The sequence below is a fragment of the Oncorhynchus masou genome, chromosome 14, assembly GCF_036934945.1.
Source record: "Oncorhynchus masou masou isolate Uvic2021 chromosome 14, UVic_Omas_1.1, whole genome shotgun sequence".
In the NCBI taxonomy this organism is placed as follows: Eukaryota; Metazoa; Chordata; class Actinopteri; order Salmoniformes; family Salmonidae; genus Oncorhynchus; species Oncorhynchus masou.
In genome coordinates this window covers 20,909,856-21,024,705 of record NC_088225.1, presented here as the reverse complement: position 1 = coordinate 21,024,705, position 114,850 = coordinate 20,909,856, and the positions used below count along the sequence as shown (strand labels likewise).

Here is a 114,850-nt window from a genome sequence, read left to right as displayed (position 1 = left end):
TCTCTCACGTCACCCCGCTCCTCCGCTCTCTCCACTGGCTTCCAGTTGAAGCTCGCATCCGCTACAAGACCATGGTGCTTGCCTACGGAGCTGTGAGGGGAACGGCACCGCAGTACCTCCAGGCTCTGATCAGGCCCTACACCCAAACAAGGGCACTGCGTTCATCCACCTCTGGCCTGCTCGCCTCCCTACCACTGAGGAAGTACAGTTCCCGCTCAGCCCAGTCAAAACTGTTTGCTGCTCTGGCCCCCCAATGGTGGAACAAACTCCCTCACGACGCCAGGACAGCGGAGTCAATCACCACCTTCCGGAGACACCTGAAACCCCACCTCTTCAAGGAATACCTAGGATAGGATAAAGCAATCCTTCTCACCCCCCCCCTTAAATGATTTAGATGCACTATTGTAAAGTGGCTGTTCCACTGATGTCAGAAGGTGAATTCACCAATTTGTAAGTCGCTCTGGATAAGAGCGTCTGCTAAATGACTTAAATGTAAATGTAAATGTAACTTGGTTAAAACCCTGGATGGGAGATCAAATTGATAGCTGTAGATAGACCAACTCTCCAGTAGGAGGTTGTGCATATAACATAGAAGATCTGACATGTTTCAAAGGTACAAATCCAACATACAGTATATTAAACAAGGTTTGTCTATGTTTAACATTTGTTACTATGAGGACAATTCTGTGGTTGAAATGTTATCCTCAAAACAACAGTTTACGTTGATGACTTTTTGTAAAAAATATTTAAAAAATCCACATAGATTCCACATCACAATATGTTGATAAATTATGTTGAAACAATGTTGATTCAACCAGTTTGTGTCCAGTGGGCAGAATCAATACCTGATACATGTGAGGTTGAGAAAATGTTATACAATACAGCTTTATTGCCTATATGTTACAGCAAACAACAAAAATGTGTCTCCTGCTCTGTACAAGTATGTGTACATCACCACATACAATTGAGGTGAGCACAGGGTCAAGCTGCAGTGCATCCATCCCTGGGTGGAGAGTGAGGTTAAGGACCTTGCTCAAGGGCTCAACAGTAGGGGAAACCTTGAGGATGTGAACCCAGCAACCCTCCAGTTGCCGGATCAATTCTTCCCTTCTTCCAGCACCCGGCCCGGGATACCAACTGAACACTTTTCGGCTACAGGTCCAACTCCTGCTGGGCTACCTATAACAGTTGAATGAACTTTGGTTCATCTGCATTTGCATGTTTTAACGTTGCAGCTATATACACTCCCCTACATATTTATTTGGACATATTTATATAGTTTGTTTTGGTTGTGTTTCAGATTATGTTGTGCCCAATAGAAATGAATGGTGTCATATTGGAGTCACTTTTATTGTAAATAAGAATTTTATATGTTTCTGAACACTTCTACTTTAACGTGGATGCTGCCATGATTACAGATAATCGTGAACATTGCACACTCACTGGACACTACCCACACACTCACTGGACACTACCCACACACTCTTCCACTGACACTCCAACACACACACATACATACACTAAAGACACTCAAAGACACAAACCCACACACACATGCATGTTGACGTCCCAAATACACACACTCACTGGACACTACCCACACACTCACACATACTTCCACTGACACTCCAACACACATACATACACTAAAGACACTCAAAGACACAAACCCCACACACACATGCATATTGAGGTCCCACATACACACACTGCACATACACTGCTTCTACTCTGTTATTATCTATCTTGATTGCCTGGTCACTTTTACCCCAACCTAAATGTACGTACACTATACAGTGCATTCAGAAAGTATTCAGACCCCTTGACTTTTTCCACATTTTGCTACGTTACAGCCTTATTCTAAAATAGACGTCTAAAACATGTTTACCTCCTCAATCTACACACAATACACCATAATGACAAAGCAAAAACAGTTTACAATTTTTTGCAAATGTATTACAAATAAAAAACTGAAATATCCTATTTACATAAGTATTCAGACCCTTTACTCAGTACATTGTTGAAGCACTTTTGGCAGCGATTTCAGCCTTAGAGATGGTTGTCCTTCTGGAAGGTTCTCCCATCTCCACAGAGGAACTCTAGAGTTCTGTCAGAGGGACCATCAGGTTCTTGTTCACCTCCCTGACCAAGGCCCTTTTCCCCTGATTGCTCAGTTTGGCCGGGTGGCCAGCTCTAGGAACAGTCTTGGTGGTTCCAAACTTCTTCCATTTAAGAATGATGGAGGCCACTGTGTTCTTTGGGACCTTCACTTCAATGCTTCATACATTCTCTGGTACCCTTCACCAGATCTGTGCCTCAACACAATCCTGTCTCGGAGCTCTACGGACGATTCCTTCAACCTCATGGCTTGGTTTTTGCTCTGACATGCACTGTCAACTGTGGGGTCTTATATAAATAGGTGTGTGCCTTTCCAAATCAAGTCCAATCAATTAAACTTACCACAGGTGGACTCCAATCAGGTTGTAGAAACATCTCAAGGATGATTAATGGAAACGCACCTGAGCTCAATTTCGAGTCTCATAGCAAAAGTTCTGAATACTTCTGTAAATAAGGTATCTGTTTTTTTATATGTAATACATTTTCTAATATTTCATTATGAGGTATTGTGTGTAGATTCATGAAGACAAAATATATTTGATCCATTTTAGAATAAGGCTGTAACGTATCAAAATGTGGAAAAAGGGAAGGGGAAGGGGTCTGAATACTTTCCGAATGCACTGTATATACAAATGTACGTGGACTCTCCATCAAATTAGTGGATTTGGCTTTTTCAGCCACACAGGCACGCAATCTCCATAGACAATCATTGGCAGTAGAATGGCCTCACTGGTCAGTGACTTTCAACATGGCACAGTCATAAGATGCCACCTTTCCAACAAGTAAGTTTGCCAAATTTATTCCCTGCTAGAGCTGCTAAGGTCAACTATAAGTGCTGTTATTGTGAAGTGGAAACGTTTAGGAGCAACAACTGGTCAGCCGTAAAGTGGTAGGCCACACACGCTCACAGAACGGGACCGCCGAGTGTTGAAGCGCGTAGTGCATAAAAATCATCTGTCCTAAGTTGCAATTTCCATGGCTGAGCAGCCGCACACAAGCCTAAGATCACCATGTGCAATGCCAAGCGTTGGCTGGAACGGTGTAAAGCTCGCCGCCATTGTACACTTGAGCAGTGGAGACGCGTTCTCTGGTGTGATGAATCACACTCCACCATCTGGCAGTCCAACAGAAGAATCTGGGTTTGGCGGATGCCAGGAGAATGCTACCTGCCCGAATGCATAGTGCCAACTGTAAAGTTTGTTGGAGGAGGAATAATGGTCAGGGGCTATTTTTCATGGTTCGGGCTATGCCCCTTAGTTCCAGTGAAGGGAAATCTTACCGCTACAGCATACAATGACATGCTAGACGATTCTGTGCTTCCAACTTTGTGACAATAGTTTGGGGAAGGCCCTTTCCTGTTTCTGCATGACAATGCCCCATGCACAAAGCGAGGTCCATACAGAAATGGTTTGTCGAGATCGGTGTAGAAGAACTTGACTGGCCTGCACAGAGCCCTGACCTCAACCCCATTGAACATCTTTGGGATGAATTGGAACGCCAACTGCGAGCCAGGCCTAATCACCCAACATCAGTGCCCAACCTCACTAATGCTCTTGTGGCTGAATGGAAGCAAGTCCCCGCAGCAATGTCCCAACATCTAGTGGAAAGCCTTCCCAGAAGAACGGAGGCTGTTCTTCTGGGAAGCAGCAAAGGGGGGACCAACTCCATATTAATGCACATGATTTTGGAATGAAATGTTCGACGAGCAGGTGTCCACATACTGTTGGTCATGTAGTGTACTTCTGGCACCTTCAAAATGGGGGGACTTGATTCACAGTGCTTTACTTTCTAAACGGTAAAACAGATATTTATGAAAAAAACAAATAAATGATGACAGTCTGTACTGTTGCCTCATGTTAATTTTTTAAAATCTCAAATTCACAATGCTGCAGTATAGAGCCAAATTAAAAGTTCCAGCATTACTGTCCAAATAATTACATAGTAATATAATTACATCCATATTCATTATTAGTCATCGTCATCTATTCTAGGGTACTACCACTGAGATATAATAATAAGAACGTGTACTGCACTCTGGGAGAATCTCAATTGCATTTCTTTGATTCTTAACTTCTCCTCCCCTTTGACCTCATCCAATTGGGAGTGGTTTCCACGAGATAACACACATCTGCTTTTTGGTCTTAATATAAGGTTAGGCATAAGGTTTTCTGTGTGGTTTTTAAAATTATTTTAAAATTTAACTAGGCAAGTCAGTTAAAAACAAGTTATTACTAACAATGACGGCCTACCAGGGAACAGTGGGTTAACCGGCTTGTTCAGGGCAGAACGACATATTTTTGCCTTGTATCGAATCCCTGAGCTGACAACAATTTTTCAGTTATGGCCCAACACTCTAACCACTACCTGTTAAGGTTAGGTTTAAAATCAGATTTCAAGAAGATAAATTGTAAAATATATCAAATTTTGACTTTTTGGCTGTTTAATTCTCCTTCTGTTTGAATACATCCTACCTTCACTGAAATAATCACTTATGTCTATGATGGACTGGTGCATTATACACTAGATGCCCTGCTTTCATACAAATAGATCATTACTTCAATGAATGGAGGAATTAATTACTATGCTATTTCAAAGTATTACAGGAGCCCAATTTAAAAATCCTGCACTCCACTGCCTGCTAATTAGCTAAGCACCTATCAGCCAATCAAGATACACACAGCACCACATTGGTGGTGAAGCAAGCGTAGCGATACGTCAGCTCTGCCAGCGTGGAATACGGAGCGCCAGTCCAGGAAGTTAAAATTTACGGGAGTTATCGGGATAACGAAGCTGTTCAGCCGTCAATATTATACTATTCCCCACGTCCAAATAGAGTGGATACGCGGCGTATCATTTTCTCAAGCTTTCCAACTGTCTGAAGCCACCGCGTCACAAGGTAAGCACAAACGAGCTGTCAATCTTGGTGTGGTCCAAGTGGTAACGCTAGGCAAACTATGGCTAGCAACGCTAGTTAGGCTAGCAGCACCAACAGCGGTAAGCCCACTGTCATTGCGAAGAATTACGCGGAACTAGATTTATTTCCTTTATTCACTGTGGCATTTAACCCTTGCATGTCCTTGTTTTTTCATGACTTATGTCGTCAATTAAGAAGCTGCCACTTTCCAATCATAAAAGAGCTCATCGTGATGACGATGCTGCTAAATTTATTATGGATGGTCACGGATAACTGACTCACTTGCGCAGTTGCCGCGTTCATAACATCTGTGAACTCTGAAATCTCCGACTTAAGCACCCCCAAGACAACTGAGAACGCGGGGGGGAACGATCTCCGACTGGGAAAATCGTTTTAAACTACAATTCCGATGCTGGTGTTTTAACATGTAGAAAGGTCAATCACCGCTTTCAAGCCGGTTTTCGAAACATGCTGTAATGTCCCTTTTCATATCAGCAATAAATAAAAAATATACACTTACTTTAGCAGTTTTGCACATACCCACAAGATGTGTGCTTCCAGTCGACGAACTACACTTTCCACAGTTACGATTACACACAGATATTTGGAGCATGCCAGATGGCTATTTAGCATATTTCTTCCGTAAACAAGTAATGCAACTTGGAGATATGACTGTGTAGTATTTTCATTTGGTATGGAAAATACGTTCCTTATGTTTCCAAAACCGTACGGCAAGCGATGCGTGTTATAGAGCAAGCGTAAACTCCCCTGGTCAGAACATACATCAGTAGGCAGCCAGATTCATCATGATCAAGGATGTTATTTGTTGCTTAACAGACATTTTACTGAAAGACAAATATTTAGGCAGATCATAAATATATTGAGTGGCACGTTGTAGAAGCAGAAAATCAGGTTTGGTGAAATCAGCCAGGTAATCCAACTCTATTACATAACAGGTGTATCCATAACCACACCCATTATCATTTCAGACAAATTAGGGCCTTGAGGCACCACTGGTAATTAATAGAAGTTATAGTCAGACTGTATTTACTTTCAACGGCTTCTTCAGTCACCTGGAATTGGCAATAACATGAGCTAGACTATGGTAGAGTCTGTTACATCATGCCAATGTCAATATTTGACTAATGTTAACAATTAGATTGTCCTCTGTCTACTATACCTCTGATCCACCTCAATGTGCAGTCCAATAGGTGACAGAGGAGGGTAGAGGGAGGATCAGTGTTAAATATAAGGCTTTAGGGGGAGAGAGAGAACTGAAACATGTGTTTTTAGCTAGCCTCTGGCAATGGCTCTGTCTAACCCTGAGATGGAATGAGGTATCCATCTGCTTTAGTGTCTTTTTGCTCAGTCTCTGACTTCTGACCATAGATGATGGTCGACCCCACACTCGCTGAAATGGGCAAGAACCTCAACGAGGCCATGAAGATCTTGGAGGATGGCCGAAAGTGAGCTTTTATGAATTGGTGTTTGTTCATAAAGATGTATTGACGAGTATTACACTGGCTGTTAATGACACACATCTCTTCGCACATACTGTATGTTAACACAAGTCAGATGCACACACCTGAAGGACTATCTGACTTGTTGGTTTTGTTGTTTGTTTCTCTCCAGGGCATCAGATCCGGATGCAGATAGACGACAGTTCAGCAGGAGTAGTATCCCTGGACCCCTACAGGGGGAGTGAGTACAGTATACCTCTGTTTCTCACTTTCAATCTAGTATCTTTCTGTCTCTCTCTCACACATACACATGTGGATGGTATTTCACAGAAGCAATGAGTTCCCTCAAGCAACGCGTTGTGTGTTTTGTTCCAAACTTCCAGTGGGCAGGATGTGGCCAGTATACTCCAGCTGGTCCAGAATCTCATGCATGAAGATGAGGAGGAAGACAAGCCAAGCCATCGGTAGGTCTGACATTAAAACACCACTACTGAGAGCATATGTCAGTTGGAAGGCCATCTTAGAATTTCATTATCAGTATAATAAGAATTTCCAAGTGAACAAAAATAAGTTGTTGATAATATCAATAAAAAATCTATCCGGTTTATTAAAGTTGCAACAGGGAGACCCCTCCAGAACAGAGGCAGAGAAAAGGTCTATCTGGCCTCTTGGAGACAAGCCCTTTATATTCTAATATGACAGTACCAAGTGTTCTGTAAAAAACAGCCCAAGAGGCTTGTAGGAAGTCAAAATTTGATTTGAAATAAATTGCAGTGACATTGTCAGCTGCTACAGAATCAGACCGTGTTTCACAGAATACAGTAATAATCAGTGTCCTTGTACCTCCAGTCTGGCGTCAATCACTATCAACAGAACCTTGCACAAACAGAACGTGAAAACATATAAATATGCTAAGCATTGTGTTAATCATTTCACTGTATATGAACATTATTATTCTTAAATATTCCCAATACAATCAGTATAATACAGTTTATCAACATCACGTCTTTGTGACCTCACTTGTGCGTGCCGTGTCCCCCCCAGCAGGATGCAGAATGTCGGAGAGCAGGGTCACATGGCGTTGCTAGGACACAGCCTAGCAGCCTACATCTCAGTGCTGGACAGGGAGAGACTCAGGAAGCTGATCACACGCATCGCATCTGACACAACACTCTGGCTCTGCAGACTCTTCAGGTGTGTGGGTCTGTCTGTCGAGTGCATGTGTGTGCTTGTTCCTGGTGCATTGCTAATTGGATTTTGATGTCCTGCCAGGTATGAGAGTGGCTCAGCATACTACCATGAAGATGACAGAGAGGGCCTGCTGAAGGTGTGTCGCCTGGTCATCAACACCCGTTATGAGGACTACTCCACAGAGGGCTACAACGTGCTCAACTCCAGACAGCCTGTCATTTACCAGAGCGCCACCTGCAGGCCTGGCCTGGGACAGCACCTCTGCAGCCAAGTAGGTGTAGAAGCAGGCATAGAAACGCATTGCGTATTCTTACATGAAGACACACAGACAGACCTTTTTGATGTTACTTTAGTGTTATAAGAGCAGATATTTCAGAAGTTATTCAATGTAGATTGACTTTAACAGAAATCCTCTCTTCCTCAGCTGGGTCTGCCTCTGTCCAGCCTGTGCACCGTCCCCTGTAACACCATGTTTGGATCCCAGCACCAAATGGTACATCAGCCTCATTTAGATAGGGCTCATACTTTTGGTAGTGTACATTGTATGTTGACACCTCATACCAAACTGATGGGCATTAATATTGAGTTGGTTCCCCCACTTTGCTACTAAAACAGCCTCTACTCTTCTGGGAAGGCTTTCCATTAGATATTGGAACTTTGCTCTGGGGACTTGCTTCCATTCAGCCACAAGCGCATTAGTGAGGTTGGACTCTGATATTGGGCCTGGCTCGCAGTTGGTGTTCGATGGAGTTGAGGTCAGGGCTCTGTGCAGGCCAGTCAAGTTCTTCCACACCGATCTCGACAAACCATTTCTGTATGGACCTCGCTTTCTGCATGGGGGCATTGTCATGCTGAAACAGGAAAAGGCATTACCCAAACTGTTGGAAGCACAGAATCGTCTAGAATGTCATTGTATAATGTTGCGGTAAGATTTCCCTTCACTGGAACTAAATAGCCCCTGACCAATGTTCCTCCTCCACCAAACTTTACAGTTGGCACTATGCATTGGGGCAGGTAGTGTTCTCCTGGCATCCTCCAACCCCAGATTCGTCCGTCGGGCTTCCAGATGGTGAAGCGTGACTCATCACTCCAGAGAAGGCGGCGAGCTTTACACCACTCCAGTCGACGCTTGGCATTGCGCATGGTGATCTTAGGCTTGTGTGCGGCTGCTCAGCTATGGAAACCCATTTCATGAAGTTCCTGACAAACAGTTATTGTGCTGACATTCCATCCAGAGGCAGTTTGTAACTTGGTCTTGTGTGTTGCAACCGAGGACAGATCATTTTTACGCACTTCAACACTGGTAGTCCCGTTCTGTGAGCTTGTGGGGCCTACCACTCCCCGGCTGAGCTGTTGTTGCTTCTAGACATTTCTACTTCACAATAACAGCACTTACAATTGACTGGGGTAGCTCTAGCAGGGCAGAAATTTGACAAACTGACTTGTTGGAAAGGTGGCATCCCATGACGGTGCCACGTTGAGTCACTGAGCTTGATTTTATACACCTGCCAGCAAAAATGGCCTAATCCACTAGTTTGAAGGGGTGTCCACATTCTTTGTGTGTGTGTGTATGTATATATACATGCGTGTGTGTGTGTGTGTATTTATATCTACTCAGCAAAAAAAGAAACGTCCTCTCACTGTCAACTGTTTATTTTCAGCAAACTTAATGTGTAAGTATTTGTATGAACATAACAAGATTCAACAACTGAGACATAAACTGAACAAGTTCACAGACGTGACTAACAGAAATGCAATAATGTGTCCCTGAACAACGGGGGGGTCAAAATCAGTATATGGTGTTGCCACCAGCACCGCAGTACTTAATGCAGCATCTCTTCCTCATGGACGACACCTGATTTTCCAGTTTTTGCTGTGGGATGTTACCCCACTCTTCCACCAAGGCACCTGCAAGTTCCCGGACATTCCTGGGGGGAATGGCCCCAGCCCTCACCCTCCGATCCAACAGGTCCCAGACGTGTTCAATGGGATTGAGATCCGGGCTCTTTGCTGGCCATGGCAGAACACTGACATTCCTGTCTTGCAGGAAATCACACACAGAACGAGCAATATGGCTGGTGGCATTGTCATGCTGGAGGGTCATGTCAGGATGAGCCTGCAGGAAAGGTAAAACATGAAGGAGGAGGATGTCTTCCCTGTAACGTACAGCGTTGAGTTTGCCTGCAATAACAACAAGCTCAGTCCAATGATAATGTGACACACCTCCCCAAACCATGAGGGACCCTCCACCTCCAAATCGGTCCCGCTCCAGAGTACAGGCCTCGGAGTAACACTCATTCCTTCGACGATAAATACAAATCCGACCATCACCTCTGCTGAGACAAAACCGCGACTCGTCAGGGAAGAGCACTTTTTTTCCAGTCCTGTCTGGTCCAGTGACAGTGGGTTTGTGACCATCGGTGACGGTGATGTCTGGTGAGGACTTGCATTACAACAGGCCTACAAGCCCTCAGTCCAGCCTCTCTCACCCTATTGGGAACAGTCTGAGTACTGATGGAGGTGTTGTGTGTTCCTGGTGTAACCAGGGCAGTTGTTGTTGCCGTCCTGTACCTGTCCCGCAGGTGTGATGTTCGGATGTAGCGATTATGTGCAGGTGTTGTTACATGTGGTATGCCACTGTGAGAACGATCAGCTGTCCGTCCTGTAGCGCTGTCTTAGGCGTCTCACAGTACGGACATTGCAATTTATTTTTCTGGCCACATCTGCAGTCCTCATGCCTCCTTGCAGCATGCCTAAGGCACATTGACGCAGATGAGCAGGGACCCTGGGCATCTTTTTTTGTGTTTTTCAAAGTCAGCAGAAAGGCCTCTTTAGTGTCCTGGGTTTTCATAACTGTGACCTTAATTGCCTACCGTCTGTAAGCTGTTAGTGTCTTAACGACTGTTCCACAGGTGCATGTTCATTCATTGTTTATGGTTCATTGAACCAACATGGGAAACGGTATTTAAACAATGAAGATCTGTGAAGTTATTTTGAATTTTACTTTGAAAGACAGGGTCCTGAAAAAGGGACGTTTCTTTTTTTTGTTGCGTTTATGCATTTAGGACACTGGGGTGCCTGTATGTGTACTACCTACCATACTACCCTGATATTTAAATGGAAAACAATATGTCTCCCTGGGTGTTTTGCTGTTTGTAGGACATTGCGTTGCTGGACAAGCTGATTAGAGAGGATGTGGAGACTGGGAAGCTTCCATTGCTGTTGATTGCCAATGCTGGTCAGTGGGGAATTTTATCACCTTTTTAATACAAGAAATGGCTAAGAACACGCATCTACTCTTTAAGTGTTTTATTTTCTCCAAGGTAGTGTACTTATTGAAAAACCTAGCATGGTGACAGTTTTTAAAAATGTCATTTAACCTTTATTTAACTAGTCAAGGCAGTTAAGAACAAATGTATTCTCTACAATGACGGCCTACCAGCTGGGACACAAAGTATGTACAGTGGGGCAAAAAAGTATTGTCAGCCACCAATTGTGCAAGTTCTCCCACTTAAAAAGATGAGAGGCCTGTCATTTTCATCATAGGTACACTTCAACTATGACAGACAAAATGAGAAAAATAAATCAAAAAAATCACATTGTAGGATTTTTTTAATTTATTTGCAAATTATGGTGGAAAATAAGTATTTGGTCAATAAAACGTTTATCTCAATACTTTGTTATATACCCTTTGTTGGCAATGACATAGCTCAAATGTTTTCTGTAAGTCTTCACAAGGTTTTCACACACTGTTGCTGGTATTTTGGCCCATTCCTCCATGCAGATCTCCTCTAGAGCAGTGATGTTTTGGGGCTGTTGCTGGGCAACACAGACTTTCAACTCCCTCCAAATATTTTCTATGGGGTTGAGATCTGGAGACTGGGTAGGCCACTCCAGGACCTTGAAATGCTTCTTGCGAAGCCACTCCTTCATTGCCCGGGCGGTGTGTTTGGGGTCATTGTCATGCTGAAAGACCCAGCCACGTTTCATCTTCAATGCCCTTGCTGATGGAAGGAGGTTTTCACTCAATCTCACGATACATGGCCCCATTTATTCTTTCCTTTACACGGATCAGTCGTCCTGGTCCCTTTGCAGAAAAACAGCCCCAAAGCATGACGTTTCCACCCCCATGCTTCACAGTAGGTACAGTGCCTTGCGAAAGTATTCGGCCCCCTTGAACTTTGCGACCTTTTGCCACATTTCAGGCTTCAAACATAAAGATATAAAACTGTATTTTTTTTGTGAATAATCAACAACAAGTGAGACACAATCATGAAGTGGAACAACATTTGATATTTCAAACTTTTTTAACAAATCAAAAACTGAAAAATTGTCCGTGCAAAATTATTCAGCCCCTTTACTTTCAGTGCAGCAAACTCTCTCCAGAAGTTCAGTGAGGATCTCTGAATGATCCAATGTTGACCTAAATGACTAAATACAATCCACCTGTGTGTAATCAAGTCTCCGTATAAATGCACCTGCACTGTGATAGTCTCAGAGGTCCATTTAAAAGCGCAGAGAGCATCATGAAGAACAAGGAACACACCAGGCAGGTCCGAGATACTGTTGTGAAGAAGCTTAAAGCCGGATTTGGATACAAAAAGATTTCCCAAGCTTTAAACATCCCAAGGAGCACTGCGCAAGCGATAATATTGAAATGGAAGGAGTATCAGACCACTGCAAATCTACCAAGACCTGACCGTCCCTCTAAACTTTCAGCTCATACAAGGAGAAGACTGATCAGAGATGCAGCCAAGAGGCCCATGATCACACTGGATGAACTGCAGAGATCTACAGCTGAGGTGGGAGACTCTGTCCATAGGACAACAATCAGTCGTATATTGCACAAATCTGGCCTTTATGGAAGAGTGGCAAGAAAGCCATTTCTTAAAGATATCCATAAAAAGTGTTGTTTAAAGTTTGCCACAAGCCACCTGGGAGACACATGTGGAAGAAGGTGCTCTGGTCAGATGAAACCAAAATTGAACTTTTTGGCAACAATGCAAAATGTTATGTTTGGCGTAAAAGCAACACAGCTCATCACCCTGAACACACCATACCCACTGTCAAACATGGTGGTGACAGCATCATGGTTTGGGCCTGCTTTTCTTCAGCAGGGACAGGGAAGATGGTTAAAATTGATGGGAAGATGGATGGAGCCAAATACAGGACCATTCTGGAAGAACCTGATGGAGTCTGCAAAAGACCTGAGACTGGGACGGAGATTTGTCTTCCAACAAGACAATGATCCAAAACATAAAGCAAAATATACAATGGAATGGTTCAAAAATAAACATATCCAGGTGTTAGAATGGCCAAGTCAAAGTCCAGACCTGAATCCAATCGAGAATATGTGGAAAGAACTGAAAACTGCTGTTCACAAATGCTCTCCATCCAACCTCACTGAGCTCGAGCTGTTTTGCAAGGAGGAATGGGAAAAGAATTCAGTCTCTCGATGTGCAAAACTGATAGACACATACCCCAAGCGACTTACAGCTGTAATCGCAGCAAAAGGTGGCGCTACAAAGTATTAACTTCAGGGGGCTGAATAATTTTGCACGCCCAATTTTTCAGTTTTTGATTTGTTAAAAAAGTTTGAAATATCAAATGTTGTTCCACATCATGATTGTGTCCCACTTGTTGTTGATTCTTCACAAACAAATACAGTTTTATATCTTTGTTTGAAGCCTGAAATGTGGCAAAAGGTCGCAAAGTTCAAGGGGGCCGAATATTTTCGCAAGGCACTGTATGGTGTTCTTTGCATGCAACTCAGCATTCTTTGTCCTCCAAACACAACGAGTTATAAAGTTATATTTTGGTTTCATCTGACCATATGACACTCCCAATCTTCTTCTGGATCATCCAAATGCTCTCTAGCAAACTTCAGACGGGCCTGGCCATGTACTGGCTTAAGCAGGGGGACACGTCTGGCACTGCAAGATTTGAATCTCTGGTGGCGTAGTGTGTTACTGATGGTAGGCTTTGTTACTTTGGTCCCAGCTCTCTGCAGGTCATTTGCTAGGTCCCCCCGTGTGGTTCTGGGATTTCTGCTCACCGTTCTTGTGATCATTTTGACCCCACGGGGTGAGATCTTGCGTGGAGCCCCAGATCGAGGGAGATTATCAGTGGTCTTGTATGTCTTCCATTTCCTAATAATTGCTCCCACAGTTGATTTCTTCAAACCAAGCTGCTTACCTATTGCAGATTCAGTCTTCCCAGCCTGGTGCAGGTCTACAATTTTGTTTCTGGAGTCCTTTGACAGCTCTTTGGTCTTGGCCATAGTGGAGTTTGCAGTGTGACTGTTTGAGGTTGTGGACAGGTGCCTTTTATACTGATAACAAGTTCAAACAGGTGCCATTAATACAGGTAACAGGTGGAGGACAGGGGAGCCTCTTAAAGAAGTTACAGGTCTGTGAGAGCCAGATATCTTGCTTGTTTGTAGGTGACCAAATACTTATTTTCCACCATAATTTGCACACAAATTCCTACAATGTGATTTTTCTGGATTTTTTTCTTATTTTGTCTGTCATTGTTGAAGTGTACCTATGATGAAAATGACAGGCCTCATCTTTTTAAGTGGGAGATCTTGCACAATTGGTGGCTGACTAAATACTTTTTTGCCCCACTATGTATGTGTTCACACATCACAACAACGACAATGCAACATGGTAGCAACACACATAGTATTACACTCTAAAGTGAAACAATGTTTACCCCGTGACCAACCAGGATGTTATTGTATGACTTACCTGGTCAAATAAAGGTTAAGTCAACATGTCTATCACTGACATATTGACCAAGACGTACAGCAGAGTGACTCAGAGCGTACTCGCTGCCTGTCTTCCCAGGCACCCCTGGGGCGGGACACACAGACAAGCTGGGCCGTCTAAAGGAGCTGTGTGAACAGTATGGCATGTGGCTCCACATAGAAGGGTGGGTAGCAACATTAAACATACTTGTAATATGTGTTTAATAACCAACCATATTGGAGAGGTTTGTAAATGCTTTATAACTGCTTGGTCTTTTCTGTCTCTCAGGGTCAACTTGGCCACCCTGGCTCTGTGGGAGGTCTCATCCCCCGTTATGGTACGTATAGGATATGCTCTCCCATTCTGTGACCCTCAGAACTCTAAATGAATACACTGTAAGATGCCTGTATAGTACGGTAATGTAATATGTCTACTATGTGTCTTTGCCCCCTCCCGTGTCCCCAGGCAGCCACCAGGAGTGACAGTATGACCCTGACCCTGGGTCCGTGGCTGGGCCTGCCTGCTGTCCCAGCTGTCACCCTCTACAGACACGAGGACCCAGCCCTGGTATGCTTTCTCCTTCCTGTTCTCTTCTTTGGTATCCCCTCTTAACTCTCTCCCTGTCTGTAGCTGTAGGGCCTTTAAACTTGCATCCTTCCTTCCTGCCTCCATGGAAGTTACTAGAGATCTGATATAACTGGATTGGTGAAAGCTATGTGGTGGAATCTTTGGTTTCATCTATCCATTTGAGTTCTCTCTCTCTCTCTCGTCTTAGTCTCTGGCAGCTGGTTTGACCTCCAGTCAGCCAGTAGAGAAGCTGCGTGCCCTGCCTCTCTGGCTCTCCCTGCAGTACCTGGGCCATGATGGGATAGTGGAGAAGATTAGACACGCTGTAGAGCTCGTAAGTACCTTGGGTTAGTAATTACCATGTAGGTTAGCGATCTGTATTAATTTCTATCACCTTAATACTAACAAACTGACCTGTGTTGTATCTCTTTTTGTCTGTAGAGCCAACAGCTTCTGGAGAAACTGAAGACTCTGGCTTCCATAAAGACTTCAGTAGGTCCACAACTTGCTGTTTAACTATCTACTACTATTAATGTGTGTGGAAAGCATTTATGCATTGAGGCTGTTCTAAGCTTTTTATTGTATTTAATAACGCACTATGGGTGTTAACGAAGGCACTATAAAGCCATTACACATAGGTGAGTCATATGATGAAGGCCCTTAACTTAAGTAAAAGCTCATATATTTTAAGATACGATAACTTAAGAAAACAATCATAAGATCACACTCAACTCGAACACACATTTATAAAGATGCGGGCGTCTGACGTCTGTTTTGTCATCAGGATGAGCTTGACTCTGAGATCTCTTTCGTCGATGCTTTGACTATGGTAAAGAAACAGCACTGAGCCTCGCTAACAGAGACCTCTGTCATACTGTCGCTAAACAAAGACCTTGTTCACAGGCATCAGCTCTGAGCAGATGGTGACCTTTATATAATGTGAAACAGAGTGTGAATATGATTGGCACATGTAGACGATATAGAGATCCTTGGAACAGTGCAGTAACTGCTGAAGCTGATCTGGTGAACAAGCAGTGTGTGTGGGTCTGGTTACTGTGTTGATGGTGGCTTTGAGTACCGTTTGTTGTAGTGAAGTGTGTGTACTGTAGATAGTGAGCTGTTGGGTTGCCTTGGTTACAGGGTGTGGTGTCTCTCTCTCGGATCCCGCCGATCTCAGGGGGCTCTCTACGGGACTTGCTGGGCTCTCTCATTCTGTCTATTGTAGGTGGGACCAACCCTCTTTTCCCTGCCTGCTGCCCCCTTTCTTTCTCTGTTTCACTCCATACCTGACCATGTTTGTCCACCTGAATGTCCTGAAAGGCATTGTTTGAGACACCTCACAAATCGAGTGCACTCATTTGCTAAAACTGCAATCAGTCCACTCTTGGTTCCTGTCCAATCATCACTACAGGCATGTTTTAGGCACAGCAGAGAATGTCCTGTCCCCCCCCACCACCACGTCTTCACAGAATCCTGATGACTCTAAAGTTTAACTTTGGCCCAGGCGTCATCAGATGGACCTCACTGTGTTTACATAACTTCCCTGTTAGGGTACAACAGTAACAATCCAACATGTCACTTCAACCGGGGTGGCAGGGTAGCCTAGTGGTTAGAGCGTTGGACTAGTAACCGGAAGGTTGCAAGTTCAAATCCCCAAGCTGACAAGGTACACTGTTCCTAGGCCGTCATTGAAAATAAGAATTTGTTCTTAACTGACTTGCCTAGTTAAATAAAGGTTTTTAAAAAAGTCAATCCTGCTATGGGTACTGGGTAGGCACACACTCACCTGTAAAATAAACATTCACATGTAAGACACACACTCACCAGTACATACATACCTTACTGTGAATTGTTAGAGGTGGGGAGAAATTACCAGGAGGAAAGAGTAGTGTCTTTTCTGTGCTGGGATTTTATCCAAAACTAACATTTACCCGACTCAATGATTTATGTACAAAGTATACACAGTACATACAATATAATGGTCAGTTGTGGATTTGTCATATGTTGTAAGAGTTAGTCATGTATATAAAGTCCATGGAAAACACAGACATGTCCATTGTGAATGTAAGTCATAGGCATTGACATTTATGCCCAAACATTTTACTTTTTTTAAAGCTGCATGATTTAACAATCTCCGTGACTGCTCAAGCAGAGGATGTGTGTCACAAACCCAGGCATCTCCATAGCATCACATCACACAGCTTCTCCAGCCCATTCTCACACAGTACACCTGTTTGCATGTTAATGACGACAGTTTTTTTAAAGATCAAAGGTTATGATCCTGGATGTGTGGAACCTCACCTGTGTGTCTCTTACCTTTCCTGTGCTGCAGGTGGAGGATGAGCTCAACTCTCCAGTAGTAGTGTTCAGGTTCTCCCAGGAGACCAGTGCAGGTGAGTGGTTAACATTACTCTTCCTGTTCCAACACATTTTCCTTAACTAACCAGGAACTCTTATTCAGCTGCATCCAACTTACTTTAGATGCAATGTGTGCATTCAAATGATGTAATAATGCATTCAAATGAGTATCATGTAAATGTACTATGGGTTTGAATTTGGCATGTTATATGTAATAGGTCATAATGCTATGCCCTCTTCCCTCTACTCAGAATCCAGTGGTGGTTCTATGGAGGGCTACTTTGCTGGAGAGAGAGAAGTGCTAGATTCCCTCAACAGATGGGTGAGCATTTGTATACATGTGTAATGGGTGAGACCATGTTGGTTGGTTGGTTGATTGATTGTGTCTGCCTGTAGCTGTGTGAGCGGTTGGCACAGCTGGTGCCCGCCAGCGGGGTAGACATAGTGGAGTTGGAGGACGAGGGCACCTGTGTCCGCTTCACCCCTCTTATGACCGCCGCAGGTAACACACACACACACACACGGACACACACACATCATAAAGGCACACACTCACCTGTAAAATAAACATTCACATGTAAGACACACACTCACCTGTTAGACATACCATAATTTGTATTACACACACTCACCTGTACAGTTATTGAAGAACACCTGATCATCATCAGTCAGGCACAACTCTCCTTTTGTTGACCCTTTAGCTGTTGACCTCTGAACTCTGCCCTCTGACCTGTTCCCTCCAAGCCCTGGGGACCCAGAGGTGTGACGTGGATCTGCTGGTGGAGCGGTTGACTGAGCTGGTTCCTGTGCTGAACTGTACGCTGCGTCTCAGACTGGACTTCAGAGAGGAGGTGTACCGCCACTCTGCCCTCAGTTACATAGAGGACCTCAACTGGCCTGGCCTGGGAGCCGTCAGGTAGGAATATACTGTTATTCATTCAGTATTATCATTAGTAGCTTTGTAATTACCATTTTACCATGCCATTTCATAGTAAATACCTGGTCATTTCTGTACAGTAAAATGATGTACAACTTGTCCACAAAATGATTGTGTGTATCCACTCAGGTATGAGCCGAGGATTGAGGAGCTGAACGACAGTAAGAGACAGCTGGAGGTGGAGAAGATCAACAGTGAGCTGCTGGTGAAACTAGGGGAACTGGATGCAGACATCATCTTCTCCACCGGTCAGTACTGTGCCTGTCCACAGCACAGAGCTCCTTTTATCACATCTGACACTCAAGGTTTCATTCTTTCCCTCAATTCAAGGAATGATTCAGACCTGGTTCTGATTCTGCCTGCTTTACCTCCTAACTTCTTTCCCTCCATCCTCAGGCCTGGAGTTCGGACCCGAGAAGGACTGCATATTTATTGGCATGGCAACAGAGGACCTAGACGTGGCAGAGCTAGTGGATACGATAGCCGCCCTGGGGAGGGACATAGAGGAGAACGGCAGGGTAACGCTATCTCCTTCTACTCTGTTTACCTACAGTCTGTCACTTCCTCCAACATGGCTGGTACTTCCAGATTATATAGATTTTTGATGATAAAATGTAATAATCTATGCAATACTACAATTGCATTGATTGAGTTGTAAATGACTTTTCTTCTGTCCCATCTTGTCACTAGCTATTAGAGAACATGACAGAGGTGGTGAGGAAAGGCATCCAGGAGGCAGAGCTCCAGCTCCAAAAAGACAATCAGGACAAACTCATGGAGGAGGTGTGTGTGTGACATTAATCAATGCTCTGTATACATGCACATTTTATGGACTGATTTGTATTTTAAAAAATGCATCATCTCCCTCTCAGGGTTTGTTGAGACAGATTCCTCTGGTCGGCTCCGTGTTGAACTGGTTCTCTCCGTTCCAGAGCACTGTGAAGGGCAGAACCTTTAACCTGGCTGCAGGTACATAACTGTGTGTGTGTGTGTGTGGTTGCTCCTGTACATCTGCATTCCGATGGTATATTAAGTGACTGTTTCCCATAGGTTCCCTGGACTCCACAGAGCCCACCTACTCCATGAAAGCCCAGACAGGTGGGCTGGCGTCGCCAGAAACCCCTACCTCCTCTGCCAAGAGACTGCTAGGTATGGTCTCACAGAATCTATAGATGGGATATTCTTGTTCTTTCGCAGTCATTCTCTTTTAAAATCAAGGGACATATTTTATTTATAAAAAATACTGGAAATCTTAGACTACTGTTCTCTTTTTCCTCCACTTGCAGGACAGAGGCTGTTCCGGCGCGAGGGTGCAGGTGGTTCTGACTCCCACAGTGAGACCAGCTCCGTGGGCCAGGGTGAGGATCTCTCCAGGGAGAGGTTCCCACAACCCACCATACCCACCCCACCTTCCCCTGTCCCAGACGAGGCGGTTTCCGTGGTCCCTGAGAGCCCAGAGACCCCCCAGAGACCCCCCACGCAGGAGAACGGTGAGGTGGGTACACAGGAAGGGGAAGAGGAGGAGAGAGCGCCTGAGGGCCAGGAGGCACCAGTAGAGGAGGCACCAGTGGAGGAGACAGGCAGATAGGACAGCCCCCAGAGCAGGGTTATTTGAAACCAGCTCTGAAAGGTTCCAGGCCAGTCCAGCAGGTGTTGCAGAGCAGGGATTCATTCCATTCTCAAATAATTCTCCCTTGCATCTTTTCTTGACAACTGTTATACATCTAAAGGGACTGGAAACTGTGGTGAGAGATAATTAGACAGCGATGGCTTCACTTAGCCTACCAGAAGGGTAGGGAGTGCTTTTGTCATTTTATCTCTATTCTTTCTTTCCAGTCCCTTGATGACTGGGAGAGGTCAAGGACAAAGGGAAGGAACCAGGATTTCAGAATGGAATCCAGCCTTAGTCTCTAGGGTTGTGTCTGAGGACTCAATCATTGTGGGTTAATAAATAACTATGTAGGAGTAGGACCTAAGAACTCCAGTCAAGCAGGAACTACACCTGAGGCAGGGAGTCAAAGGTGAAGGGTCGTCTGAGGACTTCCTGGTTCATGGCCTCCACTACTTCAGTCGGTCTCGTCATGGCCCGGAGGTATAACAGCTTATATGCAAGCCAAGTAACGTGACTAACACTGGAAATAAAACCATTTTATTTTGTATGTAATGTATGCACACCTATTTCTATCCACTCAATCACCATCATGATCAGTAAAACCAGATCTATATAGAGGGAAATGTAGTAGAAAAATGAAAGCATACTGTGATATGAATTGAACGAGAGAATACACACACCCACCTGCTTCTGTGCACTACCCCAATAGACCCTCCACGGTTTGTCAAACACCCTCCTATTAATTTTTGCACATACTTCAGTCTGATTGGTGGATGGTTTTTTTACAATATAAATGTATGTTTTTAATAATATGACCAATGGGCCTAACATTTCCTTACGTTCACAAGCAAAGTCTTGCTTTACATGCATTCTGAGGATTTCTTTTATTTTTTGCCAAAAAATATAGTGGCTGTAAGTTATGTTGACGTTTCCTGTGAGAAAGACATACTGTAGCTATTATAATGCCTAGACTGATGATAGCATATCTGCAGGTTAAAGTATTTGGTTTTGATGCAGGGTTTAAAAATATATATTCCATTTGTTCTGTCCATTATTGTTACTGCACTACCTTATGTAATGTTGCACATAGTATGTGTTAATCAACCTTTTTCAATGCATTTTTTAATTCTCAAAATAAGTCTAATTTGTTGCAATAACTAGTTTGATGAATTTATGATTCCTAACTTGAAATGATACAACTATTTCTGTCCTGCTTCCATTACAATCTCTTTGATTTCGCATACCTTTTCTCTAAGCCCTTTGTCAAGGATCCAGTTTTATGTTCCTTCCATACAATTAGCTTCTCTCTTTTGAAGACATCTAGAGAATTGAACTATTCCTGACCTACAGCTCTAAGGGGGTTTACGACATGTTTTGTACACAGTTGTAATTATTGAAATGATAGGTGTTACATTCTCGTTGTCCAATCATATTTCTGCTATGTAGTCATACAAATTGTGAGAACTTTAATGACCTAGGGTGTCAGTAGACTATTGACATTACAATGACTTTCAAATGTGATTAATCATTTGCTTATAAAACTGCTTTTGTATCCACTGTACAACACTGTCCCGTTAGACATTTTTATATCCAAAGCAAACAGAATGGAATGAGCTTATACTTAAGAAAAACTTAATTACGGATGTGCACTTAACTTGAAAATACAACTGTAATTGTTGTCTTCTGAATTGATACTATAAAGATGATCTTGGTTCACTGTACGTACTCTGATATACAACAAATGGAAATTATATCTGTTTAATGTCGTAAGGCTTTGTTATTATGTCTTTATCACCTTACTTTATTGAGGACATTGTTTTCATGTTCATTAAACATGTCTGTACATGTTACTTTTTATTCTGCTCCTAATCATCAATTCTGGTGCAATAATCTGCTCATAGCGAAGAGAAAAATAACTGATATTTAATGTTGAACTGGGAGTGTTATTTTTGATACACCATTAATTTAGTTTTCTGAAGTGAAAATATTTAATAGATTAATGTTTTAAGGACATAGGTGGTTGAAGTACTTACTGCACTAATCTCATTGAAGTTCAATGCCTGTTTCTCAAAGATGTCTGAAAAAAACACTGGTCAAATGTAATTTCATGGGATGGAAAGAGGGATGTATTGAGGAATCCAATCACCTTTATTAAAACATGATATAAAACAGTTTTGTGTCATCAATCATTTGCAGGGACTCTTGAATTTTACAAGTCAAAGGTGTTAATCAAATTGTTAGTTACCAGTAATTCCACAGTCATTGAAATCCTGATTTAGTACCAATGTCAGGTTGATGTGTTTATCCCTGTCAGAAATAACCAATAGAATCAGTATGGGGAATTTAAGAACCCAAATACACACTGCAATGCTCACACTTTTTCCTGAATTTTATTTCGCCCTGCTTTCGTTGATGCGCCGTTTTGTGCTGCTGGACATTGTCTTCCCCTAGTGGCAAAATTAGTACTTTGCACCAAGGCCTCAACTGAACCTCAGCAGTGTCCATACAGAACCAAATTATAAACGCAACATGCCGTGTTGGTCCCATGTTTCATGAGCTGAAATAAAAGATCCCACAAATGATCCATACGCATAAAAAGCTTAACTCTCAAGTTGTGTACACAACATTTATTTACATCCGTTAGTGGGTATTTCTCATTTGCCAAGCTAATCCAGCCACTTGACATATCAAGATGTATGAGTATTTCTGTCTGTATTAAAGCCCTTTTGTTGGGAAAAACTCATTCTGGTTGGCTTGGCCTGGCTCCCCAGTCACGTTAAATCCATAGATTAGGGCCTAACGAATGTATTTCAATTGACTGATTTCCTTCTATGAACAGTAACTCAGTAAACACGTTGAATTTGTTGCATGTTGAGTTTATTTTTTTCAGTATGGTTAACGTTTATTTCAATGGGAATGAAAATGAACTAAACTTGCATATGTTTACTTATGTGAAAAGGACTGCAATGCCGTTAGCTACCCACTGTCTGTCAATAGAGAAGGCCTACACTGTGGAAATAACTCAAACTCAGACAGGCCTATACAAAAATATCAAATGATAGTTTGTTGCAGATGCACTTCCTAGATTTTTGCGCGATATGTTAATTTGAGGTAATTCAATTTAAATTTAAACAGGATACGTGTGTTCTGTAAATAATTATTTTCAGTGTTCAGACTGGCCTTTGAGCGTCTCGTGCAACGTTTGCCGAATCGGAACTAAAAAATGTTGAACCTGCAAGATGGGTCAGCAACGTTGACGTAAAAAGTGTGCTTTCCGTGTGTATGGAAATGTAGTTCTCTCGCTTCCTCCATTGCGTTCTACTGGATAACGGCGACACATGCAAAGCACAGCATCTCCCAGTAAGCAACTGGTTGTCGCTCTCATCGGTTGGGGAGAGTCAGCAGCACACGAGGACTTGCTGGGAGTGCTGAGTCGAATCTTGCTTTTGCGTATCCCTTTACCGAGAGAAACCGGCTATTTTATTGCAAGTAAATCGAACACATATTAGTCATTAGAGAGGGGAAGTTTGATCAATTTTATCGGGTGACCTCAACAACGGGTTAATAATAGGGGCGGACACTAAGCCAGTTCAGCAACTGCGTAACGCAATAATTTATCCACAGTAGTGAACATCTAGCAAAGACCCACGATGGACCCGAGAGACGCTGCCCCTGATTCCTGGGAACAAGAGGATGATGTTGAGGCCCCGGTCGACGGGAAACTCGATTCCGAATTCGCAGCCCTCAACGTGAATGCCAAACCGTTTGTCCCCAACATAAATGCCGTCGAATTTGTCCCGTCCTTCTTTCAGAAAGGCCCCTCGGAAGATCCTGATTCCGGTGGTAAGTTCGCGGTCACTCACGTTTGCGTTTGGCTAGATGGTTAGCTAGCTTGTTAGCAAGTTAACTTAGTTAGCTAGCTAACAAGCTCCACAACACACATGCGTCAACACTTTAGAGACCGCGTAAAGTAGCTAGTTAACGTTTAGGGCAAGCATTAGTTACCAAATTAACGGTATTTAGCTAGTTAGTTAGCTAAGTTACTTTAACGTTAGCTGTATTCGGTAGTTGATGGATTGTTAATGGCTTGTTTGTAGCTAATATTTTCGGTAGGTTTCAGCTAACTATAGTAACGCTATGTTTCTATCCACTACTTACTAGTTAGTTGCCGGTTAGTGTGCTTTTAGCCAACTGCCGCCGACCGTGTCTATAGTTGCATACGTTAACTAATTGTAAACATATGTGAGGTTTTGGACATTCGATGTTGTAGTTAACTAGGTAAAGTAGAAAACGTTATAATTTTACCAAATGTTACTGGCATAATTTAGCCTATGTCAGTCGTGTGACAATTGTGTATGTAACGTTGGTAAGGCAAACGGTCCCACTTTTTTACTGTCTACGTGGGCTATGTAACGTTAGTCAGAAATGGCTAGCTTAGACATTCTTGGCCAATTGTGCTTTTTGGGGGGCTATACCCTTCCCACAATGGAAGTTGGGATTTCAAGATATGTACCCAACTAGCTACTGTAGACAGATAACTAGTAATATTTGAACGGGTACAACCTTGCCCCTTTATAAATTGCAAGACATGACAACTTTAGGAACTGGTAACTAGTGTTGACATTATTGGTGTGACGTGGACGATCTTACTTTACATAGTGGAAGACAAACTTATGAACAAAGTGTCCCATTTGAGCAGACCAATAAAGCAGAAATAACTAGTCAGAGCCATTAATTGATGTTACTCTTTTACGTTTTGGTGTAATGAAAATGAGCTGTGGCATGTTTTGGTCAGTTCTGTCTTCTGCCAAATCCAATATGGAGGGGAATATGTAAGATGCTTCATCTTAACATAAATTACCGTCCTTTCTATAAAAGCTCTTAGGTTGTGGTGGTTATGCATGATCTATTAGGCAATATTAACGTGTAAGTCATGAGGGGATTCAAATCTAGCTATTTTCCCAGTCTGATATTTTTTGACGTATGTCCGTTTTCTTATCCTTTAACCTCAACTTACCTGTTAACCTGCCGAACACGCCTTACAAGCTTTTTGCTGTTGATCGACATCACCAATGTGTGTTTATACTAAAGATATTCAACCGCTCTTGAGGAAAATGGCAGCCCAGTAAAAGTATAGTAAACATCAAGCTGTTGGTGGGTTAATCTCTTCTGGTGGAGTGTTGTTGCGTATAGATGGGTTAGCTGACAATGTCACGAGTGGTTGACACTTCAATGGGGCAGAAGTCGGATGTGATTCTGGATGGCCAGGTGGCTACCAACAATGACAAGAAACTGCCATGTGGGGAATCGTGACTACTGTCAGCCAGTTTGATCTTGTTCTTGAGACCATGTCTTGTGTTAAGGTGTTAACTGATTCCATGTTAATTGAAATTTGCTACATAACCAAGAACTGTAAAAATGTATTTGAGATCACAAGTGCTGATTTTGCACAAAAAAAAGTCAATGTACATTGAAGAAATATAGTTTCCATGTTGTCAACAATCTAAGCCAACCTGTATGTTTTACCCCATAGTTGCGCAGGCTTTGGTTGTTGCAAAACAACCAACCTGTCTATAGTACATATTGCAAACCAGTTAACTGGGGTAACTGGTGTTGCAGTTTGTTGGCCTCATAAGAACTGTAGCAGTTGTGACTATTGTGGTAGGCTGGAACAGCGCTGGTTGGTAGATTTCCCACCAATCCCACCTTACATTGTATTTGATGAAAACGTCTGATGAAAGAAGCGTTAATGTGAATACGCTCTACCTCTTTTTTATAGCGGACGTTGAACCAGTTGTTGCCACCATGGGGGTCGCAGAAACTGCAGGTATGTATACGTGTGTGTTTTACATCTGTGGTCATTTTGCTCTGTTCAGCATTATCCATAAATAGCTTAGCTAGCCTCACTATCTATGGGCCCAGCCTCTGGCCTCTAACACAGACCTCCGTAAAGCCCGTCAACCCACTGTTCAACGTCCACCAAAGCAACTGTCACTGGTATGAATCACTAATTGATGCTTGTGGGCCTCAGTCTTCTCAATTAGTAGTCACAAAGTTCTGACATGTATCTAGTACAGCTTCTAGAATACATTTTTTTGTGCACATTCATTGTTGCCGTGGTAGTGTTCTGTCAGCTATTTTTGACCGCTGGCTGTCCTTTCTAGTCTCATTATGTGTAGATGACTGCCTTGTTACATTATATTTAGAAGAACCCACCCCCTCTATTATAAGTACAATTAAGGTGTGCTGTAGTGCCAGTGAACTCTGTGAGGGTGCTGTACTGTGTCATAATAAACAGATTGATGCTGGCTAGCTTTGTCTGCGCACATAGCTTTGGTTTAGACAAAGACCAAACTTCATGTCTGGTGTTGCAACTTGGTGCCATATTCCATTTAGAGTGGCTGTAGTTCCTAATTTTCTGCGAAACTGAAGTTTTAGACTAAAGAGAGATTTTTGTGCAGGATCCGCTGCGTGCTTTCCCCTCCGAGTTCTTTGAGCTACTGCTCAGTGCTTGCTCACTCCGTGACTCCATTGCCACTTGTTCGAAGAAGCGTTGTTCTTTGTCTGTTGTAACAGTAATCAAAGCAAACATAAGCACGACTCAACAGTCAATTTCTTTTTCATGGGGGGAGTTGTTATTTAGGCAAGTTGTATGTACACAGCCTATCAACAAAGCAAGACTCACAGGCAGTCAATAGTACGGGTTTAATGGTACAAACATTCGTACTGAGCTGTTTGGTACAGGGACCTTGGTTCATTCCGCACTGTGAACCTGAATGTATACATGAATACTCAAATAAAAATGCTCGGCCTGCGCGGCGTTGTATGCCTCATGAAAGTCAAAGTGGACTTGGGGGGGGGGGGGGGGCTATTCCGTTAACAACAAGAGCTTAATCAAAACTCAAATCTAATTTGGCGCATTTAAATCTTTTCTTTTGTGAGGCGCAGCCAGGAACTAGTTCTGTACAAGTAGTGTGTTCAAAAACCAGGACGATTCTCCGTTGTTTGGAAACCTTTTTGCTTCCCAGAAGATTACAGCGGAAATTAAGAGTATGTTGCCACTGATCGACAAAAATGCCTATACACCTGCCAACGCCTTAAACATGACACATTTAAGCAGTCTTCACCCCATTATTCCTAACACTGGAGCAAGATGGAAATGCAAAACAATAACGGTCTCCCATCTGCATTAAAGCAACCCTTTGCAGTTGACTCTGCCACGGAAATTACAAGAGCGATGGCTATGTTTTATAGCTGCAGATATTTGCGCCCATTCTCGGTTGTTGAGAAGAAAAGGGGGTTTCATCACCTCGTGAAAGTGCTCAAGCCACGTTATAAACTTTGCCCTCTCGCACCTGTTTCAGCAAACAGGTGTTAGTCCCCGCTCTATGTAAGCAAGCCAAAGAGGAAATTGTCAATTCATTGACCAATGCACCTTGTGTTGCACTTACTACAGATGGATGGACCACCAGGGCTACAGAGCTACTTCACTGTGATAGCCCATCACTTTACCCCGGAGTGGGAAATGAGAACTACTGTGCTACAGACACGCTTCACTCGAGTCACACGTGCACATATTTTTCTTTGTAAGAAAACATTATAGCATAGGCCTACACAATGTCTGGGTCATGTTTACATATTGATTTTACACACACGTTGCACTTTTATTTTAGTGTTGTTGATGGGTAGTCGTGTGTTTTAATTTAAGAAAATACGTGTTGGTATTCCTGATTGTTCTCTCATCAGGTATTATGACTCATGATCATATATGGAATTGGTAACTGTTGGCATTTCATTTTCCGCTTTACCGAACCGTGACCCCAAAACTGCAATACCCACCTAACTGGGTTTGGTGAACCGTTACAACCCTTGTCAACAGCGATTTTTAATTTGCAAACGTTGGCTATTGGGAGGCAGAGTTCTTTATCAGTAAATATGTCCGCATATATCGAAAGATTTCATCACAAAACTCTGATCTTTTTGCGCCAATGCAAAGTGCAGACTCCGTCTTGCTTGTGCTACAGCAATATGTTACAACACAGAGCCTTCATATATATTTTAGGGATGTTTGTTTCAATCAGCTTTCCAGAACTAAGGCGCAGAGACGAGCTACATGTCAATCAAATTGGTTGAGGGTTCAGTGAAGCATAGTTTATTTCACTTTTGTATATTATCTACTTCACTTCCTTTGGCAATGTTAACATATGTTTCCCATGCCAATAAAGCCCCTTGAATTGAGTAAAGAGAGACTTGAACGTGTGTGTGAAATAACATGCGCAGAACATGATTCGGCTCATTCGTTTTGAGAAGTTAGGGGCGGGGGTGGAAACTGTATTTGTAGCCTCTGCCTATTCCATTTTCCACTTTACCCCAAAGTGTGCACTCAACCTCATAGTGAGGTATAATTAAAGTTTTACCGATGAAACGTCTACATACCAACCATTTGATCTCAATCAGTCTCATGGAGATTTTCATTTAGATCTTGAGTTATACAGTTTGTAAGTAGCCTACAGTTGTCTAAAATGATGAACAGTAACCAGGTTTCCATCCATTTTATTATGCGAGTAAAGTACGTTGGTTAAATGTGCCTAATGGGAGTAACAAATGTGGGGAACCTTCAAAATATCGACAAAATAACTACGCTAGACAATGTGGGATCTTTTGTTGGTTTAACTGAATTCTATGAAATGTCTGTGGAAACACTTGTGCACAAATATTGATATAATAACCATCATAAAGTTGGGGTCAGTTGATGCCATGTTTGGTCCTCCCACTACGACTCGTTGGGAAAGCATGCGGTTTAGGCCTATTAGACTACAGATGAAATACGTTCTGAACTTCACAGGGTGGTGAAAGTGCAAGGTGATGAGCTTGATGCTCCTTTCCTATAAATATTGAGGGTCTTATTCTGGTGACATGATGATCGATGCTTGGATGCCGTTTTGACTCATTTAAAATTATCTCGCTTTTTTGTCTAAATAATAATCCAGAATGATCCCCAGCCACTCCATTCAATTAGTCTGACTTTTCCTGTGACTGGCAAAATTACTTCAGCATTCCTTACTGTTGAGGTCTTACATCATTTACATTAGGCTAAAAGTTGTGAATGTGCAGGATGGAAGAAAGGCTTGAAGTCCAGCCAAACATGTCCAGGCCCAGGCTGCCATGGCACACTCACTGACCTCTAACCCATATTCTACTGCAAGTGTTTCCTGGTCCTGGGGACCCAAAGGGGTAGACATTTTAGTTTTTCCCCTAGCATTACACACCCGATTCCACTAATCAACTAATGTAACATTTGATTAAGTGGAATCAGGTGTGTTAGTACCAAGTTAACTAAATGTGCAACCCTTTGGGTCCTCAGGACCAGGATTAAACACTACGGATTTCACTGTCTCATAGTTGGAATGATGAGCCATGCTCTAAGTGTCAGCATGGTCTGTCATCACTACTACGGTCTTTAAAGCCTGTAGGGTGCTGAATGGTTACACTATTTCAGATGTTAAACGGCTTTTTCTAGAAAACAAATAAGGAAAATTTTATCAATGTTATTGGAATGAACTCTGACCTTAAGCTCTAATGTTCTGTAGATTTGGCATTCTGTAGTTTTAGCTGTAAAATCTTGTCAAAACTGATGCCAGAAGTTTAGCTGTAGTAACCATTAACAAGCTTCGTAGAACAATACCCTCATGGCTAATTAATATGCTCTAACTGTACTGTATGAGTACTCTACATCATTGCCAGCCTGTAGTGTAGTCCTAGTTAGGTTTTCCCCTTTGAATATGAAATGTTATGGCAAACTAATTACATGTATTTTATCTATCTAAACTTAAACATTTATAGAGAAACTTAATTTACCAAATTCTTAGCTACAGTGGTAGGATTTTTCACATCAGACCTGAAACCAGAGGAATCTATTTTCAAACTCATATTATTATTGTTTATTCCACACCACTAATGCTCTGTTCGGTTTGTCCCTGGGCAGCCCCGGTGGAGAACGGCGACTCTGAAATGACCACAGAGGAGACATGGGACCTGAAAGGGGTGGAGCCCAATGAGGAAGAACCAGGAGGAGGGCCTGGTGGTGACGGGGGACCAATAGTTGTTGAGGAGATTCTGGAGGAGGAAGTCCTAGAGGAGGAGGAAGATGTGCCAATCATACCTAAGGTGGTCGCCCTGCCACCAGACGCGCCCAAGAAGGAACATGTGAACGTGGTGTTCATCGGTCATGTTGGTGAGTGGGGGCACATCTGCTTCTTTCTTCCTCTTTTTCATGGCTATTGCAGTGGTTTCACATACTATCACTTAGGTGTGTGGGTCATCTCGGTGTTGCTCTGTTATTTCTTGGGGTTTCATTTGATCCAATAAAACATGTTTATTGGCAGCCCTATATAACAATCATGGTGTATAGTTGTCACTGTCACACCTGGATTGCTGATTGGGGGGTCTGTCAAAGAAACAAATCTAGGGGAAACGATGCTATTGCCTTAATAGGAAACAGTGGGAAACCAGGCAATGTTTTGTGTTTATTTTTCATTTAATCAGCCCTGTTACAAGGCTAGACAGCACAGGCCATTTTTATCTTCTCTCACAACTCCCTGTTGTCCCTCATCTCTCCCTAGATGCTGGCAAGTCTACCATCGGAGGACAAATCATGTGAGTATCTCCTTCTGTTGTGGTTATGATTCATTCAGTCCAATGGGGCTTTTAACCCCTCCACTCTTTGCTCCTTCCCCCTCTCTCTTCATCACTCTGTCTGGTTATCCCCTTTCTCACTGGTAGGTATTTAACAGGCATGGTAGAGAAGAGAACTCTGGAGAAGTATGAAAGAGAAGCCAAGGAGAAGAACAGGGAAACCTGGTGAGTTACACTCTGCTTTTTACCAGGGTCTACTGCAAAAAGTATATGAAATGGCATGCCTAAAGCCTGTCAGTATAACAAGGGTTTAACCCCCTCCCTTCCTTTGTCTGCCAGGTACCTCTCCTGGGCTCTGGACACTAACCAGGAGGAGCGAGACAAGGGGAAGACTGTGGAGGTGGGCAGAGCGTACTTTGAAACTGAGAAAAAGCACTTTACCATCCTGGACGCTCCAGGCCACAAAAGCTTTGTGCCTAATATGATCGGAGGAGCGTCGCAGGCTGACCTGGCTGTGCTGGTGAGTCCATAGTGTCATGCTGATGTTTTTCAAGGTGTGTGTGTGGGGGGGGGTGAAAACTTGTGGCTGCAAATACCAAAATATCCAGTTGAGAGAGAGATCTCTTGAAATGGTAAATATAAAGATTATAAAAAATAACGATTTGAAATTAAGAAGGAACAATGATAAATATTTGTTTACTTGATTGTAAAATACATTGTTTTGAAATCTACACAGCAATGTCAGGGTTCCTTTTAATTAATTAATTAATTTATTTTACCTTTATTTAACTAAGCAAGTCAGTTAACAACAATTTCTTATTTTCAATGACGGCCTAGGAACAGTGGGTTACCTGCCTGTTCAGGGGCAGAACGACAGTTTTGTACCTTGTCAGCTTGGGGATTTGAACTTGCAACCTTCCGGTTACTAGTCCAACTCTCTAACCACTAGGCTACCCTACCGCCCCAATGAATGATTTTCAATGTGTATTTCTCCTGCCTAGGTGATCTCAGCCAGGAAGGGAGAGTTTGAGACAGGCTTTGAGAAGGGTGGACAGACACGGGAGCACGCCATGTTGGCCAAAACGGCGGGGGTGAAGCATCTGATCATCCTTGTCAACAAAATGGACGACCCCACAGTGAACTGGAGCCTAGAGAGGTGCGCAGTTACCACTTAGAGCACAGAAATCACATCAGGTTACAGGAAACTGGTAGTCACGGGTGCTTGCTCCAGTTTACATCAACAAGAAAACACCCATTACAGAGAAGATGATGTGGTTATGGTCAAAGCCGAGGGTGGAATCCTTTGTTGATGTAGGGTCTTTGTAGAACCTTAACGGAAATCATGCATACATTGACATCATTACAATATTTGCTCGAGAGTTTAACATTTATTCTCATGTATCTGAAATCCAGCTCAACCCACTATTTTTTGTTTAACCTGAAAACTCAGGTACGAAGAATGCAAGGAAAAACTAGTGCCATTTTTGAAGAAGGTTGGCTTCAACCCCAAGAAAGACATTCACTTCATGCCCTGCTCTGGCCTCACAGGAGCCAACCTCAAAGAGCCTGTTGAGTCGTGCACTTGGTATACGTGAGTATCACCAGCTTTTACACTGCTGTCCATGGACTGTGTTCACTAGGTACGAAACGGAAGAAAACAGTCAAATGGAGAGGTACTATCTCTACTTGTCCAGTAAGAAACGCTCCTTCCTTCTCTGTTAACAAAGCCACACAAAAGGTACTATAACATTTCAGTGTGAATGGATTGAATAGTCGTCTGACGCTACTGTCCTGACCTGTTCATCTCCTCTCTCTCTGTCTTCCAGGGGGTTACCATTCATTCCACATCTGGACAGTTTGCCAAACTTAAACAGAGCGAGCGACGGACCAGTCAGATTACCCATCGTAGACAAATACAAGGTGAAGACGACCACATTATGAAACCTTAATATTTTATTCTATTGCCATTAATATGGCAACCAACCCATTATATTTAAGTGTTTATTTAGATACGGTTGTCCTTTACATGACAGTATTTTGATGGTCAACAACTGTAGTGAGCCTTGTCATTCGTACTGCCCACATCAGCAGCTACACTGTACATCCTGTACATCCTATTTCCTGGTAATAAAAAGCCTATTTAAACACACTTGTTTTTAACCCGCTCACACAACTGTAGAAGACCTTTTTCTGACTTTGGTTACTTAATCTGGCCTCTTTCTACTGTTGTTCCCGACCCTATAGGACATGGGTACTGTCATCCTGGGGAAACTGGAGTCGGGGTCCATCAGTAAAGCACAGCAGCTTGTCATGATGCCAAACAGGGTAAGACAGTCTCCAGCAGTCTGCCATGGAACATCCAACGCCCATCAGAGCATTAGAGCTATAGCTAATCCTAGCTAATGGGGTGGCAAGTATCTTAAGCCGGAGTTGTTTAGTCATAGGTATTTTTTTCTTGTATTTACCATTTGTCTGTGCCACACGGTATCTCCCTCTGTTGTTTTTTTTACCATAAAGGTGTTTGCTCCATCTCTTATTATGAACTTGTGTTAATGGCTGGGTATCTCTTCCATCCTTCCTCCCTGTAGCACACTGTGGAGGTGTTGAGCCTGCTGAGTGATGATGTGGAGACAGACGATGCTTCTCCTGGAGAGAACCTGAAGCTGAGACTGAAGGGCATCGAGGAGGAGGAGATCCTGCCAGGCTTCATCCTCTGTAACGCTGAGAACCTCTGCCACTCTGGACGCACCTTTGACGCCCAGGTACGCCAGTCACCACGCCACCACAGATACTAAGGCGGTTGGAGTTGGACCGTAGTCCTGTCTGAATGTCGCCCTAATGGCAAACATATTGGATTTATTGGTGTTTGTTTTTACTCAGTATTGTGTTGTGTGTTCTCACAGATTGTCATCATTGAACACAAGTCCATTATCTGCCCTGGTTACAATGCTGTCCTCCACATCCACACCTGCATCGAAGAAGTGCAAATTACGGTAATTATACTGTCATAATGTCATAACCTTCAAAAGGAACCATCTTAATTTTGAATCTGCAATGTATTCCCTTTTAACTGCACCTGACAAATAGTGTTTTAAAGACCTGCCAGTAGTTATTGTGATGGTTCTGCTCCACATCTAGGCCTTAATTTGTCTGGTAGACAAGAAGTCAGGAGAGAAAAGTAAGACGCGACCGCGCTTTGTGAAACAGGACCAGGTGTGCATTGCCCGTCTGCGCACAGCTGGAACCATCTGCCTTGAAACCTTCAAAGACTTCCCCCAGATGGGACGGTTCACCCTACGGGATGAAGGTACGGGCCTCTGCCATCACTGGGGCTGTTAGTCGGCGGCAGGTAGCCTAGCGTTGAGCCCGTAAAGGGAAGGTGTCTCGGTCGAATCCCCAAGTTGACTACTTGAAAAATGACGATTTGCCCTTGAGCAAGGCACTTAACCCTGATTACTTATGTAATTCGCTCTGGATAAGAGCGTCTGTTGAATGATGAAAGTATATATGTAAAATGTTAGTAGTCCCTAAATGGCCATGCTGGAAGGAACAATGGTTTAAATGTAGTCCAAACTGAAACCAAGGTTAAAGTAGGGCTGGGTGATATACCGTATTTATGATATACCGGTATTGATGCAGGGACCGACCGGTTTGGGTTTTTCTTTACCTTCTATATCGGTGTTTGGTTTGTTAAATGTGATACGCCATGTGTAATGTCCATTTTTATAGGTTACTTCGCTACTTGAGTCATCTCTCTGTGCCACTTTCCACGCAGACCTAGCCACGCTCCCTGTCACTCAAGGAGCGTATTTGATGTTCCTCAACCACTAGACACTTGCGTTGAGTCTGCATGGTCAATGTAGCACATGCAACAATGTTGACGACAACGATGCTGTTTTCACTTTGCTTCTTAGTATAGATCCACTAGTGTTGTATAGTTACACTATTAGTTTGTTTCTTACATCAGCAAACAGCTAGTTTGTCTTTTCTTAGCAAGTTGCCCTAAATCTTGTGAGATGCAAATTGTTAGCCATTAATGCTGATAGCTAGCTAATAAATGTACTGAGTAAGAGCAAACGTAGCTAGCTATACAGCCTGATAATACCAGCGATGGTGTAGACCTAAATCAGCATGTTTGTGCAACAGTATCTTCTAAAACAAAGAGGAATATGCAAAGCAAGAATATGTTAGCTACATGGAGTAGTTAAGAGAGAACATGCTATGTAGCCAAAGCTTATAGGGTTCCCTAGGAAACACTTATCAACACTTTAGTTCCTTCCCTGTCACAATAACTCCTCCCTGGCATTTTAATTTGTTGTCGTCTCAAACACTATTCAAAGTGCCCACTTATATTCGAACTATAGAATTAGAATAGTCATTATATTTCCATGATTCAAACAGTTTTACTCTCATTCGCAGGTCAAGCTGCAATTGCAACATTTGGTTAAAAATAAGTCCTTGATTATTTTCCCATATCGTGCAGCCCTACATGGCAGCATGGAAATTCTCCATTGAGCAGTGGTGTAAAAATACTTTCAAGTACTGAAGTTTTTTTTTTTTGTATCTACTTTTTTTATTTGACAACTTTTACTTCACAACATTCCTAAAGAAAATAATATACTTCTTACTCCATACATTTTCCCTGACACCTAAAAGTACTTGTCCTGTCCTGCTCAGCATTCAAAATGTAACAATGGTCCAATTCACACACTTGTCAAGAGAACATCCCTGGTCATGTACTGCCTCTGATCTGGATGACTCACTAAACACAAATGCTTTGTTTGTAAATTATTGTTGAGTGTTGGCGTGTGCCCCTGGCTATTCGTAAGCAAGAAAATAGTGCCGTCTGGTTTGCTTAAAATAGGGATTTTGAAATTATTTTTTACTTTTGATACTTAAGTACATTTTATCAATTACATTTACTTTTTATACTTAAGTATATTTAAAACCAAATACTTTTACTGAAGTATTATTTTACTGGGTAATTTTCTATTAACGTATCTTTTACTCAAGTATGACAATTCGGTCATTTTTCCCACCATTGCATTTGAGTGCAGGAGATGCAGAAATGATAAGTGCTGACATTTGTTTTGGTTTTATACTGTACAATCAGAATGGGGAAAGACTCATTGAAATCACTTAGAATGTATGTGTTGCGCCACTAGGATCACTCACTACTCAAAAAGCAAATGTACAACTTCACTATTCAAAAACTTAAATTGGTCATACTGTAAAAATAAAAAAAATCAATACATTGATAGATTATTTTGGTCATATTGCCCAGCTCTAGATTAAAGTCTCTGTTAGTGGTTGAGTCGCATTTGTGGTGAAAAGTACTGTTGGTTCGGGAGTGTGGTAGAGGGGATGGGTCATTCATTGGGACCCTAAAGAGGGAGAAAGTCTGTAGGAGTGGGTCGGAGAGTGGAGGGTCTCCACTTATGAAGATTTAATTTAAAACTAGCCCATTTGGACTTGAGTAGACAGGCTTTGCTGTTAACCTACATCTGTGTCCTCTCCCCAGGTAAGACCATTGCCATTGGTAAGGTGTTGAAGCTCGTTGCTGAGAGGGACTGAAGCGTTTGTATGGGAGTCCCCGGTCACAGTCTGGCACCATGGTGGGGTGGGGGTGAAGAGTGGGGTCAGGGGTCATTGATGGGAACTCTGCTCGCGGCCCTCTCTTCTCTCCCCCTTTGACCTGTCGATGATCAGCTTAAAAAACTTATCTGAAAAAGAAACCTGTTTTTAAGCAAATGAAAAACGAGATCAAGTACACACGAGTCAGCTTTCTCATATTGAGAGCTCAGCTATGCCATTTTTGGGTTAGGCCCTGCCACCAAACCCATTCCCTCACACCCCTACTCTGGTCTACTCATGACCATAAAACACAATTGTCTTCTCTTACAGTTTTTTATTTTTTCCATCATTGAACATTTTAAAATGGCAGCAGTTATATCTGTAACCAGACAAGGACCAGGATTTGCTTGTAATACAGAAAAATATATTATTTACAAAAAGATGTTTGAGAATTTAACAAGTTGAAACCAAAATGTTATTATCTTGGTTGTACAAAGGGTTGAAAATATCCACTAACTTCCCAAAATTCAGAATCGGGGGTGGGGGGGGGGGGGGAGATAGGCAGGAAAACTGTAATCCTCCAGCCAGGATTTCTGGAAAACCTGGGAATTTTGTGAAAATTAATGAATTTTTGCAACCCTTGTTGTACATGTCTCCCATTGCTTTTACCCACTTTTGGTTTCTCTTATATGGCGTTCTGGCAGTGTGCTTGAGCGCCTTCACATGTTATTAAAGCAAACTACTATGACAATAAAATATAAAAATTGGAGTGCTAGTTCTTTATTTGTGCTGTTTAACATTAAGAGAAAAAAATATAATTAAGTTGACATTTAATCTTTATCATGCGTACCAAAAAAATACATCTTTACCCTGTGAGAAAGATGGAATTTAGTAGAGCTGTTTCATGGCACAAGTGTGTTCAGGCAATCCTTTTCAAAGCCTAAAATCCTTTATTTCAACTCATACAGAATGTGCCCTACAGCTGGATATTTGCCTGTGTGTAATGATGACCACTTGTACCTTTTGTACTCTACTAAATTACATGACAAGCAGGTGGCACCTCTTCTCTCTCTCAAGTTTTACTCTAATGGATATTGTTGTAATCACAGATCAATTTAATAAATCAAACATGACTTGTATTTACGCTAACCTAACTATCCATACACAACTGACATCTGGACCCAATTAGAATGTCTATAATACTCTCCCATGCCATAAATTACCCATTGTCCATAAGCATCAGGCCCCTTTTCAAACTTAAATTCTATCAATTTGTAGCATTCAAATGTACAATATTCAATTGATTTTATTTGTCGAATTTGGCCATCGGGCCCCATCCGAAACAGTCATGATGGCATGCCCCTGCCATAGCCCTTCCAAAATAATAATGTACTGTTCCATTTTCCAATAATACATAGTCTAAAATGCTATGTGGGGAGAATATACTGTATGTAAACAGGGCAAAAACTGGAGCAAAGCAGAGATCGCCATGACATGGTGGAGGGACACAGAGCGGGATAGGGAACGACAGGGTGGGGTTGCTCTTCTGTGGGTGTGGCTTTGGCCATAGTAGTGGTTTTGACAGTAGTTGTCAGAGGAGCAGCCAGCCAGCCTCTGACCAACACTGGGCAAAGAGTGAGAGAACACAGGCGAAACGCCTAATGGTAAGTGAGGACATCGTTTTTTTTAAATGATTTTGAATTAATTTGGAGACTCCAGGATTTGATTAAATGTAAAAATGGGTTGGAATTAATTTTTTCATGTTTTATTGCAATTTTAACAAGTCAAATAAGATCTGAAATGGTGAGTTCTGCACTGACAGATTGGTTGATTTAAAATAGTAAACCGTACATCTCTGAATGTATGTCTGTGAAGTATCAGTAGTTGATAAAGTCCTATACTTTTAAGTGGTGTCTGTTCTGATTTGTTATCCCTTCAGCACAACCCAAGGATGCAATCCACAGTGTTCACGGTGTCAGACATGGATCGTAAAACCAGCCGCACCAGCACCAGCCATGAGACCCAGGACACTGAAGCAACGACCCCACTGAACCATGTCCCTGACGGGGTCGTCCTGGGCACTAACATCCCCTGCTGGTACTACTTCACCAGGCCCATCCTGGCCATCCTTATCGGCGGAGTGCTGTTCGGCTTGGGCACGGCCCTCTCCCTGCTTTACTTCACCCAGGTGGGGAACGTGCCCTACCTGCTGGGTCCTGTGTTCCTTTCTGCGGGGCTCATGTTCCTGGTCACGGGGCTGGTGTGGGTGCCTGTGGTGAAACAGAGACTAGAGCACAAGGCTCCGACCAAGGTCAATGGCAAGGCGCTTCAGGTGGACGAACAGCACCGAAGAGCCATGGACTCTTCAAGCTAAAACTGTTGTTTTGTAGAGTAGGTCAACCATGTTCGTGGGGTTTTCTCCCAACATAATTCTGAAAAGCACACTTCCTAAAAGATGTCTAAATGTTTTTCGGGGGCAGGTGTAACATAACATAGATGGATTTGTATTTATTAAACATTTATTTATGCAGGTTAGTCTTATTCATATAGATTCCATTTTGCGAGAGAGACCTTTGAAATGCACTGTTTATCTTCTGTATGTAGCTGTCCTCGATCTAGGCCCTAATACAAATATGGGATTGAATGACCTCGTCCTGTAAAAGGGAACATCATGTGATTGCTCTGTTGGGGGGGTTTTAACATGATCCGAACATGTCCATGCTGCTGCGGCCCAGGCTATCCCATCTGTCTGTCTGATTGTGATCTGTAATAGTTGTTGTTTTTCCACCATAAACTGCTGTTTTCCTTGTAGCTGCTGTTGTAGTGGATTGCTAAATCCTTTAGAAACAGGATTACAGAGTCAGAAAATTCTACCGGACATTATTATAGCTGATTGTTGAAATCATGATGGACAGTTGGACACTGAGTGGTAGTGGGTGCACCCTCGCTCTGTCCCTTAATGCTGCTGCTGGATTAAATTATCTAACCTTTTATGTTTCTGGGTCAAAAGGGCTGTGTCAATCTGGTCAAAAGCAACAAAAAAAATGTTTAAGGGAGGTGGGGTCAGTGGGATTTGAATTCGGTCTAAGTTAGCCAAAATGTTAACATTTTTACCTGAACTTGAGATGTTAGGTTTCCATTGCATTGTGCATTTGATCATTCAATCATTCATGTAGTCTACTCTGATTCCATGTGATCTCCAACCTTGTGAGAGCAGCCAGTCTTCAGGTACCCTTTATCTTCTTTCTAAATGTGCCATTTATTTATCAACATAATGCAGAAATTGTGTAATAAGTTAGATTTGATATACTAGTCTTTCATTTTCAATGTACAGTAATAAATTGTATGGGGGCACATGTTTTTCTGTACAAAAGACCACAAGGTGGCAATAGGCCTACATGCCATTACTTAGCAGTCAGGTGAGAGGTTGGGTGTAATCACATTAAACTAAGGCTGCAGACAGACAGTCTAAATCAGATATTTTTTCCCACTAATTGGCCAATCAGATCAGCTCTGATAAGGATCTGTGAAAAGATCTTGGTCAAACGAGTAATAGTGGAAAAAAGATGAGAATATGGCTGCCTGTGTAAACACGGCCTTAGAGGCTTTTGTGTCTGTCATTACTGTTTTAGTTTATAGAAACAGTGGATGTGAATAGATTTCTGCCATTATGTTCTTTAGAAATGAGGGAGAGAAACACGTAATGAGTCAAATGTTGTCCAGAATGTCATTCCACAGGTGAACAGACATTCTCCGCTGTGCAATCTGGTTTCCGAGCCGGTCACGGGTGCACCTCAGCCACACTCAAGGTACTAAACGATATCATAACCGCCATTGATAAAAGACAGTACTGTGCAGCCGTCTTCATCGACCTTGCCAAGGCTTTCAACTCTGTCAATCACCATATTCTTATCGGCAGACTCAGTAGCCTCAGTTTTTCGGATGACTGCCTTGCCTGGTTCACCAATTACTTTGCAGACAGAGTTCAGTGTGTCAAATCGGAGGGCATGCTGTCCGGTCCTCTGGCTGTCTATGGGGGTGCCACAGGGTTCAATTCTCGGGCCGACTCTTTTCTCTGTATATATCAATGATGTTGCTCTTGCTGCGGGCGATTCCCTGATCCACCTCTACGCAGATGACACCATTCTATATACTTCCTGCCCGTCCTTGGACACTGCTATCTAACCTCCAATTGAGATTCAATGCCATACAACACTCCTTCCGTGGCCTCCAACTGCTCTTAAACGCTAGTAAAACCAAATGCATGCTTTTAAACCGATCGCTGCCTGCACCCGCATGCCCGACTAGCATCACCACCCTGGATGGTTCCGACTTTGAATATGTGGACATCTATAAGTACCTAGGTGTCTGGCGAGACTGTAAACTCTCCTTCCAGACTCATATCAAACATCTCCAATCGAAAATCAAATCTAGAGTCGGCTTTCTATTCCGCAACAAAGCCTCCTTCACTCACGCCGCCAAACTTACCCTAGTACAACTGACTATCCTACCGATCCTCGACTTCGATGTCATCTACAAAATTGCTTCCAACACTCTACTCAGCAAACTGGGTGCAGTTTTCACAGTGCCATCCGTTTTGTCACTAAAGCACCTTATACCACCCACCACTGCGACTTGTATGCTCTAGTCGGCTGGCCCTCGCTACATATTCGTCGCCAGACCCACTGGCTCCAGGTCATCTACAAGTCCATGCTAGGTAAAGCTCCGCCTCATTTGGCCGCCTTTCGTTCCAATACTCTGCTGCCTGTGACTGGAACGAATTGCAAAAATCCCTGAAGTTGGAGACTTTTATATCCCTCACCAACTTCAAACATCTGATATCTGAGCAGCTAACCGATCGCTGCAGCTGTACATAGTCTATTGGTAAATAGCCCACCCATTTTCACCTACCTCATCCCCATACTGTTTCTATTTATTTACTTTTCTGCTCTTTTGCACACCAATATCTCTACCTGTACATGACCATCTGATCATTTATCACCCCAGTGTTAATCTGCAAAATTGTAATTATTCGCCTACCTCCTCATGCCCTTTGCACACAATGTATATAGACTCCCCTTTTTTTCTACTGTGTTATTGACTTGTTTATTGTTTACTCCATGTGTAACTGTGTTGTCTGTTCACACTGCTATACTTTATCTTGGCCAGGTCGCAGTTGCAAATGAGAACTTGTTCTCAACTAGCCTACCTGGTTAAATAAAGGTGAAATAAAAAATGAGTGTGCCATGTTTGGCGTCTCTGCATATTGGACTGATGACCGATATCTAGAAAGAAAATCAGAACCATCATGGCTCCTTTCTACAATGTATGTCACACATGTTCTACCTTCTTTACAGTATTAATATGGCTGGTGTCATGCCAGTATCCCGTCTACCCAGCCCTCCCTCACCTGTCTACGGCTACCACGCCCCACCTCTCTGTGCTGTGCCCTGTGCTGTGACACAGGACAATTTGAATAGGGGCGAGCTTCCTCACCTGTCTCACCTTACCTCTTCAAACAAACGGCTCCGTTTGAAACTCTACCCCAACCGAATTCACCGAATTCCACCAGGAAACCAACCGCAAATGATAGAAAAGAAAAGGTGGTCTAAACAAAGTATTTGTTAGGCCTATCTCCAAGCCAATTTAGAGACATGGAGCCGACGTACCGCGGTCTAGGGCGCTGTTCCTGCGCCTTTTGGTTGGCAGTGTCCTTCGACATATTCGGGCTGCTTGTTCTTTTGATCGGTGTTTTTGCGGACATATTCTTCTATGACTTTTTAATCTACGCCGGGGCCATCATCATCTTCCTCAGCCTCGTCTGGTGGGTGTTCTGGTACACGGGCAACATCGAGGTCCCCCCGGAGGAGCTGGAGGATGACGTAGGGCTCTTGAAGAAGGAGCGGGGCATCGCAGGTGCGGTGAGGCGGTTATCCAGCCGTCTCTCCAACAGTGTCAGGAACTCTCTGCGGCGGAATGGAGGCCCCCCCCGCGGGGTCGCGAGAAGGGCAGGGACCGGGCTGTCTACGACTCACATGAGGGATGCCCAACAGCAACCGAAGCCCCCGCCTGTCGTATTGACGATGGTGCCGCTTGATGAGGACATGCACACGGTGTCTGCATCCGTGGACACAGGCATACCTGTCCCGAACACAGCTACAGAGACCTCGGCCATATGATGCGCAATGCGCACAAGGTTAGCCTATTATTTCCAATCGGTCATTAAGCCATTTAGGCTATAGCCTAGGGATACATTTTGTTATTGGATAGGCGTAATTTTCTTTAAACATGTGCATAGATTATAGGTTTTATAGGCCAACTTCATTCTAGGCTATTGTTTTTGCTTGATAATAGCCCACAACTTTGATCCACAATTCAGCAGGCTATAATGTTCCTTATAATAAAATTAATGACAATGTGTTTCAGTGAATGCGGAAAGAAACTGTGATCTAATGGAAACAGACTTCCTTTGTCTTTCTGTTAACCATTAACGTCATTGAATGGCAGTGCACGCCTAAAGAGAAGCCCTGTTCAAACAATAAAACCGTTTCTGAGAGGGCTAAGTAGAACTTCTGCTACATGAAACAAAGAAACCTAGGCTGACCAGGAATTGTCTATCTTAGGAGTTAGGACACATTTTTGACATCGATCTAAACTGATGTAAGCTACAGTATGACTGAATGTTGCAACCATGACATCATGAGGTAACCATATATTTTGTCCACCAGAAGTTAGAGGCTTGGCAGCACTGAACCCCAGAAGGACAATTCACTTGTACTTCTCACAAATGTTTACAAGCACATTTCGTTTCTAATATTGTCCTATGGGCTTTTTTCTTTGAAACATTTCGTTTTTAAAATCAAATTATGCTCCTCAGTGAGGACTTTTTGTTTGTTTTATGTTAATTTTGTGAATCCTTTGTGGATAATTGATGCAATACTTTGATAATAGAGTTTTTTTTTCTAGCAAATATGTCAGACTTTTTAGGGCGAAGTGCTACTGAGAAGGTGAATACTTGACCTTGTTGTGAACTTGACCTGGCACCTGTATTCTACATCCCCGTCCACAGTGGTGATAAGCAATATGGCACATTAACGACCTTTGTACCCTATGGATTTCCCTACCTTTATACAGACATTACTTTTGTATGTCCATATGGCTGCCTCATGCTTTATGAACCTTTTACCTGTTTGTATTTCCAACTGACAATTCTCAGATTTTTGCCAAACAGTACCTACCCATGGACTAGAATAACATATTACTCTGTGGAATGACAACACTTTGATTATCTACAGTAGGCTAGCTTTGACCTTGACACCTTGTTACTCCACACAAAGTATGGGAGTGGTGTACTGTACTATGTTTTTGAGCTTCAGTCAGGGTCCTTTTATCACATTGACAGTGATTATATGAGGAACTGCAAAGTTTTTTTAAATGGCTGAGAGGTACTACAGCTGCAGGGTCTTAATTTGATCACCTGGTTGCAGGAGAATTTTCCTTGTTTAAGAAGGCTTCTTAAGTTTGTAATTTCCACTTTGAAATGTTAAACTTGTCCGTTAATTATAATCCGCATAACATTTCACATTTCTGGTTGCTGCAGGATTATTTTCCTGCTGTAGCAAACTGGCTCAAATTTAAGATCCTACATATGTAGGCTACCCTGACAAATTTCAGGTGGATGAAATTTTGGACATTTTACGTATACTACATGATAGACTTTTCTAGGAAGAAATAATCACACAGATCTCAAATCATTAGTCACCAAACAAATTATCAATCACAAACAAACGCTTTGTCAGTCAGGAACAGTGACAACCTGTCGTTCAGGTCAGGTGGTGCTTTTGAGCCCCACATTTTTAGCAAAAAAAAAAAAAATGTTTTTTTGGGGGGGGTTTGCCTATTTTGGTTTTAATACGTGTCACATATCAGTTTGCAAACAATGTAAAAAATAAAAAACAATTATAATAATCATTGAGTTAATAAAGCAGCATACAAACATACTCTATTTTTTGCTTTCTTGAGACAGGCAGCTCCAAAATGCAGGTGTTTCAGCCTATCTCAGTGCTTTCTGTGGTGGTGGGGCAGTGTTCTCTAGTTGCGCCTTAATTTGCTCCGTTTTCTGTCACTCATGGGGACACTACGTCACCGCCAACTCTAAGTCCCTTGGGTGCTGCAATAGAGTTACATTAGAAGTTCCCATCCAAGAAGGCTCATGGTCATTGACCGCAGATAAAATGTCAAATCATGTTATATCTACATTAGCTTCGATTGGACTGATCATGTCACCATCATACTTTCAAAATCTTAGCTAGCAGTCATCATCATTAATCAAGTCAACAATCTACCGGGAAATCCTTTTTAATCCTTGTCATATGAAGATAAATAATAGATAAAAACGCATCAGTACTCATCAGCCATTGGAACACTACACATCAAGTTGGAAATCGCAAATTCAGCAATGGTTTGGAAGGAATCAGTGGCTAACTGCAAGCATTACAAAGCAATTACTAGCCTGCTATTCAGTGGCTGTGTGGTCCCAAGTCTGGGTTTAAAGTTCTATTTTCCAAGCTTAACATGATAAACATTCAACATTGGCCATGCTGTCAATCCAGCATGATTTCTGCCGCGCTCAAAACAACTGTTAACTCGGAACTGAAAAATCTGACTTCAGTGAGGTCAAGACAACTGGAAACTCGGGGAAAAAACAAGCTCCGACTAGGAAAATACGTTTTGAACGGTCATCCAACTCAGAATTGTTAGTCGGGAACTCGGGCATCTTTCTAGAGCTACGACCTGAAGATCCCTGATGTTCATGATTCAACCTTGTTTTTTTCTGAGTTCCCAGTTGTCTTGAGAGCACCATAAATCCAGAGAATGCCAGATTTTGACAACAAAATTTGCCCACAAATAACCACTGCGCCACCTTCCTGTTCAAGTGAGCACAGCACAACAATGTGAGTCCAAAAATGTCTTGTATGCTGCTGCATAAATTATGTAATATGACAGGGAGTGTATACTCCCTATATGTATACTGTTGCTAAGAAAGTAATACTAAGTGTATGTTGTGTAGTAAGCTGTTAGTAACCCATGTGCCTCACCCTAATAATTTGGTCCATTTTCCCCTCTTAATTTCACCTACTGTTCTGACTTGGTGGTACACATGTCGCCCATAACCTGTTTTAGAGAAATGTAATCATCGAGTATTGGAAGAGCTTACATTGTCTGCTTATATTCCCCCTATATTTATCCTATGATTCTGACTTGTTGTACAGGGAGAACACTGTAAGAACAGCCCATGTTCTGAATTCTGTCACTGTACATTTCAAATGTGCTCAACAAATAGTTATATTGACTATGTCCGTCCTAGCTCGCTCATTAATGTCTTAATTGAAATTACGGATTGCCTCTTATCCTCTTGTCGTCCCCTTATGCCATAGTTTGTACATCTCAATTGTCAGGTAGAAACTACATTTGTTTAAGCAAGTTAGCCATATCAGCTATGTTTTTTTAAAGGCAGAAAATGAGGCTGAATGAAATGTTTAGCTGCCAGACAAGGCTCTGCTCATAGCCAGGTGTAGCAGTGGTAAGGTGTTGGGACTGCTGTTGTGACTCTGCTGTTGGGACAGATTTATGTAGGTCCTAACAGTTTATGGGCTCAAGAATGGGCAATTGTGCTATGTTTTGGTATGTAATTCCCCTTCCTGTAATTATATCTGGCCTGCCAGCCATGTACATACCGTACATACAGTGCCTTTGGGAAGTATTCAGACCCCTTTTTCCCCATTTTGTTACGTTATAGCCTTATTCTAAAACTGATTAAATAGTTTTAGAATATTGTCAGGCGTGTGGTACTTGTGCTGAAGTCAGGTGCAGGAGAGCAGAGAATTGTGAACAGGCGCACACTTTATTACGACAGGAGAGATATACAGACGGACGCAACTGTGTCCAAAAAAACTCCAGTCAACAAGGCAAAGTGTATAATGCGCAAAACAGTCACAACACATCAAATGTATACAAAACAGGCTTCGTGAAAATAACATGGGAAAAACGCACACAACCCTAGTGCGTTTAAAAACACGTAACACACAAACAATCTTCCACAAAGACATGAGGGGGAACAGAGGAATAAATACATGTAGCGTAACTGGGGAATGAAAACCAGGTGTGCAGGGAACAAGACAAAACAAATAGATACATGAAAAATGGAGCGGCGATGGCAAGAACGCCGCCCGAACAAGGAGAGGAGCCGAATTCGGCGGAAGTCGTGACATACAGTATGTCACGACACTGTATATATTGTGGAAGGACCACTTGAGGGCAGGCTGGACTCACGGATAGCAGCCCAACTAGGCATGTGAGTCAAGGGGACCTGAGGCAATTTAGCACAGCTGATGCTACTAATGACCTATTATCTTTTCCCTACAAGAGAGAGGAGGGAACCAGCAAGAAGGAGGGAAAAAACTATCTCTGGAAGATGGCTACCAAGAGAGAGAAGCTAATCACGAAGAACCATTAAGATGGTGACAAAACCGTGACTTTTGTTGTAGTTTAAAGATAATCGTATTGTGTTCCTGTTCCATCTGGAGAAGAAGATGTATGGTTTTCCTTGGGAGATTTTCATTGATTATGTTGAAGTGTTTGTATTGACCATAATCCCTCAATAGAGAACTGTGTTCCATCAAGAAACCAACTCCTGACTCGTTTATTCCACCTTTCCGCTTTAGTGACACCAAATTACTTGGTCCGCTCACGATATATATATATATCGTGAGCGGACCAAGTAATTACATTCACAATCAATTGAATTTACCACAGGTGGACTCCAATCAAGTTGCAAAAACATCTCAATGATGATCAATGGAAACAGGATGCACCTGAGCTCAATTTCAAGTCTCATAGCAAAGGGTCTGAATATTTATGTAAATATGGTATTTCAGTTTTTTATTTGTAATACATTTGCAAACATTTCTGAAAACTATTTAATCCATTTTAGAATAAGGCTGTAATGTAACAAAAAGTTAAGGGTTTTGAATACTTTCCGAATGTACTGCACAGCTGCAATATCAGTGGCTGTAGTTTCTGCAAACCCTGTCTGGAGTAGTTCTGGGAGCAGCATGGCTCTGAAAAAGGTCCTTCCCACTTTAAAAAAATACTATACTACACACTGTAGTATCTATCCCTTGATCATGTGTAGGACTTAGTATATCATTTTGTAGTATACTGTCGTAAATACTACAGAAATGTCAGCTAAAACACTACAGTCCACAAACTATAGTAAATACTACAGTATTCCATTTGTATAGACCCTGCACATTCTCCTCACCCATATCCCAATATGTGGAACCTGTAAGTGAAAAGCCTAGATGTTTAGTATAGACTTTCAATATCTCCTTTTGTTATGGAAAATTAGCTATTTTAGTGTTCCTCAAGAAGAAGCCTCCACTTCTGTGTCAAAGATAATAAAACAAACACTATATCACTACTATCACACCCTGATCTGTTTCACCGGTCCTTGTGCTTGTCTCCACCCCCCTCCAGGGGTCACCCATCTTCCCCATTATCCCCTGGTATTTATACCTTTGTTTTTTGTCTGTCTGTGCCAGTTCGTCTTGTTTGCCAAGTCAACCAGCGGTTTTCTCCTAGCGCCTGTTTATTCCCAGTCTCTGTTTTTCCTCATCCTCCTGGTTCTGACCCTTGTCTGTCCTGACTCTGAGCCTGCCTGCCTGACAATTCTGCCTGCCCCTGACCTCGAGCCTGCCTGCCTGACCATTCTGCCTGCCCCTGACCTTGAGCCTGCCTGCCTGACAATTCTGCCTGCCCCTGACCTCGAGCCTGCCTGCCTGACCATTCTGCCTGCCCCTGACCTCGAGCCTGCCTGCCTGCCTGACCATTCTGCCTGCCCCTGACCTCGAGCCTGCCTGCCTGACCATTCTGCCTGCCCCTGACCTCGAGCCTGCCTGCCTGACCATTCTGCCTGCCCCTGACCTCGAGCCTGCCTGCCTGACCATTCTGCCTGCCCCTGACCTCGAGCCTGCCTGCCTGCCTGACCATTCTGCCTGACCCTGACCTCGAGCCTGCCAGCCTCCCTGTACCGTTTTGGACTCTTGACCTGGTTATGAACTCTTGCCTGTCCCCGACCTGCCTTTTGCCTACCCCTTGGACTATAAAAGATATCAGAGCTCAAACCATCTGCCTCCTGTGCCTGCATCTGTGTCTCGCCTTGTGTCATTATAACTACATTGAATAATATAGTATATACTCTTTTTTTACTACAGTATTTATACTATAATAAACTGTAAATACTACATTAAAGTCTGCAAAAACACTACAGTGAATACTATAGTATTCCTACCATAGTATACACTGTCATATTTTTTTCAGGGAAAGTGTGACGTATTTTACTACTTAATGTAGATGTCTGAAAGAATTCTATGGGCCAGGAGAAAGTGTAATCTATGGTTTGGTTTTCTTTAAATGGACACTACAGACAAGCCTCTGATAGCTTAAAGTCAATGGGATTGATACGGGCAACCATGCAATTTTCTAAAATGTATGGCTTAATCAAGTGAAATCAACTCAGTTATTTAGTTTGACATTAGTTAGGGGATTTGTCAATAATACAAAAATAATGTTGCATGGTTGCCCCTATCACTTCCATTGATTTTTAGCTAGCTGTGGTGGATAATGTTAGCTAAAGTTTGTAGTGGCTGTTTAAAGAAAACCTAATCATGAATTGCCGTTTATTCTGGCCCATAGACTACTTTAACAATACATATTTTTTTGGCAAGTATCATACCAAAACAAGCAACCTACTGTACAACGGTCTCTTTTTTTGTTGGTGGCCCACTCTTTGATGGTATGCACGTCTTACAGAGCGTGACTTTAGAGTTGGTCTCTTCAGTCAGCTATATTGTAGTTTGGGCGAACAGCCATAAATTGGGTCAGTTGAATGTTTGTTATTGGATGGCTGTGTGTGTGTGTGGGGGGGGGGGGGTCTGTGTGTAGGTCTGTCTGTGTGTGTGAGAGAGAGAGAGAGATATGGAGAGAGAATCAGTATCTGGGAATCAGTACCCGGGAATCAGAAGGGACGTGCATGCTACCCTTCAGAGGGGTCATCCTATGTAAAATTGTTCTCAGTTGATTTGTACTTTTTCTGTGAAGTGATAATGTTCTGTTCATGTGTAGATAAAAAAATAGTTGCGCAAATGAACTGTTCACTTGTGGATTCCCCCTTCTCCCATTCAATGTCAAACCTTACAGGTCATAGGTTCAGGTCACTGTAACCATGTCTGAGACAACTGCAGCCTGTTATAGACACATGCATGCAGTAAAGAGCCGTACATTCAACTCCAGCTCTGAGGAACACGTGTTCTCCTGCTGTGCTGTATGTAGTGAGGTCTTCACTGTCCCATTGGACCTCAGCTGCCCGACCTGTGGCTGTAGCTTCTGCATACCCTGTCAGGATGAGTTCTGGGAGCAGCAGGGCTTTGAAGTATGTCCTATGTGCATCATCAAAAGACCTCAGAAACCTCCACAGAATTAGTGTGAGGAACATTGGATCAAACTGTCACTCTTCTGTGTCACTGACTTGCAGCCTATATTTTTTGAGTGTCCTCTAACAGGGACCTATGTGGACCACAGGGTGTATCCCATTAAAGAGGCACTGGAGCACTACAAGGTATGCTTAAAGTTTGTTATGGTCTCTTTCACAGACATCTGCATAACCTTAAAGGATAAGTTCAGTGTTTTACAACTTCATTTTACAACTTAATGTTAGATGGTTCCTTCACCTTAATTTGATGTTACCTTAAGGTGATTTGGTAAAACAAAAAAAACAAAAATATGCTGTTGCCTCAATCATTCTATTGAATTTTAGCTAGCGGTAGATAATCTTGGCTGAAGTTTGTAGTGACTGTTTAATGAAATCCGAACCATGGACTATAGTTTCTCTTGGCTCATAGATTACTTTCAGGGTTAGGAACCATCTAACATTAAGTTGTAAAATAGCCTAAAGATAAGGCTACTTATGTCTCATGCATGATTTATCCAACATTTTGAATACCTTAAAAATGTGGGCAGTAACACCCAGTTTTTAGCTTCAGCCCCCATTTCTCCTTGGGTCAGTGTGAAGTCGGCCACTCATGTCAGTCAGCTATATTGTAGGGTGGGATGAACCACTGTATGTGGGCTCGGTTGATTGTCTGTCATTGGATGTGTGTGTGTGTGTGTGTGTGTGTGTGTGTGTGTGTCAGTAGTACCTGGGAATCAGAAGCTTCCCGCTGGTGTACATTTGCATAGTAGCTGGAGTCCTTCATTGAAGAGTCTCTGTACTTACTTCTTGCTGGTCTTCAGAGGGGTCATTCTGTCAGGGAAATTGATCTCAGTTTATTTTTTGTTGTACTTTTCACCCCTTTTTCTCCCCAATTTTCGTGATATACAATTGGTAGTTAAGAGTCTTGTCCCATCGCTGGAACTCTCGTACAGACGGGAGAGGCGAAGGTCGAGAGCCATGCGTCGTCTGAAACACAACCCTGCCAAGCCGCACTGCTTCTTGACACACTGCTTGCTTAACCTGGACGCCAGCCGCACCAATGTGTCAGAGGAAACACCGTACAGCTGGCGACAAGGAGTCACTAGAGCATGATGGGACAAGGACATCCCGGCCGGCCAAACCCTTCCCTAACCCGGACGATGCTGGGTCAATTGTGCACCCCCTCATGGGTCTCCCGGTCGCGGCAGGCTACGACACAGCCTGGGATCAAACCCGGGTCTGTAGTGATGCCTCTAACACCGCGATGCAGTGCCTTAGACCGCTGCGCCACTCTGGAGGCCCTCAGTTGATTTCGAAATTTTGTCTGAGGTGATGATATTCTTCTCAAAAGGTAGTTAATTATAATCATAAATTATAATAATTTTCCAGTTCAGGTTCTCTTTTGGCACAAATTACTGTCAAATCAACTGAAATTAACCCCATGACTTAATTTGATGTTACTTTATTAAGGTAACACCAAGTCAATACTTTGTATAGCTGTCTTTTGCAGCAATTACAGCTGCAAGTCTCTTGGGGTATGTCTCTATAATTGTTGCCAATTCTTCAAGGCAAAACTGTTCCGGCTCCTTCAAGTTGGATGGGTTCTGCTGGTCTACAGCAATCTTTAAGTCATACCACAGGTTCTCAATTGGATTGAGGTCTGGGCTTTGACTAGGCCATTCCAAGACATTTAAATGTTTCCCCATATACCACTTGAGTGTTGCTTTAGCAGTATGTTTAGGGTCCTTGTCCTGCTGGAAGGTGAACCTCCTTCCCAGTCTCAAATCTCTGGAAGACAAACAGGTTTCCCTCAAAAATGTCCCTGTATTTAGTGCCATCCATCATTCCTTTAATTCTGACCAGTTTCCCAGTCCCTGCCGATGTAAAACATCCCCACAGCATGATGCTGCCACCACCAAACTTAAATAACACCCATCCCAAAACCCCAACAAGGAACAGGTGAAAACAATTAGATAAAAACAAACGAAAAAGAAAAATGGATCTGTGGCAGCTAATAGACCGGCGATGACACTCGCCGAGCGCCACCCGAGCCGGAAGGGGAGCCACCTTAGGTGGTATTCGTGAAACTGTGGAGCTTTGTAGCTCTTTCAGGGTTATCTTTGGTCTCTTTGTTGCCTCTCTGATTATTGCCTCCTTGCCTGATCCGTGAATTTTGGTGGGTGGCCCTCTCTTGGCAGGTTTGTTGTGGTGCCATATTCATTCCATAAAAAAAAAAATATTTAGTGGTGCTCAATGGGATCAAAGTTTCGGATATTTTTGTTATAACCCAACCCTGATCTGTACTTCTTCACAACTTTGTCCCTGACCTGTTTGGAGAGCTCCTTGGTCTTCATGGTGCCGCTTGCTTGGTGGTGCCCCTTGCTTACTGGAGTTGCAGACACTGGGGCCTTTCAGAACAGGTGTATATATACAAAGATCATGTGACACTTAGATTGCGCACAGGTGGACTTATTTAACTAATTATGTACTTCTGAAGATTTTTTTTGCTTCCAGATCTTATTTAGGGGCTTCATAACAAAGGGGGTGAATACATATGCACTCACCACTTTTCAGTTTTTAAATTTTTTAAAACTAGTACTTTTTTTTCATTTCTCTTCACCAATTTGGACTATTTTGTGTATGTCCATTACATGAAATCCAAATAATATCAATTTAAATGACAGTTTGTAATGCAACAATATAGGAAAAACGCCAAGGGGGATGAATACTTTTGCAAGGCACTGTAGATATTCATTGGGCTGCTATTCAATGTCACTATAAAGTTCACACTTGATTTACAAAGCTTGGAGTTAAATACATGTCAGAGGGGCGAAGGCTCACAGGCCAGAGTAACCATATCTGAGCCACTGCGGCCTATTATAGATGCATACCGGAGTCCAGCTCTAGCTCTGTGGGAGAATGGAGGCCAAAGCTTCCACTCTCCTGGAGGATGATGATCTCTCCTGTGCTGTATGTAGAAAGGTCTTCTCTGTTCCCGTGGTTCTCAGCTGTCATACCTGTGGCTGTAGCTTCTGCAATCTCTGTCTGGATGAGTTCTGGGAGCAGCAGGGTTCTGAAATATGTCCTCTGTGTATTATCGACTACCCTGGAGGTCCTCAGAGAACGTGTGAGGAACACAGGGACAAACTGAAGATCTTCTGTGTCACAGACCTGCAGCCTATCTGTGATTATCATTGGTCAGTTGACCATAAAGATCACAAAGTGTACCCAATAGCTGAGGCAGTGGTGTACTGTAAGGTAAGCCGCGACAGCAAATCTATTTAGTGTTTAAATCTATTCCCAGTGCAGGTGTTGATCCTTCTGGGCTAACTCCCACTACCCAAACTATTAGGTTACTATAATAATAGTTTCGGCAACCAGAATGCACATTCAGCTAAAAGCCACTAAACTTTGATAAATAGTACCTAAGTGTGCCCACAAGTGTTGCTGTTCTGATGTTCCTCTTGTAAAACCCATGATTCTGATTTGAATGAGAGCATCAGGCACCAGAAAGCTGGACAGAACAACAAAATGAATACATTAAAGGGATAGTTAGCTTTTTTTTAAAGTTGGGCTTATTTTCAACTTCCCTAGGGTGTTGTTGTTTCCACCAAACCGTTTTTAAATGAGCTTGCTGGTTATTTAGTAACATCCAGAAACAACAACACCCGAGGTTGAAAATGAGCTAAACTTTTTTTTAACAAACCATCCTTTTAAGACATTACAGGTCTTACAACCACATCATAGTGCATTATACCTGTCGGCTTTGGGTAAAGTGTTACCAACAAATGTAGGTTAGAAATTTACAGTGACTTAAATGGACTTATTTAGGACAGCATTTAAAAAAATAGTAAATTATGGCCCGTTTGTACAACAATTTAGTATTTTAAGACATCTTGGACCCTGGGCTGTTTTTAGGACAGGAATTTGTCAAATGTTGGACCCAGCACACACCCAGTCAAGGCTAAGTTGGACTGTGGAAAACTTTGTAGGGGTCATTGGAGGGGTATTTTCTTACCCTCCTCCCTCCCACCTAATACATTCTCTCCTTCTATTAATACTCACCGTCTTCCCATCTTTTCTTGGTTATTGTGTTTGTTCCCAGACATCCCAGATGGAGCGTATCATTCTTCTGGAATATGCTGGCCCCACCAGTCTTGTGACTTATTAAATGATTATTGCATCACCCTCATCAAAATGTTATTGGCTGTATAAGGCAGACCCCCTTGCATCATCACTCTGACATGCCAATCTCCACCTTTCCAACAACACTGATCTCAGAACACTGCATCAATGAAATGGGACTATCACTCACTCTCTGGTCTTCCTTAAAATATATCAGGTGGATAGCTGTGATTTATCATGAAGTGGGAGGTGTTTATTTGCATATCCACTACTCAAGCAGATGGAAGCCCTATGGACATATTCATTTCCTTTAAGCATTAAAGTTTAACTGAGGTAGACCCCAGAGAACCCTGGCAACAGCGGTGGGAGGAGCATAGTAACCTTATCTGATCCTGCTGCTGCTCCAGCCCTGTTTTAAAAAACCTGACAGGCAGAATGACGTCCAGGCACCAGGAAGACAATCTCTCCTGCCCCCTCTGTGGAATTATCTTCAACCAGCCCGTTGTGCTCTCCTGCAGACACAGGTTCTGTAAAACATGCCTTCAAGACAGCTGGAGTACCCAGGACAGTGAGGACGACTGCCACTTCTGCCCTCTATGCTGCAGACGTTCCTCCATGAATGAGATTGTGGTAAACACCATTCTGGAGAAGACCTGTGAGTCCTTCAGGAAGGAGATGAGCAGCAGGAAAAACCCTATGGGGTGTAAGGAACACGGAGAGACGCTCTCACTCTTCTGTCTGGACGATCTGCAGCCCATCTGTGTTGCATGCCAGACGGTACACAAGGGGCACAGGCTCTACCCCATTGGGGAAGGTGCACACGACTGTAAGGTAGGCGAACAGAACCTTGGTTGTCTTCACTGTGCCGTCAGTGTCACTGTCACTGAATGTGTCACTCATCATCCATACCCTCGCTCTTAACTTTGCTTGTCAGAGGGAAACTAACTTTCATCTGTACGTTCAGTCTCATCTAACCTCCGGCTGCCATCCTTTACCGCCCGCATTGTCAAATATCGCCCAAAACCTTCACAAGTTGTTAAACCAGCAGCACTTCTTTCATCATGAAAAGGAATATATTACTTTTTTGTTTGACAGTTTTGTTTTGTAAAACTGTGTGTGTTATAGAAACCATCTTTGACACAGTGGGATGGTTAACAGGGGGGTTTGGAAAGTTGATCATTCTATTAATACATTCATATGTTGGGTTGGTCGATGCTTGGGCCCCTGGGAGGAATGAAACCAGATCCCAGGTCTCTCAAGTGTACACCCTTACGTTCCCCTCCTCCCCTAGCCCACCAGCTGTCCTTGACCCTGTTCTAGGAACAAGAAACATTTTGTTAGAATTTAATACTCAAAGACAACATCAACAGAGCATGGATCATGAGCTTCGGTGTACCTCAATGCAGAAAACTCAATGTCCAAACGTTCTACATTGCTTTGGCACGTTGACTTTCTGAATCTGTGTGTAGTCTTTTGTTTCATCATCGTCTCCACCCTCGCTGTCACTTAGTCACATGATCCAGACTCTGTTAATGTTGCCGTTGCATTAGCGAGGTCCAGCTATCAATTGATCTGGATCTTCCAGTCAAGGAGGTACTGAGAACCTTTACACATGCAGCTGAATGCTGTGATGGGGCTGCGATGCAGCAGTACCTGACAGATGAATCCAACACATTGTGCTGTTGACAGCCTGGCTTATGGCCAGCCTGATCCTGTAGTATGTGTTAAAGTGTAAATATCTTGCCATTACACTCCAGGAGGAACTCAAGACCGCATTGACCCCATTGAAGGAGAAGCTGCAGCTGTTCAAGAAGGCTATGGTCGTCTGTGATCAAACGGCAGAGCACATCAAGGTGGGGTATTGTATTTCGTTGGTGTCCTTTCTGGATCAATACATCTTCTAATGCTCATGGAACCCATCATCAGTAATGTAACCGGGGTTCATTGAGAGTTTCAGGTGTTTCATGTCTAAACATGTGTAATTCCAGAACCAGGTTGAGCATACTGAAAGGCAGATAAAGGACGAGTTTGAAACCCTTCGCCAATTCCTGAGAGATGAGGAGGCAGCCAGATTGAATGCTCTGAAGGCAGAGGAGGATCAGAAGAGTCTGCTTCTAAAGGAGAAGATTGAGGAGATGTCCAACGAACTGACGTCCCTCTCAAACACCATCAGAACCGTAGAGCAAGAGATGAGGTCTCAGGACATCCCATTCTTACAGGTATACACAGTATGAAGTTAAACCCTACTTACAGTACAAAGGGAATTCCCAAAGCAAAATAAAGACTAAAATATAGAAACATAACATGCATGTGGAATATTGTAGCTGTCCATCTAAAAGTGATACATTTACTTGCTTTTCAGAACTACAAGGATATCATCAAGAGGTAAGTGGAGTCAGGAATAGCCATTCGTTTGACCCACGGGTTGATGTCATGAGTTAACAGAAGCAAAATACAAAAAATAGATAGAGACCCATACTGCCTCACTATCATGTGCCCATAATATACTAATGAAAACAGTCATCTAGCTACTGAATGTGGCAGACACATCTAAGGCTAATGTGTGTTTCCAGATTCAATTATTATCTTAACTTATGCCTAGAATCCATCAGATCAATCTTTAACCAGCAGTGTCGAAAGTGTAACTGTGTTGGAGCTGTCAAAATGGTGAGCAGATGCTCTTGCTCATAGTCACAAAGCCACACCCCTCCCACTCACGTTGAAAGTTTAAAATTAGAAAGTTTAGGCAATATAGAAATAATGACACTCAAATAGAAAATCATAAAACTAAATAATGAGGATTTGTATCAGCCTAATTCAGGTGTAGATTACATCTCAAACTCCAGTATTTGAAATTGTAAACAATGCGACTCCGTGCAGCCAACAGCAATGTCCACTTTAGGTGTAATGCCAGGAGCCGCTTGTGTATTTGACAGCTCCTACATAGTTCCACCTCAGACACCACCAAAACAACCGCTATGCGGATTTCGGCTGAAGCGTAACTGATTGAATAGAGCCTTTAAAGGTAGACTCAGTGATATGACGCAGGTGCACAAAGTAAACAAAGTAAAAGGCTATACTTCTTAGCTGTTTTGGTACATACCACGCTCTAACAGCATGAAGCGAACCCATGCACACATTGATACTGTGTATGACTGTGTGAAAGTCTTGCATCTCGTTCATCGCAATATCTGCGGTGCTGCTCGTGGCAATGTCATTTCACTGAGTCTACCTTTAATAAAAACAGATCATCATGTTAAAATGAACTTTACTTTGACACAAAATAGCAATAAATATGATACAATCCATCATACATCAATTTCATGGTAAAAAAAGATATATTTTCGCTGGTATAATAGACAGGATATGACTCATCACTGAATGTCGTCATTCCAGAACCTGGCATATGCCGCTGGATCCAAAGATGATTCCTGGAACTCTGATTGATGTGGCAAAGCACCTGGGTTCTGTAAAGTTCAACATCTGGGACAAGATGAAGAGCATCATTCAATATAGTGAGTATTAATCAAATATGAGTCGGTAGAAGTGACTGTACTGTTTCCTCACAGGAAATAAAGATATTCTATATATTTAATTTAATCTCAGTTCTGCTCTTTCTATCATCTCTGTCTTCCATTTGAGGCTCATATATTCCCCTCTCTCCCCAGCTCCTGTGACTCTGGACCCCAACACAGCCGCTAGCTGCTTCATCCTGTCTGAGGATCTGACTGTGGTCCAGTGCTGCTCCCAGGTCTTCAAGCTCCCAAACAACCCCGAGAGGTTTGACATCAGTGCTGAGTTACTGGGCTCCGAGGGGTTCTGCTCTGGCCGTCACAGCTGGGAGGTAGAGGTAAAGGCTAACACATACTGGGTGGTAGGCGTGGCCAGCGAGTCCATCAACAGGAAGGGCAAGCACGTGCTGACGCCAGCCGAGGGCTTCTGGACTATACGCTTCCGCAACGGCGAGCACAAGGCGTGCACGGCACCGTGGGCGCCCTTGACCATGATGAGGAAGGAGCCGCAGGTCATCAGGGTGGTGTTGGACATGGACAGGGGCAAGGTGACCTTCTTTGACCCTCGGGAGAGGACGCCCCTCTATACATTTACAGACCTCATCTCACCCCGGGTGTTTCCGTACTTCTGCACTGCCTGTAAGGAACACCCACTGAGACTGCTGCCCGTCAGGCTGTCTGCTGCTGTGGTGCTCTAGAGGGCTCATTACTAACAAGCAGTGGAGGCTCCATTACTTACAGACAGATCCAGTTGAGTTTACTACCTAGTCCAAGATGATGAAGGCTGATCACTTGGGACAGTCTGGAATAAAGCATGTAATGGTCTTATGTTTGTGAGTATTATGTGTCTACAGATGATATACACTGAGTATACCAAACATTAGGAACAACTTCCTAATATTGAGTTGCACCCCTTTTGTCCTCAGAACTGCCTCAATTCGTCAGGGCATGGACTCTACAGGGTGTCGAACGCATTCCACAGGGATGCTGGTCCATGTTGACTCCAATGCTTCCCACAGCTCTGTCAGGTTGGCTGGATGTCCTTTGGGTGATGGATCATTCTTGATACACACAGGAAACTGTTGAGCGTGAAAAACACAGCAGCGTTGCAGCTCTAAACACACTCAAACCGGTGCCACTGGCACCTAAAACCATACCCCATTTATATTGCCCATTCACTCTCTGAATAGCACATACACATTTGTCTCAAGGCATAAAAGTGATAGAAATAAGGCATCATAGACTGACCAGGTGAAAACTATGTCATGGAAAGATTAGGTGTGTTCCTATTGTTTTGGACAGTCAGTGTACATGTTGACTTGAAAAGTAGCAAGTCTTAAAATAGGTAGACCTGAAACTAGTTAGCAGCACTAAAACGGTACAAGTTTGTCCTAGAATGTCAGACCCCTTATAACTCTGTTCTGAATCACAAAATAACACTGGTGTCTTTTACAAACCTTTATTTTGAGTTACACCTAAACAAATGTATGAAAATGGAGAGCTAGAATAATGTTCCCAATCAATTCTATCTACAATATTACTCTGAGAAATTGCTTTATTACATAATAATAGGGCAACCATGATTGCTGACTAATTGACAGATTGTGAAGATATTGTTTAAATAATGTTCTTTCTTATGTATTGGAGTTCCTTAGTCAGGTTAAGCATAAAACCCCAATAGTTCCAGGACACACAGGGGTTCCCACAAGGCACATAATATCAATGTGTGTGAACCTGAGTGGTCAGTCAGTGCATATCATCCATTACTTCAAACATGTTATGTAATCAGGTCTAGTTTTACATTAAAAAAAAAATGTAATCTCGCAATCGAAACTCCTACAGTTAGTGTTCGGAATAAGAGGTATGTTCTATCATACTACTAACACACAGGTAGCAACACCTCATCCAACATGGACACTCAAGTACTGTTCAGTTCAGCATTTTGTTCATTACATGGTGGCACACTACTATTACAAGGTTGGGAGCAAATAGCCTGGAACACAATCTTCAAGAGACTGGTATCTCAACAACTGTGGTATATTCAGTCCCAGCTCTCATTTCCTTTACACTCTCATTGTAACAAACAGACAAATGCTGTCATTGTAACAGACATCCTGGTTTCATGTGAAAACGTGCTCTGCTCTATGTGCATTGTAATGTTGAAGGCTTGAATGTTTTCATTTGGCTAAACTAAGAAACACAAATGAAGAAATACAAACGGGGGAAAAAGCCCTCATCCAACCTTGTCCTTGGACGTTATTGATACAGTGTTAAAACATGGTTTTGTAACAGTACTAAGGTTTCCCTATTGATTGATCAGTAGCCCTTCAGTCCCCTGATCTAGACTAGATCCAGGGAGCAACACTAATACATGTTGACTTCAGCAATAACACTACTTAAAGCCTGCAGGTGTAATGCTTCATAACGTGTTCTAAGCACAGATGAGCCTTTATAATACTATGTTATTTTTCACAATGTATGAACATATCAAGTTGAGACAGGATCATTATGAGTTGATAAGACATATGGGGTCATGCATGCTTATGACAAGTCTTACAATGCATTATAAAGGCATGATAAGACTTTCCACTCCAGCATATCACAGTCTCCAGTATCTGACACCTTGACAGTCACTTTCCTAAAGCCGGTGTGCACTACATGACTTTCATGATCCTAACATGGCTGAGCCTCTCGGCACTAAACGACCATCTTTCCTGTCGTATTTTGTTGTCTTGCCAACTTAGTGGTGCCATACTCAACAATGTGGCACAGACAGGGGTCACACACTACAAGATTCTTCACTTGGTCGTAAGGATTGTCCATACCACCGTGTCTCGCGAAAACAGTTATGTGATTAGATTTAACGTAGCTACAACAAGCTGTGGCTCAAAGCAGCCTCATAAACATGTGTAAACCCAGCTTAAAATAGTCCATCTCATAGAGCCATTCTACCCTCCACTATAGCACTGTGTAGCTCCTCATTCACAGCCTCATAACGCCCTGCTCTGGAGTTCAAAAAGTAAATCTGGTCGGTTGATAAGCGCGGATCGTATCCCTCCCTCTGCAACCGGGTCTTCTGGATTTTAAAGGTACCTAGGAGGAGGGAAACAAAGACAATTGGTCATTAATATATTTGATTATTTCTTGGAATGAGCATTAGACGCTTTATGCAAGGCCTTATAAAAATACAATTGATGGATATTTCACATTAGAATTAGCCTTGTGTCCAGTCCACTCACCTGTGGTGTCTACTTGTGGGGAGATGCGTAGGAACACGGGACGGGCGTAAGGGGGCAGGGCCTGTTGGACCTCTCGCAGGAACACATCACAGTCAAATGTCCCTGTTGGGTCTGCGATGGCAGCCATCCCTGCCTTCCCTTCCACATCTTACGGGGAGACAAACATACACACCAGGCTTTTCACAACACCATGCTGCAAAGTCTTCCTAATCACTCAACCTCCCTGTAGACTGGTCGATTTTAACATTTATTTAACAGGAACAATGCTGTCAAATCAACATTTAAATGGCCCAATTCAGCTGTTTTTACATCAATATCAAATCATTTCTGGGTAACAATTAAGTACAATAGTGATTTTTTTACATTAAAATGTAAAAATAAATAAACAAATAGCTTTTTTTTTTAGCAAAAAAACTTTCTCAAGCAAGAATTTGGCCTGGGAATGGTTTGAGAGTAGAGGAGACAACTGAAAACTAGCTGTTACTGGCAGAGAGGTTTGGAACTCTTATTAGTCGATGAACTAGAATGACCACCTGGTGATGTCACCAGGCAAGCCGAAATTCCACCCATGCAAAACCAGCCGATTAGAAGTTCCTGTGTAGATTATATTTTCAACCAGCAACTATCAGGAAATAGCACTGGTTTCATCAGCTGTACAATGATACAAAACACAGGCAAAACAGAATTTTGACTGCACTGGGCCTTTAAGTGGAGATTAACTCCTGGTTTCACCTCGTCACTATCATACATGTAACATGGTGCACATAATGTGAACTTCATCTCACCTGGTACAGATACCCCATACACAGCCACATCGGCCTGGCCCAGCAGACCACTCAGTGTTCCCTCCACCTCGGTGGTGGAGACGTTCTCTCCTCTCCAGCGGAACGTGTCTCCACTGCGGTCCCGGAAGTACATGTAGCCCAGCTCATCCATCACCAACACATCCCCTGGGAGGAGGCAGAGAGGTAAGTTGATGACACATTACAATGTGGTAAAGATAATGAAAAGATAAGGACTGATATAATAGCACTAATTCCAAGTATGATAATCGAAGTAAACATTAAATCCAGAATTATTGTTAAATCACACTAAGAGCCTGTGGGTTTACCTGACAGATATGCCGAGTCATTTTTCTTGAAGACATTGTTGGCGATCTTCTTCCTGGTGGCATCCTGGTTGGCGTAGCCATCAAACCTCCGTAGCGGATCCTGTTGGTTGATCCTTCCCACCAGCAGCCCTGGCTCCCCTGAAGAGAGGAGTCATACATGGAGAGGTCAATCTATCCAAGTCTAGTTATGAATCCCTTTTTACATACATTTTTCACAACATGCTTTACAGTTACCCAGGTTAACATTTGTAAAAGTCCTATATTTATCAATATTGGTGCCCATTTACTTACCAGGAAGGCAGGGCACACACAGGCCATGCCTGTCCCTCACCAGCGCCGTGGTCTCCTCATCCACTTTCATGAGGCGGATTGGGTACACATTGGGCAGGATGCGGCTGTTGAACCCACAAGCTCCCACCTTGTCAGTGGAGAAGACATAAAAAAGTATTTGATACCACAGGAAGATCCTTATGTAAATAAGTAATATTAATGGCCCAAGAATAGATCCTTGAGGTACACCACATTGTGGCTCTATAAAAGTTGCATACTTGAGCAAAAAAATATATTGCTCTCTATTATTTACATACTTTTTGAGCCAGTTGACAACATTACCCATGACCCCTACCTTGCCGTCCATGTTGGCGATGCTACAGTTGCATTCGGTGGCTCCGTAGAACTCCCCTACCTGGGCCACACCAAAGCGTTCGGTGAAGGCCTCCCAGACACTAGGACGCAGCCCATTCCCCACCGCCAGGCGAACCCGGTGACCCTTTTCAGAAGGCCGCACCGGCTGGGACAGCAGGTAGCGACAGATCTCCCCTATGTACTGCACCACCTAGTGGACGAGTGGGGAACAGCATAGACATCAGATTTAAATTCAATGCGGGTTTCAATCAAAAATCTTGTAGCTGCACATCGACCACTCAAGAGTCAGATGTTCTTCCTATGCTCATAGAAAAGGATACATAAGCTTTTTTCTACTTACAGTGCAGTTGTGCTTGATGCAATCTTCCCAGAAGCGACTGGCTGAGAATTTCTTCTTCACCACCACAGTGAGTCCATTGATGAGACACTGGCCCACACCCATGATATTACCTGTAAAGGAGAGGAACATTGGACAGCCAGTGAGGGTGACAGGTTGAGGAGGAGAATCAGGACCACACTGTCAGACCAAACCAAATGACTCCTGAAAGACAGTGGAAGGTGATGGGACAGAAGCAAAAGATGGAGAGATGGATGAAGAGAAGACACACACACCTGCAGAGTGGTAGAGGGGAAGGCAGTCGTAGATGATGTCATCCTGGCGCATGCGGAAAGCATGGTAGCCAAAAGCAGCGATACGGTAATACCTGAAGATAGAACAACACAAAAAGGATTCAATAATCAAATACATGAATGCAGTGGGTGCTAAGCTATGCTATAGCATTGGGAATTACCATACACAGAAATACACCAGACAAGTGTCTCGCTGCTGGATATTAGGATGCTGAGACTGAGAGACTCACCGACTGTGCACCACTATAGCAGCTTTCGGGAGTCCTGTGGTGCCTGAGGTGTATATATAGAACAGACGATCTGTTGGGGTTGGTGGTTGTGGGGGAGGATGGAGAGAGGAGAGGGAGAAGAGAAGGACAGTGTGGGGGGGGGGGGATGGGAGGGTGGAGGAAGGATAAAAGGGAGGGAAGAGTGAAGCAGGGGAGGATGGAGAGAGGAAGGGAAGGTTAAATAACATGACATTCTATTTACAACAGTGGGACTGACACTCACAACCACAGAGAGACAAGTGGTGACTGGTACCCACACAAACCAAGATGCAGACACCCACTCACACTGTCCTAAATGAGAACACAGAGACCCCATTTAGCAAAACCCCGGCATCTCCATAATACTCTCCGGGAAGGCCAGTTGACTGACTGGGCTGCCCACTGATACGCCTGAGACTGACTAAACAATACCCTAGAGAAAGTTTCCCAAACCTCTCCTCGAGTACTCCCAGCCTGTTCCACTTAATCTATTCCCATTCTAGTACACCTGATAAAAATACATAAATACATACATACAGTTGAAGTCGGAAGTTTACATCTTTAAAACATCTTTAAAACTCATTTTTCAACCACTCCACAAATTTCTTGTTAACAAACTATAGTTTTGGCGAGTCGGATAGGACATCTACGTTGTGCATGACAAGTAATTTTTCCAACAATTGTTTACAGAGATTATTTCACTATATCACAATTTCAGTGGGTCAGAAGTTTACATACACTAAAGTTGACTGTCCTTAAACAGCTTGGAAAATCCCAGGACATTATGTCATGGCTTTAGAAGCTTCTGATGGGCTAATTGACATCACTTGAGTCAATTGGAGGTGTACCTGTGGATGTATTTCAAGGCCTACCTTCAAACTCAGTGCCTCTTTACTTGACATCATGGGAAAATCAAAATAAATCAGCCAAGATCTCAGATTTTTTTAGACCTCCACAAGTCTGGTTCATCCTTGGGAGCAATTTACACACACCTGAAGGTGACACGTTCATCTGTACAAACAATAGTACACAAGTACAAACACCATGGGACCACACAGCCGTCATACCGCTCAGGAAAAAGATGCGTTCTGTCTCCTAATGATGAACGTAATTTGGTGAGAAAAGTGCAAATCAACCCCAGAACAACAGCAAAGGACCTTGTGAAGATGCTGGAGTAAACAGGAACAAAAGTATCTATATCCACAGTAAAACTAGTCCTATATCAACATAACCTGAAAGGCTGCTCAGCAAGTAAGAAGCCACTGCTCAAAAACCGCCATAAAAAAAGCCTCTGGTCTGATGAAACAAAAATATATATTTTTTGGCCATAATGACCATCGTTATGTTTGGAAGAAAAAGGGGGAGGCTTGTAAGCCAAAGAACACCATCCCAACCGTGAAGCACGGCGGTGGCAGCATCATGTTGTGGGGATGCTTTGCTGCAGGAGGGACTGGTGCACTTCACAAAATAGATGGCATCATGCGGTAGGAAAATTATATGGATATATTGCAGCAACATCTCAAGACACCAGCCAGGAAATTATAGCTTGGTTGCAAATGGGTCTTCCAAATTACAATGACCCCAAGCATACTTCCAAAGTTGTGGCAAAATGGCTTCAGGACAACAAAGTCAAGGTATTGGAGTGGCCATCACAAAGCCCTGACCCCAATCCCATAGAAAAATTGTGGGCAGAACTGAAAAAGCCTGTGCGAGCAAGGAGGCCTACAAAACCTGACCCAGTTACACCAGCTCTGTCAGGAGGAATGGGACAAAATTCACCCAACTTAATGTGGGAAGCTTGTGGAATGCTACCCGGAACGAACCAGGGTCTGCAGTAACTGCTGTGCCTTAGACCGCTGAGCCACTCAGGAGGCCTGATATATCTAATCGAGGGCTTGATGATTAGTTGACAGGTTAAATCAGGTACGCTAGTACTGGAATAAATCAAATACATGGAATTGGCTGAGGGTATGTGAGGAGAAGTTAATTTGCCCTGGAGATAAGTTCATACTAACAACACATTATTTACTTAAAGCTCAGCTGACACCTGGAGCTGTCAATCAAAGCCACATCTGCCCTAGATTGAATCTGTGACACGCATACCAAAAACTAACCAGGACTGAGTAGAATACAAAATCACCAGGAAATTGGGATGGATCAATCATTTTAGGGAAAGAGTTTTGAATTTAGTCTTGGTAATTACAGCTCTTTGTCTGAGCGAGACAGTGAGTGACAAGGAAAAGTGACTGAACTGTTTTATTTCACTTGAAAAAGTGAGGATGATAGTGGAATATTCATGTGGAAAACACTCCATGCATACAAATCCATTTTTTTTCTTGTGGGCTCATTTTACCCATCAGCTCTGACCTACTAAGCTGTCAATGTGAGATGGGTATTAGCAGATAGTTGTGGACTCTAGCTAAACTGTTTTACATATTGCGAGATACATTTTATCTTGTTGGAGACTGGCCAGAGATTGTGAGGTATATGTTACCTTGGCAGCAAGAGCATTATAGTGTGTATTATTATGGTGTTATACACAATATTGCTTTCTGAAATGCTTCAAAATAAGTGTCCAGCCACAGGTGAGTTATAGGAGACTGTAATAGAAGACTGGATGAAGAATAAGATGTGAGGCGAAGGAGGACACTCACCATTGAAGCTCTTGGGTGGGATGCAGGGAGGAGGGGGCAGTGTAGGGGCCGAGGCCAGGATATAGTCCAGATTCTGGGCAGACAGGGAGGCCAGACAGTCTACACTGAGCTCTCCTGTACAAAACCGCACCATCGACGGGCTCAGGGATGAGCTCACCTCCAACATGGCTGAGGAGACAAAGAAAGAGAGGAGGGAGAGAGATAGAGTGCAAGAAATAGAGGAAAGAGAGGCAGAGAGAAAGGGAGAGAGATAGAATAGTAACAGAAGAGGGATGGGGAGAGTAGAGGGATAGAAGAGGGAGAGAGATAGAAGAGTTGAGGGATAGAAGACGGATTGAAGACGGAGAGAAGAGTGAGCCACAGGATATTTCAGAAGGGGACTTTAACTGGGAGAGTGAATACAGAATTGAAAGGTAGTTATCGATTACAAGAATGATAGTGTACTGATGCATTATGCATAGAATGTGAACAATAAAAGTGCAACAAAACAAATGAGCAGACAGAACATCACTGTTGACCCAGACAAACAGAAAGCCAGACAGAATACTGACATAAGCAGACGGAACACTGCTGCCAGAAAGAATGTCGACCCAACCAGACAGAATCAACAGATGGAATATTGCAACAGACCATCAGAAAAAAATTGTTGGAACGCTTTATAATGACAGATGTCTGAAATAAACAGACGTAAGACTGTTGCCAGACAGCTGACCCACCCAGATGTACACAGACAGAATTCTGAGATGGAATATTGGCCAACAGGCCATCAGAACATTGGAAATTATCTTTGGAATGCTTGCAAGAAACCTGCATTGATGGACTTAGGACCAGTTTTGCCTTTTAAATCATAATGAATAAGAGGAGTGACCCGATCCTTGATCAGCACTCGTACTCTGAGACGCTTTGTGAATACAGACCCCAAACCCCACATTTCCCCATCTCTGAATCCCACCTACCACCAGCCAGCTCGGCTCCGAACACGATCCCTCTGGACACAGACACTCCAACACAGTGCAGGAGAGCGTCCCTCCGCAGGTTGAAGTTGATGAGTGCTGCCTCCACCCCCACCTTGGCCAGGCCCAGCCAGAGGGCCACCTGCAAGGGCCGGCTCTCCATGAAGAGGGCTACCACATCCCCCGGGGCCCAGCCCTGGGCCAGAGCCCATTGGGCCACAGCGTTAGACAGCAGGTCCAGCTGGGTGAAGGTCCACGTCTCTCCTGTGGCATCATAGATGAGGGCGGGTTTATTTGGGTGCTGCTTCACCGTCTGGGCAAAGATGGAGGGGATATTGCTGTTGCGCCGTAGGTGGTGCCACAAGGCTATCTTGACTCGTAACAACACGTAAAGGCCACTGGAAGAAGTACAGAGAGGGAGATTAGGGAGAGAATGTCACTATTTTACCTATAGTGATGATGACTAACTAGTAAAAGGTACATTTCCTGAAGAAAATGTGTGTGCCTGCTTCAGCAGTCTAAATGTGTTTTTTTAATGGTAGTAGAATTTGATGTAAGCACACCTCATATTCTTAACAAATTAAAGGCACCCACTTTAGGTCTCTTTTGGCAGTACGGACTACGATGTAGAGGTACTTCCAACCACCTGTGCCCAGAAAGACCCCGAAGCCTGCTGCTAAGCTCCAGGACCAGGGGACCCCGAAGAGACGCAGCAGACCCAGCGATCCCAGAGACAAAGAGGCACTCGCTGCATTGCGCATCCTAGCAGTGGAGGAGAGGAGTTTCAAAGGGTTATAAGGGTGGGATAAGTGAGCGAGACAGGCCTACAGCATGGTGTTAAAATGTAATGGCAGAGGGGTAAGGATAAGAGGGTGTACTACACGTGGCAGTGGAGGACAGAGAGGTAAGAGTGCTTTTGGACCAGTCTCTCATAAAAATGACTAACTTGACTAATTTCAACAGTGAAAATGTAAATATGTGTAATGAATTAAAATTAAATGCGAGGTAGTCACGACCTTATAGCATGATTTATTGGATTACATACTGTATAGTTGGTGTTTGAACCGTGATTTATTTGTTGTTTTAGGCTGGCTAGTTAAAGTGCACTGTGCAAAAATGTTATCATATAATGCAGCGTTGCCTACAGAACGTAGGCCGAGTCTCTTACCTATGATCATACACGACCCGACGACGAACAATTTGAGAGCAATGTCCCTAACCTTTCACCTAGTAACCGAGTATTCTACAAAACGTTCAATAGCGCTTTAACCACTACCAGGCTTGTATACAAATTAGAATCGCCACCACACGCTGTTGCGAGGATAACATTCATCATTTGAAATATTGCTACATTAATACGTATCTAAATGTTACAACAGTTTAACTGTCACCGCACCAAATTGTTATCAGATCAACGTCTCTCCTGTAACAATGCATCAATTTATGAACATCAAAAACATAGCCTACGCGCTCTAAAGAATTCCGAAATAGCAGATTCACTAAATGATGGAATGACTAGACAGTTATTGGATACTTATCTATTTGTAGTAGCCGAAATATAAGAACCACAGTACTATGTACTCCATATTGAATGTTATTGCATTGCGACGACCACCAACCGCACCGCCCAAATAGTATCGTCCTTCCTCTGTGAACTCAGCCATTAGCTCCTCATCGAATTACCGACTCAATCCCATTGGCCGATGTTATGATGACGAAGGAGAATCTGCCTTTTGACCCGCCTGTTTCCGGTTCACTTCATCCAGTTGACCAATGATTGCACGTGTTGCTACATATTGAGAATATAAAATCACATTCAACAAATACTGTGTACTGTATACAGATATCCTACTGATACGATATATATGTGTGTGATGCAAAAAGCCCTGATCTATTCTCTACTTTTGTCATACAGAGGCTCTCGGGTAGGCTATACTTTCCTTATGAGTCAAATAGCGTTGACCTCTACAGTAGCCTAATTCGTTCTACAAATGTTGAAATGAAAATTTGAAGGAGCAGCTGTTTATTTTGAATCACAAATAAGCAATTCAATGCGGCCATTTAAAGTAAATATAAACATTACAGTATTGTGGGTTACAACAAAGATTATCTATTATATTGACAAGATAGTCAAGTGGCCGCTCTAACAATGGAAATACATATCCTCAAAGATGTAAAGCAGGTGCGGGAGGCGAGATCAGGAGGGACCATTCTAGCCAATGAGAGTGCAGAAAAAGCGTGTGAACAACAGGCACAACTCTGATATAAATAACTTTTTTTCAAAGTTGCCGAAATACCACGTGTAACAACCTAACCATTACAAAACGTATATTCGATCAAATAAGCCTCACGTAGCAAATTAGCAATATTTTGACACTCATTGAGCATTCAAAAATTCCTCACTTCGTGGTCATATTTTCAATGAAAGATTTTGGGCGGAGTAAACCCTGTCGCTTCGCCTCTTCTTCACTATTTAGAAGCATTTCAACACAAATACAGTAATACAAATTAGAGACTGATACGCTTGTAGGTGTTTACAGGTCACCAAACTAAGTGAAACATCTAATGTGTTTATGAATTGACTATCCCATGACTGCCAACTGCTCTTCTGCTATGAGTACATGTCCACATTCTTGTACTGTAGGCCTATGCATCGATGTGAAGTATCTCAAACCTGTTTCACTTTGTGTTTTTGAGTTCTCTCTCAGTTCATCACAGAGAGTGTATCCACAAATGGGAATATCTTTACACACATCCATGGGTCAGTGTAGTCCAATCCCCTGTCTGCGTGAGGCTGTAGTGCAGGAGCTGCTCTGTGTCAGGGTGGACCTGGAGTCTGGCTGGAGGACATGGAAGACCCTGCGCAGCACAGCCCGTCTGAGCAGGATGTAGACCCAGGGGTCCAGGATCTGGTTCCAGGTGGCCATGCGGAGGCCCAACAGAACCAGCTTCTCTGACTGACGTACTGTGTGGCTGGAGCCTCGCCCGCCGCGGCAGAACTGACCCACCAGCAGAGAGATGGAGATCTGGTGATGGTGGACAGAAAAGCCATTATGTTAGGGACATAAAAGCCATTGTGGGTCATTGAAAGGCACACTGTATGTATGAGACAGGCCTGAATAAATTAGGTGAATATGTTGTATCCTACTATTAATTTTAGAAACACTTATGTGTCTGTTTTTAAACAAGCAAATGCCTTGTCTACAATAAGCAGGCAACCAATGTTAAACCATCTACAGTATAAACAAGGTCAAATGTCAGTGGAGGCTCTAGCTACTCACTAGAAAGGGGCTCCAGCACACACAGGACACCATCGTGATCACTGTCAACTGGGCCATCATCTCTACATCCAGCGAGCGTAGCGGAGAGGAGGAGGTTCTTCCATATCGTCCTGGTGCTGCTGTAGTGTTTGTCCTGATACCCTGGGAGCTGAGCCTGGCCTGCAGCAGAGCCAGCCCGCTCAGGGTGTTACAAATCAGGGAGAGGCTGAGCGCCGTGAGCCCCAGGCCGGAGAAGGTGAGGGCCAGGGTGGCGTCAGCCGTGGAGAGCGGCCCGTGGACTGTCAGAAAGCACCAGGTACCAGGGAATTGGGTTGTGTAACTACCCACGTCCACCAGGGGGAGCCCGGCCAGCAGCAGGGCTAGGGAGGACAGCAGGAGGACAGCCAGACGCATGTGGGCCACCGTGATCAGGGCAGAGTGGAGGAGGGGCTGGGTAATGCCCATACACCGCTCCACGGCCATGGCGCTGCCCAGTAATAGAGGGCACAGGCCGAAGAACACCAAGCTGGCACCGAACAGTTGGCAGAACATCCCGGCAGGCTCGGTGGTGTCACACATTCCTGCAGCCATCCTGTGCCTCCGACTCTGACCCAGGTGCAGATGGAGGGCAAAGGCACCAGGGATCAAATTACCAGCCAGGTCGGTTAGCAGTAGAGCCCCCACTAACAACAGGAACGGCGCTTTGGCCCGATGTCTGAAGCGTACATAGGACTTGGCCAGGATGCCCAGGGCGCATAGGTTAGAGAGGCCACCCAGTGTCATGGTGAAACAGGACAATCCAAAGGAGGGAGGGTTGATGAGGGGTGGCAGTGTGGTGGCATTCAGGGTCTGGATGGATGGACAGGGGCAGGAGGAGTAGTTGAGCTCTGGGAGGTGATGGAGGACAGAGGGAGAGGAGGGGGCAGAGACGGTAGCCATGATGTCATAGAGGAGCAAGGAGTATTCAGCTTCAATGCCATCTGCAAAGAATGAGAGATATTAAGTTGAAGACTGGTTCAAACGTTTGTAAGCAAACAGCACTTGCGTATTAGATCTATGTAATCCAGCCTGGTCTCATAGACTAGATGTAACATAGTACATGTAAATTCAGGGCACACAAATTTCTATCATATGTTACATTTGGTATGGGTACATAAAACAGATGATTGCTTAAGTTGGGATGGATGGGTGTGTGTATAACGCAAATGTCTAGCAACCCAAAGGTTGCGAGTTTGAATCTCATCACGGACAACTTGAGCATTTTAGCTGATTAGTAACTTTTCAACTACTACTTTTTTAGCTACTTTGCAACTACTTAGCATGTTAGCTAACCATGCCCCTAACCATAGCCCTTTTAGCTAACCCTAACCCTTTAACCTAACTCCTAAACTTAACCCTACCCCTAACTTAGCTAACGTTAGCCACCTCGTTAGAATTCATAACATATCATACTTTTAGCAAATTCATGACATGTTGTATGTTTTGCACATTTGTAACATAATAAGAATTGTAATCCGTAACATATCATACGAAATGGGTGATGGACATCAACAAATTAATGCATACCATACGAAACAAACATACTAAATGGAGTGTCATGGATTTACGTGCAGAATTATACTAAATGCGCTGAGACCAGATTGTGTAATCAGTTGTAATAGGACAGGGATGAGTACTGGCGTGACTTGAGACAATTTGAGAATCCTAGAGTCATACTGACATAAGGCCATTGACCAGTTAAAAATAAATTGTTGAATTGTCAAAATTAAATGTAGTCATGCAGAAAATGAATTTCCCTTTGGAGAGACAACTTAGTACTAATTTAATTTAACCAAACTCCTAGAAATCTCAAGTGCACCTGTGTGATTACGAGCATTCCCTTTGAGGAGGCACATTGAGTGATTATGTGTGACAGGTGGTCTGTGTAGGACTCTTGAGGATTTTAACTTTGCATTAGAACAGACCCTGATTGCACTGAAAAGTCTAATGAGACACTAATGGGAACATGCCTGGTGCTTCTTTGCCTCTGTGCCCTTTCAGGAACCATATCCAAACACTTACAGTTCCTTCTGAGAGTACTCAGACCCCTTGACTTTTTCCACAATTTGTTATGTTACAGCCTTATTCTAAAATTGATTACATTCCCCCCCTCAATCTACACACAATACCCCAAAAGCAAGAACAGGTTTAGATTTTTTTGCTAATTTATTATAAATAAAAAACTGAAATATCATATTTATATAAGAATGCAGACACTTTACTCAGTACTTTGTTGAAGCACCTTTGGCAGCGATTACAGCCTCAAGTCTTTTTGGGTATGACGCTACAAGCTTGGCACACCTGTATTTGGGGAGTTTCTCTCATTATTTTCTGCAGATGCTCTCAAGCTCTGTCAGGTTGGATGGGGAACATCTCTACACAGTTATTTTCAGGTCTCTCCAGAGATGTCTGATCAGGTTCAAGTCCGGTCTCTGGCTAGAGACTTGTCCGTAAGCCCTTCTCTCCCGATTGCTCAGTTAGTCTGTCTAGATGGCCAGCTCTAGGAAGAGTCTTGCTGGTTCCAAACTTTTTCCATTTAAGAATGATGGAGGCCACTGTCTTCTTGGGGACCTTCAATGCTGCAGGTGTTTTTTGGTACGCTTTCCCAGATCTGTGCCTCGACACAATCCTGTCTCGGCGCTCTACGGACAATTCCTTCAACCTAGTGGCTTGGTTTTTGCTCTGACATGCACTGTCAACTGTGGGACCTTATATAGACAGGTCTGTGCCTTTCCAAATAATGTCAAATCAATTGAATTTACCACAGGTGGACTTCAATCAAGTTGTAGAAACGTCTCATAGATGATCAATGGAAACAGGATGCAACTTGTTTTTTTTGTTTTTTGCCCCAAAAAAATCTAAAAACCTGTTTTCACTATGTCATTATGGGGTATTGTGTGTAGATTGATGAAAAAATATAATTTTAGGATAAGGCTGTAACTTAACAAAATGTGGGAAAGTTGAGGGGTCTGAATACACCTCTCTGGGAAGAGGAAAGGCGGGGGTGTATGCTTCATGATTAATGACTCATGGTGTATTCATAACATACAGGAACTCAAGTCCTTCTGCTCACCCGACCTATAATTCCTTACAATCAAATGCCTGCCATTTTACCTACCAAAAGAATTTGTCAGTTATAGTCAGACACCAAGACGGCCATCAAGGAACTCCACTGGACTGCAAACTGGAAACCATATATCCTGAGGCTGCATTTATTGTAGTTGGGGATTGTAACAAAGCAAATTTGAGAACAAGTTGTTACGCACGCCTCTATGAAGAGGGAACGCAACACCCTGTTACAACTAAACTCTCCGTGAAGTGAAAGAGGTATGGACTGTAGGCGTGAGTAAGGATGACAACAGACAGAATGTGGTACCGTTTACAAGGACTTTATTCTTTTACACGGTAATATGGGGAAAAGGGGCTGGACGGAACCAAAGCCAAAAAAGTAAATATCAAAGCCCCCCCTCCTATCTTACCTGCCTAACCAATACTTACCTAACCTACCCTCTCCTATCTTACCTGCCTAACCAATACTTACCTAACCTACCCTCCCCTATCTTACCTACCTAACCAATACTTACCCTATCTTACCTGCCTAACCAATACTTACCTAACCTACCCTCTCCTATCTTACCTGCCTAACCAATACTTACTTAATTTAGCACCACATGGTGCCCTAACCAAAATACAGGGGGTGGTCCGCCCAGGTCTTATCTATTGTGCCTAGACAATGAATATACTACGGGTATATGTGTGCCCGCGGGCCTCTTGCCTAAGCACTCCCTAGGTGCCTTCCCCTTCCCCCTGGGAACAAATGAAACAGGAAAACAAATAATTTCTCAAACAAACTAAGAAACAAAGGACATAAAATAAGCTCTATCTGAGCAACAAACTCACAGAACATACCAACTGCTACCAACAACTAACATAGTAAATTATCCACAGCCATCAGCCTCCTCTCTCAGCAATGACCTCCCTCACGTTCTATCTCTCTGCAATGACCTCCCAGTAATGACTCTCTGCAAATCTCTCTCCTGAACAGAACACTGGCTTTATACAGGCTTTATACATAGCTTCAGAAGGAATAGGTAATTGGAGACAGCTGCGTCTTGATGAGGGGGCGTGGTCAGCTCTCCAATTAGCCATGGAGTCGACCAATCAGCTGCTTGAGGGATTTCAGGAAGCCATTTCCTGAAATAAACACATGCAAATACACAAACTTCAACACATAAACTGGGGAACGTGACACAAGTCTACCTAAATTCTACCAGCATATTGATTGCGCTATGCGCATGGGCAAAATCCTTGATCACTGTTACTCTAACTTCCGCGATGCATTCAAAGCCCTCCCCCGCCCTCCCTTCGGCAAATCTGACCACGATGCCATGTTGCTCCTACCGTCTTATAGGCAGAAACTCAAACAGGATGAACCAGTGACGAGAACCATTCAACGCTGGTCCGACCAATCGGTAGCCACGCTTCAAGATTATTTTGATCACGCGGACTGGAAAACGTTCCGGTCAGCCTCAGAGAACAACATCGACCTATACGCTGACTCGGTGAGTGCATTTATAAAGAAGTGCATTGGAGATGTTGTACCCACAGTGACTATTAAAACCTACCCTAACCAGAAACTGTGGATGGATGGCGGCATTGGCGCAAAACTGAACCATGGAAAGAGGTCTGGGACTATGACTGAATATAAACAGTGTAGTTATTCCTTCCGCAACGCGATCAAACAAGTGAAATGCCAGTACAGGGACAGCAATTCATCGGCTCAGACACGAGACGTTTGTGGCAGGGTCTACAGGAAATCACGGACTACAAAAAGAAAGCCAGCCGGACACCGACGTCACGCTTCCAGACAAACTAAACACCTTCTTTGCCTGCTTTTAGGATAATACAGTGCCACCGTCGTGGCCCGCTAACAAGGACTGCCCCCCCATCCTTCTCCGTGGTTGATGTGAGTAAAACATTTAAACGTGTTAACCCTTGCAAGGCTGTCTCTTATTCATCCATTTACATTTGTGTGTATAAGGTAGTCATTGTGAATTTGTTAGACTACTTGTTAGATATTACTGCACTGTCAGAACTGGAAGCACAAGCATTTCGCTATACTCACATTAACATCTGCAAACCATGTGCGTGTGACGGCATCCCTAGCCTCGTCCTCAGAGCACGCACATACCAGCTGGCTGGTGTGTTTACTGACATATTCAATCGCTCCCTATCCTAGTCTGTTGTCCCGACATGCTTCAAGATGGCTACCATTGTTCCTGTACCCAAGAAGGCAAAGATAACTGAACTAAATGACTACCACCTCATATCGCTCACTTCTGTCATCATGAAGTGCTTTGAGAGACTGGTCAAGGATCATATAACCTCCACCTTACCGGCCACTCTAGACCCACTTCAGTATGCATACCACCCCAACAGGTGCAATGAAGGACACAATCGTCATCACACTGCACACTGCCCTATCCCATCTGGACAAAATAAATGCCTATGTAAGTATGCTGTTCATTGACTATAGCTCAGTATTCAACACCGTAGTACCCTCCAAGCTCATCATCAAGCTGGAGGCCCTGGGTCTCAACCCCACCCAGTGCAATTGGGTCCTGGTCTTTCTGATGGGCCGCCCCCAGGTGGTGAAGGTAGGAAATAACATCTCAGCATTCTCAGCCCCCTCCTGTACTCCATGTTCACCCACAACTGCATTGCCATGCCTACCTCCAAGTCAAGTTTGCAGATGACACAACAGTAGTGGGCTTGATTACCAATAACGACGAGACAGCCTACATGGAGGAGGTGAGGGCACTCGGAGGGTGGTGTCAGCAAAACAACCTCTCACTCAACATCAACAAAACAAAGAAGATGATCATGGACTTCAGGAAACAGCAGAAGGAGCACATCAAAGTGACAGCAGTGGAGAAGGTGGAAAGTTTTATGTTCCTCGGCATACACATCACGCATTACAACAACACATACAGTGTGGTGAAGAAGGCGCAACAGCGCCTCTTCAACCTCAGGAGGCTGAAGAAATTTGGCTTGTCACCCAAAACCCTGACAAACTTTTACAGATGCACAATCAAGAGCATCCTGTCTGGCTGTATCACAGCCTGGTACGGAAACTGCACCGCCCTCAACCGCAAGACTCTCCAGAGACTAAGCTACCTGCCCTCCAGGACACCTAAACCACCCAATGTCACAAAGGTGGAAAATAAGTATTTGGTCACCTACAAACAAGCAAGATTTCTGTCTCTCACAGACCTGTAACTTCTTCTTTAAGAGGCTCATCTGTCCTCCACTCGTTACCTGTATTAATGGCACCTGTTTGAACTTATCAGTATAAAAAACACAACACAATGTCCACAACCTCAAACAGTCACACTCCAAACTCAACGAGCTGTCAAAGGACACCAGAAACAAAATTGTAGACCTACACCAGGCTGGGAAGACTGAATCTGCAATAGGTAAGCAGCTTGGTTCGAAGAAATCAACTGTGGGAGCAATTATTAGGAAATGGAAGACTTACAAGACCACTGATAATCTCCCTCGATCTGGGGTTCCACACAAGATCTCACCCCATGGGGTCAAAATGATCGCAAGAACGGTGAGCAAAAATCCTAGAACCACACAGGGGGACCTAGTGAATGACCTGCAGAGAGCTGGGACCAAAGTAACAAAGCCTACCATCAGTAACACACTACGCCGCCAGGGACTCAAATCCTGCAGTGCAAGACGTGTCCCCCTGCTTTTTTCACCTTTATTTAACTAGGTAGACAAGTTGAGAACAAGTTCTCATTTACAATTGCGACCTGGCCAAGATAAAGCAAAGCAGTTCAACACATACAACGACACAGAGTTACACATGGAGTAAAACAAACATACAGTCAATAATACAGTATAAACAAGTCTATATACGATGTGAGCAAATGAGGTGAGTTAAGGGAGGTAAAGGCAAAAAAGGCCATGGTGGCAAAGTAAATACAATATAGCAAGTAAAACACTGGAATGGTAGAATTGCAGTGGAAGAATGTGCAAAGTAGAAATAAAAATAATGGGGTGCAAAGGAGCAAAATAAATAAATAAATTAAATACAGTAGGGGAAGAGGTAGTTGTTTGGGCTAAATTATAGGGGGGCTATGTACAGGTGCAGTAATCTGTGAGCTGTTCTGACAGTTGGTGCTTAAAGCTAGTGAGGGAGATAAGTGTTTCCAGTTTCAGAGATTTTTATAGTTCGTTCCAGTCATTGGCAGCAGAGAACTGGAAGGAGAGGCGGCCAAAGAAAGAATTGGTTTTGGGGGTGACTAGCGAGATATACCTGCTGGAGCGTGTGCTACAGGTGGGAGATTCTATGGTGACCAGCGAGCTGAGATATATAACAAAGTATTGAGATAAACTTTTGTTATTGACCAAATACTTATTTTCCACCATAATTTCCACCATAATTTGCAAATAAATTCATTAATTCATTATTTTCTTCTCATTTTGTCTGTCATAGTTGAATTGTACCTATGATAAATTACAGGCCTCTCTCATCTTTTTAAGTGGGAGAACTTGCACAATTGGTGGCTGACTAAATACTTGTTTGCCCCACCGTACCATTGAAGCCCAATTGTAACGTGATTTGTCTTCCTTTGGTGAGGAGTATGACAGATCGGACCAATGTGCAGCGTTGTAAGTGTTCGTCATTTTTAATGAAAAGACACTGAACACGAAAATACAAAATAGCAAAGAGAAAGAACGAAAAACAAAAACGAAGCATGGTATGGTGAAGACACAGAAAACATCATAAAGGAACTAAGGTCAGAACGTGACACCAATGTTGAATTTTTGCAACGTTTCCAGAAAATTGTTCTACAAACTTAAATTCAAAAAAGTAATTATTTTCATAATCAGAGGCATATATAATTTTTTATTTGGATATATGCTTGGGTCTCAATGAGTTAAAGAAAGAGAGTGAAAAACAGATTGCTTACAGGGTACTTCTGAGCATCTCAGAACAGAAAATTGATGCAGGGTTATTGCTCTCTCAAGTCAACACTTGAATGAGAAGATTACTGATCTCATCACTGAACATGGCCAGCACTCAAGTCTTCATTCATTTCCTCTACAGTCTGCTAGTATAGCTGCCCAATCCACTTCAGCCATGCTAGCCTGACAGAGGATAATGATATTTCACACTCATGAGCCAGCTCTATTCAAACAGCAAATTACTTCCTTCCTTCTGCTGAGGTAAAATTACACCTGGCAAAATACAGCAAAATGACATCTCCGGGTGGGCATGGTAATAATCAGTGTCACGTCCTGACCTTTGTATGTTTCTATTTTAGGTTGGTCAGTGCGTGAGTTGGGGTGGGCATTCTATGTTTTGTTCTTGTGTTTATATTTCTATGTGTTTGGCCTGGTATGGTTCCCAATCAGAGGCAGCTGTCAATCGTTGTCTCTGATTGAGAACCATACTTAGGTAGCCTGTTTTCACACTCTTGTTTGTGGGTGGTTATTTTCCGTTTCAGTGTTTTTCACAATTCGGGACTGGTTCGGTTTTTCTTTATTCGCTTGTTCGTTTGTTTCCTGTGTTCAGTGTAATAAATATGATGAACACTTACCACGCTGCATATTGGTCCGATATTTCCTACTCCTCCTCAGAAGAGGAAGACAACAACCGTTACAGAACCACCCACCACAACCGGACCAAGCAGCGTGGTAACCAGGAGCAGAGGGTTCTGGACTCCTGGACATGGGACAGGAGGGAGCACCTGGAGGAAGGAGACGGAGTTAGCACGGCAGCGCAACTGGGACGAGGCAGCCCCCAAAATTTCTTGGGGGTGGCACACGGGGAGTGTGGCTAAGTCAGGTAGGAGACCTGAGCGAACTCCCCGTGCCCCCAGTGTGCAGGCATAGCCCGGTGGGCTACATCGCAGCTCCTCGTATTGGCCAGGCTAGAGTGGGCATCGAGCCAGGAGCAATGAAGCCGGCTCAGCGCATCTGGTCTCCAGTGCGTCTCCTCGGCCCGGGTTACATGGCACCAGCCCTACGCACGGTGTCCCCAGTTCGCCAGCACAGCCCAGTGTGCGGTCTGTTCCACCCCGCCGCACTTGCCGGGCTACGGGGAGTATCCAGCCAGGACAGGTTGTGCAGGCTTGGTGCTCGAGACCTGCAGTGCGCCTTCACAGTCTGGTCCATCCGGTGCCTCCTCCACGCACCAGGCCTCCTGTGGCAGCCCCACGCACCAGGGTGTCTCTCCGTCTCCTCCCTCCAGGTGCTCCCACCTGTCCATCGCTTTCAGAGTCTCCCTCCTGTCCAGCGCTTTCAGAGTCTCCCTCCTGTCCAGCGCTGCCAGAGCCGCCCGTCAGTCAGGACCCGCCCGTCAGTCAGGAGCTGCCGGAGCCACCCGTCAGTCAGGAGCTGCCGGAGCCGCCCGTCAGACAGGAGCTGCCCGGAGTCGCCGTCAGTCAGGTGCTGCCGGAGTTGCCCTTCACTCCGGCGCTGCCAGAGTCACCCGTTTCAGTGTTTTTCACCATTTGGGACTGGTTCAGTTTTTCTTTATTCGCTTGTTTCCTGTGTTCAGTGTAATATATATGACGAACACTTACCACGCTGCATATTGGTCCGATATTTCCTACTCCTCCTCAGAAGAGGAAGACGACAACCGTTACAATCAGTAGCTTTGTAAACTTGCTGGATATCTTTTTTTTCACTGTACTCCTTTATCCCGGTTTCTTTCTGCTGCAGTTTTTTGCACCCTCTCTGTCACTCCCCTCCCCCTTCTTTTAGACGCTTCCTTGCCAATGAAGGTATATCCACGGAGGAACCAAGGTGAATATAAAGCTGAACATTTCAACTTGAGAGAGTAAAAGTAAAACTGACAAAGAACCTCCCTGATTATAAGACCACAGGCTTCATGTTAGTAGAGGCAGGGCAGTGACAATGACCTAAGAAGAGCCATTAATCGTCATGTCATCTGAAGTGAATACATTACGTTTCCCCTTGATTCTCTTTACTGTGTTGTGCTCCTGTTTGAATCACAGTACATAAGTGCTCCCGATCAAACCTAACTGCAAATGCAACCATGCTATAACAACTGCAAACACATCTCCTCCCCTCACAAACTTGAGAAGAGCGATAGTAGCTAAAATACATATGAAACAGATGGGGGTTCAAATATTATTTAGGGTATTTCACTTACTTTCAAAGACATTTTGAAGTAGCTATTTTGATAGTTTTCTTTGAAAATAGAAGTAGTTGATTATTGGAATGTATTTAGAAATACACTATTCAATTAACATAATACAAAAATACATATAAAAATCCTTAAATGTAGAGATATCTGTTATTTTGCATGTCTTAATCCAACATATCTGCCTATGTTGTCCTTCCGCATCTGCAGTGAAAAGTGGCAGAGCTACAGTGCTGTTTGTCAGACCAGGAGACATCCCTAAAACGGGTCTTCTCGTTTGGGCTACAAACTAATATGACGCCACTGTGGAAAGGGTAGGCTCTTCTGAAGGTAACACATACAAATACATGGAAGTATGGAGGTAGTTTTGTGCCAACAAAAATAAAGGGTTAAATATGTGTAAAAAACAAACATATCTCCTAGATATAGGACAGAAACTTCAAAACCGTATTTCTTATGATTTATTTTTTTAGTCTCTTTTCTTTCATTTTTGAATGTGTTATTCAATGCGTTTCTATGAGCTATAGTGGTAAAGGCCAAATTCAATATTTTATCAAATAATTTTTTATCTATTTTATATATTCTTTCAACAATTCTAAATCAAATAGCTAAATTACCATCTTAAAACAATTCCAAATGTTAGTGCCTAGTACCAACATGATTATTCCTGAGTTAATCACACTTACCTTACACCATCAATCGGGCATGGTTCTTCATATGAATGTTACTTTGTGGAATGACACAGAATGCAGGATTGATGGATGAGGTGTGAAGGTCTTACCCATCCAATACCCAAATCAGCCTCTCTTGTCTGCAGCTGTGCCAGCATGGGTCTGTCAAACTCAATTCTGCAGGCAGAGGACCACCGTCTCTTCTCTCATTACCATAGTCCAGTCACCGAGACACTCATTGTGACATTCGTTTCCTCTCTTTCTCTCTGAGTCTATATCTCCTCTCTCTCTCTCCACTCTCTCTCCCCCTTCTCACCCCCCTCTCTGACTCTTCTGATGCTTTTATCTGATCTTCGCCCGCAGGACCTGCATAATCTTCTCTCTGGGTGTCTGAGCCCTCCTACTGTCCATCTATTTATAATTCTCACATATTTTCTCATGTTTTCTCTTTATCACAGACATCATCACCAGGATGTTCTGCCTAATAAAGTCTCTGGTCTGTCTGTGATAACGATTATAAGTAACAGTTGGGCTGCAGGGGGTCAGATGTGTGGCTGTGTGGTCCTGTCACCTTTTTGCCTCCACTAATAATTCTAATTGGTTTCAGTATAAAAAGGCTGTCAAGTCAGATATTAGATACATTTTTCATTCCAGTCTCTAATTAGCAGCTCAGGTAATTTTCTAAGATACAATATCATATAGGGAAGAATACAGATTTGTTTGAATGGTAATATTTTTGTTGTTTCACAGTACTACTTTGTGAGGAGATAAAATAGATAAAATATAAATAAAATATAAGATAAAATAGCTTCTTCATGGAACTTAGAAAATTTGATTGGTAGATATGAGATAATTGGTAGACAATTACATTTCAAAAGGAACTGTAGAGCACCCATAATTAAACATTTTCATAAAGTATAAAGTATCAGATAAAACAATTTGCAAACATTCAAAACCACCTTCAGACCATTTACTAGACAGAACAGATTTATTTTTATTTATTTTTTTCCACATAAAATCTAAAAATGTTTAGTTAATTTCTTTACAGGTCTGGTAGGTAAACACAAAGATACGGCAAGGTAAACAAAACAGGACAGTCCCTCTACATTCCAGCTGAATCTCTTGGTGATAAAGCCATTTAATTTCTCTTTGTTTTCTGTTCCTGAGTAGCAGTGTAGCTCAGAGGAACGTGATGCTGTCTCCTCCTGCATGCACTTCAATTGGCTGTGCCTGAGGGGATTTTGGGTGAGACGCAGCAGTTCCATATTCTCCATCAGTCTCCAAGGCACCTGTGCGGAATCCTGAGAAAGAACAACAAAACAAAACCAGGTAGCATAGCAACAAAAGACGGAGCAGCAGAGAGAGCCACTCGCTTCAGTCAACTCCTGATTGGGGTTCTCATTTGAGCTTACATTTATTTATCCTACCTCCTTCCGTGAAGTTTAGAAATAAGCAGTCACCTTGAATGTTCAACCTTAAAGGAGCAATCTGGAGCCAGCTGTAAATGAACAAACCACATTGTTAATGTTTTAAAACCTCTTAAGGATCCAACTTTTTACATTTTTTAATTTCACCTAAAATGACATAGCCAAATCTAACTGCCTGTAGCTCAGGACCTGAAACAAGGATATACATATTCTTGACACCATTTGAAAGGAAACACTTTGAAGTTTGTGGAAATGTGAAAAGAATGTAGGAGAACATAACACATTAGATCTGGTAAAACATTATGCAAAGAAAAAAACTATGATTTTTTTTGTATTTCTTTTGTACCTCTTTGAAATGCAAGAGAAAGGCAATAATATATTATTCCAGCCCAGGCGCAATTTAGATTTTGTCCACTAGATGACAACAGTGTACGTGCAATGTTTATATTGATCCAATTAACCATTGCATATCTGTTCAAAATGGTGTATCAAGACAACCCAAATGTGCCTTATCGGTTCATTAATACATTTTAAAGTTCATAACTGTCCACTCTCCTCAAACAATAGCATGGTATTCTTTCACCGTAATAGCTCCTTGTAAATTGGACAGTGCAGTTAGATGAACAAGAATTAAAGCGTTCTCCCCATATCAGATATGTCTATGTCCTGGGAAATGTTCATGTTACTTACAACCTCATGCTATTCATATTAGTCTACATTAGATTAACTGTCCCGTGGGGCTGTGGGGACACACACACACACCAATCCTGTAGAGGTTAACTAAGGATTGCTCTGCGATTTGGGGTGTATAAATCAAATAGGTGTATCCAATTTCTGCTGGCTTTATGACTGGCTTAAAAAGCAACCCATCTATTTTCTACACACTGACGCTTTTTTAATGGAAATGTGATTCTATCTTGTTGGTGCCCTGTGGTTGTTGTTGCTGGCGCTGCTGAAATCCTTGATGCAAGGAGTCACTTGCCCACATCTCTGGCAGTATTCATCCAGAAACCTGTAGTGTACAAGAGACATCCATTCCATTCAGTCCTGCCCTCCATGTGTTCACCCACAATACAGCACAATGACGTTTTGAAAAGGTCTGTCCCACTGGGCACCAACTGGTTGAATCAACGTTGTTTCAATGTCATTTGTCAACGTATTGTGTCAATCAAACAAGACATAACATTCTCATGATTTGCACAGCAAAAAAACATGAGCAAGTAGGGAGGGATTGATACAGCAGTTCAAGATACAACCATTGAGAGATAATATTCCTACCCAACAAAGGTCTTTGATGGAGGAGATGCACTAAAGCTTATGTAGCTGAGCCATGCAGCTTAGCTGTGGACTTCTCCAGAATAACAATGTCAAAAAAAGTATACTTTCCAGGAACATTGAAAATACGTTTTTGGATCAAACCACTTTATTTTAATTGCATTTTTTGGCAGCAGTTATCGCACACATGAACAATTACATCGATTCCAATAGAATGTCAAAATGAATTCCTAGTAAAACAGACGAGGCGACATATATACATTTACCTCTATCAAGGTTTGAAGAAGGTATTTAATGTATGTCCAGAGGTCAGAGACCACTGAGCATTCCCCAAAACACATGTACAGTATCTCAGTATTCACACCCTTCTTTTTTCCCACATTTAGTTGTGTTAGAGCTTGAATCACTGGTCTACACATAGTATCCCATATTAGTAACCGCAGAGCTTGAATCACTGGTCTACACATAGTATCCCATATTAGTAACCGCAGAGCTTGAATCACTGGTCTACACATAGTATCCCATATTAGTAACCGCAGAGCTTGAATCACTGGTCTACACATAGTATCCCATATTAGTAACCGCAGAGCTTGAATCACTGGTCTACACATAGTATCCCATATTAGTAACCGCAGAGCTTGAATTACTGGTCTACACATAGTATCCCATATTAGTAACCGCAGAGCTTGAATTACTGGTCTACACATAGTATCCCATATTAGTAACCGCAGAGCTTGAATCACTGGTCTACACATAGTATCCCATATTAGTAACCGCAGAGCTTGAATCACTGGTCTACACATAGTATCCCATATTAGTAACCGCAGAGCTTGAATTACTGGTCTACACATAGTATCCCATATTAGTAACCGCAGAGCTTGAATCACTGGTCTACACATAGTATCCCATATTAGTAACCGCAGAGCTTGAATCACTGGTCTACACATAGTATCCCATATTAGTAACCGCAGGTGCACTTTTTTCGGTTTAGTTCAGTTTGAAGGAGAGAGTGGAGACCAGGCCAACAGATTTGAGAGTATTCAAAAGAGTCTCATCCAGGGGATGTGTGGCGATAAGGGAATCCCAGGTACTCCTTAGGCTTTTAGAGCAGAGTGGAGCCTAGGGTTAAAAATAGAAAGAAGGAAGTCCCTGGGTGATTATAATTATTTGAGGTCTTGAAATGTTTGACGACCTGAATTGTCAAAGAAATTATTTCTACTAGACCATTGACGAAAAAACAAGGTGTCACGGCCGTCGAATGAATAGGACCAAAGCGCAGCGTGATGAGCATAAATATTCCTTATTATTTGGAGGAGGATGACGCCGACTAAACAATAAACAATACAATACAAAAACAACCGTGACGCTTAAGGGCTATGTGCCACAAACAAAGTCAACTACAAACAATGAAAGGAGGAAAAAAAGGGCTACCTAAATATGTCTATCTTGTCTCTGATTGAGAGACAACGATAGACAGCTGTCCCTGTTGTCTCCAATCAGAGACAACGATAGACAGCTGTCCCTGATTGAGAACCATACCAGGCCTAAACATAGAAACACAAAATCATAGAAAACGAAACATAGAATGCCCACCCCAAATCACACAAAGGCTCTCTAAGGTCAGGGCGTGAGACAAGGGTTTTGAGCCTGATAAGATTAGGCTATTATTCCTGTGAAAAGGGAATGAGATCATGAGATGTCTATTGGCCTGTCTCCACTTCCACTCCATCTTGTAGTCTAATGGGTTTTATTAAAGCCTCTTCGATTGGATGCCTTGTGGCTTGATTAGTAGGATCCAGAAAAGAAAAGTAAAGTAATATAATTGAAAGTTAGTTAAAACCATCAATTTCAACACTTGTCTTGAGGATAGAAATTAATCTAGAAGATTATGTCATCATGGTACCGAGTTTTCTACATAGACAATATGTAGAAACAAGAAATCCTGCTCCTCTCCTCTCTACTTCTACCTAACTACCGCACACAGTCCCTTCAATTTCCCTTCAGTCCCTTTAGTTTGGCTGCTCAGATTAATTATTCCTCACTTATCAAAGCCCTGCCATTTCCAACCAATCAACCAAATCAACCAACCAATTTCCAACCAATCTGAACACTGCACCCGCCCACTCGGGTCAGAGTGTTATCGTCATCCAAGGGGGGGGGGGGGGTATATAGGGTGTACCGGTACAGAGTCAATGTGCGGGGGCACCGGTTAGTCAATGTAATTGAGGGAATATGTACATGTTGGTAGAGTTATTAAAGTGACTATGCATAGATAATAACAGAGTAGCAGCAGCAAAGAAGGGGGGGGGCGGGCAATGCAAATAGTCTTATGGCTTGGGGGTAGAAGCTGTTTAGAAGCCTCTTGGACCAAGGCTTGACGGTCCAGTACCACTTACCTTGCGGTAGCAGAGAGAACAGTCTATGACTACAGTGGTTGGAGTCTTTGACAATTTTTAGGGCCTTCCTCTGCCACCGTCTGATGTAGAGGTCCTGGATGGCAGGAAGCTTGGCCTAGGTGATGTACTGGGCCGTACGCATTACCCTCTGTAGTACCTTGCGGTCGGAGGCCGAGCAGTTGCCATTCCAGGCAGTTGCCATTCCAGGCTCAACCTGCTCCACTACAGCCCAGTCGATGAGAATGGAGGCGTGCTCGGTCCTCCTTTTCCTGTAGTCCACAATCATCTCCTTTGTCTTGATCAGGTTGAAGGAGAGGTTGTTGTCCTTGCACCACATGGTCAGGTCTCTGACCTCCTCTCTATAGGCTGTCTTGTCACTGGGCAGCTCTCGGCTGTGCTTCCCTTTGTAGTCTGTAATAGTCTGCATGCCCTGCCACATCCGGCGAGCGTCGGAGCCGGTGTCGTACAATTCGATCTTAGTCCTGTATTGACTCTTTGCCTGTTTGATGGTTTGTCTGAGGGCATAGAGGGATTTCTTTTAAGCTTCCGGGAATAGAGTCCCGCTCCTTGAAAGCGGCAGCTCTACCCTTTAGCTCAGTGCGGATGTTGCCTGTAATCCATGGCTTCTGATTGGGGTATGACCCCATGTTGTAAGTGTAATGCCATTTCCCATTTATTCATGTACATGTGTACATTGCACAGTTATAACCCTTAACTAATACTGTTTACATGTGTGCATATATTTCCCTTATAGAACCACAACAGTAAGATTTGAAGTAATTTGGATTACCACACATAAATAACTTTGAGGGTATCAGCTGTGTCTGTGTGATTGTGTTGATTACCAAGTGTTCAGTAAGGGCCTCAACATCATGTTCTGACAGGACAGCACTATAGTGGGCAAAACCAATCCAATCAGTTATAAGTACATAGCGGGTAATGGCATTCACAGCCAATGCTCAGAAGGGTGAGGAAATACCAGCCAACCGTTTTGACTCAATCCTTGTATAAAATATGTTGAATTTCTACTTTTGAAACAACGTCAGATCTTCAATGTTATACCCACTATCAGAAAAAAATTGGCTGGGAAGCACCACCTACGGGACATTTCTACAGCTATCCCTTTGGTCTACTTTCCAGAGATTTAACGTGTTCACGCTACACGTTCCCCAAGGGCACCACCCCGCCAGATAACGCCAGATAAAAGCAATACACATCATAAACTTTGACTAAATATACATGTTCTACATATAGTTAGAAAGATACACTGCTTCTTAATGCAACCGCTTTGTCACATTTCTTTTTAACGTTACAGAATTCGTTCACTATTCAATAATCTGAGGCGGCGCTCAGACGTAAGCAATATTTCTCCGCTATGTTGGAGTCAACAGAAATACAAAATTACAACATAAATATTCCCTTACCTTTGATGGTCTTCGATCAGAATGTAGTGGAAGGAGTCATACTTACCCAATACATCGTTTTGTTTCAGTTCGTGTGTAGTTATAGTAGCATCTGCTAACACTTTCAGCTGAAATGCATCCAAAATGACTTCTGGTCCAGAACAGTTGCGCATCAAAACTTCAAAATTACATATTATATGTCGACTACACTGGTCAAACTAAGTGCAAAATCAAGCTTTAGGATGTTATAAACGTACAAAACAATTGGCGATTCAACCGGACAAAAGCAATTCTTCTCAGACCTTCTGGAACGGAGGGATGACTGTGCGCATGTATTTTCTCACGACACCCACTCTTTTGCCTGCCAAAGGGTCAAAGCTCGCGGGATTTGCACAATTAAACACTCTACTGATAGAGGACATCTCGTGGAAGACATAGAAAGTGTTTCCAGATCCATAGCTGGTTGGGAAGGGTGGGGGCGATGACGTCAAATTTGCCCCAACTTTCTGGATGCCAAAACTAGTTTGGGAGATTGCCTGCCTTGTGAGTTCTGCTATACTTAGACATAATTCAAATGGGTTTAGAAGCTTTAGAGTGTTTTCTATCCAATAATAATTATTATATGCATATATTAGCAATTTTGGACAGATTGCTTTTCAGTTTACTATGGGCACGCAATTCATCCAAAGGGGGCAGTATTGACAGAGCCTTAACAGAGCCCTGCTTAGATTTTATATTTGTCACTGACTATCACCAATGTGCTATCAAGAGAATGATTATTGAGAGATCTCTTAATAACTAAATAGATTCACTGTTGCTATCAAAGTCATTCCAAAGTGTAGGTTTAACAGGGCAGATGAAATGTAACCATACTTCATAAAACATAATCATTAATGATACTATTTAGGCCTATAGCATTTGTGAAGTCATCAACAACTATTGTTTGAATTCAAACCAGGGTTCAACTAAAACTAGACAATACATATAGGCATAGGGTTTCAAGCTTTGGTGTATTTCAAATTTAATCTATGAGTTAACAATTAAAATGTTGGATTCATGTCTTCATCTCAATCAAAAATCTAAGGTAGCCCTATCCTGCAGCCAAATGACCAAATCACCCTCTAGTGGCCTCATGGGTGGAATGTTATTGATATTTGAATAAACATAAACCTGAAAATTCAGAGTTTCTTTGATGAACCGTTTTGTTATATTTCAGTCTTCTGTGATGTACAGTTGAAGTGTGAAGTTTACATACACTTGAAGTGGGAAGCTTGCATACAGTTGAAGTGGGAAGTTTACATACAGTTGAAGTGGGAAGTTTACATACAGTTGACGTGTTAAGTTTACATACACTTAGGTTGGAGTCATTAAAACTCGTTTTTCAACCACTCCACAAATGTCTTGTTAACAAACTTTAGTTTTGGCAAGTCAAGTTAGGACAACTACTTTGTGCATGACACAAGTAATTTTTCCAACAATTGTTTACAGACACATTATTTCACTTAGAATTCGCTGTTTCACAATTCCAGTGGGTCAGAAGTTTACATACACTAAGTTGACTGTGCCTTTAAACAGCTTGGAAAATTCCAGAAAATTATGTCATGGCTTTAGAAGCTTCTGATAGGCTAATTGACAGTCGTTTTAGTCAATTGGAGGTGTACCTGTGGATGTATTTCAAGGCCTACCTTCAAACTCGGTGCCTCTTTGCTTGACAGCATGGGAAAATCAAAAGAAATCAGCCAAGACCTCAGAAAAAAATTTGCAGACCTCCACAAGTCTGGTACATCCTTGGGAGCAATTTCCAAATGCTTGAAGGTACCACGTTCATCTGTACAAACAATAGTATGCAAGTATAAACACCATGGGACCACGTAGCCGTCATACAGCTCAGGAAGGAGACGCGTTCTGTCTCCTAGAGATGAATTTACTTTGGGGCGAAAAATGCAAATCGATCCCAAATCAACAGCAAAGGACCTTGTGAAGAGGCTAGAGGAAACAGGTGCAAAAGTATCTATATCCACAGTAAAACGAGTCCTATATCGACATAACCTGAAAGGCCGCTCAGCAAGGAAGAAGCCACTGCTCCAAAACCACCATAAAAAAAGCCAGACTACCGTTTGAAAGTGCACATGGGGACAAAGATCTTACTTTTTGGAGAAATGTCCTCTGGTCTGATGAAACAAAAATAGAACCGTTTGGCCATAATGACCATCGTTATGTTTGGAGGAAAAAGTGGGATGCTTGCAAGCTGAAGATCACCATCCCAACTGTGAAGCATGGGGGTGGCAGCATCATGTTGTGGGGGTGCTTTGCTGCAGGAGGGACTGGTGCACTTCAAAAATTAAATGGCATCATAGGGAGGAAAATTATGTGGATATATTGAAGCAACATCTCAAGACATCAGTCATGAAGTTAAAGCTTGGTCGCAAATGGGTCTTCCAAATGGACAATAACCCCAAGCATACTTCCAAAGTTTTGGCCAAATGGCTTAAGGACAACAAAGTCAAGGTATTGGAGTGGCCATCACCGAGTCCTGACCTCAATCCTATAGAATATCTGTGGGCAGAACTGAAAAAGCATGTGCGAGCAAGGAGGCCTACAAACCTGACTCAGATGCACCAGCTCTGTCAGGAGGAATGGGACACAATTAACCCAACTTATTGTGGGAAGCTTGTGGAAGGCTACCCGAAATGTTTGACCCAAGTTAAACAATCTACCAAATACGAATTGAGTGTATGTAAACTTCTGACCCACTGGGAATGTGATGTAAGAAATAAAAGCTGAAATAAATCAGTGATAACAGTAATAACACGTTAAGTTGTTTTATAAATAGAAAATATCTGACATTGTATTCCAATTTGAACTTTGTTGTTATTTAAATGGTTGAAACCACATTGATAACAGATTTTGATGACAACTACACCAAAAAACAAACATTGTTTTTGAACTGGAATTTTGTTGTGCTTTGATGGTTGATAACACATTGGGAATTCCACACACTTCTGGCTGTCTTTTTGAGTGGGTGAATGAAGGCTGAAATCTCATGGATCAACGTTTCAACCAAATATTACACACATTTCCACGTTGAAATTATGAAGGTTTGCCCAGTGGGGTGATTGTGTTCCACCTGAGCAGGTGAAGAAAATTAACAGCAGAGAGAGGGAAGTAAGTGCTTCTGTATTCCTATCCGTCTTCTGCTCTGTTTGGGACCCCTGGCCAGGTGAATAGCACTAACACAAAGGGCAGTTGGAGTTGGAGAGATGGATAGAGGAGGATTGGAGAGAAGGGTAAATACAGGGAGAGGTGAAGAGAGAAAGTTGGGGTTGCAGGCTTTGATAATGACCTTCATTCAATGATTTATATATACACTCTAGATGACTGACAGAGGGCGCTGTTTTGAGCCAATCTGATGGAGAATCTATCCCCACCCATTCAGAGTTTGACGTCTGTACTAACACAAACGGTTCTGAACTAATCAGAAACCTTTTCAAAACAATTCCACATCAGATTCAGTTAGACTACACATATGGCAGTTGCCTTAATCTAAAAAGAAGACATAAATACATTTGAGATATACAGTATCTTGAACCATATTTAACAAAATAATATCAAGCTACACAGATACAAAATATTTAAATTTTATTGAAATAAAATATCGCATGGAAAATAAAGTCTAAATCAGAGAAGTTACAGTACAGAGGTAAAAGCATGCCATTTCCCAGTAAAAAAACAATCATAGAAATGATCTTTACAAAGAAAATATTGACAATGATTTTAATTCGTCCTTATTTGACAGGATGCACACCTTACTAGAAACGATGTAGCAGTCATGATCATGATTCTTGTCCATTTTTTGGTTGATCTTTTTTTAAATTGAGATACAATAAAACTATATACACAGAATATCCATTTCAATCTGACATGATTTCAATTTGACTCTCACAACTCGACCTTTGATGGTTGTTTTAAACCATGATTTAAAAAAAAAACATGATACCTTTTGACTATTTAAAAAAAAATTTGTTGCTTTCATCTGTTATGTATTTTAAGATCAGAGAAAGTACCTGGATAATGCATAATGTAATAATCCATGATCAGTTGTCCCTGGTTAAACCATGCAGGACTAGTCCACTCTTCTACAGTAGGAGGGGGGTTTCTCATCAGCATTATATAATCCAAAGAATATCAAGGTTGGAAAAAGACACATGAAACTGTCAATAGGAAAATCAGTGTAAAACAATAAATAACTTTTATCGTTACTCTTTGGAGTTTTAGCTTAAAATAATATCCAGGCCAGCCCAACGAGAAAGTACAGTAATATTTACAGAATCTTTAAAAAATGTGCACAATACTGCTTAAAGCGAAATATAGTTGTCACAAAAAAACCCAGACATCAACCATCCCATCAATCTATCCTGGTCCTTTTGTGTTCTTTTGGCAAGACAGCACAAACAGATCTCAGACCAGGCAAGCATTAACTTATGCCTGTCATTAACCCAGGGTGATTATGGTTTTATAAAACTCCCAGGTGTTGCTAGGAAGTCACGAGGTTAGGCGTCATGGGGTCATGTCCAGCAACCAGCGTCCAGCCCCCTATTATCTGAGACTCACCCGTGTCCTGGGCACTCTTGGATGTCTGGGGGACACAGACAAAGAGAGGGCAAAGACAGACAACAACATCAATCAGTTGCTTTTTGATCAGACTCTGTCATCACAGTCCTTCATTATTAATGTACAGGTGGCTCTGCTGCCTCTCTCTTTCACCTGCCAGACAAAATGCTTCACTTAACACCTTCCTCACCCACCTCATTATCTTTAGGGAGCTTCGGCTCTGGCCCAGAATCACACGTTTGCCTATTTTATGGAAATCATCAAAAATGACAGTTCTTTTCCTCCTTTGTTGTGCTTTGAAAGGGTTTTAAAATTGCCTTTGAACAATCTCACTTGAAGGAAATGACTAGACTGATCACACCTCTGCTCAGGCCTGAACATGATGTCCCAAACCATGGTCAGTAATGATTAAATTAATGGACTGATTAATTAAAGATGTCTCTGGGTGGGGAAAGAAGTGAGAATTTTACAATGTGCTGTAAAACAAATGTTCCAAATTGGCCGTTAACCTGATAAGAGTGTGCCCTCTGAGAAATTGAGATTGAAGTACTCAGGTTTGGATGTTTGCACATTTGACTTGTATCTAAATATTCTAATATGCTTATTTCCTTTGTATAATACAGTAAATGTAATACTTTATGCAGAACTTTAACTTGCAGATCAGCCTTATTATTATTATTATATATTATTTTTCAGCACCATCAATCCTCCCCTGATTGGAGAAAACTAACAGCCAACAAGACGTATTCTACTGCTACTCACAGCTATCTTCGCTCACATATACAGTACACTCTAATCTTAATTCCAACCCTCCGTTGTCCACAGACTAACCCATCTTTCCTAGTACACTACCATTTGGCTATTTCCTTTTGCAATACATCCTTCTATTTTACTGTGATGTCTTACGAGGGTCTTGAACCTCTCTATTTGTACCCTTTCTACCAAGACTAAAGATAAATACTTTACCAAAGAGTGTAATCATATTTCCCATCGATTGAGCGTGGTTTTTCAGATCTCCTAACAGTACAGTTTGTAGGTCCATCTGAACAGAGATATGACTTAGTGGCTTGTGAAAGTATTCACCCCTCTGGCATCTTTCCTATTTTGTTGCCTTACAACCTGGAATTAAAATACATTTGTTGGGGGTTTGTATCATTTGATTTACACAACGTGCCTAGCACTTTGATGACGCACAATATTTTTTATTGTGAAACAAACAAGAAATAAGACAAAAAAAACAGAACTTGAGCGTGCATAACTATCCCCCCCAAAGTCAATACTTTGTATAGCCCCCTTTTGCAGCAATTACAGCTGCAAGACTCTTGGGGTATGTCTGTATAAGCTTGGCACATCTAGCCACTGGGATTTTTGCCCCTTCTTCAAGGCAAAACTGCTCCAGCTCCTTCAAGTTGGATGGGTTCTGCTGGTCTACAGCAATCTTTAAGTCATACCACAGAATCTCAATTGGATTGAGGTTTGAGCTTTGACTAGGCCATTCCAAGACATTTAAATGTTTCCCCTTAAACCACTCAAGTGTTGCTTTAGCAGCATGCTTAGGGTCATTGTCCTGCTGGAAGGTGAACCTCCATCCCAGTCTCAAATCTCTGGAAGACTGAAACAGTTTTCCTTCAAGAATTTCCCTGTAATTAACGCCATCCATCATTCCTTCAATTCTGACCAGTTTCCCAGTCTCTGCCGATGAAAAACATCCCGACTGCATTATGCTGCCACAACCATGCTTCACTGTGAGGATGGTGTTCTTGGGGTGATGAGAGGTGTTGGGTTTGCACCAGACATAGCGTTGTCCTTGATGGCCAAAAAGTTAAATTCTCATCTGACCAGAGTACCTTCTTCCATATGTTTGGGGAGTCTCCCACATGCCTTTTGGTGAACACCAAACGTGTTGGCTTATTTTTTTCTTAAGCAATGTATTTTTTTCTGGCCACTCAATCTCCCTGCTGTCGAGTTTGGCAGCTCACCTTTGGTCTCTTTGTTGCCTCTCTGATTAATGCCCTCCTTGCCTGGTTCGTGAGTTTTGGCAGGTTTGTTGTGGTGGCATATTCTTTCAATTTTGTAATAATGGATTTAATGGTGCTCTGTGGGATGTTCAAAGTTTCTGATATTTTTTTATAACCCAACCATGATCTGTACTTTCCACAACCTTGTCCCTGACCTGTTTGGAGAGCTCCTTGGTCTTCATGGTGCCGCTTGCTTGGTGGTGGTGTTGTAGACTCTGGGGCCTTTTAGAACAGGTGTATATATACTGAGATCATGTGACGGATCATGTGACACTTAAATAAAGTCCACCTGTGTGCAATCTAACTAATTATGTGACTTCTGAAGGTTGGACTATTTTGTGTATGTCCATTACATGAAATCCAAATAAAAATCAATATAAATTACAGATTGTAATGCAACAACATAGGAAAAATGCCAAGGGGGATGAATACTTTTGCAAGACACTGTAACAACCACTCCTGGACCTGACTCCAAAACCGAGCCACTGAAGGACAGCACCAAAAGAGATCTGTTTATTGTGTTTCCTCATGACAGAGTCTGCACAGGGCTGACTGTTCATTGTGCCATATATTGAGGACTTTGTTTGTGGCGGAATTTTATATAATAGTTTACATTGATTGATGCGTCCATTTTTTGTTTTGTATGTCAGTTCATAAACCTGATTCAAAGGTATTGGGACATCAAAAACCTGTTCACAACTATCTTGAATTTCATGCTGTATAATTGTCAAACCTCTCAACCCTATATTGAAACTGGTACATTTTATGATTTATACCTGTCATTTTAAGCCATGCATATTTTATTGTTTGAGGCAGACAAACCAATTAATTTCTTTCTGTTTTAAGTAATTGTCTCTTCCATTTTTTGTGGCAGAGCTGCAATGAGTGGGTTATACTTGTGTATTTATCTCCATTTACATTTGGTCATTTCTTGTGTGACATAATTTTACCGTCCTTAGTTACATGATCATTCATAAACATGATACCTTCCTTCTACATTTCTTCCCCCCAAAAAGCAGTACATTGGAGTTTAGACATTATTTGCTGTAATATTTGTTCTGCCTCTTCTGGAGGATGAAATTTGTATTTTGACCAGCTCTGTATGGCTTCATTTTAAAAGAAGAATACTTTAAACAGGGCTACGTTATCACACCGCCGGCAATGGTTTGTTTTAATCAGTAGAAAAGCAAAAAGCTCACTTTTGACATTGGATGTGCCTCTTAGTATCCATCTGGAAAACCCGTTTGGATTTAGATATCATTTTGGTGTAATAGAGGCTTTAAGACAGCGTTTTAATGCCCCATTTTATTAGAAGATGGAAGAAGTTCAAGGTGACGGTAAATCACCCTCGGTCTGGGGCTCCATGCAAGATCTCACCTTGTGGGGCATCAATGATCATGAGAAAGGTGAGGGATCAGCCCAGAACTACACGGCAGGACCTGGTCAATGACCTGAAGAGAGCTGGGACTACAGTCTCAAAGAAAACCATTAGTAACACACTACGCCGTCATGGATTAAAATCCTGCAGCGCACGCAAGGTCCCCTGCTCAAGCCTGTGCATGTCCAGGCCTATCTGAAGTTTGCCAATGACCATCTGGATGATCCAGAGGAGGAATGGGAGAAGGTCATGTCGTCTGATGAGACAAAAATAGAGCTTTTTGGTCTAAACTCCACTCGCATGTTTGGAGGAAGAAGAAGGATGAGTACAACCCCAAGAACACCATCCCAACCATGAAGCATGGAGGTGGAAACGTCATTCTTTGGGAATGCTTTTCTGCAAAGGGGACATGACGACTGCACCGTATTGAGGGGAGGATGGATGGGGCCATGTATCGCGAGATCTTGGCCAACAACCTCCTTCCCTCAGTAAGAGCATTGAAGATGGGTCGTGGCTGGGTCTTCCAGCATGACAATGACCCGAAACACACAGCAAGTGCAACTAAGGAGTGGCTCCGTAAGAAGCATCTCAAGGTCCTGGAGTGGCCTAGCCAGTCTCCAGACCTGAACCCAATAGAAAATCTTTGGAGGGAGCTGAAAGTCCGTATTGCCCAGCCCCGAAACCTGAAGGATCTGGAGAAGGTCTGTATGGAGGAGTGTGCCAAAATCCCTGCTGCAGTGTGTGCAAACCTGGTCAAGAACTACAGGAAATGTATGATCTCTGTAATTGCAAACAAAGGTTTCTGTAACAAATATTAAGTTCTGCTTTTCTGATGTATCAAATACTTATGTCATGCAATAAAATGCAAATTAATTACTTAAAAATCATACAATGCGATTTTCTGGATTTTTGTTTTAGATTCCGTCTCTCACAGTTGAAGTGTACCTATGATAAAAATTACAGACCTTTACATGCTTTGTAAGTAGGGAAAACCTGCAAAATCGGCAGTGTATCAAATACTTGTTCTCCCCACTGTATATTACAGTGGTTTAGATGGTTCTACACTATGTGCTTGTATGTCACATACTAAAATTAGAATTTTAGCAACCAGGAAATGGGGGTGCTATTTCTGCAGTGCAGCTTTAATGTTATCACAAGATCAGATTTTTACAGCTAACAGTTCAATGGCTATAACAAATAAGTCTTGTGACAGAGGGCACATTGTTTTACTACTCTTGACTATTCACACTCTCAGAGAAGTAACTGTTATTTATTATTTTGCATGAAGAATTGTTGTACATTACTTTTACCCATCTTATGAGAGATTCTGCAACAAAAACAAAATCCAGGCAGTTACACAGATTCTAGACAGGATAAAAATCTGTCTCAAAATCTGTTATAAAGATTATACCTGGTTTCCTAGCATTCCTGTAGTTTTCAATTATTTCTAGTAGTTGTGTAATGTTGTCTCCAGTATATATTCATTTTAAGAATCCTGTCTGATCGTGATGAATAATGTCTGGTAGGACATTTTTAATGCAACTTTTTTTTGCATTTTCTTTTTTAAGATACTGGGTCTTTGTACTGCCTTCCTGCTTCAGTAAGAGAGTGAGCGTTCACTCTGTGTGTCCAACAGGTGGCAATTCATATAGAGTAATTTAAACATAATAGTAGTGGATCTTTCAGTAGTTCATAAAAAGTTGAATATATGTCTATTGGAATGCCATCAAGGTCCGAGGTTTTACCAGTCTGAAAGGAGTCAAGTGCCAACCATAGATTGTCCTGTGTAATTAGGCCTTTACAATATTTTTGGGGTGTCTGAAATAGTTTAATATGATTTTTTTGGGGAGAAAGATATCACAAAACACATTGTCAAATGAGGTTTGAGGAACTTGACATGAGCTTGTTTAAAATATGTTTATCCTTTGGTGAGAAGAATTTATCCATCTTTGTAGCTTTCTCCTTAGGTTATTTTTGGTTGCATTTCCATATTGAAGGTTTAGGGAAAACGTTTTGCATTTTTTTGCCATTCTCCATCCAATTTGCTCAGTTTTTTGATAAGTTAAACAATTTTTTTCATGAATAAGTTCCTCAAACTCATTTTACGTTGTGTATAGATTATTCAGTGCTTCTGCAGTACATTCATCAACACCATTGATGTCTAATGTTAGATTTTCTATTTCTGTTGTAAGCCTTTTCTCTGTTGACCAATTTTTTAGGGATGAAGATTCAATTGATTGGCCTCCCATATGATAAGTGGATCAGTTGAACCTGTATTGTGCAAGAAAGGTATGTTATGTCTTTAGTTTTTGTTAAGACAGTTCTGTCAGTCAATAAACCTAGGTAAAATTGTAAATATCCCTGTCCTCGTGGAAAATCTGTCATAGTTATATGAAGGGATATAATTTGTAAGTCGCTCTGGATAAGAGCGTCTGCTAAATGACTTAAATGTAAATGTAATGTAATATAAGTTGATGATCTGACCACATTCGATCCTCAATCAAAACACTTTTCACTTTTGGCACTATAGAAAAGGATACCAGAAAATAATCAATTCGACTAGCTTGATTAAGCCTCCTCCAAGTCTATCTTACGAGATCCGGGTTTCTGAGCCAATGTCAGTCAATTCCAACGTGCCCATAATATTAATTATCTCTGAGCACCAGAGGGTGATAGTTGGTAGTATGATTTCCTTTATAGTCTACTGACTTACTTAAAACTGTAAGTGTTATTTGTATCTATTTAGATTAATATAAATATTTTCAAAGTTTGGATGGTCATTATTCGGTCCATATAAATGTGTTTATCATCAAGAAGTATAATCAAAGCAATCCATCTTCCTTGAGGATCTATTTAAATGTATTGCACCTCAAGATCTAGAATTTCTTAGTACATGACAGAAATAGATTTGACCATCCCATTCTTTTTCCATGGTCAGTTCGTAAACAATAAATATGGTATAACTTTTACTCGCAGAACATTACCTCGCAGAACTTTTATGCAGAACTTTGCCTCGTGTTCGCTGTCACTCAAATTCAACATTGTTGGAGGACTTTCTGTTCTATTAGATATTGGCTACTCAATTAGTAAGAGTTAATACCTGTGATTTGCTGTTGCTTGACTGGTTGGAGGAAAACTCTGAGTACTTTGTCTTCTGCAGTGTACAGATGCTGTCCAGGATCTTGCCATACTCCTCTCTCACCTACAAGGTGCAAAAGAGAGCACTATGAGCAAAGATGGTAGAGAAAGCTGGTCGAGCAGGGGTGGGAGGAAGGGAACAAGTAGACCAGAACCAGCTGTTCGTTCCTCCATTGTTCCTGTCTCTGTAAGTAGGCGTTCCTTCTCTAGTGTGACCATGTTTGAGCATGCGGTAGAGCATGCTCATGAGAGAGAGGGAACGGCCATTTACATAGCCAGAACCTTGACCATTTATTTCAATGGTAAACAGCTTTTATGCATCATCTTAATTATCCACCATAGTTGTTATGAGTCCAACAAGCACATATTGGCCTACCCTTAACTGTAGGCCCTACAGTAAACTAAACCCAATCAGTATTATTTAAACACTTAACAACTCATTTGGAATTCAGCCAAAGTAGTATAAGCCATTTATTTTGAGAGTTGGGCCAATGTGCTTTCTGCATTATGATGCATTTTACATGACACTGTTTGCTCCTAAAAAATACTATATAGAATGAGCATAATGGTGCATGTACATGACACTACAACATTCTAAGACAGCCATGTTCGCTCCCCATTTAACATTACATGGGGACCATTTATACAATGCTGAATCCCTCCCCTAGGCTTTTGTTAGGGAGGGGCTTTGACTTGGTCCTTGACATTTGGTTTGGACTGCCAGAAGCTTCCAGCATGATCTTATGTATTGATGAACAATGTTATTTCAGGTTTTTTGGTTCGTGGCCCACTACTGAGATGACATTTCATCCCACCAAGCCCAACAGTTTGGACTCATCTGTACGATGTCCATATTAGAACTGCTTCAAGGACCCTGATTGACAGAGTCTTGAGTCGTGACGTACCTGTTTAGAGAGCAGGCAGTGCATGAGGAACACTAGGACCCCCTGCAGACTGTTGAGGATGGTGAACAGGTACGACATGGCCAGCGTGCTTTCCTCAAACTGGAAACAGCCAAAGATCCACATGGTGCCCAGCACACACAGCTGAGCCACTGCAGTTATGGTGAATGCCCTGCAGGAGGCGACAAACACACATAAAGTTAGATCGAGAGCCTGGGTCACAACATGTCATTTTATAGTAAGGCCTGTTTTTACCCCCCACATGTTTTGGCCAGGAAAAACAGGGGTCCTTTGTTATGGGCTATAACGCAGCCTGTGTGAGAACGTCCATTTCTTTGCCGGCTCACTTGATTTTGCGGAGTTTGTCAAGGTCAGGGTTCAGGCTGGAGAACTTCTGGGCCAACTTCCACACTGTGATGAGGAAGAAAAACACATTCACCTAGGAGGGGAGAGGGAGATAAGTAGAACTCTAACATGACACAAAACATTGTAAGTAGGAGTGATGAAACTATTCCACCTTTCATCTGTGATACGCACCATGATGATGATACAGACAGGGCCAAAGAAGCTCCAGATGAATCCATCCTCAAGGTTGAGCCAGCAGCTAAAACACACAATGCACACATGAAGACACATGAATACCTGATCTCTATAGTACACAACAGAGAAGGACAGAGAGTCAGACAAATATATATATAGGGAATCCAGTCAGGAGATGACACTGTCAGGGATCAATGTAGTGGTCACTCACTGGCGCTCGGTTCCGTATCCTTTGGCGTTGGCGAGGGCAGAGATGGCGACGATGACAGCAGGAATGCCATAGCCCCCCACCATCATGTAGAGGGGCCTGAAGGTGGTGTTGAAGACCAGGACCACCATCCTGAAGAGCTGCACTCCCTCCAGACACATCCAGCAGAACGCTGACAGGAAGAAGAAGTGAAGCAGCCCAGCCACCACCGCACAACCAGCCTGAGGAAGAGAGGGATGAAGAGAAAGGAAATAAAGGGGTGAGAGTGATTGGGAAAACTAAATTTGAACAAAATGAAATATATTGTAAATAGTGATAAGGTTCACAGTACAATAAGTTACCAACAACACAATCGTTGCATACATTAACATTTCTTCCTACTAAAACATTGTTCTCGCCACCCACATAGACAGAGTACGTACGCCACATGTAAATGTTACACACATTGTCACATCCTCTGACCTCCCACAGCCAGAAAAGCTCAGTGGAATTTCCCTTATTCAGTCTTGTTCCCGAGGGCAATTCTGCCTCGAGGGCAGAGCGTATGTGATTGGTTGGATGCATGCTTACCTGGCTCTCGGTGCGTGAGATGCCGACGAGGAAGATCAGGTTGGCGATGAAGAGGCTGAGGCAGAGGTGGAGGTGGATGGTATTGCGGGTGCTCCTGATGGAGCGGATCAGGGAGAAGGTGAGGATGCAGATGAAGAGACACAGCAGGGACAGGGACAGGCCCACCCAGGTGATCAGCTGCAGCTGGAATGTGTCCTGGAGGAGGAATGGAGGCGAAGACATGTCACCATATAGTCACAGCAGTGGATGCTCCTGAGGGGAGGATGGCTCATGATAAAGGCTGGAATGGAGTAAATGGAAACCATATGTTTGATGCATTTGATACCATTCCACTTATTCCACTCCATTACCACGAGCCCCAGTTAATGTGTCACCAACCTCCTGTGAGTCACAGTGACTGACACAACTTTCATGCATGTGTCTTAATAATATAGACAACATACCCCTGGAGAAATAATAATGGAGCCCTATCTAGCCAGGCAAGACACAGAACTAATTTAAAACAGAAAAAATCTTCATGGATTCACTGTTCTCAAATGAATGCAAGCTTTTTAAAAGCCAAACGATCTCCTATTGCACAATTACATAGAAAGTGAAATGAAACTATTAGAAAAGGCATTGTTCCTGCTCTATCTTACAACAGAAGTACAGCCAGACTAAGAGAGAAATCCCCCTCACCTTGAACTCATAGAGAGCCATAAGAACAGCAAAACTGCTGAGATGATAGCAGGAGCACACAGTGTGGGTGGCATTGGACTGCACCAGGAAACAGCCTCGATCAGACCAGGTCCCTTCTCCCAACTCATCCCAGTACACACAGGTGTAGTTCCCTTCATCTGACTGGGAAACAACATTCATAATTACCATAGAAGAGAGGTAGAAAAACTATGTTACTCCAGGACACTTCACACAGTGACCATCCCAGAACAAGCAAACCAGGTGCAGCATATGAGCATATGAAGAAGATTTGATACTGCCACATTCACATAGACCATAATAATGGGATAGAGGGGTAATGCTTTTGCTCCTCACCTCCTTCAAATGGGAGAAGGTGAATGTGACTGGCTCCTTGAGAAAGGATGTGTCCTTGTTACTCATGGTGGCCGTCACCACTTTGGAGTTGATCTGAAAGCTGTGGCCCTCCTGTGCCTGCAGCCCTGAGAAGGAATGGTTGGTGGATGTCTCCAGACCCTTATAGCTGAGCAGGGACACTGTTGCAAATCCTGAGAAAGAAAATGTTTAAGTCTAGGAGTTTGTACACTGTGTACATTCATTTCACATTATACCATTACATTATAAAGATTGGTTCTGATGATTGTGGTGGGATTATGATGGCAGTGTTGAAGCTGATCATGAAGATTTTTTATTTTACTAGGCAAGTCAGTTAATTAAGAACAAATTCTTATTTTCAATGACGGCCTATGAACAGTGGGTTAACTGCCTGTTCTGGGGCAGAACGACAGATTTATACCTTGTCAGCTCAGGGATTCGAACTTGCAACCTTTCGGTTACTAGTCCAATGCTCTAACCACTAGGCTACCCTGCCCTGAGGATGATGAAGATGGTAACCTGGGTAGGAGGTGTCTCCAGCAGCAGTCTCCCAGTGGCTGTCTAGCTGAGCGTGTGTAGATGACAAGGTGAGGGGCCCCTGGGGTGAGGAGGCATTTCTCTGCACCAACAGCTCCACCTCTGGAAGCAAATACATTCACATCTTCACAAACAGGCCTACAGTAGGTGAGATGTTACAACTCTCAGAATGTAACAACTCTCCTTTCTGCTAGAAAGGCAGACTTGTGCGCAGGAAATTATGCAATGAAAAGTCAAGCCATATAATCTAATGAAAAACTTTGTAAGCTATTCAAAAATGGCCACAAATGAACATATTCTACCAAGGAAGTTATAACAACATGTCTTCCGTTAGGTGGCTTCAAAAGCCAAAACAATCATGGCTGAGTTTATGTTGTCTGGACTCATGGCTGAGTTCAGGATGTTCTCCTACCGGTGTGAGTTTTGAGCCTCCTGGTCTCGGGGTGTTTCAGCAGAGGTCCTATTATTCTCAGAGCAGTCTCTACCAGGTCCAGCAAGACACTCACTTCCTTGTTATTTTTCAGAGGCCCCCCAGACAGGAGCCTGTCTATAGCAGACAACAGAGTCTACAGAGACAGAGAGAGGTGGGGGAGGAGGGGTACATAGACACAGTCAGAGAGGTGGGGGAGGAGGGGTACATAGACACAGTCAGAGAGGTGGGGGAGGAGGGGGGGAGGTGGGGGAGGAGGGGTACATAGACACAGTCAGAGAGGTGGGGGAGGAGGGGTACATAGACACAGGGGTCAGAGAGGTGGGGGACATAGACACAGTCAGAGAGGTGGGGGAGGAGGGGTACATAGACACAGTCAGAGAGGTGGGGGAGGAGGGGTACATAGACACAGTCAGAGAGGTGGGGGAGGAGGGGTACATAAACACAGTCAGAGAGGTGGGGGAGGAGGGGTTCATAGACACAGTCAGAGAGGCTGAGCCTTTTATTTGTCACATGCACAAGTACAGTGACATTCTTAACTTGCAAGCACTACGCAACATTGCAGTATTCAATATCAAAATAGTATAACTGACCAAATAAATAAATGAAATAAAACAAGAAATAAGAGAAGAAAAGAAGGTTATATACAGCACGGTCAGGGCCAATTCCGAAATGTACATGACTATATATATTTGGCATACACTAACCACAATGCTACAATGCTATGTTTAGAAGTCATTTTCATGGTTGCAAGTTCAAACCCCTGAGCTGACAAGGTACAAATCTGTCGTTCTGCCCCTGAACAGGCAGTTAACCCACTGTTCCTAGGCCGCCATTGAAAATAAGAATTTGTTCTTAACTGACTTGCCTAGTTAAATAAAGGTAAAATAAAATAAAAATACATCGAGTGCTGGTCATCAGTCGTTGTTTCCCTGCATGTATCCTTTCCTTAATGTGTGTGGGCTGAGTCTGAACCTGCATATGTCAACCTCTATGATGGATGCCTGGGTTATAATGAGCCTCACATATAGGTAAGGGCCTCAAATATAAATAAGGGCCTCAAATATAAATATATACATAAGCAGTAGTACCTCCAGCAGGGCCTCTCCATCGACTTGTTCTGCCGTATTACTCTCCCTCAACTCCAGACAACTGGTCCTCATCAGGGCCACAGCGTCCTGCAGACCTGGGATGACCTGAGAACGAGGGATGAGGAGAGAAAGTGAGGAGAGAGAGAGAGAGAGAGAGAGAGCAGGCGTGGGGGGTAGGTAGAGAGAGGAGGAAGTTCTGCAGATACCTGTAGATGTGAATCATTACACTGTCTACTCATGTGGCTTACCATCTTAAGATGCTTCTCGCTCGCAAACATGTCACAGTTCAACTCTATGGAAAGAGAAGAGATGAGTGAATAAGGCATCTTAAAGGGAAATATATTTTATTATGAAATTATTGATGAAGTGATGACAACTTGATCATGCAGCGGAAGTATTGAAATTTGAATGTTGAAACAGCTCCATCTCAATGAGAATGATGATCTATAAATGTAATTCTCACCAGTACATCTTCCCTGCGGGTTTCCGTAGTTGGTGAATCCTGAATGACAAGCACACCGATGGCCACTGTTGGTGGCATTATGGCACGTTCCATTCCCTCCACAGATAAACTTATTTATTTTACACAAGTCTACAAAGGAATGACAGAAAACACAGGTGACATTTTCACAAGATGTTCAGATCTACCTAAAACCGATCAATTCACATAATATCAATTACACATTCTGGTCATAAAGAAAGTATCTGGTGCTTCATGAGGAAGAGGAGCAATTGAGCAAAATACATCAAGGGGTATAGATAAAATATTATTTAACTTTCTCAAAATTCCCAGGTTTTCCCCAAATCCCAGTTGGAAGATTCCTGGAATTAGCAGGAAATCTGGAGGCCTCCAACCAGGATTTCTAAACCCATCCAGGGTGATAATACAATTCCTCCCATACCTTTAGCACCTTGAGCATCCTCACTGTCTGTGGTTGCTGTCTGGTCTGTGGTGGCTTTCTGATCTGTCATTTCCTCACACGATTCTCTATTCCCTGTGAATTGAGCTTTGCCAGACTTCAGGCCAAACCCTGGATTGCAGACACAGGAGTAGTTGCCTGGTGTGTTGACGCACTGTGTATGCCTCCCGCAAATTGTGATGTCGTCCACACACTCGTTTCTATCTACATGTGGGTAAAAACGACCATTAGGAAAAGGAAACTCTCACCATTTCATACAGGATGACATCCTGTATATGCCTGATATGCTCTCTGGATGTACTGTACACATCTTTTGATATTTAGTGTTATTACCAGTTATCTTTGGTATCTTACCTTCACACGTGACTCCTTGGCCAAATATAAATCCTTCCACTCCAGCACTGGAGACAAACCCCTCATTGCAGATGCAGGAGTAGGACCCTATTGTATTGTGACACTCGGCATTGGGACCACAGATGTCCTTATTCTCCAAACACTCGTTGATGTCTTGAGGCACAGAGAAAGGAATAGTCAGTCACACCTCAAATAGAATCTACACCGGACAAAAATATAAAACGCAACATGTAAAGTGTTGGTCCCATGTTTCATGAGCTGAAATGTTGTGTACAAATTTGTTTACATCCTTGTTAGTGAGCATTTCTCCTTTGCCAAGTTAATCCGGCATATCAAGAAGCTGATTATACAGCATGATCATTACACAGGTGCACCTTGTACTGCGGACAACTAAAGGCCACTCTAAAATGTGCAGTTTTGTCACACAACACAATGCCACAGATTTCTCAAGTTGAGGGAGTGTGCAATTGACTTCAGGAATGTCCACCAGAGCTGTTGCCAGATAATTGAATGTTAATTTCTCTACCAAGATCCTCCTCCAATGTTGTTTTAGAGAATTTGGCAGTACTTCAAACCGGCTTAGTGATCGCAGACCACATGTATGGTGTTGTGTGGGCGAGCGGTTTGCTGATGTCAACGTTGTGAACAGAGTGACGGGCAGGCATAAGCTATGGACAACGAACACAATTGCATTTAATCTATGATAATTTGAATGCACAGAGATACAGTGACGAGATCCAGAGACTCATTGACGTGCCCTTCATCAGCCGCCATCACCTCGTGTTTCAGCATGATAATGCACAGCCCCATGTTGCAAGGATCTGTACACAATTCCTTGAAGCTGAAAATGTCCCAGTTCTTTCATGGCCTGCATACTCACCAGAAATGTTAAGCATGTTTGGAATGCTCTGGATCGACGTGTGCGACAGCGTGTTCCAGTTCCGATCAATATTCAGCAACTTTACACAGCCATTGAAGAGGAGTGAGACAACATTCCACAGGCAACAGCCTGATCAACTCTATGCGAAAGAGATGTGTTGTGCTGCATGAGGCAAATGGTGATCACACCAGATACTGACTGTCACGCCCTGACCTTAGATATCTGTTTTTCTATATATTTTGGTTAGGTCAGGGTGTGACTAGTGTGGGTACTCTAGTTTTTGTATGTCTATGTTTTTTTTAATGTCTGTTAATGTCTGTTTTTTTAATGGCCTGATAAGGTTCTCAATCAGAGACAGCTGTTTATCGTTGTCTCTGATTGGGGATAATATTTAGGTAGCCATTTTCCTCATTTTTCTTGTGGGATCTTGTCTATGTATTGTTGCCTTAGTGCACATCAGTAGCGTCACGGTTCGTTAGGTGAGTTTCAGTTTATTAAAATTATGTGGAACTCTACTCACACTGCACCTTGGTCTCATCATTATGGCGAACGTGACACTGACTGGTTTTCTGATCCACGCCCCTATCTTTTTTTAAGGTACCTGTGACCAACAGATTCATATCTGTATTCCTAGTCATGTGAAATCCATAGATAATGGCCTAATTTATTTCAATTGATTGATTTCCTTTTATAAACTAACTCAGTAAATTATTTTAAAATGTTGCATGTTGATTTTATATTTTGTTCAGTATAGTCACTATAGCAAATAAGTGTATGGATTTCAAAATTGCAGCATGCTGTGTTCTCTGGCCAGGACTGCAATGTATAGAAATGCTATAAGGTAACTAAAAAAGAGTTGTTTACCTTTACATGTTTCAGGTGAGTCAGCTGTGAAGTATATCCTCTGTGATGATCTGAACCCAGGAGCACATTGACAGTAGAAGCTTCCATTGGTGTTGATGCATGCTGCATTCTCACCACAGATATGTGGTGTTTCAGTGTCATAGTTATAGTCATCACTAGGAGGAATACACTCATTCTCATCTGGGGTCAAAAACAGAGTTATTGAGAGTGAAGAGAAGTCGAATGGTTGGAATGGGAATGGTCATTTAAAATATAACAGATATAAAGGTGAAGTCGGAAGTTTACATACACCATAGCGAAATACATTTAAACTCAATTTTTCACAATTCCTAACATTTAATCCAATTAAAAATTTCCTGTCTTAGGTCAGTTAGGATCACCACTTTTAAGTATGTGAAATGTCCAAATAGAGTGATTTATTTCAGCTTGTAAGAAATAAATCACATTCCCAGTGGGTCAGAAGTTTACATGCACTCAATTAGTATTTGGTAGCGTTGCCTTTAAAATTGTTTAACTTGGGTCAAACGTTTCGGATAGCCTTCCACAATCTTCCCACAATAAGTAGGGTGAATTTTGGCCCATTCCTCCTGACAGAGCTGGTGTAACTGAATCAGGTTTGTAAGCCTCCTTGCTCGCACATGCTTTTTCAATTCTGCCCACATTTTCTATGGGATTGAGGTCAGGGCTTTGTGATGGCCACTCCAATACCTTGACTTTGTTAAGCCATTTTGACAACTTTGGAGGTGTGCTTGGGGTCATTGTCTATTTTGAAGACCCATTTGCGACCAAGCTTTAACTTCATGACTGATGTCTTGTGCTGTTGCTTCAATATATCCACATAATATTCCTACCTCATGATGCGGTCTATTTTGTGAAGTGCACCAGTCCCTCCTGCAGCAAAGCACCCCCACAACATGATGCTGCCACCCCCGTGCTTCACGGTTGGGATGGTGATCTTCAGCTTGCAAGCCTCACCCTTTTTCCTCCAGACATAACAATAGTCATTATGGCCAAACAGTTACATTTTTGTTTCATCAGACCAGAGGACATTTCTCCAAAAAGTACGATCTTTGTCCCCATGTAAAGTTGTAAACGGTAGTCTGGCTTTTTTAATGGAGGTTTTGGAGCAGTGGCTTCTTCCTTGCTGAGCGGCCTTTCAGGTTATGTTGATATAGGACTAGTTTTTACTGTGGATATAGATACTTTTGTACCTGTTTCCTCCAGCATCTTCACAAGGTCCTTTGCTGTTGTTCTGGGATTGATTTGCACTTTTCCATTTATGGAGTGGTTGAAAATACGAGTTTTAATGACTCCAACGTAAGTGTATGTAAACTTCCGACTTCAACTCTATATAGAAGATATAATACAAGACAGACATGTACATACCAATGCAATGGTTCCCATTTGAAGAGAATCCTTGAGGACAGCCTGATGCATGTTCCATCAGCAGGGCAAGGTGAAGAGCTGCAGAGTAAGCAACAGGCAGATTCTCCAATAAGTTGTCCCATTATTGTATGGTCAGTGCAATCCTGGATACTTGGAACATCCCTACCCTAAAGCCTAACCCTAACCCTTACCTTACCCTAACCTTCACCCTTACCTTTTTACATTTCATATTCAATTTGGTAGTGATGTACCAAGGATCCTGGTAGCACAGAACATTAATGGTATTGGGGGAGTAACAAAACGACTTGTGTAGAACCGACCTTTGACTATGTAATGTAAATGTAAATGTAAGGTTGTGACATTAATCAGTTGGAGAGGTTTCAGGCACAAACTTGCAGCAATAGTTTGTAAAGGTTTATCTCTCTGTTCAAAAAGGTATACCCCTATCTGGATTTCAGCAGATTGTTCCTATGGCAACTGTGCTCACAGGATATACCCATAATAACCCCTGAATTGCACACGGCTGTCCGGAGGTGACCATTTCCTCTTTACCAGGAAGCCATCACCTGGCATGGGACTGTGTGATAATGACTGTAGACCTCCTCAGTCTGTATGATAGTAAATGGGTCAGTCCATTGTGGTAATGGGTGGAGAGAAGAGGCAGCAGTAGTGTGGAATATTGTGGTCACAGAGAGTCTTTTTAAACGATCTGTAGGCACTGTTTAAGTTCCACTTTTATTGTGCTCTGTTTCACTCTAACTAGTAAAAAATATTAAGAAAAAACGTTTTTAAATAGTGTAACTTTTCATTGAGGAACCATCTGTCAAACAATGTTCTCTGATACAGTAGCTTTATTCTCTCCCTTCACAACCCTCCATTTATCCTCCCCCACTTCATCTGCCAACCAGACGGACACTAACTTTCCAGCTGCTACCATTGAACGGAGTAGCAGAATGGATGTACTGTGTTTTCCCTCTGTTTTTAATTGTTTTGCCAGAGTGTGACAGTTGACATCATGGCTTGTCATTATTCTACCCTTAGGTGCCTCAAGGTTTATCTATTTCCCCTTGCATAGCTTTCAAGATGGCGCTGATAGACATGGTCACCCTGTTCATGGCTCCTTATGTTTGTTCATGGCTCCTTATGTTATGTCTCACCTTATTAGCTCAGAACGTCCTTTGCATTATTACATACAGTCAGAAATAACTTTTGAATATTAGAGCGGCGGTAACTCAAGCATTTTTGCCAGCAATACAACTTTCCTGAATTTGATCCTTTGTTCTTACACCCCCCCCCCCCCCACGAACTCAAGTCCTTTTGTTCACCCGACCTAGAATTCCTCACAATCAAATGCAGTCTGCATTACCTCCAGAGAGAATTCTCTACGGTCATCGCAGCCGTGTATATTCCCCCTCAAGCTGATATCATGACGGCTCTCAAGGAACTACACTGGACTTTGTGCAGACTGGAAACCGCATATCCTGAGGACGCATTTATTGTAGCTGGGGACTTTAATAAAGCAAATCTGAGGAAAACACAGGTTTTATCAACACATCGTCTGCGGCACGCGAGCTTCAAAAACTCTCGACCATTGCTACTCTCCCTTCCAGGATGGCTACAAGGCCCTCCCCCACCCAAATCAGATCACGCCTCCATCCTGCTCCTCCCTTCCTATAGGCAGAAAGTTAAACAGGAAGTAGCCATGGTAAGGACTATTCAATGCAGGTGTGACCAATCGGAATCCATGCTTCAAGATTGTTTTGATCACGCGGACAGAGATTTGTTCCGGGTTGCTTCTGTGAATAACATTGACATATACACTGACACGGTGACTGAGTTCATCAGGAGGTGCACAGGGGATGTTGTTCCCACTGTGACTATTAAAACTGTGGATAGATGGCAGCGTTCTTGTAAAACCACCACAAAGTGACTGGGAATATAGTTGAGTACAAACAGTCCAGTTATGCCCTCCGTACGGCATTCAAACGACAAGGGTGCGTGATCAGCCCCCTTGTGTGTACTCCCTGTTCACCCATGACTGCGTGGCCACGTTCATCACGTTTGTTTGCAGACGACAAAACAGTGGTAGGCCTGATACCAACAATGACGAGACAGCCTTGTGGATGGGGGTGTGCCCCCTCTGCTGTCCACATCTACGGGACCGCAGTGGAGAAGGTGAAAAGCTTCAAGGTCCTTGGCGCACACATCACTGACAATCTGAAATGGTCCACCCACACAGACGGTGTGGCGACAAAGGCGCAACAGTGCCTCTTCAACCTCAGGAAGCTGAAGAAATTTAGCTTGGCCCATAAGACCCACAAACCTTTATAAATGCACCATTGAGCGCATCCTCTCGGGCTGTATCTCCGCCTGTTACGGCAACTGTACTGTCCACAAAGACGGGGCTCTCCAGAGAGTAGTCTGGTCTGCCCAATGTATTACCCGGGGCACACTGCCTGCCCTCCAGGACATCTACAGCACCCGGTGTCACAGGAAGGCCAGGAAGACCATCATGGACCTCAGCCACCCGAGCCACACCTTCTGGATGGTTGCGGGGTGAACAGGCCGAGGTCAGTACAGGTGCAGCATCAAAGCTGGAACCAAGAGACTGAAAAACAGCTTCTATCTCAAGGCCATCAGACTGTTAAATAGTCACCACTAGCTGGCCACCGCCCAATATCCTGCCCTGAACTTTAATCACTGTCACTAGACAGCTATCACCTGGTTACTCTACCATGCACCTTAGAGGTTGCTGCCCTATGTACATAGTCATGGAACACTGGTCACTTTACATACTGTTTCATATACTCCGTACTCCAAGATTGCTTGTCCTAATATTTCTTAATTCCAGTATTTTACTTTTTAGATGTGTGAATTGTTGTGTATTGTTACTGCAAGCATTTCTCTACACCCCCAATAACATCTGCTAAATATGTGTGACCAATAACATTTTATTTGATACTTCTAAATTCTAAAGAATGTGACAAAAGGTTTCAGCCATTGAGACACTAACCAAATGCACCTAAAGAGGGATCGTCACCTCTCCTCAGTTAGCCACCCCTTGCAATGTGTCAAAGACTTCCTGTCTTCTTCACAGCAGCGAGAAATCACACTGAATGTTATCACCTCGCTGTGATGTCATGGCAAGGATTTTTTTACATCTCAGAAAGTGTGTGTGTGTGTGTGTGTGTGTGTGTTTCAAAGACTATATGGGTGAGGGGTGTGAGTGTTATCAGACTGTGGGGTGCTTCAGGGGAGATCAGAGTATAGAAACCACTGTTAAAGGCCGAGGAACAGAGGGTCTATTTAGAGAGTTGGACCCAGAGTCTAGGATGAAGAATAGGGAGAGTCTCTCTCTCTCTCTCTCTCTGTCTACTGCTAATTCCTCTGAATGTGCTCCTTCAGGCTTTTAGTCCTCAGATTCCCAAAAGTCATTCAGTGTTATGACAACGGTCTGTCCTTTAGGTTCCATTCAGTTCTGATGCGTGTCATTGTTTCCATTTGAAGAGCTGTGTCCCTATTGCTCTGTCTTACTCAATGAACCAGTAAAAAGTACTTGCTGATTTTCCATTTACTGGAAATAAGTTATAAATGCTAATGTCGTAAAAGGGAAGCAAGACAGATCTATTAGCCACATGTAAAGTAGTTGAAATTAACTGAACAATTTCAACAGGCTATTAACAGGATTTTAAATGGATTCTAACCTTGGCACACAATGGCACGTTGTCGCCTCATATCTCAAAGGAACTTGCTGTGCTCTCCCCCCTACCTTATGTCTTAGATGATCTCACTCTCCCCCCTACCTTCTGTCTTAGATGATCTCACTCTCCCCCCTACCTTATGTCTTAGATGTTCTCAAATGTTATCATTAAACCTGTACTTTCTGAGAATAACGAGATACATTTCTGCTGTCATCTTACTCCTTTCAATACAAAGGATTAAAATAGCTCGCAGTGGTGTAAAGTAGTTCAGTAAAATTACTTTAAAGTACTACTTAAGTATATTTTTGGTGTATCTGTACTTCACTCTTTATATTGACAACTTTTACTTCACTAGATTCCTAAAGAAAATAAACTTTTTACTCCATACATTTTCCTTCACACCCTAAAGTACTCATTGCATTTTGAATGCTTAGCAGGACAGGAAAATGGTCCAATTTCCACCCTTATTAAGAGAAGATCCCTGGTCAGCCCTACTGCCTGGCGGACTCACTAAGGACAAATGCTTTGTTTGTACATGATGTCTGAGTGTTGGAGTGTGCCCCTGGCTAACCATACATTTTTAAAACAAGAATTGTGCAGTCTGGTTTGCATAATATAAGGAATCTGAAAGGATATATACATTTACTTAAGTACATTTAAAACCAAAAACCTTTAGACTTTTACTCAAGTAGTATTTAACTGGGTAACTTTCACTTTTACTTGAGTGATATTCTATAAAAGGTACCTTTAAGTATTGGGTACTTTTTCCACCACTGATAACCATTCCGCTTTACTTAACATTTTCCAGTTGTTCCAAAATGTAGTTTCAGCTTATGTCAGAAATGATGTCTAATGCAATCTGAGAGTAGCCTGGTCCCAGATCTGTTTGCGTTTGGCATGTGACCATGACCATAGGGGTTGTCAAGACACCCTACATTACTCATCTCATATGTATATACTGTACTCTATACCATCTACTGCATCTTGCCTATGCCGTTCTACACCATCACTTATTCATATTTTTTTTTTTACCTTTTCATTCCTTTACACGTGTGTGTGTGTGTGTGTGTGTGTAAGGTAGAAGTTGTGAAATTGTTATGATCACTCGTTGGATATTACTGCATTGTCGGAACTAGAAGCACAAGCATTTCGCTACACCTGCATTAACATCTGCTGACCATGTGTCTGTGACAAATAAAATGTTATTTGATTTGACAGTAAGAACAGATCTTGGAGCAGGCTAAACAGAGGTGTTCAACCCTGTAGTGACTTCCTGTGGGACCCTGATCATGACCTGCCAATGAATTTGCACATTAGCATTTCAGGCAAATTTAAGTCAAATTATAAGCATAAGTGAAAATTCAAGTTATGATTTGCCTCTTCAAGTTCAAGAATCATGTCTTTTACTTTACTCTTCATCTAACCATCCCCCGACCAAACAAACACTGTCTGATTTTAGTGCTTCCTCTCCCAAACACAACCTTCTCCATGGCAACATGACTTCTGTGTAAACAGTTTACAAAAAGGACTCACCCAGAATCAGGAGATGCAGTCTGCCTGTCATGGTGAAGAAGAATCTCACTATGAGAATCACAAAGCACAAGATTAGGAGTTTCAGCCCTGGTCTATCTGAACGGTCTATTCAAAAGTGTGATAAAGATCCGCCTTCTCTTCTTCTCAGGAGTTTCTCAGCGTTGTTTTACTGAAGACAAATGTCACCCGTATCCATCAACTCAGTCAAGCTTCTGACTCGTAGATTGAGTTCTGCTGACATCACCAGATGAGAGAGAAAATGACAAGTAGTCACTGTGCTCTCATCACTTGCCTAGAACTTTCTGTCTCTGACTCGCTCTCCTTCTGTTCCACACTGTGTGTTTGGCTGTGGTGGTCTGGGCTGTGTCTGGCTCACTGACCATACTAAGAGGTTTCTGGGCAGAGTTTCAGCTGAGCCGCTGGTGTTGAGTCACGCCCCTGAAACAAGGGAAGGAGGGAAATGAGGTTGGAGGACGAGGAGGGGGGTTTAGCAACTGCTGCTGTTTTTAGTTTTTGATCTCTGCTCTTTAGGGTTCCATGACAACGCGACCTAAACTGGCCTCTCCAATTTAAGGGGATTTATTGGCAAGGAAAACATTTCTTTAAATTGCCAAAGCAAGTGAAATAAGTGTGTACTCTGTTTAGGGCCAAATAGCATTCTGTTTTGCTCTGTTTGTGTTAATGACTTGACACATTGGAAAGAACATAATTCTCTGGATTTGATTGGGTCTAATTGTGTTGCTGTCCTGGGGCTCTGTGAGGTCTGTTTGTGAACAGAGCCCCAGGACCAGCTTGCTTAGGGGACTCTTCTCCAGGTTCATGTCTCTGTAGGTGATGGCTTTGTTATGGAAGTATTAGGAATTGCTTCCTTTTAGGTGGTCTCCTCATTCTCTCTCTAAAGGAATAGAGACATTTCAAATGTCATATTATGGATATATACTGTGTAATGATGTGCAAATAGTTTCCACTCCCTCTATCTACAACCTTGTTTTCCACTTCCTCCACTCTATCAGACTGTATGGTCTAAATTGAATCAGACATTAAGGAGTCTGGGTAGTGAGACTGTTCATTGTTATACAGAACACTGCTTGGACACACTCCCATAGGCTGTGGTTGTCTATTAATGGTGGCGATGACAAATGTATGGTTCTCTCCTTTTCGTCTTTGAGCAGATGGCGTCTGTTCATACTGATAATGTAACAATGTAGTGTAAAGTACAAAGCTCCCAGTGGAATCCAAACATTTATTTTAAACTTTTCTGTTTTTTAAAAGTATAGGACCGAAAACAGAGTAGTCATCCACACAAACCACAGGATTAG

The 114,850-nt window shown here is 42.7% G+C and overlaps 7 protein-coding genes across 9 annotated transcripts; 4 read left to right on the top strand and 3 right to left on the bottom strand.

Annotated features, from left to right (window-relative positions):
- The first annotated feature begins 4,851 nt into the window (after positions 1-4,851).
- On the top strand, positions 4,852-22,077 carry LOC135554504 (pyridoxal-dependent decarboxylase domain-containing protein 1-like). 2 transcript variants are annotated; one of them, XM_064986842.1, is made up of 23 exons: positions 4,852-5,014; positions 6,422-6,498; positions 6,665-6,733; positions 6,876-6,956; positions 7,540-7,686; positions 7,765-7,954; positions 8,108-8,176; positions 10,843-10,921; positions 14,532-14,616; positions 14,721-14,769; positions 14,898-14,999; positions 15,208-15,333; positions 15,441-15,491; positions 17,332-17,392; positions 17,609-17,679; positions 17,754-17,859; positions 18,102-18,273; positions 18,424-18,542; positions 18,691-18,812; positions 18,985-19,077; positions 19,167-19,263; positions 19,345-19,443; positions 19,581-22,077. In XM_064986842.1, the coding sequence occupies exons 2-23, from the start codon at positions 6,422-6,424 to the stop codon at positions 19,880-19,882; spliced, it is 2,367 nt and encodes a 788-aa protein (XP_064842914.1). In that variant the 5' UTR covers positions 4,852-5,014; the 3' UTR covers positions 19,883-22,077. The 2 variants fall into 2 exon arrangements, with proteins under 2 accessions (XP_064842914.1, XP_064842913.1); XM_064986841.1 differs by having other exon boundaries at positions 7,537-7,686.
- Positions 22,078-23,278: 1,201 nt separating this feature from the next.
- On the top strand, positions 23,279-36,884 carry LOC135554502 (eukaryotic peptide chain release factor GTP-binding subunit ERF3A-like). The gene is made up of 14 exons (XM_064986840.1): positions 23,279-23,749; positions 25,686-25,733; positions 29,892-30,140; positions 30,529-30,562; positions 30,689-30,766; positions 30,881-31,061; positions 31,543-31,697; positions 31,992-32,132; positions 32,368-32,461; positions 32,786-32,866; positions 33,130-33,303; positions 33,445-33,534; positions 33,680-33,848; positions 36,063-36,884. The coding sequence occupies exons 1-14, from the start codon at positions 23,557-23,559 to the stop codon at positions 36,113-36,115; spliced, it is 1,740 nt and encodes a 579-aa protein (XP_064842912.1). The 5' UTR covers positions 23,279-23,556; the 3' UTR covers positions 36,116-36,884.
- Positions 36,885-41,566: 4,682 nt separating this feature from the next.
- Positions 41,567-46,829, top strand: LOC135554501 (transmembrane protein 238-like). The gene is made up of 2 exons (XM_064986839.1): positions 41,567-42,311; positions 46,542-46,829. Exon 1 carries the CDS (start codon positions 41,770-41,772, stop codon positions 42,292-42,294), a length of 525 nt encoding a protein of 174 aa, XP_064842911.1. The 5' UTR covers positions 41,567-41,769; the 3' UTR covers positions 42,295-42,311; positions 46,542-46,829.
- A 6,422-nt stretch (positions 46,830-53,251) lies between these two features.
- Positions 53,252-57,981, top strand: LOC135554500 (zinc-binding protein A33-like). Its single transcript, XM_064986838.1, has 6 exons — positions 53,252-54,602; positions 55,529-55,624; positions 55,760-55,990; positions 56,134-56,156; positions 57,168-57,286; positions 57,440-57,981. The coding sequence occupies exons 1-6, from the start codon at positions 54,207-54,209 to the stop codon at positions 57,979-57,981; spliced, it is 1,407 nt and encodes a 468-aa protein (XP_064842910.1). The 5' UTR covers positions 53,252-54,206.
- A 745-nt stretch (positions 57,982-58,726) lies between these two features.
- On the bottom strand, positions 58,727-68,408 carry slc27a1a (solute carrier family 27 member 1a). 2 transcript variants are annotated; one of them, XM_064986836.1, is made up of 13 exons: positions 67,932-68,408; positions 67,358-67,525; positions 66,767-67,161; positions 65,811-65,978; positions 63,139-63,208; positions 62,891-62,982; positions 62,619-62,728; positions 62,259-62,468; positions 61,925-62,051; positions 61,634-61,771; positions 61,308-61,472; positions 60,523-60,669; positions 58,727-60,376 (listed from the first exon to the last, which is right to left on the bottom strand). In XM_064986836.1, the coding sequence occupies exons 2-13, from the start codon at positions 67,522-67,524 to the stop codon at positions 60,219-60,221; spliced, it is 1,947 nt and encodes a 648-aa protein (XP_064842908.1). In that variant the 5' UTR covers position 67,525; positions 67,932-68,408; the 3' UTR covers positions 58,727-60,218. The 2 variants fall into 2 exon arrangements, with proteins under 2 accessions (XP_064842908.1, XP_064842909.1); XM_064986837.1 differs by having other exon boundaries at positions 67,358-68,408.
- A 1,117-nt stretch (positions 68,409-69,525) lies between these two features.
- LOC135553828 (prostaglandin E2 receptor EP1 subtype-like) lies at positions 69,526-70,962 on the bottom strand. Its single transcript, XM_064985763.1, has 2 exons — positions 70,045-70,962; positions 69,526-69,789 (listed from the first exon to the last, which is right to left on the bottom strand). Exons 1-2 carry the CDS (start codon positions 70,960-70,962, stop codon positions 69,526-69,528), a joined length of 1,182 nt encoding a protein of 393 aa, XP_064841835.1.
- A 20,082-nt stretch (positions 70,963-91,044) lies between these two features.
- Positions 91,045-113,921, bottom strand: LOC135554498 (adhesion G protein-coupled receptor E5-like). Its single transcript, XM_064986835.1, has 19 exons — positions 113,532-113,921; positions 108,298-108,375; positions 106,912-107,091; positions 105,168-105,320; positions 104,796-105,017; positions 104,357-104,485; positions 104,142-104,185; positions 103,894-103,998; positions 102,785-102,938; positions 102,355-102,474; positions 101,818-102,008; positions 101,464-101,625; positions 100,786-100,980; positions 100,219-100,436; positions 100,005-100,071; positions 99,815-99,906; positions 99,471-99,639; positions 98,528-98,629; positions 91,045-92,056 (listed from the first exon to the last, which is right to left on the bottom strand). The coding sequence occupies exons 1-19, from the start codon at positions 113,560-113,562 to the stop codon at positions 91,955-91,957; spliced, it is 2,514 nt and encodes an 837-aa protein (XP_064842907.1). The 5' UTR covers positions 113,563-113,921; the 3' UTR covers positions 91,045-91,954.
- Positions 113,922-114,850: the final 929 nt, after the last annotated feature.

Coding starts and splice junctions, on each gene's coding strand:
- LOC135554504 (XM_064986841.1), top strand. CDS start 6,422: ATGATGGTCGACCCCACACTCGCTGAAATGGGCAAGAACCTCAACGAG. Junction 6,734..6,875: donor CCTGGACCCCTACAGGGGGA/GTGAGTACAGTA, acceptor CCAAACTTCCAG/TGGGCAGGATGTGGCCAGTA. Junction 7,687..7,764: donor TGGCTCTGCAGACTCTTCAG/GTGTGTGGGTCT, acceptor ATGTCCTGCCAG/GTATGAGAGTGGCTCAGCAT.
- LOC135554502 (XM_064986840.1), top strand. CDS start 23,557: ATGGACCCGAGAGACGCTGCCCCTGATTCCTGGGAACAAGAGGATGAT. Junction 33,304..33,444: donor GACGCACCTTTGACGCCCAG/GTACGCCAGTCA, acceptor GTGTTCTCACAG/ATTGTCATCATTGAACACAA. Junction 33,849..36,062: donor GTTCACCCTACGGGATGAAG/GTACGGGCCTCT, acceptor TCCTCTCCCCAG/GTAAGACCATTGCCATTGGT.
- LOC135554501 (XM_064986839.1), top strand. CDS start 41,770: ATGGAGCCGACGTACCGCGGTCTAGGGCGCTGTTCCTGCGCCTTTTGG.
- LOC135554500 (XM_064986838.1), top strand. CDS start 54,207: ATGACGTCCAGGCACCAGGAAGACAATCTCTCCTGCCCCCTCTGTGGA. Junction 55,991..56,133: donor AGGACATCCCATTCTTACAG/GTATACACAGTA, acceptor CTTGCTTTTCAG/AACTACAAGGATATCATCAA. Junction 57,287..57,439: donor GAAGAGCATCATTCAATATA/GTGAGTATTAAT, acceptor CTCTCTCCCCAG/CTCCTGTGACTCTGGACCCC.
- slc27a1a (XM_064986837.1), bottom strand. CDS start 67,524: ATGCGCAATGCAGCGAGTGCCTCTTTGTCTCTGGGATCGCTGGGTCTG. Junction 63,209..65,810: donor CCCACCCAAGAGCTTCAATG/GTGAGTGTCCTC, acceptor CAACCCCAACAG/ATCGTCTGTTCTATATATAC. Junction 62,469..62,618: donor GCATCAAGCACAACTGCACT/GTAAGTAGAAAA, acceptor CTCGTCCACTAG/GTGGTGCAGTACATAGGGGA.
- LOC135553828 (XM_064985763.1), bottom strand. CDS start 70,962: ATGGCTACCGTCTCTGCCCCCTCCTCTCCCTCTGTCCTCCATCACCTC. Junction 69,790..70,044: donor TGTGCTGGAGCCCCTTTCTA/GTGAGTAGCTAG, acceptor CACCATCACCAG/ATCTCCATCTCTCTGCTGGT.
- LOC135554498 (XM_064986835.1), bottom strand. CDS start 113,562: ATGACAGGCAGACTGCATCTCCTGATTCTGG. Junction 101,626..101,817: donor CCTTCTCCCATTTGAAGGAG/GTGAGGAGCAAA, acceptor GTTGTTTCCCAG/TCAGATGAAGGGAACTACAC. Junction 98,630..99,470: donor ACTGCCTGCTCTCTAAACAG/GTACGTCACGAC, acceptor TGCACCTTGTAG/GTGAGAGAGGAGTATGGCAA.